The sequence below is a fragment of the Amblyraja radiata genome, chromosome 19, assembly GCF_010909765.2.
Source record: "Amblyraja radiata isolate CabotCenter1 chromosome 19, sAmbRad1.1.pri, whole genome shotgun sequence".
Lineage (NCBI taxonomy): Eukaryota > Metazoa > Chordata > Chondrichthyes > Rajiformes > Rajidae > Amblyraja > Amblyraja radiata.
Genome location: NC_045974.1, coordinates 7376430 through 7478804, shown reverse-complemented (window position 1 = coordinate 7478804; position 102375 = coordinate 7376430). Strand labels below are relative to the sequence as shown.

The window sequence follows — 102375 nt, the reverse complement described above, 5'->3', positions numbered from 1 at the left end:
TCCTATAGCTATAAGATCTTTGATTTCCACACTGTCGTTTGGAACAAAGTGCAGCCAAGTTTAGTACCGGAAGTGACTTGTGTTCATTACAATGAACACAATGGCATTCTGATTACCGAGTGTAGAGTATTATTTATAGATGTGTTCAGAACTGACCAAGACAGAAGGGGAATTTTAAACTCAGGGAAAATAAATATGGAATGAAAGTATTCCTCAGTAATGGTGATTATCAAACTGATGGATAAATCATTAAAAACAGATCAGAGGCCAATTGGATTATTCAGCAAATAATGTACATGATCCCTGGATGAATGATGTTAATTATTCTGCTGGATCTCCAATTTGGGATCATTTTACCTCAATGATTTGAATTAATCTGGACAATTTAAAATTAATCTGTAATATGGTTGCTCCAAGATGTAATTTAATACTAGGAGTTACAGAATATAAGCCTTTGGTGCTGAAACGTTGAGCACAGAACAGGTAGGAAAGAACTGCAGAATGCTGGTTTAAATCAAAGGTAGACACAAAATGCTGGAGTAACTCAGCGGGACAGGCAGCATCTCTGGAGAGAAGGAATGGGTGACGTTTCAGATCTGAAGAAGAGTCTCGACCCGAAACGTCACCCATTCCTTCTCTCTAGAGATGCTGCCTGTCCCACTGAGTTACTCCAGCTTTTTGGGTCAACAGCAGACAACATGGTCCATATCCCTATATTTCATGCTATTTCACATCTATCTAAATGCCTCTGAAACATTGCTATGGTGTCTACTTCTACCACCTCCCACTTTTTAAATAAAACTGTTGCAAATTTATTTCTCTCATTTGAAACCTTTACATTTTGGTATTTTGACCCCAGGAAAAAAAAAATTACCAATGGCCCACAATTTAATATTATTTGGTGTCTGGCATGCCCAAGAAAAAAAATCCAAGTTTGTCCAATCTTTCTTTAAGGCTGATATACCCGAATCCAGGCAACAACTGGTCTGCATCCTCTCAAACCTGTCCCATCCTCCTTAAAGTGTGATGACCAGAACTTCAAACAGCCCTCAAAGTAGACAAAACTGAAATTGTATACAGCTGCAACAGTACATACCAATTTTATACTCAAGGCCCTGCCAAATGGAGGTGAGGTGACAGCTACTACTGGTTAGTAGTCCAGCTTCAGGTCAGAAGGTACAGGTTTGAATCACATCCCACAAAGCACCATCAAGCAGAGATTGGAGATGTTTTTCTAGATGGCCACACATCAGTTAAATGAATCGAGCAAGACACTCCTGGCAGTCGATGAATCAAACAACTGGTACAATTATGGTAACTATCACAGAGCGCAGGCTCGGCGATCGCTTCACTGAACAACTCTGCGTAGCCCTTCTTAACCTACCTGATCTCCCCGTGGCTCAGCACTTCAACCCCCCCACCCCCATTCCCACATTGACCTTTCTGTCCTGGGCCTGCTCCATTGTCAGAGTGAGGCCCACCGCAAATTGGAGGAACAGCACCTCATATTTCGCTTGGGTAGTTTACACCCCAGCGGTATGAACATTGACTTCTCTAACTTCAGATAGCCCTTGCTTTCTCTCTTCATCCATTTCCCCTTCCCAGTTCTCCCACTAGTCTTACTTTCTCCGACTACATTCTATCTTTGTCTCACCCCCCTCCCCAGACGTCTGAAGATGGGTCTCGACCCGATACGTTGCCCATTCCTTCTCTCCAGAGATGCTGCCTCACCCGCTGTTACTCCAGCATTTTGTGTCTACCTTCGATTTAAACCAGCATCTGCAGTTCTTTCTTACACATCACTAAAGTATCATGGCTTAAAAACATTATCTTGCACTACACATTCACGTTATTTCCTTTATCATGCATCTGTACACACTGGGTGGCTTGATTGTAATCATGCATTGTCTTTCTGCTGTCTGGCTAGCACGTGACAAAAGCTTTTCATTGTACCGCGGTTCATGACAATAGACTAAACTCATTAACTAAATATTTCTGATCCACTGCTAGATAGTTGAGCTGTCTCATTGCTCCAGATATCATTTGACTCAGACCTCCAGTGCTGCCACAGTGCAGTTTCTTAGGTCATGAAGTACATTCTCCAACTTCCTGGTGTGGTGGTGAACCTGTAGAATTCATTGCCACAGAAGGCGGTGGAGGCCGTCAATGGATACTTTTAAGGCAGAGATAGATAAGATTCTTGATTAGTACGGGTGTCAGGGGTTATGGGGAGGGCAGGAGAATGGGGTTAAGATGGAAAGATAGGTCAGCCATGATTGAATGACAGAGTAGACTTGATGGGCTGAATGGCCTAATTCTGCTCCTATCACTTGTGAACTTCCTCTTAGATACATAGAAAATAGGTGCAGGAGTAGGCCATTCGGCCCTTCGAGCCTGCACCGCCATTCAATATGATCATGGCTGATCATCCAACTCAGTATCCCGTACCTGCCTTCTCTCCATACCCCCTAATCCCTTTAGCCACAAGGGCCACATCTAACTCCCTCTTAAATATAGCCAATGAACTGGCCTCAACTACCCTCTGTGGCAGAGAGTTCCAGAGATTCACCACTCTCTGTGTGAAAAAGTTTCTTCTCATCTCGGTCCTAAAGGATTTCCCCCTTATCCTTAAGCTGTGACCCCTTGTCCTGGACTTCCCCTTACATCGCAAAGATGTGCTGGCTGTCAGGTTAATTGGCCACTCTCGTGGAGGGAAGGATAATCAACATTCACAGGCCGTGAGAATATAAGTAACAGGGAAATAAAACGTGGGATTGCTCAAAGAACTGGCATTGAGATTATGGGCTGAATAACCTCTCGGGATGCAAGAAATGCAAAATATTAATTTGGGCTCCCACACACAAGAGACAGAAACTACACATCAGACTGGCATTTGAAATTAAATAATTTTATTAAAGTGAATGACATGCTAAGAAAGACAAATTCAGACTCTGCTAAATTATGATAATGGATATGGTAATCCTATAATCCAAACAATTAATATTAATGACTCCCAACCAGGGTAAAAGAGAAGTCACGGGATGAGGCTGCTCTTTCCTGGACTGAAATATCAAGCTCTGCCCTCATCAGGACATTACAATCCAAACATGGTCCTGCAGTGGCATTGCAATTGCAGAGGCATTTTCCTCTAGTTCAGATTTTAAACCAAGGTATGCAAACCAACATCAGGTAAGGAGCAGGGAACCTGCCCTCAAACATTAGCAACACACAATGTAGCATTTGTTTTGTGTGGGATATTGCTGGTGCAGAATGACTGCTGCCATCCATAACTGCACTTCATTCATTCATTCATTCATTCATTGACTTACAGGTGATATACAAATGCAGATTGCTCTTACAACACAGTTGCTTATTACCAGTACTGTATCGAACTATGATCCAAGAGAGAGGCACTCTTGATTGGGGAAAATGAGATAGCAAACATTGTGCAAAGTAAGTCCAGGAGGAAGTGTGGACGCTGGTGATTGGCAAACAGAATTCCACAGGCAAATACATCTGCCCGATTAGAGAAGGGACAAAAGCAAATGGATGAGAGAAAAGCCAAAGCTGAGGATGGACGAGGGGAAATTATGCCAACAGAGGAGGGAAAAACCACTGAAAATGGAATAGGTGGAATTTGACTGTACAACAATTATTATGAGAGGAGGCATTCCCAACTCAGTCATTTAACCTGACAATGGGCCAGAAACACCTGCATAATAAAATTCGGGTGATAGAACAAAATAAATGATCAAAAGAGTGTTGGGGGGGGGGGGGGAGGAAACAGCACCAATATCAACAACAGCATATTTTTCATTTGAATACTTTTTGCCATTACATGAAGCATTTTATAAATACATGGATGTTCCAATTAAGAAAATGTAGTTTATTTACAAATCTGGCATCCGAATACTTTCTGCATCTGGTGGTAATCTTTAAAAAAAAAACTTTTTAACATTTTTGTTATTGCTGCAGTACCATATCTTATACAAAATGCTCACAAATCCATTCAACATATTTGCACTTTTACCTTCCACATACCATAGGCAGAGCCACATAAATGTCAAAGTAGCAGAACAGTACAATACTGATTGATTTTCTTACAGATATCTAAGTGTATTCATTCAATAGTGATTAGTGAAATCTATAATTTTGAAAACGTTTTGCTTTAGTAAACCACCCATCCAGTGATTAGTGCGGAACCCATGTTCTATTTTCTAGAGAGAAAAAAGTAAAACACACAGTCTAAAATCTTCCATGTGCACAAGCAACATTTTCAAAGCCTGCCTTCCATTTCGGGCAGAGTTAAAACGGACCAAAATACATTTAAAAAAGTAAGCAAAACTTTTAAAGTGGCACAGCTTGGCTCAAAATGATTATTCAAGATGATGCCAGGCAAAGGTGGAAAATTACGAGGAAGAGACATCTTCAGGCTATTTGTACAATTTAGAAGATCGAGAGGAGGCAGGTGTCAGGAATCAGCATTAAACTGATGGCAGGATGCAATACGTTGTTGACCTAATTAGAACTTCTAACGCCATGAACTTCCAGAATAGAACACATCTCACAATTGTTTGAAGAAACTCAATGAAAAACAACTCTAAGATGATGCAATACTGACTTTTGTCTACTTTCAATAGCATTTAAAACATTTATTTTTAACAGACAGATTTTCTCAGTTCCATTAATCGGCTAAGTTCTGCTCTGGCAAGTGAACCTTCTTAAATTAGGAAAGCAGGCATCCAATTCTCTAGTGTAATTTCTGTATATCAATTAGCCTAGTCATCTAATCCAGTGCAGCATTGTCAAAAAAAACAACCACATATTTCCAAGTGTATTTATAATGTACAATGATTTGATGTCAAGTACAAAATGAAAGATAGTAGAGGTGATTTGGCTGTGCTTTTTCCCCTTTTTAAAAAATAATTCTGCCTTTAAAGGCACTCTGCACATTTGTTGGCTAAGGGATTTTAAAATCTTTTTTTAAAAAAATTTTTAAGGCCCATGTAGAAGGAAAAAAAACAAATATATCTACAACACAAATGAAATACAGTTTATTATTTTGCATCTCTTAAAATAAATCTGTTGTCCATATATATATATCTGCATAAGTTGTGTATAGTTACTCAAATAAATTACTTATCCGTGAAACACAATTAAATTATATATTGTGAAATAGTGTTTCTGGCAGAAGAGTGCATATACCATGCAAACAGAATAAATGAACGATGAATGCAATTTGTTCTTTGTGTATTTCTCTCGTCTTTGTTTAACAAAATAATAGAAAGCATGAATAAAATAATATTCTAATGATATCCTTCACCATCTTTCAGATATACATGAATATGTAATGAGATTTTAAAATAACTGCAAAAGAAATTTGTTACTTAAGGCTCTTATATGTATGGCACCTAAGGATAGTTAGTGCAAGATTATTCCACTGCTGTGGTAACAGATCACGCATTCAATACACTACAACACATTTGGAATGCTGTCAAAATCTTTCCACTGAACGCAATGTGCTTTTGAGTAGCCTGAGTGTTTTTTTGTGCATGCATGCACCATGTTAGAAAAATCATGCCACACAATTCCTTCTATTTGTTCTACTTTATATCTGTAAATGATTTATTTATCTTAGCAAATCTTCCTCAAGGAACATTCTACTAAAAATTAAAGATTTCCAAAACCTTCAGCTACACTTAAGCATTTCAAATGATCCACTCAACTGCACCTTGTGATAATTTAGAATCAAATCGTATTATTTGTGCATCAGATTCTGCACATTAAAAACAAAACAAATCTACTTTTCCACGTAATTCCTCCATAGTAGGCATACATTTAGAAATAAAAACTATGCAATAAAACGAAACATTAAAGTGGCACTTGCTAGAGAGCTACTATTAAATCACAACTGTTTGAAATACAATTACACTTAATGTTCCTTTAAAGTTTGAAGTTGTTATATGACGGAATACTACAGATTTCTTTTATTTGTTTTTGGAAAGTACAATTCCACAATAGCCATGGAGCCAAAAATCAACCATGCACTTTGATCACCTATTTTGGTTTACCTCTACCTGAGAAATGTTTTTGATTTTGAAAACGAAGGGGATATGCGCATGGCCGTACATGTGGAAGGTATCCAGACTTTCAAGGAACGAGCAAGTTAAATATATTTTTTGGCTTTTTCACTTTCACAATTGTGGTCAAATATCCCACAATGTAAAAACCTAACCAAAGATAAACACCATATAATTTGCCCACACAGTCCCCATTTGCATGAAGCGCAGCATTCCTCTTTATATTTTAAACTTAATAAAAGATCTTTATAATTTTTTAGGTTGATCCAAAAACCTGAATTTGCAAAATGATGGAAATAAATTGCTGTGTGGATCACGCCTATACGGGCAAAAAGCAATGTGCGCTTCCAAGTGTCAATTTATTGGGCGCTGTTCTGCACGAGGGTAACTTGTCCTAAAATCGCACACTTCATTTTTCCTACATTTTGGGGCAACATAAAGCATGTCCCAATTAGAGATAGTGCACCAGGCATTTTATTTGCAGATTCCACACAATGTTAAAGAAGTCAGCGGATGAAGCTATTTTTAGTTCCTTTCTTTATAAATATCTAGAAAAAAAAAGACCTGTTTGGCTAATATTTGTATGTTCAAGAGTGTACACCTTTTGTGTAATTCTTCAAGGAATAATTGAGTGAATTCAGATATGCTCGATATGCAAAACAAATGTTAAGTGACTGATTGATTAGATATGCCTCGAAGCCGCATCCCATGAAAGTTAACTCATCCTTTTCATTGAGGTACAGCATGTAATTAACTGATAGCAAATGGGTTGATAAAACATGTACAAGCAGATTTCACAATTCGGTTTTAATTTTTTTTTTTTTTTTTTTTAAAAGAACTACATTGGCAGAATTAAGATTAATTCACTTTGATGCACGCTATCCACTGGACAGTCTTTTTGAACTAAACTAGCAGGCCAAGACTTTATCAACCACCACCCACCATCCCACCCTTCAAAAAAAAATCAATTGCTTAATAATATTTTATAACTGAACAATTTGTTTCTCACTTTAGTCATCAAAAAACATTTAACCTGAAACATTTACATTGCAAGCCACATCAAAATGCTCATTGGCATTAAACCAGTGGCATTTTGTGGTTTTCTTTTTTTTTTTGTTCACCAGTAAAAGAATATAAAATCTTGTTCATTGAAGTGTTGACTGTAATAAAATAGATTTGCATTGTACTGCACAGTTTTTCCCGGAATTGTGAAAATGGTTGAAGGGAACATGCACTGCCAGAGCAGGCCTAAAGCTTCCCATGCCAAACTCCCATGGTGCAGACCCTTTTGCTTTAAATATCAGGAAGACTAGCTAGTAAATCAAGTAGCTGTCTACATCAGTCAATGCCATTGGAGTGTTACTCACTAAATAGGACAAGAGATTTACAAAAAGTAAACCTTTTCATAATTTGTGATTTTGACTCCGGCATCAACATTTTCAGTGCCAATTATTTGTAACGAGTCTGAGGCAGTTACACGTACCAAGAAGCAAATATTCCCCCTCCTTCCCCAACATCCCTCAACTCTATCACTATCCCAGGGTTTCTTTTAAATTGTCACTTTTCTGTGATATAAATACAGTACTGGAGGAGGAAACACATTTTTGGCATTTTTTTAAAATATAAATCTGGCAAACAAGTACAGTACTTCAAAAAAAGCAAAGGAGGAAAACACAGCATTCCTAAAATACCCACTATACTTTTTAAAGATTGGTCTGCACAAAATTGTCAACAGTAAGATAAGTTGCAAAATAAACTTTGCAGTTGTACCCTTTAAATACTTGATAAAACATGTTTCATAGGCATCAGCAGGAAAATACTGTACTTATTATCCCACTTTAAATACTAACCTCATACTTTATTTTATATGTTTCTTACCTATATTAATACTGAAAAAATTAAACTTTGTTTGAATGCTCTGAAGACCCATACATACACAATAAAACCGTTATTTTTGCGCGTCACCTGAATAAATATGTCAGACATCGTCTTAACCGAGTATTTGCATGTTTGAACTTAGTTACAGTAATGTACAGTCCTAAAAACAGATCCCCATTTCACTGGAAAATGCTCTATGTTACAGCTCTGTTGTGGTAATTGTCAGTCTACTGCAGTGCATTCCAATGCTTATGGGCATTTATTCCCTTCCCTCTCCCTTGAAGCAAACTTGTGTTCAAAACACCTGCTATGGAGAAGTGAGAAATGATTTTGTTTTTTTAATCGGCCATTTTCTGGTTCCAGAATCTAAGTTAAGGCCAACATAAAAAAATTAAAATCTCTTTAGCTTTCAAAGTGGTGGCTGAAAGGACTGCAATCACAGTACAAACTAACCGCATGGTGCACTTTTGCTCCAACATTGTCTGCATAGCGTACTGCATTGATCAGTTATCACACCCCTCAGTTTCTGCACATAAAAATGTGTAAATATTTCCAAACAACAATAATTAAATCTGGATGAGCCAGTTCCTTTAGTTCTTCCCTTGTGACTGCTGCTTTAAGGGGGCTGAAGGATTCCCTGCAGCAGCTGAAGGCTTGATCCATGGGAGGGAAACCATTGGGGATGCTCGAGAGGTGGCTGTGGTTGTCATCATTGTAACCTGGATCACTTGTTCACTCTGCATCAGTCTAATCAGAGTTTTCACACGTTCCAGCGAGGCCCGAGTTCCTTTCTGTTTAGCTATGAGATTCGTTTTCAATTCTAGACATTTCTGTTAAATAAATAAAAGTTAGACAAATGTTCTTCAGCTGCCATATCTGAGAGATTGATGATGTAGAACGTGAACAAGTCACTGTTTGAGTTTGTATTCCACACTGAGACATATTAATCTAATTACACAGCAAGGCTGTTCCATCCATCATATCTATGCAAATTCAAAGTACAATCCTCCCCCAAAATGTAATTTCATGTTTTAAAACCCCATCCATTTTATTTTAAAGCATTTCATGATCTTTGTCTCAATAGTAACTCCTGGTAGAGTATTTCCTGTAATTCATTGTAAATTAAATGATTTAATTTACCCTATACCAATGAATTATAAGAACCCATTTTTATTTCCCAAATGAGGATCCTGAGTTCAAGCTCTTGTTCTTCTTAACTTGTCAAAGGGCAGAATCAAATTTTCAATACTTAATTTACAGCATTCAAAACTATTTATTTCCAATTATTTTCATAAGTATAACCTCTCTCATGTAGATTGATTATTGAATACATGTTTACAATTTACCTATATAGCTTTAAGGGCCTGTCCCACTTACGCGATATTTTCGGCAACTTGCCGGCACCCGTCATAATCGCAGCAGGTCGATGAAAGTTTTCAAAATGTTGAAAATCCAGCGGCGACCAGAAAAGGGTACAACTCTTTGGGCGACTACTCACGACCAAACAGGCGTCACATGTCGTGAGTAATGGGCCAAAGAGTCGTACCTTTTTCTAGTCGCCGCTGAATTTTCAACAATTTGAACATTTTCAGCGACCTGCTGCGACTATAACAAGTCGCTGAACAAAATCACGTAAGTGGGACACGCCCTTTAATATTCTTCTTACAACAAAGAACTACACCCAGTATTCAAACAGCAAACTTCATTTGTTTTACACATTTTACCCACATGCCCCACAGTACAATAAAATAATTTAAATTTCCTTGGGATGGCTAAACCTTTGGTGATGGCACAAAATACAATGTATTTGAAATGTTTTATTAAAATTATTTTAAAAAATCACTTTACATGATCAAACTTTAATGGTGAAAGCTGAAAGTTGAAATTAAATGGAAATGATAGTAATAGGAATTTACATTGTGTACACAAAAGTATCGCAAAATATTGGGGTAGTAGGCAAAGATAAAAGACAGGATTTAATGGATTTAACGTAATGATTTAATGGATATTACACAATATTGAACGTGAGCATATTGCCTCTCAAAATTCTTTATTCTGTACAAATACTATTTAAACATGCCTTCAGCTGGTGTTATCATATTGAAACTAATACCCTCTAATATATATGTTTAAAAAATAGGTCTACAAAATACTGCAAACGGGGGTCTGAAACAAAACACTTTTGGCCGGTCAGGCACGATCTGTAGAGAAACAGTTCTAATGAAAAGGTCAACCTGAAATGTTAGCTCCATTATACTCTTCCCAGATGCTGCCCAAACTGCATTTTGTATTTTTATTTCTGTACTTTAAAAATATTGCTTCAACTTTATGAAACATTAGGGATTGTGCATAACATTTATGTTGTATTTGGAATGATTTCAGCAGCATAAGCAGCTCTTTTCATTTGCTCCATACCTAAGCTGCTTATCACAGATGCTCATCCCAAAGGAACACGTAGGCACTGATAGTCAAAACCTTTGCAATTGGAATGGAACATTAAAGAACACAATCAAATAATTTGTTAAAGAAAATATGTTGGGATATACTTTTGAGTTTTTTTGTACTCATCATCTCGTCTGGAACTATGTGGGATGTGTGCTTAAGTGAACATTCAGCTGATACAAACAAGTAGACCCAATTCCACACAGTTGTAGTATTGTTTCAAACTTTGCCATCCATGAGTAATAAAAACTTTGCTGATAAATGATATGAAAAAAAAAAAAATCACATGCAGGATCCACTAAGTTTGAACTTCCAACTATTACAGATTTGGACAACTATAGCATGACGTACCTGCTCTGCTAGGCTACTGCATTTAAAATCAAAGGGTAGGATTAGAAATTACAGCAAAAAGAAAATTCAGCTGGCACCCCATTATACAAATACTTATTTTGTTATGTTGTACCTGATAAGTGGTTTGTGAACACAAATGGAAATGGAATGGGAATAAGTTTTATAATGGACTTGTTAATTATTTGACCACGTTACACAAAAGATCATTATAGGTTATGCAACCTCACCGTTACAGCATTACTGAGCAATCTGTCCTTTTCCTCCAGCTGCTCATGTTCACTCTTTAACTCGGTACCTCGCTTTAACAGTTTTCTTTTCTCCTCTTCTTTCACTGTGGAAATAACATTAAATCAAAATACCACCAGTTCCTAAACCGAATCATTTTACAGCAGGCACACGCAATTCCAGCCATTATTTGTTTTGCTGCAGCTTTTTTTGTAAAGCATACAGAAATTTATAGAACAATCAGATGACAGTCTGAAAGTGGTTTTGTTCGTAATGATTTGGATTTCATCAGGTGAATCTTTAATCAGAATTCAGAGATTCCAAATTACGTCAAAAATCAGAGATTCCCTTGTTTATATAAAGAAGCTGCGAATAACAAAAATCATAAATAAGCGTGATCTTGTTATTTCATGTAATTCCAATAATGTTTGATTAAAAGTGAATACTTTTTATATTACTGAGGTCCTAGCCTGCGGGATTTAGTCAGACTCGTGTGGGAAGAAGCCAACTTGTGTTGAAATGGCACAGGTTAATTAAGCCAACACTGACCCGATTTCAGTTGTTTACTTTAATTAAATTCCTTTATACCTGCAAGCTCAAAAACTACTCTAGGAAGCTTCCACTCAAATTCAGATTCCATACGTCACAGACATACAAGCTGGGTTTCCTTCTATTTAACAGATCTATCTTTTCCGGCAGTCAGCATCATGAGACAGTGGACATTATTAATCCAACGGAGAACCAAACTAAAATAGCACCATTCCCCTCACCAATATAAGATGACACTCTAAGATAATGAAGCTAGACACAGCCTAAATTGATCAGCTTTTCTACTAATAAATTTGATAATCAAAGGAAACAGTAGAAGATAACCACTAGTCCATTCTATTAAAACGCTTCTGCAAGGTTGTGCTGCTTTACTCTTCATTTATTTCTCTTTGCCTCGTGTCACGCATGTGCTTCCTCTGGTTACTGTTATGTCCTCATTTATAACACAGCTGGATTTTTGGATATGATGGAATTTCCCACAAGTTTTCATATGCTCTCAGGACTGCCCCATCTAAAGCATTGGAAAACTCATTATTATAGATTTTCAACTTTCTGCCAGAGGGTTAGCATTAGTTTCCGCATAAACATTAGGTTAGCACAATCTCTCAGACCTTTCCAATGTCCCTATGTTATCAAACTGCAACATTCACACAAAGGGTGGTGGGTGTATGGAACAAGCTGCCAGAGGAGGTGGTTGAGGCTGGGACTATCCCATCGTTTAAGAAACAGTTAAGACAGGTACATGGATAGGACAGGTTTGGAGAGATATGGACCAAGCACAGGCAAGTGGGACTGGAACATTGTTGGCCGGTGTGGGCAAGTTGGGCCGAAGGGCCTGTTTCCACACTCTATGACTATCCAGTGCAAAGGGAATGAAAGTAGTGCCCCACCATGACCATTTTCAACCTTGATGTCAAATTGTTCCCACAGTGAAATTCAGACCACCTAACTATTATGAAGATCACCTACTTCCTCTATATTACTGTCCAACTTTGATTCCGCCTCAGCTAATCTGCCACTGAAAAGCTCACTGGGTCTCCATCAACTTCACAATTTACCAAGCCAATTATCTCCAGTCCAGCAATCTTTAATTGCCCTTTGTAAAATCAAGGCCATCTAAAACTCTGAGCATGTCATAACTCAGACCATGTCACCCTTCCCCTTGCCAACCCACAATGAAACCTGATTAAGTAATGCCGAGACACAAATATTCATCTTTTTCTTTTAAATCTCTCTAATCTCGTCCGCATCCTCCAACATTTTACCCCAGAGCTATGTGTTTTCCTGTAATTACGACCTTTTGAGCATCGAGCATTTTTGTGCCTTCAGCTGCCAAGACTTAAAATTCTGTAATTCACTCCCTTATTCTCGATTTTTCTAATTATATCTCTTTTTCTAAAATGCCCCTTCAAATCTACCTCTGGCCATTTGATCATATGGCCCAATATCACCTTATGACGACAGTGTCATTGGATTGATAGACTCCAGTGTAATGACTTGTAGTTTGGGATGCTAAAAGTTCTACACAAATGATAGTTCATCCTGTTCTAAAGCTACGGTTGAGGATTGGTATATTAAAATAAACTTTCAATGTTTGATTAGAAGATTTAAAATGAAAATGGGATAACACAAGAGGTCGAAATCAATGTTTTGAGTTCCAAGATTCAGCTCGAAACTGAAATCTACACGTTCCCTGGAAGTATGTGGTAGAAGTCAGTCAGACCCTGCAGTTGTCCTGCACTGCTCACGTACAGTCAGCCACTTCTGGTGTTCAACATACACTATATTTTCATACCTGCTTTATGTGCAAGATAGGAATGGACAATAGCCAAAGTCCCAGGCCATGATACATTATCTTCTTTCTTTAATACCTGTGTAGACAATAAAAAAAAAGAAAAAAAACTCGCTAATCTCTCTTAAATAGTGGGATTGGAATTTCTGATTGAAATAAGAAATGTATAAATTGGTCCTAAACTGTAATAATTGTACCCATGTTTAAATGAAAGTAAATTACTCTCATAGCACATTATTAAAATCTCGAGGGGAACATGGTATTCAGGACATGTAGTATCTTGGAGAATCAGTAAAATAATTAAATAGGACCGAGATTATCCTTGTAGAAGCTATGTGGGAAATGTTGGTCAGTAGAAACCAACATCAGATTTCAAAGATTTATTTGCTTAATACCCATGTTCTTCTTCTTCACTTGCCTGGATGACCGTACTCCCAACTTTGAAAAGGCTTCACACCATCTAAGCCAATGCAGCCCACTTGATTGGTATTCCAATTCACCGCCATAAACATTCATTTAGACTAGAGATGCAGCACGGGAACAAGTCCTTTGGCCCACCGTGTCCACGCCGACAAGCGATCACCTCGTACACTTGCACTATCCTACACACTAGGGACAATTTACAATTATTTTTACTGAAGCCAATTAACCTATAAACCTGCATGCCTTGATGTGCGGGAGGAAACCGGAACACCCGGAGAAAACCCACGCGGTCACAGGGAGAACGTACAAACTCCATACGGACAGCACCCAAGGTCAGGAGTGGACCTGGATCTCTGGCGCTGTAAGGCAGCAAATCTACCGCTGTGTCACCCTCTGCTTCTATCTCCAGCATTACTTCTTCTGCGAGTGCAGTGATTCTACGGTATACTAGCTATAAAATTCTCTGCAGTTACTTGTCTAGATCAGGGGCCTCCAAACCTTTTAGCATGAGGGCCACATTACATATTTGGCACATTTTAGCGGGCCATACACATTCACACCCACTCACTGGGGCCACCGCAGCCGCTGTTGCCGATCTTCACTGACTCCCTGGGGCCATTGACAGTAACCTGTCAGAAGCTGCACACAAACCCTCAACTTGATAGCCTACGGCAAACTGACGTGTAAGTTCCCGCGTTACCACAGAACCCGCTAAATAGCCCGCCACATGGAATGTGTTAAGAGCTTGCTGCGGGCCGGATAAAATCTCATGGCGGGCCGGATGTGGCCCGCGAATCATAGTTTGGAGACGCCTGGCCTAGATGGTTCTAATAAATAGCACCAAACTCAACTACCATGCAGGATAAAAGGCTCCAGGTGCATGGGAACATCACTTCTTGAATGTTCCTCATCAAGGCACACATCATCTCGAGTTAGAAATAAATCAGTTTCTTTAATGTGTGTCAATCTTTCCCCAATGGCAATGTGGAATACTTTCCCCAGAGGTATGGCAGCAGTTCAAGACATTGGCCAGCAACACTCAGATATCCAAAAATGATTTTTAAAAGCCCTATCAGCTTCTCATTCAAAGGATGGACTGATTATATCAGAAAGTCAACGACTGAAGAATTTCAAATTTAAGACATTGCTGGATTTTTAGCAAGGACACTGCTGGATAGGATAAGATAATAAAGATGACATCATTTTGAGATGATATTCCTAAATCTTGGCAATAGAATTGTTGGGAAAAGGTAGCCTTCTTCTTTGAGAGACTATCCATCAGCAGCCTATTCGACAATGCAGATCAAAGTTGAGCCCGATTTTGGAAGCAGAAGCCACAGTCCTTACTAAAACGTCTAAGACTAACGTGGAGGCACGGTGGCATAGCGGTAAAGTTTCTGCCGTACCGTGTCAGAGACTCGGTTTGATCCTGACTACGGGTGCCGTCTGTACGTTCTCCCCATGACCCGCATGAGTTTCCTCCAGCTCCTACAACATAGAGGTTTGTAGGTTAATTGGCTTTGTATAATGGTAAATTGCCCCTAGTGTGCGGGGATCGCTGGTCAGCATGGTGGGCCGAAGGGCCTGTTTCCGCACTGTATCTCAAGACATTCCAGCTAAGATCCGCTGGCGCAATTCCTTGACAACCACAGTTTACATAACTGAGATAATTATTTTCATCAGCTCAGCAATAATGGATTTATTCTGTCTCCTAAATGTAACATTCATTTGGTGAGAAAGGGAGCTACCTGTACCTTTTCTTGGCATCTGGGGCATACCCACACCCCTTTGGGAATAGTCTTAAGCGGAGGTTCCAAACATTCCAAATGATAAACACGAGAACAAGTATCACACAAAAGTAGTTGACCACTACGTTTGCACACTGTGCAGTAGTCTTCATGAATGTCATCCTGTAACACAAAACAAAGGCAAATTAATTAGGCCAATTGATTGAATTGAGATTGTTGTAGTAGCACTGCATTTGAACTTCAGTGCACAGTATAAACAAAAACTACAACTAATTTAATAATCTTTTCCTTTTTCTTTTTCCACCGAACACAGACCTGCGACCATTACCACCTCTCAGGATGTGGCTAACAAGGGCAACAGAATGTCACCAACTGCAAGTTCCCCTCCAAGCCACATGCAATGCTGACTTAGTAATGCGTTGATGGCACTTCATCACCATTGATCTAAGCACTGATGTTTCCTACCCAGCAGTGCTGTGGAGCATCTTCAGCAGATGGAGTGCAGCAGTTTAATTGCCAGTTAGTCATTTCCACCTTCTCAATTATCAACTTTGGATCAAAATGTGCTGGCCAGCGACTTCCACATGCAGAGGAATTTTTAAATAAATTTTCCTCATTCTTTTCCAAGGTGCACAGCTGAGGAACACTGGAATGGGATCAGTGTTGTACTGCACATCTGCTCAATTTTGCTCTTGTCAAATCATTTTTGGAAATGTCACTGAAGAAGGGTCTCGACCCGATAAGTCACCCATTCCTTCGCTCCAGAGATGCTGCCTGTCTACCTTCCGCTTTATAATAAGGTGGCTATTGTAGAACAAGACCGTAGAACTGTGGAAAAAAGAGAGGCTATTCATCTCCTGCCAATGCCAGCTCTGCTAAAACAATCCCAAACTAATTTGGTGGCCCAGCCCTACCCTCCCTCCAGAATTGTACCTTTTTCCAATTTCACATGCTCATCTATATTTTTATTTGAAAACCAATGGTCTTTGCTTCATTTACTACACTGCTCAAATTAATTTCCCCATAACTTTAGTGAGGATCTGAAACAATGACTTATTGTCACCATAAGCAATCTAATCAAGTGTAACCCAAATTCTTTTTTTTTTTTTAAATCTCCCCAAAATGCTTCTGGAACCTTAATCCCTTCCCCATGTCTCAAAGCATTTATCACCAATTCTATTCCATATGTGCTCTTTAACTTAAAAGCCTCTTTTGTAAATAAAATGTCTGAAACTGTATGCAGTAGTACGACAGATGTACGACTAGTATTTTGCACTAATTTATCATTCCTATTCTTGGTTAGTTTACGAACCACATGATTTTACAGTTTAACTAAATGCACTTTCTTACAAATAAAACAAATTGCTGCATCATCCCAACTCATTGCCACAGAAGGCTGTGGAGACCATGTCCATGGATAACTTTAAGGCTGAGATTAATAGATTCTTCATTAGTACGGGTGTCAGTGGTTAGAATTGGGGCTCAACACCTCCCTGTGTGCCTGGGTCCTGGACTTTCTCACCACCAGGCCCCAGGTAGTCAAGATGGGAGGGAATACATCGAAGTCCCTCACCCTGAGCACAGGATCGCCCCAGGGTTGCGTCCTCAGCCCCCTATTGTACTCCCTGTACACACATGACTGTATGGCTAGGTTCAGCTCCAACTCAATAATTAAGTTTGCTGATGACACTGTGTTGGTGGGCCTGATCTCAGACAACGACAAGAAGGCCTACCGGGAGGAGGTGGCTGGTCTAGCAATCTGGTGTCAGGATAACAGCCTCCACTTGAACATCAAAAAAACGAAGGAGCTGATCGTGGACTTTAGGAGGGCACATCATCCGAGGACGTACACTCCATTGAGGATAAATGGGGATCCTGTGGATAGGTTGAACTGTTTTAAATATCTGGGAGTCCACATCTCCGAGGATATGACATGGGCATCACACGCCTCAGCACTCGTGAGTAAGGCAAGGCAGCGCCTTTACCACCTCAGGCAATTGAGGAAATTCAGAGTGTCTCCGAGGATCCTCCAGTGCTTCTACGCAGCGGCGGTGGAAAGCATCTTGTCCGGGAACATTACCATCTGGTTTGGGAATTGCTCTGCCAAGGACAAGAAGGCTCTGCAGAGAGTAGTGCGTTCGGCTGAACGCACTATGGGAACTTCACTTGCCCCCCTGCAGGAACTATACATCAGGAGGTGCAACTCGAGAGCCAACAATATCATGAGAGACCCCTTCCACCCCTGCAACGGACAGTTCCAGCTGCTACGGTCAGGCAAACGCCTCCGTTGCCATGCGGTGAGAACAGAGAGGTTGAGAAGGAGTTTCTTCCCAGAGGCCATTCGGACTGTAAACGCCTATCTCACCAGGGACTAACTCTACTGAACGTTTTTCCTTCCATTATTTATTATGTAAAAGAATATGTGTGTTATGATTGTGTTTATAGTTTGTTTGGTTGTTTGTCTTTTGCACAAAAGTCCGCGAGCATTGCCACTTTCATTTCACTGCACATCTCGTATGTGTATGTGACAAATAAACTTGACTTGACTTGACTTATGGGGAGAAGGCAGGAGAATGGGCTTGAGGGGGAAAGATAGAAAAGCGGATTAGACGATGGATCAAATGGCCTAATTCTGTTCCTATAATTTATGAACATAAGTGTGAATTTTAGTCATTGACCTGTGAGATTCCTTAAACATCTTTAAAATACATTACATTTATAATCTCTTTTGCCGACAAATTAAAACTCTTCTCTCAAACTTACATTTATCAGGCTAAACCTGCCTTGAACTTTGCTAGTTTAATTCGATCATTTAAAAGTGCTCACTAATTTGAACTCAAATTATAGATGCTGCACGAATGTCCAGATGTGACACTACATTACCTTACTATTATCCACCTTATTATCCTCACTTATAGAACAGATATTAGATTAATCTAATATCTTTTGACACCATTTGTCTCACAGAGGAGGCCTGCAGTATTATGGTCAGAAGTGGTTTACTTCTTTGGATTATCTTGCATCCCAATTGAAGGAAGTTAACACGGGTCTGCATTTTTAATTTCAGAACCATTTGTTTTTCTTAAATGTTTCTTTCGTGCAATGATACTTTATTAAACATTGTAACATGCAGCATTTAGTATTTGAAGCTTGCAGTAACAAAAACTTAGTTGTTAAAAAGACCATTATTTTTGAAAATCATGTGGGGGAAAATTTGCTATGGTGAGCCTGAAACTCAATTGTATTTATAATATGATTTTCTATCATGAGGATTCTTAGAAATGCAACATTTACAAGACAACTAGACAGGATAGGAAAGGTTTAGAGAGATACGGACCAAACGCAGGCAGGTGGGACTAGTGTAGCTGGGGCATCCTGGTCGTCATGGGCAAGTTAGCTTGTTTCCGCGCTGTATAACTAACTATTGCGTTACAGCAGAACTACCAGTACAGAGATAGGAAAAAAGGGGGCTAAGTAGACTTGGGGGGGGGGGAAATTGCACTCTTTTTGCAAATAAGAGAGAGAGAGAGAGAGAGAGATTAATAGTTGAGCCAGGTGGAGATGTGCTGATTACACAAGAACATGAGGAACAAGTGGAATGTACCAATGGCTTTTAATGCCCGTGATCACAGGTGATCTTCTTTCTCATATTTCCTTCCTGATCAAAATATCCCGATTCCCTTTGATTCAAAAGATCTAAGCAACAAATGTATTCGGCAAACAAAGCACTCCATTCATCAGTGCACAGAAATCCTGGAGTGGAAGTGTGAAGGAAATTAAAATTCAGTGAAAAGGTGATGAGAAAACACAATTTTTGTTCTAGACTAAACCTTGTTCACCTTTTCATTTTGCTGATGAATTGATGACGGTACAAGTGCCAGTCCTGCACTCGCACCACATTGGAAACTTGTCACATTTGCTTCAAGTCATCATGTGTCTTGCCTTCACTTTAGCTCCACCCAACTCTCTTCAAGCTCTTTATTCTATTCACCCAGATCCATTCTATCTTTCCTTCCTCTTGCTGTTTTCCTGTTGCAGCTCAATGGAATCTCAAGCATCTTCCAGTTAGACATTTAAAACCTTCCAGCCTCAACAGAATTAAATCATTTCCGTTCATAATCATTACCAGACAGCTGATAGGAATAATAATTCTTCTGTGGCCATTTACAAGACTACAGCACAGAATTCTAGGTCAATACTTCACTGCAGAATTATAAGAGTTGTTCTGACAGGATCCCATCTTTCAGATAAGATAGTGAACTGTAACCCTGTATGCTTTCATAGATGTCAGTAAAAGATCCAATGGTCATTCAGAAAGTATTCAGACCCCTTCACTTTTTCCACATTTTGTTACGTTAGTCTTATTTTAAAATGGATTAAATTCATTTTTTTATCATCAATCTACACACAATACCCCAGAATGAAGAAGTGAAAACAGGCGTTTAGAAATTTTTGCAAAGTAATTAAAAAGAAATAACTGAAATATCACATTTACATAAGTAGTCAAACCCTTTGCTATGACACTCAAAGTTGAACTTAGGTTCATCCTGTTTCCATTGATTACCCTTGAGATATTTCTACAACTTGATTGGAGTCCACCTGTGGTAAATTAAATTGATTGTACATGATTTGGAAAGGCACGCACCTGCCTACATAATGTCCCACAGTTGACGGTGCATGTCAGAGCAAAAACCAAGCCATGAAGACGAAGGAATTGCCCATAGACCACCGAGACAAGATTGTGTCGAGACACCGAGCTGGGGAAGGGTATAAAACAATTTCTGCAGCATTGCTGGTCCTGAAGAGCACAGTGGCCTCCGTCATTTGAAAATGGAAGAACTTTGGAACCACATAGAACTTCATAGAGCTGGCCGGTAGAGTGGTCAGACGGAAGCCACTCAGTAAAAGGCTCGACAGCCTGCTTGGAGTTTGCCAAAAGGCATGATAAACAAGATTCTCTGGTCTGATTAAACCAAGTTTGAACTCTTTGGCCTGAATGCCAATCGTCAGGTCTGTAGGAAACCAGGCACCGCTCATTACCTGGCCAATACAATATCTACGGTGAAGCATGGTGCTGGTAGCATCATGCTGTGGGGATGTTTTACAGCGGCAGGAGCTGGGAGACTAGTCAGGATCGAGGGAAAGATGAACGGAGCAAAGTACAGAGAGATCCTTGATGAAAGCCTGCTCCAGAACATTCTGGACCTCAGACTGGGGCGGAGGTTCACCTTCCAACATGACAATGACCCCAAGCACACAGCCAAGAAAACGCAGGAGTGGCTTAGTGACAAGTCCGTGAATGTTCTTGAGTGGCCCAACCAGAGCCCGGACTTGAACCCGATCGAACATCTCTGGAGGGACCTGAAAATAGCTGTGCATCGACGCTCCCCATCCAACCTGACAGAGGTTGAGAAGATCTGCAGAGAATGGGAGAAATTACCCAAATACAGGTGTGCCAAGCATGTAGCGTCATATCCAAGAAAACTTCATGCAGTAATCGCTGCCAAAAGTGCCTCAACAAATTACTGAGTAAAGGGTCTGAATACTTATGTAAATGTGATATTTCTGTTATTTCTTTTTAATTACTTTGCAAAAAATTTGTGAACACCTGTTTTCGCTTTATTATGGGGATTGTAGATTGATTAAAATCCATTTTAGAATACGGCTGTAACGTAAGAAAATGCGGGGGAAAAGAAGGGGTCTGAATCTTTTCTGAATGCACTGTATTGGAAGAGAAGGAGTTATCCTCAATCCAGGTTTGACCATTTATATATTCCTCTATGAGCAAAAGCAGATTATGAGATGAGAATGTGCAAGTTTGCCACAGGCAAATGAGCCACTAGGTTTCGTACATTATGACAGGGACAAAATCCTATTTCTGGCTGTAAAATTCTTTAATGCAACCTGGAGCCATGAAAGACAATACATGATTCAAGTATTTTCCTTTCTGCATTCTGAATGTTTATTTATCCCAATATCATGTGGACGTGTTTGCATCATCGCCATTTGCAACCACACCCAATTTCCTCACGTGTGCATGAGTTGTCTGTAAAAATTAGTACCAATACACAGGCCACAGGACTTGAAAACATGTTCTTCAGAAAAAAAATCACATTTTTTAAGAACTTACCGTCCCACTCGTGTAAGTAATCTTATTGGAATGTTGTGCCCAAAAGGGATTGCATCTCTAATATATGTAGCATATTACAAGCAAGTTTATTTTCCATAAATCAGTCATTCCTCAGATAAATTGACAGAGCCCGTACTGAACTTCTCAAATTGGGCATAATAAAAATCTCTTGGCTCTGAACCTCAAGAGATTCACATTAATCTTTTTAAAAAAACACAGAATGGAGGAGACATACCTTCCAACAAAGTTCCTCATTGGCTTGCGTGTCAATAAAAGAGGTAAAAACACATTAGCAAGAGCTGGTTTATAGATTATAAACCAGATCAGTAGCATGGATTTAGTGATTAGACGAAGTAATAGGAGAGCATAAAAAATTGGAGCATGACTTGGCCATTGGGCTCCTTTTGAATCTTCTCTGAAAGTCAACTAGATCATGACTGATCTTCTACCTCAGCACCACTTCTTGTCATAACTTTTGATTCATCAAGATCTAACAAAATTATTAATTTCAGTTATGAATTCAATTAATGCCTGTGCTTCACTAACCCTCTGGGATAGAGAATCCCAAAGATTCACCAACCTGATTGAGGAAATTTCTTCTCACTTCAGATGCAAATGATCTACCCTTTATTTTGAGAATACGACCCTTATTCTGGACTTTTAAACCAGAGAAAACGTTGTTCCCATTTCTACCTAAGAATTCTGTACATTTCATTGAGGTTACCTCTCCTAATTCCTGACGAGGATAAAGAGCTAGCCTATTCAATCTCCCCTCTTATGACACCACCATCCTCCCCATTCAATGACGCCAAAATGTTCATAATGATGAGACAGATATGGGGATGTCCTTGGTTTAGGAGTCCAGAACTAGTCACATTTTCAAAATAATGGGGTAGACATTAAAGAGACTGAAATAAGGAGAAATATATTCCAGTGAATCTTTGCTGCAGTCACTCCATACAAATACTGGTCTACCACCGATTTTCCGACATTCTCTGTCATCTGGATTATCCGTTTTGCTGGACCAACAGAGGTCATAGCCTGAGAGGTGTCCAACGTTACCAGAACAGCCAGCCTTGGCAGCATAAGAGGAGAGATATCAGCCCACAACAGATCTGCTCGTTCCAGCTGGGCAGGGGTTCCAGAGCCCCGGCTATAAGGGGAAAATTCAACCTGTCAATCGGCCGCTGAAGACCTGATCAAGTGCCTCACGTAGCCTAGGCACCACATTTTCGGGGGGACTTCCGGGGGGGGGGGGGGGGGGTTTAAGTGCACTATTGTAACTTTGTCTGGATTAAAGGAGGTAACTAAACAATTAGGAAGATAAGTTTTACTACCAAAGGGCAAGACTACACCTGAAATACTGGTCTGTTCTCCCAGAAGGATGGATATACTTCTGAAGAGGGAGTGCAACAAGGCTCCCCATATTCATTGCCAGGATGGGATGTTTGACCCTCTGTGGAGATTCAATATTCTCAGCCCACATGTTCAAGAACGAGAGGAAACCTTATTGAAGCGTACACATTTTCTTCAAGCTTTGATTGGGTAGATGCCAGTTTCCCCTGCATAACCAAAAGTTTGTGGTTGGCCATTGAGCGTGGAAATGGGAAGGAACCTTAACACACAGTTGGCAGAGACTCTTTGGCATGCTCTACCCAAGGAGGCTATCCCTGAACATATCCAAGACAGAGATTATTAGATTTAAGGATATTATGATAATCAGATGGGATTACAGCAGGGAACAGGAACAAAGTCAAGGAACAGACTCCTGTTTATATTTATTTTGTCTTTAATGTTTTTGTTCGTCCTCATACGCAACCAATCTAACCAGGAAGAGGCTGTTTGAAGGTATTAAGAACGGTTACTCAGATCGTGAACAGCCCGAGTCTCAAAAGTAGATAAAACATGGAGAAAGCTTGAAACCTCTGGCTGTGCCTCATACATTTCCAAATCTGTGTATATTTATGGTGAAGTGTCATGTCAGCTTTCATTTCCGCCTGAAGCTTTAAAATCATCATTAAATTGATGAGTCCAACACCTGTGCTTTTTTCAGCTGATTAAAAGAGAAGTTATTTTGTGGCAGCAGCATTTTCCAATGCATCTTTCCTTGCTAAGTGTCAGGATTACCAGCCAATATAGAAACAAATCAGTTTCCTGTTACTCACCTACCATGCATAAATTATATGGGATACTATATGCCAATGAACAGGGAGGAGAAATACTGCAATTTTTAACAGGGCCTTCGCCTCAGCAAAAATATATTGAAAAGGGAGGGAAATCAAGGGGAACTATTTTGTTAATGCATGTTAGATTTAATGGCTAATTCAAATATAACAAATTTTGAACTGCATTGGAGAAGTCTGGTAAGTTCCGTGAACCTGCACCAGAAACTAGCCACAGAAGCTGCCCACTACCTTAAAGTCCAACTACTGTAATGTGCAAACATCCTTCAAGGAAACCATCCTTCAGTGGTAGTCAACTTAACTGAATTTATTTTAAAGAGATGACTGAAGTAGCAGACAGGTGTTGTAATGTGAACAGATAGGTGTTTTAAAAGGAAAGCGAGGCAAACACAAGAAACAGGGTAGAATGTAAAGTGTAACAACGATGCTGGCAGAGAATAAAGATTGGCATGGGGCAACTATTTAATGATTTTTCTACATTAGAATGAATACAATTCTTTGTACTTTGATGCTTGTTTATTTGCACCCTTCATTTAAGAAAACACTTTTCATATGATGAAAGATGAAATTCTAAGTTTCTCTCTTTATAGGTGGTGTCCTATTTGCTGACAATTTCCAGCAGTGTTCTGATTTCTGAATTCCAAAATGTGCAGGGGTTTTTTTGTTTTAAAGACCGTAATACATGCTGTTCATCAAGGAATGTTATTGCTATAAATACACTAGTTAAAATGGAAGAGTATGAAACATTCGATGTAATAAAGAGACACAGGAAATACTAAAAGGTTTATCATTTTTGAAAACTAGATGAATTGCCTAACCCAGATGTGAATGCTATCATTGAGAGATGCATTTCACACATGTAGATTGAGAGGATGAGATTAAGTCGGTTTACACCTTGTATAGGTTTACTCGCTACTTGCTGCGGACCAAGTCTGTTAGATCGATCCTTCGTGATTCAGCTAGCTCAGTTAATATTGCTGCTACAAAGCCAAAGCCATTCTCAGTAATGGATACTGAACTTCCCCATTTAGAAGGGCACAGAATGTTCTCCAAGTGATGTTCAATAAATAAGTGTACCGACTCAGTACATTTAGTCTTCACTCATACAGTAATGACTTCATGTCCTGAGACTTCAAGGGCTGTTCCTTACGGTTTGTATACCACCCCGTTGCTGGTGGTTCAGGATGTGCTCGGGAACTGTGATTATGGAGTCAGACCATTATCTGCCAGCTGTATTAGAGTGGAGGCTTGAGGAGTTCTAGACATTCAGAACCAAGGAGAGGAGAAAGCACATTAGGTCTCTCTCTATGCCTGAGGGCCATGGATGGTCAACTATTACCGACATTCAAGATTGATACTGACTTCATTCTGGACACAACAGGTACAAGCTGCAGGCTGGAGAGTACACTAAGGACATAGAACAAACAACTTATTTTTGCGTGGTGGAGCTGGAGAGTAGGACCGAATAGCCTCCCACTGCTACTATTTCTGAGGTCTTAAAAAGAAATGTCATCAAAATCCAGGCCTAATTTAACCTAGTGTTAGCTGAGGGAGAACAACAAACATATTTAGACCTACTTATCACAAACAATATATAGCTGCAGGTTCTCAATCTGTAAAGGCATAATACCTTGCCACACTATTAATGCAAGTTTTGTCTGACTAATTTAAGATAGTCAACAAAGTTAGTATCACAATTGTAGTGGTCAAATATATAATGAATTTCCCCTCTCAACACTAATACGCTGCTATTACATGTACAAGACATCGGAGGTGGCATTCGGCTCACTGAGTTCATGCTAGCTCCCAGGGCAATCATCCCATTGCTCCCAATCCACTTCATTTTATTTCCCTGTAACCTTGCAATTTATTCTCTCCCACAAATGCTAATTAATTCAATATTTGGTTCCTGTACCCATTAACCTAAAATAAAGGCAATTAGTAGTTGTCAATTAACAACAGTACATGCCTATGGGATGTAGAAAGAACCCAGAGCATCCAAAGAACATCAACGTGATTAAAGAGTGAACATACAAACTCTGCACAGACTACACTTGATGTCAGGATTGAATCCGGGACCTTAGAACTATGTTCTAACTGTAATACTAACTGCAGTATTAAATATGGTAACACGTTTGTTTGTGTGAGTAGTAACATTTATTCGATGCTTAACTAAAAAAAACATTCAATCCCCGACTTCCCACTCTATATTCCAACTTTTCCCACTCTATTGTTCATTACATATATACATACATTTGTACAGTGAAAAGATTGGATAAACTTAGAAACACATACCTCTTGTTGAAATATACAAAGAACCATTTAGGTAGCTTGTTGCAATTCTTTTACGCTAGGGAAAATATTAACCAAAAATCCATTAGAATAGTTTTTTTTAAATAAACACCAAAAACAATAACACATACACCAGCTTTTGTTATGAATAAAATATTAGCATTTACATGGTATGTTGTGGACAATATGTTAAAGTATTTTTAAGTCGAAAAGATTATATCTTTCAGTGTGAGAACACTGCTTTTTTTTAACCAGATCAGCTTTGGAATTGTCCACGTGGGAACAATTTTTGTCAGTTATTTGGACAAGTTACTTACTCCTCTGAACAGTGCCTTGGGATACCTAAAATGTCCACTAACCTGATCAAACGGTATGTTTGTTTAATGACTCATTTTACAAGTCCAATCTCACAGTAATGAACTGCAATGTCAACCTGGATCATGTGTGACACCGTCTAGTGTGAGACAAAGAGCAAGATTTTGCTACCTGCCGAAGCAAGACACTTTTGCTTCTACACCATGTGCCATTTGACACTGTGCAAAATGATTAGAGCATTTAAGGCCAATCTGGTTATATGTTTTCAGTGCAAGGTATTTTACAGCATCCAAAGAGGTCGGATGAGGTGTAAAACGTTCCGGAGGGAACTTCTGGAGACTTTTTTTTTTTTTTTTTAATGTGGAGGGCATAATAGGTTAAAATGTTAAAATGTTTTAATCCAGGTGGCATAACTGGACCAGCTGTACATTCTGTTAGCGAACAGTCTCAATGAACACGAAGATTGTGACAAAGTGACAAAGACGGCTTTACTTTTCCCATTTTGATGTACTAGTTATCCACAGCTTGTAAGAAATAAAGTAATCTAATGATTTAGTCAGAGGGGGCAGATTTTTTTGAGAAAACATCTAAGTTTTATTAAAGCATGCTTCTTACCAAAAACTAAATCTGCATTTCAGTTAATTAATTTACAGATAAACTAAGTCTTCCTCAAACTAAAGTCTCACACCTTAGTCCCTTGAATTTAAATGTCCTTGCCACGTGTATTCCCTTTTGCTATGTTTCATCTTCCTTTAATTTGGATCCATCCGGTGAAAGGCTTTTAGCTAACCTATATTGTCATCCAAACTTGTGAATAATTACATTTTATATCGCAAGGTGTTGAGGTCAGGAGGTGATCAATGCATTTCGTAATAGTGTGCAAAATCGTGACATTAATTTTCGATCTGCCAAAGAATATGCAGAGATGAAGACGAGGGATCAAAATACAGTGCCCTCCATAATGTTTGGAACAAAGACCCATCATTTATTTCATGAAGAAGGGTTTCGGCCCGAAACGTTGCCTTTTTCCTTCGCTCCATAGATGCTGCTGAACCCGCTGAGTTTCTCCAGCTTTTTTGTGTACCATCATTTATTTATTTGCCTCTGTACTCCACAATTTAAGAATTGCAAGAGAAAAAAAAAAAAAAAAAAATCACATGTGGTTAAAGTGCAGTGTCAGATTTAAATAAAGGCCATTTTTATACATTTTGGTTTCACCATGTAGAAATTACAGCAGTGTTTATGCATAGTTCCACCATTTTAGGGTACCATAATGTTTGGGACACAGCAATGTCATGTAAATGAAAGTAGTCATGTTTAATATTTTGTTGCACATCCTTTGCATGCAATGACTGCTTGATGTCTGGGATTCATGGACATCACCAGTTGCTGGGTGTCTTCTCTGGTGATGCTCTGCCAGGCCTGTATTGCAGCCATCTTTAGCTTATGCTTGTTTTGTGGGCGAGTCCCCTTCAGTTTACTCTTCAGCATATAAAAGGCATGCTCAATTGGGTTCAGATTGGGTGATTGACTTGGCCACTCAAGAATTTACCATTTTTTAGCTGTGAAACACTCCTTTGTTGCTTTAGCAGTATGTTTGGTATCATTGTCTTGCTGTAGAATGAACGGCCAGACAATGAGTTTTGAGGCATTTGTTTGAACTTGAGCAGATAGGATGTGTCTATACATTTCAGAAATCATTATGCTGATATCATCAGCAGTTGTATCATCAATGATGATAAGTGAGCCAGTACCTTCAGCAGCCATACATGCCCAGGCCATAACACCCCCACCACCATGTTTCACAGATGAGGTGGTATGCTTTGGATCTTGGGCTGTTCCTTCTCTCCTCCATACTTTGCCCTTGCTATCTGATACAATTTATCTTCGTCTCATCTGTCCACAAGATCTTTTTCCAGAACTGTGGTTGCTCTTTTAAGTACTTTTGGCAAACTGTGACCTGGCCGTCCTATTTTTGCGGCTAACCATTGGTTTGTATCTTGCAGTGTAGCCTTTGTATTTCCGTTCATGAAGTCTTCTGCGGACAGCAGTCATTGACAAATCCACACCGACTCTGAACTGTCGGACAAGTCAAGTCAAGTCTGTCAAGTCAGAATTATTCGTCACATGCACAATAAAGTGCAGTGAAATGAATTTGCCAGCAGCGGTACAATTAAAAAAAAACACACAATACACAATAAAAATCTAACAAACATCCACCACAGCATTCATCACTGTGTAGGAAGGCACAAAGTTCAGTCAGTCCTCCTCCATTTCCCCCCTTGGTCGGGACCACAACCCTCCGCAGTCGCCGCTGCGGTCGGCCAGATGTGCAGACAAGGTAAGTCCTGAATCGGTGCTTCCCTACCGGAGACCACGGCTTCAAGATGGTGCAGGCCGCAGGCTGAAAATTTAAAGTCCCCACCGCGCCACAGTTAGAAGCACCGCAGACCGCAGGGCCGGCGGTCGGAGCTCTTCTCCAGGGATCCCTGGCGAGGGATCCCGCTCCGGATGGTAAGTCCCCGTCGCACCCGCGGTTGGAAGTAGGCCGCGTGCCGGCGGTCGGAGGACAGGTGTTTGGGGGATTTTTCTTTATTATACAGAGAATTCTTGTCATCAGCCTTGAAGGTCTTCCTTGACCTGCCAATCCCTTTGCGATTAGTAAGCTCACCAGTGCTCTTTCTTCTTAATGATGTCCCAAACATTTGATTTTGGTAAGCCTAAGGTTTAGCTGATGTCTCTAACAGTTTTAGTCTTGTTTCCCAGTCTCATAATGGCTTCTTTGACTTTCATTGGCACAACTTTGGTCCTCATGTTGATAAACAGCAATAACTGCTTCCAAAGGTAATGGAAAGACTGGAAAGACTAGGTGCTGAGAGCTCTCTTATACATGTATAAAGGAGGCAATTAAACACACCTGAGCAATTACAAACACCTGTGATGCCATGTGTCCCAAACATTATGGTGCCCTGAAATGGGGGGGGGGGGGGGGGGGGGGGGGGGGACTATGTATAAACACAGCTGTAATTTCTACATGGTGAAACCAAAATGTATAAAAATGGCTTTTATTAAAATCTGACAATGTGCAATTTAACCACATGGGATTTTTTCTATTATAAATCTCAAATTGTGGAGTGTAGAGGTAAATAAATAAATGATGGGTCTTTGTCCCAAACATTATGAAGGGCACTGTAACAGCTAAAATATTGAAAGACAATTTTTCAGCAGAAACTAATTGCATTCACTGGAAGTGTTTTTCTCGGGGAATAAAAACGAGTGTCCAAAAAGCAGTTTCATTATCCACCAAGAATGCTGAAAATGCTCATCAGCTGTCTGGAAGTACAACTGAGGTAATGGAGATAATTCTGCTTCTTGCTCCATAGGCACTGCCGACTGATTGTTCAGCTTTCCTATCCTCTCTACACTAGTTTACTCCTATCAAAATAGGTCAATCACAATCAAACTCAATGCACAATGCTCTAATCAATAGGTTCCCCATCCATAATGGGGTGGAAGATTGCAACCTTCACGTGGTCCGCCCCGTTTCGAAGAATGCAATCAACCCGGTGTGCACAATCAAATAAGATCAAATAGAACAAGTTGACCTACAACTTTAGGCTATGCACGCCATACACAAGAAAACCATCCATAATTATTAAGCACTGAGCAGTAGTTCTACAAAGATTTCAGGAAAAATAATTGCAATTCGGATGCCATTCTAAATACCCAACTATTTTGAACTAAATTCATTGGATTTGGTGTATTTTGTGTAACCTCCATTCAAATTCAGTGGCTGTTTGTTCTAGCAATACTTTCCTTATTGATTGATTCATCACACGTGCTGGCTCTCAAATTCCTTGAAGGAATTTTCTCATTAGCAGGTTAAACCACCCAAGTAAAGCAATCACATGATAGCTTTCAAGTTTTATAATCTGTGTATAACACACGTATTTTTCAAAGCACGTGTTAGGACCTCAAAGAAGGATTACCAGCAAGTACATCTTGATAAAGTGGATACTGAGCCCATGTTTGGCCAACAACATTCACACAAAGAGCGGAGAGGGTGTATGGAACGAGCTGCCGGAGGGGGTAGTTGAGGAAGGTAGTATCGCAACGTTTAGGAATCATCTGGACTGGTACATAGATAGGACAGATTTAGAGGGATATGGCCCAAACGCAAGCAGGTGGGACAAATGTAGATGGAACTTGTTGGTCGGTGTGGGCAAGTTGGGCCGAAGGACATGTATCCACACTATATGATTCTAAATGATTCAGAGAAATATCATGCCAGGCTATACAGACTAAATCGTTTACCTCGGGTTCAAACAACCCACTATATGTTGGATTGGCTGTGCTTCTTCTCTTTCTTTCCTGGCGTCTGCTTTGGATTTCTGTAACCATAAGCATTTCCATTATTACTAAAACTAAATGTTCTAAATGCCACATTTACTCCTTTATGGCAGCCCTTATTTAGGTTAGCTACAGCAACATACAACATTTCAATGTCACCATCAGTATTCAATTCGCTGTACCTATATACAGTAAGGCAACAATAAAAAGACACAAGCGGAAGATTTGCATTAATTTCCAAATTCCAAAAGCTCACAATTCATTCTGTTAGACAGCTGAACTAACATGGAGAAATACTTTTTTTTTTTAAATCATAGCTGTAAATTGGGAATAATGGAAGAAAATAACAAACAACTCCAATTAAATTTGATGCATCCCTACACAGCTATAAAGATTGTGAGAAAAGCACTTCAACAATAAGAGTTTGGGCTTAAATCATAAATTGAGAAGAGTATGCAGTTTCCAGATAATTTTCAAGTTGAATACAGGCTCAACATATCTCCTAAGAGACAAATGAAAAGTTAATAGATCTGTCTCAAAGTTTTTCTCAAATTTCAGAGAAGAAATAATTTAGAGATGTAGATAATGACTTTACACTAGAAGTGTCCAATCAGGGGGGATTTATTGTCCAGTTATTGTCCAATTAAGGTGTCCTACAACTAGTTCTGGATTTAGGCCATTGTGATTTGTAATCTGTTGGTTTAGAAAACCATAGAACCTGACAGCTTGGATGATGACCCATCACCATCAGATGTCACCATGAGTTGCCATACAATTGCTGACTCAGAGAGAGCTATCCAACTGATCACATATCCTACCAAACCTTTTCTAAATAACCTTGCATATTACATTTTTTCCCAAAAGCGCATGCTTCGTTGCCTTTTGAAAGTACCTTAAGAACTGCAATGAGTGAAGTCGCAGGTTAAGATCTTAATTTCTCAGTGAAATAGCATCCCTTTTTGCTCTTTTATCCATTCAATTAAAATTTAGTACATCTGATTATGATTCCACTTCTAACAAAGCACTTACTTCCCACTGAATCTTACAAAACATGTCAAAATTGTAAATATCCCTATTACAAATATAATTTAAGGAGAACAATGCAAGCTTCTATAAATTCTCCTCAATCTTATCATCTCTCCAAAGTAGCGGCGAGAATAGTGCAATTCTTTGCACCAATGGCTAGTCGGAAAACAGAAAAGATTAAAATTTTCTGGTATCCACGGCCTGTTATAAATTCAAAAATTCAGTATAATCTATCTTACTGCGTAATAAACTTTTCAAAAATGGGTGAAAGTATATATGTCAAGCCCATGGTGATCTTGGATGTACCTAAAGATAGTAGCATGTAGATTATACTCCCCACCCAACCCCCCTCCCATGTTAATACTCCCAATGTGCCATTTATCTATCTTATGAAGATGAGTGACGTCATTGATGCAGTATACCCACCCCATTAACCTTTTTTCTCTTCTAACAAATGTGGTACCATATCTTTCCAAAATTCAAATATTCAATAGCCAGTTTCTCACTCGTTTGTTATGAGTTAGACTCTTTCCCCCCCCCCCCCCCCCCCCCCCCCCCCCCCCCCCCCAACTTCCTCCAGTCCAGACTGTCCCAATGACTCATGAGCTGAAGTTAATCCCCCTGTACCACTTGGCTGGTCATGAAAAGACATTGTTGTTTTTCCGCTGGGAAGTGGAAGCAATCTAGTTATTCCCACCTTTGAGGTCATTTATTTGAATATTTTTCCTGAAGCTCAGTAGACAAAGTCAACATGTACCAAACTACACCATGGCTTATAAAATAGATACACAATTTCCGACGGCTCCCCTTTAACCTTCTGACTCAGATGTGCGATATACTGTACAGTGATACCAGTGAGGGAGGAACTACTTCAAAACTCTGTGGCTGCATAAGCAATTAATTCATTCTCATATAACAACTGCACTTTTATATCTTTTCATACAATTTATATGGTCATGTCTCACATGGTCCCATGGATTTGCTGCAGATTCCATTCCACAGAGTTCTTATCCCTTGTATGGAATTCAATAATGAATACCATTTTAAGGGTGCTTCGTTCACAGGGGATTCCTGGTCTCTCTGACAACTCTTTCAATTCTGCCTAATGGTCTCCATTTACTCACATTTACTCCCGCTTGGAGTGCATACTGTCGTTGTGTCCTTGGGCAAGACACTTCACCCACCTTTGCCTGTGTGTGAATGTGTGTGTGTGTGAGCGATTGGTGGTGGTCGGAGGGGCCGTAGGCGCAGATTGGCAGCCACGCTTCCGTCAGTCTGCCCCAGGGCAGCTGTGGCTACAGAAGTAGCTTACCACCACCGAGTGTGACTGAGGAGTGAATGAATAATGCGATGTAAAGCGCCTTGAGTATTAGAAAGGCGCTATATAAATCCCATCCATTATTATTATTATTAGTCGCACCTCAAGTTTCAAAACTTTGAACTTGGTGGCACCACCTGCATATGCAGTTTTCCAGATCACAAAATGTTCAGGGGTTTCCTCATGATAGATGATGTGTACTGTGGAACTGACTTGCACTTCATTCTATTGATTTTATTGAATACTGAGGATATGAAATGTTTTGGCAAATATTAATCCCACTGCAGAAAAACTTAAATTTGTATCGTTGACTTAACTACCAACCAATAAAGCAGCACAATTATGATTAATTGCTTTCCTATATCGTATTACATGAAATTAAACTATGAACTGAAAAGGGTGAAATTCCAAACCAAAAAAGTATATAGATCAAACTGACCAACATTTGAACATTTAACTTCGTACTGGTTAAAAGATCTGAAATGGTATTGTTTTATAAAAGGCAAAATTTTAAAGATCATACATATACTTTTTTGTTTTGTTTAAATTGTTCTAACTGCTCTCAGTCATCTATTAGCTACTAATCTCTCCTTAGACAAGAATACTACTTCACGAATTTCATATTTGACTTACCTTCCAAATGCTCAGTAGTAACCAGGCCAAGGGACACCATAAAGGCAAGTTTCTGCAAATATAAGGGTATCATATTGTAGGGAGTCTCCATGAAATCAGTCTCGCAAAGTGTCAATGGTTTCACGCAATAATAATGTAAGAACACAAGAAATAGAAGCAGGAGGAGGGTGCTTGATCACTTGAGCCTTCTCTGCCATTCAATGAGATCATGGCCGATTTAATTTTTTATTTTCCTGCAGTTACTAAGTTACTATCTTTCTCTGAGTGTGACATTTCAAACTCTTCAGTCTCCTTAAAACATTTTAATTATGAGAATATGGTTATAGCATCTGCAATTCTCATGCTTACTTTGCTCAGAAACCTGGGATCTGTGCCATTTGGATTGGATGACAGGTCTACCTTTGAATGCGGCTACCCTTTTAAATACCTTCTTGGTTTTCATTTCTTTTTAGATTTCCAATCTCCACGCTTGTTGTTACATTATTAGCAGCTTACTTTACCTCAGGATTTTCTTCTCTCTTTGATTTTGCAGAAAGATGGCCCTGTGGTTGTTCTATGGAAGGTTTTCTTTTTTCTGTCAAGTGTTCCGTGTGTGCCTGACTTTGTGGTTGAATGATTAATACCTATAAAATTGACAAAATGTTCAAAACAAATTCCCTCGTGAAAATTGCATTCTGATAGCGGGGGTAATGAGGAGGTCAGAGTTAGAGCCTACTGCATGGAAACAGGCCTTTCGGCCCAGTGTCCATGCCGACCAAGATGCCTATCCCATTTCCCTGCATTTGGCCCATATCCCTTTCTACTTTTCCTATCCCAATACCTGTCTAAACGCATTTTAAATGCTGCCTTTGTACCTGCCTCCATCACCTCTTCTAAACATGTCCCCACTCAACTTAAAAATCATTGTCTAGTCTTGGGCTCCACTACCCTAGTCTTGGGCTCTACTGCTCTCTCTAGTCTCGGGCACTTCTATCCTATGGAACAGACTGTGATTATCTACCCTATCTATCAAACCATCTCAAACTTTACCCCATATCTAACCCCATCAAAATCTCTACACTCTTCCAAATCTTGTCTCTGAACATTGCTAATTTTCAATGCCACACCAACAGCCTACTTGTAAAGCTCTAAATTTCCCACCCAAGATCTCTTGTTCCATCCACCATCATTTGTAATTCTTATTAAAAACTATATTTGAATAAGCTTTTCTTTCTTGAAGCTCAAAGAGGTCAATGTAACTTTCTTTAATAATACTTCGGTGAAATACCTTAGGAACTTCTATTACAATTAAAGTGCTGCTTATTATCGTTATGGAGAAGTTCTAACAGTGAATTCTCCAGCTATATCACCAAAACAAAAATCATGTTTCCATGGTTGGAAATATAACACAACTTAAATTGTTCTGATTAGCATTTGGAAACAAAATGACTGACTAAATATAAACAGGAATGTAAGAATTGGTAATACAAGAACTGGTTTAATCTACTTCCGGGTTAAAATACAATTCTAATGTATTATATTCACTTCATTTTATGCAAACCTCCCTTACCTTATCTGTGCTGAGCAGAAGAGGTTGGACACTGATGGTGTCACTGGTCAGTGAGACCGTACTGCTGCTCATGGAACTACCAATGTTGGGAGAGGCAGAGATGATTGCAAAAGCCACGCCAGCACTGCTGATTGGCGTGGTAACCAAAGGCGACTCTGTAAAACTTTGAGTTTGGCCAGTCAATGTTTGCACATGATTGACAGTGTTGTTGGCAGTAGGAAGAGCAGGACTTGGGTTCTTGATGCTGATGATGGTGCTTTTTTGAAGAGACTGAGGCTGACTGGAAGTCTGGTCACGGCACAAAGTGACCGAGAGGCTGTCTGGAATTAGGGTCTTTGGCCTAACCTGAAGAAGCAAGGACGATATAAAAAAAAATAATCATAACATTTATAAGGGATTTTAGTACTATCATAGACTTTACTACCATCAATACCTATGAGCACTTAATAGTATGAACAATGCTTCCAATCAGTTATGTTTTTAAGGTAGGGCAGCCAAGAAATTAATCTGCATTCAAGGAATTCAGTGACATTAAGATGCATGGCACAGATATGGGTCTTTTGGCCCATCACATCCATGCTGTTCATATTGTGCGTTAGCAAAATATTTTATTTCAATGGCTTGTGAGTGTAAATGTACTTCCACAAGAATGCTGACAGGCAATTTTAAAGTAGAAGATATCATAGTTGAATACAAAACAAACACTTTCTAGGAAGGTGTCAATATGTGAAGGTCACGTTGGAATTCTAGATTATTTAATTTGTCTCATATCAAAAGCCATTAAAAGTCATTGGTAATGTTATGGTATATTGACTGAATTGAGAATTCCAGAGTCCAACTGGCTCAATAAATGACCTCTGATGGAATCAAGGTATTGATACCCATTATATATCACATAATTCTACCTGCAGCCACTAGATTTGTTTAGGCTTTCATGATGAGTTTTCTTTATTCTAGTGGATAATTTGTCCAATGATCATAGGTATACATTAGTTATTTGCCAGATTATGGGGAAAGCAGTATGATGTTTTTTTGATTACTGATCATCAACATCAAAGAGTATGATGGAGCAAATAAAGTCACTCTGAATCAGCTTAGCAAGGACAAGCCATCATTACCCAGAATTGAAATTGATTATTACATTCCAATGCTGTTCAGAAAAATGAGAAAAATTATGCTTGATATGGAGCCTGGCATTGTCAAATTAAGTGTGGAGGCTGATTAATTATGCCACCAACGACAGCATGTGTTTGAGAAAGTAGAAGATGCCAAAAAAAATAAATCATAAGGGATTTCTACTGTAGCTGGAAATATGGAACAAGGTACAATGGACCATATCAACCCCTAAAGAAGCCTGTGAAGGACAAAAATATGGATAATGCAATGGCGTTACAGAGACCCGTACATTACCTCGATCAGCCACGGAGTTCTAATCATAATGGGATTTCCTTGTCTTGTTCAGAGTTAATTAGTAATCTCATTTTACAGGATTTTCTAGGGGAAAAATTACATCATTTATATTCTGCTTGAGAACAGAATTTAATCAAAAAAATCTTGAACTTAAATAAAGTCAATTACAAAGGTGTGCTAAGTATATAGTCTGAAGTTCAAAGAAAATTAGATTACTAAGATCTGCCGATGGATAATCAATGTAAATATTTCAAGAAATATTTCATAATTCACAACTTTCCATTATGGAAAACAAAAACTTCACAAGAATGGTAATCCATCTGTGACTAACTGGAAGGATTATGCATACTATTAGATAAAATAGAGCTTATAATGTCACAGAGAACAGTATCATACCAAAGGATTAGGAGATGTTTTGAACCAAATATGAATGGGCAAAAATTGATAATGAGGAAGAGATTGAATTCAAAGTAAATTAGCAAGACAAAAAATTTAAGAACTCCTACAGCAATGTAGGAACGAGCAGCAATGGTATAACTTCCTTAGAGGAAATGGGAGGAATACAGAAGTTATGGATTCATTTTAAAAGAAAAAATATTTGCTGTGAATATGATGCAATAAATGATCAGAAAGCATCAGGTTCAAAATTTAAATAATAGTGAGATACTTGAAGCAATTAATGTAACTCAATAAAAAGTACTACAGAAATTGAAGCTCAAATCTGATAAATCCCCTGCATGATGTGATAAACCCTGCATCCCAAGATTCTAAAATCAAAAAAAGATAGTGATGATCTAACAAAATTCCCTTAATTCTAGAGCAGACGCAGATGATTGGAAGTTAGGAAATTTTATACTGCTTATTTAAGGATGAACGGAGAGAGAATATAAGGAACGATTGACAATTAACCAGACATGGGTCGCGTGGAAAATAGTGACATTCATCATTAAGAATTATAAGGTTTTAATACAATGATTACCCAACATGATTTTATGAAGGAAAAATGTTTGAAAATGTTTGTGGTCTTGAGAATATAACCAGCAGGAAAGATAAGGGGAATTAATTGATGCAGCATATCTGAACTGTCAAAAGATACAGTATTTGCCTAAAATGAGCTCAGCTCTCTTTCCCTGTTCTAATCAAGAGTCCATTGATACTGGTAAAGATAATCTTTGCATGTTGCTTCAAACTATTCATAAAGGGCAAAGACTTTAAACAAGATGGTAGTGCAAAATCTGACTTAAACACAGGCGATACATGCTAATATCATTATTAAGAATGGAAAGGAATTCTTGATTGAAGATGATTTTGAATTAACCAGCATGTGGAAGGGCCAGAGTTCTAGAATTGGTAGCACAACTGGTAAAAAATGTGCCAAATTTAGTGATATTCCAAATTAACATGATTTTAGGGATGTTCTATTTACTGGAAGCCTTAGGGTTTGGTATTATTTTGGGGAGAGAAAGCAATAAGCCATCATGTTTCTGATACCTGATCCAATCATAACTTGTGTGGAAATATCAGCAACATTACAGAATTCCCATAGCTACTACATGGAAACATCACAACGTTGTTGCCCCAAATTTACTAAATTCAATAAACTTAAATTAACAATTTAGTGCAAGTAACTGGATAAGAAATAAAAGGCTTGTTTGCCACTGGATTTGTGCAGGGAAATGTTGTCTTGGGTGCCACCATGTGACATGTGCAAGCAACTACACAGACATCAGATGAACAATCAAAGGCTCTGTACAGGACAACTAACTAATGCACACAGGAATCAAAATGATCCTTGCTCCATTGACTATCAGATTTAACTAAATAAAGAGAAAAAAAGAACAACATTTTTCACAGGAATAAAAGATTGGAACAGTGTGTCCACGGTTGCCAGCTCAGATGCCTATAATTCAATGTGAATAACTGACATCGAGCCTGCTTAATATTTATTTGAAAAACGATTGAAACAGATGATGCTGAACATGGTCCACATTTCACGTTCACCTCTACTCAATCCTCACACACACACACTAATCTGCAGTTTACATCGAGCTGTAAATTACAATTATAACACAAAGTACATGCTATAACACCAGGATAAGCGCTCAATCAAGAAAACAAAGCCCAAAGCACTATCTAAACTGATTATGCAAACTTATGCTAAGGACAATAACTAACTCCATATGCAATAATCAGCTACCTACGTTAACAAGCACATAAGAAAAAAACTGATAGTGTAGATGCAAGAATATAATTGAGATTATCAGTTAGGCCCATGACACCTCGAGAAGACTCAACACTTAGTTCTGGCGTCCCACTACAACCTCCCCTCAATACCTGCTCTCACCACCAATGCTACCAGTACTATCCAGTCAAATCATACCATGAATATCATCAAGCCATTAATAGGCACAACAGGTAATGCAAAAGAGAAAAGATAGTGCAGAATATATTACAGCTACATAGAAAGTGCAGATTTTTTTTAAAGTGCAAGGGTCATACTGAGATAGGAAGATATGGATTACACCCTTTGCCTTCGAGAGGTCCGACAAGTAGTCTGATAACAGTGGGGGGTGGGGGGGGAGAGGGTGTTTAAAAAAAAAATTTAATCGGGTGGAATGTGCTTCCACGCTTTGGTATCTTCTACCCTATGGGAGAGCAGAGAAGATGGAATGGGCTGTATCCTTAACTGCAATTTCTTGCCGTCTTGGGCAGAGCAGTTGCCAAACCAAACTGTGATCCACCATGATACAATGCTTTCTACAGTGCATCGGTAGAAATTATCCCATATTTGCCGCAGCAGCTACTTAAGAATGTTCTAAAATAAAGTGGAAGCATGTCATCCTTGACACTCACCTCCCTTCCTAAGATTAGACTGACAAGAAGGTAGAGGCCAAAGCTAATTATCGTTCAGTGTTCAAACCGGTTACAATCTTTACCTGAGGTAGCACTGCTGGTCTTTGGCCTGCCAACCTCTGCAATGAGCTGACCTGGGGGACCTTAATGGGCACTGCAGTAATAGTTCCCAGTGTCTGTCAAAGGAAAAATAATAATAATAATAATAATAATAATACAACTTCTCCTTAATGTCAGTATTTGCAGGTTGCCTTCCAAATATATAAATCTGGTTCATAGAATATTAAATGGCAATTAAAAAAAAACACAATTCAACCATTAATAACTTCATATGGTGAGAATAAGAATCTTATCGAGTAATAAAGGGTTATATAACATTAAATACACAAAATCTGACAATTTCACTCGACATAAATTTACATGCAAAGCTAGAATCACGTAACACTCTACAGAATAACTGCAAATTGACCATGTCCAAGTACAACAATAATGTCATTGTAAAATTAGTCAGCACACAGCTCAGTGACACTTCAAGAGTGCCAGTAGAAGATCTCTACCTTTCCCTTACATAAGGAAACTATCTTAGTGCACTGATCAGATAAGCTGTGTGGAACCTGGGTATATTGATATAATATTAGAAAATTACAAGTGTGAAGGGAAAATTAAGATCTTGACCAAATATTCCCTCTACAGCCAAATTTGGAAATTTACAGAAGGATCTCAACCAGTTAGACATGTCCGTTCCATGGTGTTTGATGCTGAGCCGCCATCTTAAACTGCTGTAATCTCTCTATGAAACTACTCCGCAATTCAATTTTGGAGTTCCAGCATTTAGATCCAGCAACAATTAAATACAACAAAATGCCTGAAGTGCTTTCCATTTTTGGTAATTTGGAAGGTGCTATCAGTATACACACAAGCTAGGATGTCATGAAGCTAACTCCTCCACCAACCAGTCCATCCCAGGTGCTGTCCAGAACCCTTCTTCCACCAACAGAAATATCAGAAACACATTGATTGGGTGCAACCATGTCCCACTAATGGAAAGGTTTCAATAAAAGAAAGGGATTCCCTTCAAAATAACTGGGCTAATGCTTGCGGATGGGACTTATATGACGTAAAATCTAAATCAATCATTTCACCACATGGTTTCGATTCCATAAGTGTGAAGTTTGATGGATCAGACTTACATACATTGTGATATTCCTTCTATGTACGAAATATAAATTGCAATATTATGATAGGTCAATTTGTTCGTTTGTGGATTGAGTAAACCGTTCATGTAAGATTTGCATCCGTGATTGTAGAACGAAGAGTCAGTCTGGCAGCTGGGATCAAGTAACTACATTCTTTCTTGGTTAAACCAATTCATGCAAGAACAGCTTTTGAAATTTCTTGTTAATTGTGGTCAGGGCTCAAGCCAGTGATGCACAAAAGCTCATACAACAGAAATATAAAGAATGTAATCAGGACAAAGCAGATTTGTGGCAGTGCATAATTTCACTGAGATAAACTTTTACACAATTGAAATATCTTTAAGAATCACACAGGCAATTTTACATAAAATTCAGTTCTGGTTTTACAGGAAGGAATTTATCAATCAGGAAGAATTATCATGTTCCTCAAATCTGTCATAGGTTGTGACCTTATTTGTTACGTCCAATATTGAATTTCAAACTAAACCGTGAGAAAAACATTTCTTGAACAAGTAAAAAGCTGGGGTAAGGAACGAGAAGGTCAAATTTTTATTTTTCAAGTAAAGAAGTTGCGTGGCCGTTTTTGAGAATGCTTAGGTCGATCATAAGCTTTTTTTTAGAATATGCAGGCATAATTGCAACTAATTGAGTCAAATACACAGTCCATCCCAGGTGCAGCTGTCCTGATAGCCAGAGAAGAGCTCCGATCGTCGGCCTGCGGCCTACAACATCCTGAAGCCGCGGCCTCCGGTAGGAAAGAGCCGATTCGGGACCTCCAAGTCGCGCAGTGTGTTCGACCGTCCCTATGTCGGTGTTTGAACCATCCCGACGTGAGGGCCTGTACATCCAGCCGTCCGTAGTTGGCGACTGCGGAGGTTTATGGCCCCGACCATAAACAATGCCTTCCACCACAGCGAAGAATGCTGTGGTTGTGGTGGATGTTTGTGGTTAATTTTATTGTGTATTGTGTGTTCTTTTTTTATTTTACCGCTGCTGGCAAATTCATTTCACTGCACTTATATGTGTATTGTGATGAATAAAACTGATTGATTGATTGACATTCTGGGTACCACAAATAATTGCATTCTGAAAATAAATTTCCTTTAAGCTCCACTGTCAATGTTCTTTAAAGCTAGTCCTGTGAGAGCAGTTATTCATAAGATAGACACAAACAGCTGGAGTAACTCAGCGGGACAGGCATCATCTCTGGAGAGTAGGATTGAGTGACGTTCTGGGTCGAGACCCTTCCCCAGACTGGTTAGGAATAAGGGAAATGAGAGATATCGATGGTGATGTGGAGAGATAAAGAACAATGAATGAAAGATGTGCAAAAAAGTAAAGGGCCTGTCCCACTTTCACGACCTCTGGCGAGTTTGCCCTTGACTCATACTTGCAGCATGGTCGTCACGAGATCGTAGGAGGTCATAGGTAGGTCGTAGCAGGTCGTGACGCTAGTCGTAGGTACTCGTGGCATCAAGTAGGTCGGGGCGTTTTTTCAACATGATGGAAAATGTCCACGAGTAAAAAAGGTCATGAATTAGGTCGTGAAAGTGGGACAGGCCCTTAACTGTGGAAACAGGCCATTGTAAGCTGTTTGTAGGGTGAAAATGAGAAGCTAGTGCAACTTGGGTGGGGGAGGGATAGAGAGAGGGAATGCCACAGCTACCTGAAGTAAGAGAAATCAATATTCATACCACTGGGCTGTAAGCTGGCCAAGCAAAATATGAGATGCTGTTCCTCTAATTTGCATGTAGCCTCACTCAGAGACAGAACAGGAAGGTCTGTATAGGAATGGGAAGGAGAATGAGAATGAGTGTCCAGCAACCGGGAGATCAGGTTGGTTCAGGCAGGCTGAGCGACGGTGTTCCGCGAAACGATCGCCCAGTCTGCGTTTGGTCTCGCTGATGCGTTTGGTCTCCACACCATAAACAACGGATACAGTAGATGAGGTTGGTGGAGGTGCAAGTGAACCTCTGCCAAACTTGAAAGGACTATCGGTGTGCCTGGACAGAGTCGAGGGAGGAGGTTCAGCGACAGGTGTTACATCTTCTGCGGTTATAGGAGAAGGTACCTGGGGACGGGGTGGTTTTGTATCTTCCGCGGTTGCACGAGAAGGTACCTGGGGAATCTTCTGTGGTTGCAGGGCAGTTATTCATGTTGAACTGCTGGGGCGAGCTGGTCTCAGTAGCTTTTCCATGACTCTTTGTTGTTCTGCCACTGCAGTTCTACTCCAAGTATAGCTGTAGCTTTAAATACATTACAGAAACCCAGTTTCATCATGCCTTGAATTCCTGCAGGGTCCGTGGGTGCCATACATAGTTACAGAAGTTCAGAATTTTCCTGCAAAATTCATGTAAAACTCCCGGTATTTAAGATATTACTGCAAGATATACATCTGCAATTCCATGTATGCATATGTTAGCGTTGTTACAAAACCTACCATCAGCGGTGATCCAGAATCTTGCGTGCGATTCCGGAAACTATGGGGGATGGGGGCAGGATTAAAATTCAGGTTTGTATTGGTTGTCGGAGAGGTATTTGCTTGGACTTACAAGTTGATTAAAAAAAATTGTTCTGAGCTTCCGTTCCTGTTTTTTTTTTTTTTTTAAAGTTGCTGGACGATTACATCGCTGGATAGAAGTTAAACGCGACTTCTAACGCCTTCAACATCATGGATCAAAATCAACATCAAGGACTTCCACATCAGGACAAAACAAAAGTTATATTGTTTAGTTTACATCTTACCTTGCTTTTTGGTGTGGTTTCATTTTAATCTGACGATTCAAAATATGTTATTTAGGCCCCGATATCGGCCATGTCTTGCCTGCCGAAATCGCGGGGCTTATCATGGCAGCAGCCACATTCCCGTCTATCACAATCCACTCTCAAGATAACCAAATTCATTATTTTTTTTGCACAATCATGTCATAACAACATCTAACTCATCTATATTTTGTGTTATTTTTTTATCTTTTTTAAATGGGAATTTAAATTTTTTTTTTAGCCTTTTAAGAATGGGGTACATGTTTAGATCTAGTGATTGAATTTAGATGAATTTTAATTGATTTGATGACACTGATGAATCTGAATTTTTTGTTGGGTATTTACTATTTAACGTTACAATAATATTAAAGTTCTGATCTTGAGAATATCACATTTTTGAATTTTCAAGGCAGTCTGGGTATTTATTACTATTTTAGTCACAACGGTCAATTTTGTAATTATCTAATTAGGTAACTAACTAATTATATGCTTTAATTTCAGGTCATCCAAGTAAGATGTATCATATTTGTTTCAGAATGCTTCAATCTGTAATAACCGAAAATGTCATTCAGTTCTCTTATTTAAGAAAGTTATGTGCTTATGTCAATTGACTGTCCTCGATCACAGCTTTTGTGCTAAGTTAATCAATAAGCAATAGGGAACAAGATGACCATAACTTTTTTTAATACTGAAGATATGAAAGTGAATTAGTAACAAATTAAAGTTAATTTTATGCTTTATCTGATGGGATAAATTACAGGCTTGATTTTTAAAATCTCACCATTTTATAACATTCCTACCAAAACCAAAGTTGCAATTAGCTCTACATACCTGGATTCCTGACTGCAATCGTATTCTGGACTGCTCATTAATAGCAAGGAAGTCTGATGTTCCCACAACCTATGATGGCAATTCAAAAGAACCAGCTGCACCAGATGTCATTTAGCCCACCTTTCTGAAGGATACAAGGACTAGAGCAGAAGCTCTGATGCAATCCATCAACACCTGATGCCGAAGGACAAATATCACGTTGATTTCTCGCTTGCTACCAGGTTTGGGAAACAATCTGGCATTAAATAAAATTGTCAGATTGAGTAGATTGGATTAATTGAGAATAGTCAGTGTGGTTCTTTTGAAGGAAATCCATACCCAAATAGTGTGATTGAGGCCTTTAATAGAGTAACAGAGAGAGTACAGAGAAGGTTCACCAGACCAATTCCTGGGATGGCACAACTTTCATATGAAGAAAGACTGGATAGACACGGCTTGAATTTAGAAGATTGAGGGGGGAATCTTATAGAAACTTACAAAATTCTTAAGGGGTTGGACAGGCTAGATGCAGGAAGATTATTCCCGATGTTGGGGAAGTCCAGAACAAGGGGTCACAGTTTGAGGATAAGGGGGAAGTCTTTTAGGACCGAGATGAGAAAAACATTTTTCACACAGAGAGTGGTGAATCTGTGGAATTCTCTGCCACAGAAGGTAGTTGAGGCCAGTTCATTGGCTATATTTAAGAGGGAGTTAGATGTGGCCCTTGTGGCTAAAGGGATCAGGGGGTATGGAGAGAAGTCAGGTACAGGATACTGAGTTGGATGATCAGCCATGATCATATTGAATGGCGGTGCAGGCTCGAAGGGCCGAATGGCCTCCTCCTGCACCTATTTTCTATGTTTCTATGTTTCTATGTAACAGTGAATTTATTTATATGGGCATCCAAAAGGAATTTGAATCTAAATATTTAATAGCATGGTTTTTTTTATTTTTATGGGAGCACGTGGACTTGTATGGCAACCAAGTCCCTGATAGGAATTGAGAATTCCATGCTGCATTGCACATTAGTAAAAAACATGAAATTAATTCCTTTTCATGGAATTATGTCACCAAATGCCAACAACTATTTTTAATGCGGAGATTAATAAGTTCTTTTTTTAGTTCAGTTTAGAGAAGCAGCCGGGAAACAGGCCCTTCGGCCCACTGAGTCCTCACCGACCGGTGATCCCTGCACACTTACACTATCCTACACACACTAGGGACAATTTACAAATATACCAAGCCAATTAACCTACAAACCTGTCTTGAGTCTTCTTGATTAGCAAAGGCGTAAAAGGTTACAGGGAAAAGGCAAGAGAATAGGGTTGAGGGGAAAAAATAAATCAGCCATGATCGAATAGGCCGCAGATGGTGGTGGACGCAGATGGGCCCAGTTCATCATAGACACGGGGTGGGAGATTGCAACCTTCACGTGGTCCGCCCTGTTTCAACCAATGCAATCAACCTGGCGTGCACAATCAAATAGAACAAGTTGTCGTACAACTTTAGGCTGTGCACGCCATACGCAAGAAGAAGAAGTTCATGGACACAGCTTCCCATCATCAAAATCATCTTTTAAAGGTAGAAGGCAGCCTGTACAAGTCTTTCCTTTCACTGTTGCACTCCTATCGCATGTATAATTTGTATATAATGTGTATGTATTGCCCAAGTCTGTGGCTGTAATGCCTCTGCAACCAAGATTTTTATTGTACTTACCGTACCTGTGCATATCATAATAAATTCAACTTGATCTATTATTAAACAGTTCCATATTAATACAAACTGCAATTGTAATTTCTTGGACAATCAGTTACTAACTTTTAAATGTGATAGGCAAAAACAAACAATACACTTGGCTATCCGTCCCTCTCAGTCTTATATTTTATGAATCAACAAGTTGCTGTATCTTGTGTGCTAAAACTTGTGACTTTGTTGCAGCAAGAATTTCTCATTGTAACAAGATACACTATTACCACATCATTTGCTTGAGCGGAGGAAACAGAGCAGAGATCAGTACAACACAGATCAGGCTTCTTGCCCCACCATGTCTGCGCTGATTATTATGACAATCTAAGTTAATCCCATTTGCCTTTATATAAGCCATAACTATTCACCATTCTATATAACTACTCCCTGCAATTAATGCATCTGTGTAAATGCATCTCTGAAAATTTGCTCAGTCATTTCCTCAATGCAAATCCAGCAAAAACAAGACTTGAAAATGGGGTGGAACAGCTGTTTAAAAAAATATTTTTCCCCAATACTTCAAGACTAGAGAGGATTAAATGGAATGCCGCACCAGACACTACCCTAATTTCCTACCTGTGACAGCTTACTTAAGTAAAAAAGGGTTCATTAAAATCGTATAGCCCTTCTAAAACAAAAAATGGAAAACCTTTAAGACAGAACATACAGAGCAGTAGAGAATTAGATTTTAAACAGAGAATTTACTAGTGTCACAAACTCTTATCTTTTCTCAATGAATGAGATCTGGTTCTTTATATAATTACTCCACAACCGTCCTAGATGTCTTGCACACATGTATCTTGTGGACGTATTCTTTGTTTAGTGTTATTAAATGTTCACTGCTAATGAGTATCTACCTGTGAGTTTGATGTCTCTGGAACCCTCCTTCCAGTGGAATTCAAATTGCTCCCTGCCAGTTTACTTGTTGTTTGCAGATTGATTGGGGCCATCTGTGGAGGATCTGTACCAGGCGTCTTCTGTCCATTGATGTGTGCAGTAACCATGGTGATGGGATTCTTAGATGGCACCACTGAAATTGCTATGCTCTGGTTTGGTGCCTTGACGAGTGAAATAGGTTTGGTGCTCCCAACAGGGCAACTTCTGACTGCAAGCTTCTGAAAGAGAACAAAGCAAGTTTCAGTTATCTTGTTCAATTATTTACATTCAGCAGATATTTAGGGAAACAAATATTTAAGTTATCCTGCATGAGTTTTACTAAAGTCACATTAAAAATAGCTACTGGATTTGTGATAGGCAAATATTAGCAGCAGATAACAGAATGTGTTAATCGTAATGCATACATTTGACCCACTATTAATTATGACAATATAATTAACTTAATGCTGCAAAACAAAGACACATTTAGAGCCAGGTCACCCAGATTCAATAATCACCTCCAGGGTTAAAAATCCAGCATCCTTATTCATTTAAAACAACCCTACATAAATCACTGTCATTTAATTTTAAGTGCCCACTCTATTCAAACCACCAATAATCAAATTTTTCTTCGTATCAAAAGTGAATCTCACATTTTCACCATTGCAACAGCTGACAGCTTGCTCAGTTGTTCAACCTTTGCTGACTATTCCCCCACAACACTTTTCACTTTTGTGCTTAGCCTTATAACATCATCAGCAAGCTTGGATTAATCAGCAAATTTGGATACATTACATTAGGGGTTTGTATCCGTATACAATATAAATTGTAAAGAATAGTCCAGTAGAGATTCATGTGATATCCCACGGACTGGGAATCTGAATACACCAATTTATTTCTACTATTTTCTGTACATTATAGAAGATTGGCTCAAGTTAGAAATATCAATTTCCAACATACCTACTGTGCTAGTTACGACTTAAACAATTCTAGATTTGTTAAACTCATGGTAGTTCATGCTGACTATGCCTAAATATATATTCCAAAATAAATACAAGGGCCTCAAGAGTCCAAAGGGTCCTGATCCAAAACCTGATCGCCTGTCTGCTGGTGCTGCATCTCAGTTACTCCAGTACTTTATGTTTTACTCAAGCTTCTAGCATCCGCAGCTCCTTGCATCTCCGCAACGAGGTCATTAAGTAGATAAGAAATATACATCCAAATGAACATACAAGCGAGTCCTATGGAAAGTAAATGCAAGCAATTTTGCACTCTTTCAAGTTAAGAGAATCACAAGGTATAATTCGATGAAAGAAATTGAAATATACTGGCTGTATGATGGTCTATGTTTTCCAAAATTAATTATAAAAAACACCAGGGTATGATGCTAACACTGCCTGTACCAAAATATTACAGAAACACAATAAAATTCACGTCAAGTCTAGGAAATCATTGCACCCAGAGCTGATATGCAACAATTTTTTTTTAAAGTACAAGGGCAGAGGTTTACTCCAAGGTGAGAAGTTACAATGAATCCACCACAGGAAAATAAACTGAAAGTAGCTCCAAGATCACCTCTGTGCTTTAGGGAAGATACCCCAAGGCAGTGAGATGCCTTACAGCAATGTGTCTTTGATTATTTGGTCATTTACTGTTTTGCAGCTTACATTTGAAGCCATCCACTAAACGTAATTAAACTTTACAAAACATTCTTATTTTTAAATTATATCCTATTCAACAACTGAACCAAATTTATCTTATTAAAAAAACGTATGACATGTTTCTTCCCCAATCAAATGTCAGTGTTCTTTATGCAAATTAAAGTGCATAAAGATAACCTCATAGTTCACATGGCTCGGTTATTTGACATCTTCACCAGCTAACCATCAAGGGGATCTACAAAATATCTTGCATTCAACCCGATAAGCCTTTGGTTGCCTGTCAAGGTTAAGTACTTTTTTATTTTTATTTTTTATAAAGAGTAGGACAAGGTAAGTTCCAATTCAGCAGATTAATATTCAAGATACTGACAGATTAGTCATCATGTACAAGAACATCTACACACTGCACAGCAACGAGACAATTACATCAATCCCACTTCCTTAAAGGGACAGATCCACAAGTTTTCTATCAGGAGCTATGCTTGCAAGAATCAAAGGAGGGTGACTGCCAAATCAGTTCAGGCAAACAAATGTAAAGTTACCAATGTTGGTAAAAATCCAATCTAAATAAAGGCTATGCTAAAATTCACAGAAACATTAACATGACCTGCGTGGGTTTTCTCCGAGATCCTCGGCTTCCTCCCACACTCCAAAGACATACAGGTATTTAGGTTAATTGGTTTGGTAAATATAAAAATTGTCCCAAGTGAGTATAGGATAGTGTTAATAAACGGGGATCGTTGGTCGGCGCGGGCTGACCCGGTGGGCCAAAGGGTTTCCGCGCTGTATCTCGAAACTAAATCAACATTGCAAACAGAAAAACATTGTCAACACAAAATAGTTTGTGGTAATGTTCATTAATCTATACAGTTTGCAAGATTTTCATGTATTATTGTGTAGGAGTAAAACTTCCATTATGGATGGGTAAATTTAATATAAAAATGTTGTGGACCGATGTATGACAATAAGCACCACTAGCATACTGTTCATCTCATATCATACACATCTCAGTTGTACAAAAATTTAGCTGCTAAGTTTGAAAATATTTGCATGTTTTGACATCTGTATGCAGTAAGCACAGCAAATACACAAACATACTCATCATTGGAACTTAAAAAAATGGTAAAGGTCAAAAGCAACCAAGTGGCTTCTTCCCATTCCACTACCATTGAATTCTAATACTGGAAGCTGCCTCGTGACGCGGACAGGTGCCATCTCATGCCTTTTAAGTTGTTCTAATTTAATTTCTCTACATAACATCTCCAAGGAACAACGTTATCTATGCAAGTTTATTTTCCTTAAAGTAAAATTAATCCACTGGTTCTTTATCAGAAAAAGCATTTGGAAGCAGCCATAGCTGATGTCTAAAATGTGTACATACAATGCCATCTACTGGCATTTTACAGTAACAATATTACAAGCCAATAGCTTCACTTGCAATTATTTGATCGGCTTCACTGTCTACATTCCACAAGTGGAATCACACATCTTCAGAATTGATAGGAGGAACAAACTGGCATCTCCTTATTCCTGTACATGTCTTTCTTTGCTCAAAGATGTTGACTTGTAATGCCAGCAGTAGGCCTCGTCTTATTATGCAATAACCATTACAGCAATCAAATTTAATTAGCCAGATATTGTTTTACTGATTTTTTTAAATGGATAAATACATTTTTGTACCTTGGATTAACAATATCCTTACACTTTTTGTTAAATTGCTGGATTTTTAAAAATTTAGTTGGGCTATTTTTGTTTCAATTAAATTTTCACAAAGTGAACGTTCAAGTAGAGAAGCAGATTTTGTTGAAAAAGAAAATCTAGTGATCTTAACTCCTATGGTTTACAGATTAATTATTTCTTCGTTCAAACCAAACAGCGCACATAGGAAAAAACTACACTCCTCTGAACTGAACTATCACCTTAGACTTTAATTAGCTAATTTATTTATAGAAACATGGGTACATGAGCCAATCAGCCTTCTAACCTAAATCATAATACAAAAATGTGTTGGCTGATCAGTACCTCAACTTTAATTATGTACCTTTAACCTATTTCCATGACCCTGTCTCATAAAAAGTCAATCTTCTTCTTAAAAATTTCAGTGTCGATAGCCTGTTATAAAGATGAAAAAAGAGAATGAATTCTATATTTTCACTAGCTTGTGTGTAAACAAATTGCTCCTCTTGATTTGATGAATGGATGATTTGGCATTACCGTTATCTTTCAATTAAAGTATAAAAATATTTTCACATCATAAAAGTTAAAGTTGTGAGCCTATCACATTATCAATATTTGCATTATTATAAATAAACCAAAAAATAATCCAACCAGTTCATCCAAAATACAATAGGGAACACTTCAAAAGTCATTCCAAAAAGTATTAATTTGATAACATGTCAGCATGGCTTGAGTTTAACCTTTAAGAAAACTGTTTAACCCATAAGTGAAATTGATTAGAATGCTAACAAAAATATTCCTGCCATTGAACAAGATAAACTAAAGGTGAACAGGAACAGTTTGCATTACAAAATATCTCAAACAATTTTGGTTGATCAAGTAGCTAAATTTTACCTTTAAAAGTCTCCCAATTGCTAGATATCTCTTTACCGATAAACAGCCTTTCCCAGTCATCTGTTGCAAGTTCCTGTCTAATAAGTTTCATCATTGGATTTCTCCCAATTTAGAACATTAACTTGTGGCACTCATCTTTTCCCATAACTATTTAAAAACTAATAGAATAATGGTAATTGGTCCCAAATGTCTCCACCAATGCTTCAATCACCAAACCTGCCTTGTTCCTCATAAAATGCCTAGTATTGCATCCTCTATAATAGGCCCTCCTCCATATATTATTTAAGAAAACTTAAGAAATTCCACTTCATCTAAGTCCTTGCACTATGGGATTTCCAATCAATGAAAACCACTGATGTCTTCTAACAGACTTGCAACATCCTTAGAACTTTGTTTTGGTTAATCGTAGCAGTTTTAAAGTTATTTTTACTTCCAAAATGAAAAATGAAATCCAAGAGAATATTATTTATAAAATTTCGTGTAATTACTTGCCTAGGCTATTGTGACAGCACCTCTCAACCAATTATTACCAAATACAAGGATAGAGGGCATAAGGGAACACTATCACGTTTAGCATCCTCTCCAAGTTGTGCCCCACTGTATCTAAATCCTGCAACTTCTTACTGATCAGCACTCTGGTAGTAACTTGTATTCAAAGGATTGGAGTGCTTCAAAGCTGTTGCTTATCATTATTCTCATGGGGAACACTTAATCCTGTGAAAATAAATAAAGTATCCTGAATATTTCAAAAAAAAAAAGGTGAAGATGGAAAAGTCAAATGGTAAATACCCTGAATTAAGATTCAATTAAAAAAGCATTTTGGCAATACAATAAAAAACATTAACATTTCAGTAGTTTTTCCACGAGCTGTTTGCAATTTGCAAAATGGACAAGAAAATATAAAACTAGCAAAGTCAAACAAACAGTCTGAAGAAGGGTTTCGGCCCGAAACGTTGCCTATTTCCTTCGCTCCATAGATGCTGCTGCACCCGCTGAGTTTCTCCAGCATTTTTGTGTACCTACGATTTTCCAGCATCTGCAGATCCTTCTTAAACACAAAGTCAAAGAACTGTTGTTTTTTTTTAAAAAAAGATCTGACATTTTGGAACAAACAAATATTAGAATAATCAATTGCAGAATTTGTAATGAGAAACCTGGTAAAATAGAGTCCAAGGATAGAATGAGAATGAGTGTAGAATCTGGAATATAAATCCACAAGTCTTCAGCTATTAAATCCACAAGTCTTCAGCTATTAGCTGTGCATTAAATGAAAGAGCTTCTCCTGCAATATAAACACGGAAAATTCGAGATGTGGTGAAACTTTAGAAATACAAGATCTTCCACACGATAATTCGTTGCTAAATGTAAAGGAATGATCCACTGTATAAAAAGATCAAAGTAAATATAAAGCACATAGACCCATGATCAAAAAGGTGTTTTACAAGCTAAAGGAGCAGGGAGAAAATTAGATAAATAGGAAATAACATGTTATTCAGAACGTAGAAAGATCCAATCGAAGATGCAATGTTAGAACCAATTTGATCTATAGTAAATATAATACTTGAATTTGGCTATCTGAAACACAATCTAAAATAAATGGCCCTCAAAAAAGTAAAGTTTCAGTAAACTGCAAAATATATTGCAGGTCAGAGCAGGTGATGTATTTGGAAAGAATCATAATGGAAAATGGTAGGGTTTATACTTTGAAAGTAGAAATAAAGACTTTTGTTTGAAGTTTAAACAAACACATAAACACAAGCCATAAAATAGTAATACCAGATATTGGTCACTTCATAGTTTAGATAGTTAGGTAGAATTTCACTTATTCATTATTGGAATGACAAAACCATTGAGAATGTACACAATTTGACACAAATTTGACACAAGGACCATTTCTATTCAAATACAGAAATCAAAACTTTTAAAATATTGTCACCAAGATAGAAGATCGGTCATGAAAGACGCATTTACACAGTGGACCATTGTTTTGTCATAGTTTTTTTTTAATTAAAGCAGCCATCACATCATTTTTAAAATGAACAAATTGGCTCTGTATTTAGAGATGAAAGAAGAGCTTTGGGTTAATAGCTAGGAGGAAATTAGCTTAATTTTTCTTTAAATTAAGCACATGAAGCCAGATCTCACTAGTAAATGCTGACAGTTCAGAATGGAACTGTTGACGTTTTGCCCCTTCAAGTGGCAGTCAACCAGAGACTTCTGTGCTTTAGAAATATTGAACAACAGATGGCGCCACATCTATCACTACACTTTGGTCACTGGACAAAGTGCCCAGTAGCAGAGCCCTCCCTGTTCCTGAGGAGATTCTCCAGAATAAATTCTACTGGAATTGCCAAGATCCAATTCACATCAATTACTTTTATGGAGTATAACTATAAAGCAAAGGGATCGGCGTTTCTTTTTTCTCTTCATTTTTGTTTAGTATTTTTAATGAAGTGTTTTTGGATCATGTTATAACAATAATTTAACAATATTAACATACCCCAGTAATAATTTTTTTTTAATCTGAATTTGATGCATTTGTAAAAACTATAAAAAATTCGCCACTTTAACCTCTTGTGCACCCCAGAACAAGGATTTACCAACTGTAAAGCTTTGTTTATTTTGGGGAAATTACTCAATCAATGCAGATGTAGTGTTGCAGTGTAGCCCCAAGACTGCTTAAATCACTCTGAGCATACAGCATGGAAACAGGCCCTTTGGCCCAACTTGTCCACACTAGCCAACATATCTCATCTATACGAGTCCCACCTGTCTGCATTAGGTCCATATCGCTCTAAACCTGTCTTATCCATGTACCTGTCTAAATATTTCTTAAACGTCACGATGGTACCTGCCTCAACTACCTCCTCTGGCAGCTCGTTCCATGCACACACCACTCGTGTCAAAAAGTTACCTCCGGTTCCTATCTAATCTTTACCCCCACATCTCAAACCTATGTCCTCTGGTTCTCAATTCCCCTAATACTTCAAGGAATAAAGTTCCCGCCTGCTCAACCGTTCCCTTTAGCTCAGGCCCACGAGTCCTGGCAACATCCTCGTAATGTCATGCCAGTGACATTTTGCCCTGGCCAGAATGTTTCACACTAGCAAGTCAGGCCCTCTGCTTAAGGATCAGTAACAATGGACATGAGGAAACTGCAGGAAGCAAAGCTGGGAAATGGGTTCAAGTAAATAAGATTCAACCCTATACATCAGGAAAGTACTGAGGCTGTAAAGTAGGATCTTATAGTCTTATGATGTCCTTAATATATTGTCAAAATACTGAAAAGGCCAAATACCATCTTAAATGGAAAAAAGTCTACAAACCTATTAACTAAAGACAATCTCTTATTAAATGATCAGCCTGGAATTGAACATGCATGTACATAAAGGAATAGACAACTAGTTTTATCAGACACTTGCATTATGCAGCACTCATCTTTTTTTCACCTGCAGATATACTTGGCCTTGCAAAATAAACTGCTTCCTTCATTTTTTTTCCCTATAAAACTTGCAGCTTCTGCATTATTTTGCTTATTGTTTTTTCCCTGGATGGTCTATTGTTCCACACGATATTATAAAAAAGAATCAATAACTGAACCAGTTACATCCTGTTACACCAAGCAAAAAAGATGACATTAAAAACGGAACAATTTAATTAATTTGGATAGAACATATGATGGGTCAATAATTTCAATACTAGATATTTACTCAAAGCATTTAAAATGTGTTTCTTATTTTTTAATCTACTTGCATGATTTAAATTAAAAGTTTCCTCAACATCTATACCCATCTCATTTTGTTTCTGTATCTTGTTAGGTTTAAAGTTCTAGCTGAGTAGAGATATGGATGAGAGCTCATAACTTATTCCTAGCTCTTGCCTGAGATAGTTCCGGTTATACATCAACTCTGTGGTTTGGATGACACCCAGTATAAAACAGAGAAAAATACTTGAATTAATTCCATCGCTTAAAATGGCATATTCCACTATTCCATTAAAATGGCATATTCCACTATTCCATTATGCTCAAATTACTTCTATTGGCATACACATAGCCACAAAAATGTATAGTCAACACACCAACTCAAGAAAAAGGGTAGCATGGCCAAAATATAATTCTCAAAAAGTAGAACAGAGCAAATAGTATCCTCAAGATGGCAGCAGGTGAGGCTGAAAGGTGCCAGTGAGTGGGCTGGGGGCTCGCCTGCAACCCCTTCGGAGGGGCTCTGAGTGTTCGGTGGTCCGCAGTCAAAAGCTGCATGGTGACGGAGGCGTGGCGGTGGGAGTCGATTAATGGAACGGTTCGTGGGATGTGTCCAGGTCGATATGTTGGTGAAATGGGCCAAGAATTTGGGAGCAATTGGATCGTGCGCTGCTCCAAGAGGCCGAGCAGCCCGATAGTACACAGCAACATGGATTGGCAGAGCAGGACATGACAACATCACCTGGCCAGCCCGCTCCTGCAATTCTGACCCAATGCCCCCATCAGGACAACAAGCCATCAAGTCCAAGATAAGACTCTACATTTAAGAACTTTGAAACTTGAAGTAGACAAGTGGCATTGGAAAAGTGGCGACTTCCTTCTACTATTCTACTCAAGTTTGATTGAGCTTATGTATAGTAAGATTTTTACTGAACTGTATGCAATGAAATTACAATGAAATGCAGTGCTGATATATCACTTGCAGGAACATCATTAAAAAACTGCAACAGGTTAAACAGATGGGCAATTTGACATCAGAATGTAATGCATAAGAAAATCCAGAGCTTAGAATTCAATTGAAGAAAATATATATTTTTTTAATTGAAGTTGAGATGCTAGTATATGTTGGAACCAATACAGCATAAGCTCATTTGATTGATTCAGTGACTAAGTTGTCCAATAAAGAGAGATTAATAAGACGAGCCCACACTGATTGGCAATTGGAAAAATATGACAAGATCAAATTAATAAGTCGGCGAGTTATTTTAAACATTATGGGAATCAGAGGGTAGGAACAGACATAAATATTACTGAAATATTACTGAATGATGCAGCAAGCTCATCCACATGGTCTACTGCTGCAACCAGAGGCTGATCTGGTTATATAGGCTGAACGCCTATATTTCCTCAGACAGCTCAAAAAGTTCAGAGTCGATAAACACCTCCTGGTCCGTTTCTATCAATCAATCATTGAAAGCATCATCACCTCCTCAATCACAGTCTGGTACGGTAACACCGATAGTCACTCACTACACAGAATACAACGCATTGTCTCCAAGGCCTCCAGGATCATCAACTCCCCCCTCCCCTCAATCCATTCCAATTATCTCCAACGTACCTCAAAACGGGCAAAAAAGATCATCTCGGACCACTCCCATCCAGCAAATCACCTTTTTCAGTCTCTCCCTTCGGGGAGGCGCCTCAGGTCACTTGCTACTAAAACCACCCGCTTTAAAAACAGTTTCTTCCCCTCAGCAATAAGAACTCTCAATTCCGTCCAATAATCAGACAATAATATGACTTTTGATGTATACAGTGTCTTGTCTATGGTCTTTGTTTGTTCTTTTGCACTATGTATTGTTGGTGAGATTTGTGATTTGGTATGGATGCACTTTATTACGGTGATCTGTGTTATTAGTGGTATGTAACAAAAGCAGTGTACCATCATGTACCGAACCCAAATACCACCAACCCTGGTTGCGTGGCAATTAAAGATTCTATTCTATTCTATTCTAAATCTACTATGAAACTAATGAAATTTAGGCTTCAGGGCCCCTAATCTCAGACCTCGTTGCTGGTTCCGAAGGGGCCCTCATATCAGTTTAAGCTTCTGGGCACCAAAGATGTAGATCCGCCACTGACTGCAACTATTAATTAGTTTGGAGCGGAAATCAAGAGATTGCACAAGATCTTTTGGAATTAAGCTGGAAGGGGCATGAGTGTTCACGTTGGCGTGAAAAGCAGGACAGCAAGTAGGCATAGCCATGAATCTAATGAAAGAAAGTTTTTTAAAGGCGAAAATAAAGTCAAAATATTGAATGTAAAACTTAAAAAGATTGGAGATAAAAGATCGCTTTTGCACTCGACATTATAAGAAGGATTATGGTTTAAAAAAAACAGGTTCAATGGGAATCCGATTAATATGAAGTAACAACATTAGAACTAGACAAAGGATGACTTCAATGATGTTTCTACAAAATGGGCTGGGATAGAACAGAGAAAAGCAAGTTTAAAAGGACATATGCAAAACAAATATTGAAAAGTTAGAACCGAAAATCTATTTAAAAAAATAAATTGTGACATTATAACTTAAAGTACCAGAGATCGTGATTAAGGTCATGTTTGATCTCCTCGGTCTCAACTCCAATTTCACATCCAATACCCATAACCCATGATTTTCCATGATCAAAGAAATCTCTTTTGGCCTTGAACACACAATGATTCAGCATTCAATGTTCTCTGGGCCACCAAATTTCAAACATTCTCACCTTCTAAAATAAAAGCCGCTTCTCACTGTTTTATAGGCAATCTATTATCCCTGGATAAATTTATTGCTTCCATATTATCCGTACCGCTATAACCCCTCGCAACCCCCCCCCCCCCCCACCACAAAGGAGGTATCTTCACATATTTACCCAGTTAAGTCTCCTATCATTCCTTTTTATGTTCAGCTGCAGGTGGATTGTCATGTCTCTCAGACTACATAACTACTTTTAGAGCAAAACCCATTCAGACTTGGTTTGTTATGCTCAAAACAGGAAATTATCGTATTGTAGTCAAACTTAACAATGGCAATGCTGAATAATCCCATTTTCCCACAGTACCAAAACTAAATAATTGGTCCGCTGGTTGAGTTCACTGTTTATTGGTGTGAGAAACTATCTTGAATGCATTTGTCAGAACTACTTTTGCTAATTTGATTTACCGAAGTAGCTAAGAATTAAGAACCCATGACTACTGGACTTTGGTAAATATCTTCTTCACTCAAGCCACTGATAGATACGGCACCAGTGATTTCCTAGGATGATTATTTCTAATCTACACCTAAATATTTAATTTTCTACACCAAACATAATTTCTCACTCCAGTCTTTTGCCTTACTTTATCAGTGCTACCACCTCGTTTAATCGATCCTTCATTTCGACCATCCCAATGGCACAGCTCCTTCAGAAACAATTTAATGAGCAAGAGTCACAGAAATTAAAGGCAAACTTTTTCACACTACTCTTTCAGCCATGTTTACTTCCTCAATCTGCTTATCCTATGTCACCATGCAAGCAACTGGAGAAAACCCCAGAGACTACAACCAAACAGTATCCTGCTGTAATTGTGTTCTAAACAGAACCTATCGTCCATTTTATCAGCCACAAATCTCCAAATCTATCGCACTGCCTAAGATTCTTCCACTTCTACTTGCATCACAATTTCTTCTCAAACTCCCTTCTCTCAAATCACTTTTTTTCCCCCATTGAAGGTATTATCAGCTTCAGGGGTAGGATGTTACCAAGTGATGAAAAAATGACGATCTGCTTCCAAACTCTGGATGCTGGCGACTTCAAGGGGAACCTGCAAATGGTAATACTCCCCATACAACTGCAGCCCTTACCTTTCTTGGTGATGGACGTAGTGCATTCGGGAGGTACAGTTGAAGTAGCTTTGGTTGGTCACTGCCATGCCAATGAAAGTTTTATTCACACATCAACAAAAATTTTTTATATTTAATGGGAATAATGAAACATGGTCTTCAAATCAACTAGAAATTTCAGTAAAATAAGAAACTATGAAACCACCGGCAAACCCAAGCAAAAAAATAATTAACTGCCATCAGGCTATTTGTTAGAGGTGGGAGGCGTGGAAGGAAAGGAGAAACATTTGCATGGCTTTATCACAACATTCTTTTCAAATGACCTTCCTAAAACATTATTTACTTTTTTAGACTTCATTTTTGATATTCTTGACCAAATAGCAATAAATTCACGTAACCACAGTTGAATTATCCCACAACAGGTACACGTTTTCTTTAAATTATTTAATTGTGAATGTGTATTTTTATCCTTTAATACACAAATTAAATTCTCCATTTCAGGACTTGTTAGAAATGAAAAAGATTTAAGTTTGTTGGACTTAAATTTTCATTTACAACTTAGTTTCTCCTCAAACAGGCAGGAAATAAACTCGTCATACACAATAGCTAAATCATATTAGCTTTTAATTAAGAGAAAATCAAGGAAAGTCGATTGATAGTGCTCAGTAGTCACATGTACTTCCATAATTTTCTAATTAAATTGTAATTACCAAATATGCAGTGCATTTAGCATAATGGTTTTTATCACCGACACTAAGAAACACTTTGCACTATGTTTCTCCATATTGCCGCTGTCAAGGGTTAGACTCAGAAATATGTAGCTTCAGCAGGTTTATACAACATGCTGGAAATTATTACTTACAAAGCTAGTGGCCGACACAAAAGTTGGTGAAGACAGTTCTGAATACATCACTTGAAAAGATTTTCCGGTATCTTTTAACTTTGGAATTAAAATCAAGTAGAAGCAGCAGAGATTAAGCAAAAGACGAGTTTAAAACTACATAAAATGCCAAAATCACTCAAGTTCTACTACGGTGTTTCCTAATTCTACATTCAGTAGTAAACTAATGTAGCATGGTGATGCTGATCTATGGAAAATTGGCTAGCTGTAACAAAAGAGTATTAACCATGTTAAAATTGGCCACACATCTGAGCAAATAAAAGCTTCTACAGTTGCAATTTCAGTTGCTTCCAGTGACCCCTGCTGGAAAATGAACACATGGACATCAATTAGAAAAGTTTCAGACTTGACCATTGCGTATGCTCTTGACAAGTCCTACATAAGATCCACATGAACGAAGGACAGTCATACCAGTCAGTTGGCCACAGTTATATAATTAAGAATTGGGCCCATGGAAATAGACAAGGAAAAGCAGTTACCCAACTTTTGCCTTTTAACTTTGGAATTAAAACCCACCTTTTGCCAAGATATCTCTTGACATATTTATAAAAAGCATCAGAAAAAACATTACACTATTTTAATTTGAAAATAATTTTGAGTCGGCTAAAGCCAATTATTACCAACACATTAAACACTCACGTTGTTTAAACATACACTTTTTTTTTCTTCTTTTTAAAAAAAAATAGTATTGTGGTTTTTTTTAAATGTTTCACACAAGATAAAAATGAAACACTCATTCTACTGCTGGCCAGGTGTACATGAGGCAACAGAATAAAGCTAATATGTTCTGCAAGAACGGTTGCAGCAGGCTTTCAGAAATTAGTAAACATGTACAGTATTTAATTGAAGATAAAATCTAATATTTATAAAATAATAAGGACTATGTCCTTAAATATGTCCTAAAATCCAGTGTAACACACATTATGTTTTAGTTGAACAAACACTCGCATTTAACAGGCCACAAAGAATAAATGTTCTAAACAGTCAAGTTATACCATGAAGTATTAGTTCATTAAATCATATTAAACCATTATATGCAAACCAAGAGTTTCCTCATCAACACCTGGTCATTGAATGAATTCACATCATGAATTATTTTAAATCCATTAGTTTGCTAAGTATTAAATCGGTGACTACACTGATTTATGGACAAGGCAGAAATGTATAAACATGCAGATTTTATCAAGAAATACTTCAGCGCCACCCACAATGTCTTGTTTTGGTATGAGTAACAAATAACCATTGTTTACATTTCACCAAAAAAGTGAGAAATTATGAATCATAACTATGATGACTTAGTCAACTATTCTCTGCTCTTTGTTAACTTCTTCATTTTGTAGTCCCTTAACTTAAATCCGTTCAATTTTACACATCACTGATTTATTATTTAGGCTAATTGTTTATGCAGAGAGTCTAAGAAATGTTGTGGACCTTTAAAAAAAAAACTAAAATCTAAAACGCGAATCAAAATTTCAACACACTCATCATGAATTTTAAATTAAATTTATCGTTCATATCCAGATCACAGTCACAATACCTTTTGAAAGAACATTCTCTAGAATTTGGCTAACCGTACGATAACCAAATTTATTTCAAGTAGCCAATTAAAGCAAAATATTAAACAGATATTAAGTGTTAAATTAATTTCCATTAAATTTACAAAATAAAAAATTCAGCGAAATCTCTGGCAGAGGAATGCATGAAAATATGTATTTAATACATCCAAGCACGAGTGGCCAAAAAGGGCAGAATTATATTCAGTGTTGAATCAGAAGTTGAAGGAATCATGATACAATTCTTTACTGGAACTTTAGTGTGAAGAATATCCTCCAGACACAAGTACTGGAAGATGATTAGCACTTTTATCAAAAGTAGTTTTTAAGTACACAAGTGTATAATAATCCTATTATTTTATTGCGACAAAGTTATTACCTCCAATTACCACTGCAAGTACTTGGTCAAATAATTCAACACTTTCCACCTTGACGAAAGTTTGAGGATTTGATGAATATAAGAGAAACAACAGAGCTTTTGATACCTTATTCTAACCACAGGGTGAAAATTGCTGAGTGATCAAAAACAAAAATACCTTCCTTCACCATTGGGGAGGGAGACATTTTTTGGCAAATTCAAACAGCTGATTTGACACACATAGTGATTATAACCAGTGGTCTGCACCCCCTCCTTCCTGGCCCCCACTTCCACAAAATACCAAAGCGATCAAAATGGTAATGTTCAGCAGAAATGAATCTCTCCCTTCCCCCTCCCACTACACACTGCGAAGCCTTCTTTGCATAGTTTTCTCCATGTTAGGAAAACACACAACACCCCTTACTTACAAAATGGAAGCTTCCACTAAGAAATTGAATGTACCGTCAAAATAAATAAATAAGTATGATTAGATCTACAGGGCTTCATTTCTACCGACTCACCACCCCCCTCCCACCCCCACTGAAAAGTCGTACTTGATATCAGCAATTATTAAACTGACAGGCACTATTGCCTATGATCCGTATATAGTACGCGTTGATTTCTAATGACATTAAAGATGCAGCGTTAACTTGGTGCTACTTGCTGCATTCCAAAAGATACAAAATCAATGGAGTTTCGGAAAAACTCAATGTCGATTTAAAAGCTTCTAAAGTACTTAATTCTCATTAAGTTTACGTTTTTTACACAATACCGGAGATTTTTTTTAAATCTTTTTTTTTCCAAATATACTGAAAGCAGCCGAGAAGTTTAGTGCTGAACTGAACCACAGCAAGCTGTGCATTCAATGGCATCTGTTCGTGGTGCTGAAATTTTTTTTCTCTATTGTAATAATCAAGGTTCTCCGCTAGAAGCCAAGCTCCATCAACTACTCCAAGTACACAAAGTCGGCCTTCGCGAATACCAATATTCACGCACTACGGTATTTTTAAATCCCTCCCAAAATAAATCACTCCCGAGCAATGTATCTCTCGTTAAATCACGGATTTGGGGGGGGGGGGGGGGGGGGGGGGGAAAGTGAGGTTGGCCCCGAATTCATCGTTTGCACGTCAATGAGAACAAGGCGACACCAAGTAAGAGCACAACAATTCAAAATCTGATTATTTTAGCGTTGCAACAAGAATGTGTTAAGTAACTCGGCGTTGGAAATCGGTAGGAGTAAACAATGTTCAATAGAGTTGCCAGATTTCCCTTCTCTTTCCAGACTTGGAAAATATGTCGACCTATCCAAAATGGACGCCTCAGAATTTGCCAACTTAAACACACGCCACAACTTAAACTTCATCTAGAAGCAAACTCGGCTCAGCATACAAAACAACATTTTAACTTTCGCCGTTATTCTTTGCACACGTAGCTTTCGCCATTCGATCGTTTTACCGTAAAAGATAGCACATTCATTGTTAACAACCCCCCCCCCCCCCCCCCCCGCCGCCCCATCTATCCTCCCTTCCCCCACTCGTACTTTGAGTGAAAGTCATTGCAAACGTTAAATCTCTAAACACACACTCTAACAAGCGGAGTACTAAACCGATTTCTTACTTGTTTCTCACTAAGAGATGTTATTCGGGATTGTCTTTCGTGCAGCTGTTTCTTAAGTTCTCCGTTCTGGAAAAATGCAATTCATTTTTAACGTTGGCGTGTTATTTTTGTAAACAAGCCAGAAGAATATATTGGTCTGTTTTAGTACACTAAAAATCGTCTTAGTTACTTAGTATTACAAACACAGCACAGTTATGCTGACTACCAAATGAGATCTACACTGATAAAGTTTCTGGTCGGCTTCACGAGCACATCGTATGAGAATTAAAGGATTTTTATATTTTACCTGTGGATCTTGCTTCATCTGTGCAACTAGTTTCTAATGGGAGGGGGGGAATGAGAAGGTTTATAGTTTGGGGTTTTTTTTTAAAATATGGATAAGGTCAAAGAGCAATACAAGTTGTCATGATTGGGAGGAACAAAGAGGGACGCAAACACTGAGTCAGTTCGAGCATCTCATAAATATTCAAGTCTCGTACTAATCTCAACACACACACACACACACAACCCAAGCGCAATATTACTCAAATCCTTGTTGCTCTCAACTCGGCTGCCAGCAGAACACAAAAAAAAACTCGCCCCAAAGTTAAAAATTTTGCATGCAAACAAGATCTGGAGGTAGTTGTTGCCATTGCCTTGACCCTCAGATCTACAGAAATGTACAGCTTTTTGGTTTGACACTCTCTCTCCCTCACACACACACACACACACATATATATATATATATAAAGGCTATTTAAAAAAGAAAAAGGTTTTTGTTTTACCTGGTGACACTGGATTTCTACTTTCAGTGCCTCTTGAAGGCTTTGCATCTCCATGGCCGCACTTCAAAAGCACTTTTCCAAACACTTTTGAATCCAAACGAAATGAAGTTAGTTGTTTGTGTGTGCGTGTGTGCGTGAAGAGGGCAAGGAGCGCGCCTGCAATGACTACAAAACTAAAATCAGACGATGTTATACCAGAAGAATAAACGGTGGAGGCCGGTGATAAACAACCGAGAGGACAAGTGTAGACAGTCTGCAGAGCAAGTTCTCGCCTCTCTTTGCTAGTGGGGACTCAGGACTCATCACTCACTTTACGCCATTTTTTTAAACAAAACTCTGTGTCGGAGAAAGAGGGAGGGAGGGGATGGGATGGGGGGAATGTGTGAGGGAGGGAGAGAGATGGAGATGAGGAGCCCGGCAGGCTGAAGGCTCGGCTCGGCTCGGACTCAGTGCGGCTCTCTCTCTCTCCTCCCCCCTCCCTTTGCTCCGGCACCGAGCCTCCCTCCCTCCCGCCGGCCCGCTCGGCCGCCCCCCCCCCCAGCGGCTGTCCGTTAGCGGCGCGATCCGCCGGGGACTACATTCAGCGCGCGCCTGGATCCAGCACCAGGCGGTGCCGCGGCCGCCGATGCCAATGCCCGGATGCAGCAATGGAACCCCTGCCAGGGGACGGCGCTCACTGCGCACGCGCGTTGCCTGCACCCTACACCAGCTGCACACAATGTTACAACTAACTTTACACCCTGCTTCTGTCACACAGCTCTCCACCTCTCTCTCTCCTCTTCTTTCTGTATCTTATTCCTTCTCTTATTCCTTCTCTCATTCCTTCTCGCTCTCTCCCCTTCTCTTCTCACTCCTCCTCCTTTCTCTCTCTCCTTCTCTCTCAACTCCTATCTTCTCGCTCTCTCTCCCTCTCTTCATTTCCCCCACTCTTTTTCTCTTCCTTTCTTGTGCGTTTTCTTTAAAACTTTGATTTAAAATATGGTTGTTGCACTTTTAAAAATAATTAATTAAAAAAATATTTGCCAGCAGCTCTCTCCCTCTATATATAATTGCCAGCAGCTGTATTATATATATTTATATAAAAACTGCTATATATATATACAACTGTTGACAATTATTTTATGCTTATATGTATATATATATAATTGCCAGCTGCTCTGCTATATATATATATATAGCAGATATATATATATATGAGATATATATATATGATATATATATGATATATATATATATATATATGATATACATTATATATATATATATGATATATATATATGATATATATATGATATATATATGATATATATATATGATATATATATATGATATATATATGAATATATATATATGATATATATATGATATATATATATGATATATATATATGATATATATATATGATATATATATATGATATATATATATATATGATATATATGAGATATATATATGATATATATATATATATATATGATATATATATATATATATGATATATATATATATGATATATATATATGATATATATATATATATATGATATATATATATATATATATATATATATATGATATATATATATGATATATATATATATATATGATATATATATATGATATGATTGTTCAAGCGCTTTTGATTGCAACATGCGCCTTAATTTAGTTCAACAAAGAAACTGACAAGTTATATCAGCTGTTGCCAATTTTAAAGAAAAATTAAATTATTATTAACCAATTATTTACACACAACGCTGTTGCAATGGATTAGTTTTATGTCCCCTGGTGAATAAAGCTTCGAAAAAATTAAAAAAGGCAATAACCAAATTTTAATTAAAAGTTTCAGAGAAATATATATACTTTCTCTGAAACTTTTATTTAAAATTAAATTTTAAAAATATATATATAAATGTATAAAGACTTTTTGCCACAAACTATCTATAGATAAAAGTATTTAATATATATATATAAAAGTATTTAATGCTGTAAATCTTTCATGGGGTAATTGTACTTTGATTTCAGATATGTCCAAGTTTTAAGCAGCAGGTTCAGTGTGCAGGCGACGTGACTAGTTCGGAGAGGTGCTGTTTGTCAGCCTCACTTTTTCATTCATTCATTCTCTCACTCTTCTAGATTGACCTACAGAATTTCTGTTGTACAATGGTGGAGATTTTGTTTTCTCTCCAGCGGACTGGAGAGGAGGGAGGGAATGAATGGACTTGCCTTTTTAAGAGTTGCAAAATGGGAGAAACGAACTGAGGTTTTTTTTTTTAACCGGATTTATTACGTAATCTATTTTTACTCATTTAAATTTATAGTGCAGAACTGGAGAATTTGCATAAAGACAACTTAATTAACACTTGAGTATTTTAATCTCGTCCTACGCTTGATCGGCAGGTCGGCTGCTCAATCAGACTCCGCCAGCGTCCTCTGAAGGCAGGGGGACTGCTCTTTCGACTGATTGAATGGCTGGTGTGCGCAAGCGCTTGTCTTTCTAATTGCATTGTTACGCACCCATTTTTATCACAAAATAAAAAGGGAAATAAAGGCTTTAAGTTGCAGTGTTTCAACGCTTAGTTTTTGCAGGCAGTTATTTCATTTCTTCTCAGGGCTTTGTGATTTTTTTTGTTTTTTAGTCTCCTCCCAGACGGTCGTTCAAGTTTGATTCATTAGTTGTAGCTTAACGAAGAGGTAGGTTGCAGTTAGAGAACAAAAAAATAATTAGGATGACTGAGAGTGAATGGGGGGCTGAGCAAGGGCAGCGCTGGCGGCCAATCGCAAGTTGCGCCGCATCCAGGCAGCGTTCTGGAATGGACAGTGTAGGAAGAAACTGCAGATGCTGGATTACGCCGAGGATAGACACATAACGCTGGAGTAACTCAACGGGGACAGGCGGCATCTCTGGAGAGAAGGGAATGGGTGACATTTCGGGCCAAGAGACCCTTCTCCAGAAGTCTGAGGAGACCCGAAATGTCACCCACTCCTCCTGAAATGGTGTTGTGTGAGGTCACTGCGCCAATCAGCTAGGAGCGAAGGCGGGACTTGGCGTTAAGTAAAGTACGGAGTTGCGAGAAAGAGAAATTATGTAGGGAAGCAATTGCTTTTTTTTCCAGCTCTCTCTTTTATTCGATGGAAACGAGCCAAACCATTACAAAAGACAGTCGAAAGAAGGGTCTCGACCCGAAACGTCACACATTCCTTCTCTCCAGAGATGCTGCCTGACCCGTTGAGTTACTCCAGAAATGTTGTGCCTATCTTCGGTGTAAACCGGCATCTGCTGTTCCTTCCTACGCATAGGGAAAAAGAATGATTTCCCTGGCGAAAAGAAACTTGCATCCCCCCTCCTCCCTGAACTGCTAATTGAAGACTGAGCATTTCCGATGAGGGAGAAAGCACAACATTTCACTTTTCAGCACGAATAAATCTTGCTCTCTTCCAACATCTTTCCGGTTTGATGAAAGTGCTGGCGTGTTAGCAACCCAACTACGGTGCAACAGCTCAATTCGGAAACCCACGTAGTCTTGCACAAGTGGGGAAAAAAATGCTGTTAGAATTCGCAACAGGGATGATTCCTTCAGTCGAACGAGTGGTTTTGACGTAACTGCCATTATGAAAATTGTCTGCATTTTTGGTAGTTACTCGATCTGTAAATCTAGAGCCTATTAATGTTGAGAGGGCGTATACAACACGAATATAGATTTCGAATCCATGTTCAGTCTGTTAAATGACGTGTTAATTACCTTAAAAGTAACGTGCCGCAGCCCTCTTTGTTAAAATGCTAAAACATTTTGATTTAATTTTAAAGGTTTGTGGCATTATTCATGGGACATGGAAATGAATATGATTCCATCTCCCATCCCCCACCTAACCTTGGATCGACAGTGTTTCTGTTCTTATTCAGTTACTGTTACTTTTCATTGTACGGTTAGATGGCGAAACTCCGGTGCTCGTCGCTTTTACGCCCATCTTACTTTTACCTTTGAACTCCATCGACTTGCAGCACATTGAACGGCAAAGTCAATATTGCAGGCTTTTTTTTTATTGTCTCTTTTTGGTTGCGTAAGTAAACGCCATTACATGTTCATGAAGGGTAGTATCAAATCTAACTTGAAGGGAGAACGACCTCCCATCCCCCTCTCCAAAAGGGCTTTGTGGTAAACCCCAGAACTAGATACAAATATCTCAATTTACACTCAAAATAGGATTTCTAACTTAAAAGGTGACTGTATATATTTTAGTACTCCACGACACTCAAAAGGCTTGCAGTATTTTAATATTCAGTTTGCATTTCGTCAGTTTATTCTGATTGATCATCAGGAGAATATTGAAGATGTGAATGGATTTGCAACATTTTCATCCCCAGCGAAACTGGGCAGACAAAATATATACTTTTCCGCACTTTTACTGGTCTAAAAATCTTCTCATTTGTTTGTAAACTCTGATGCTCCCTGTTAATATTGAAATTCACAAGTTGAGAATAAATACCAAATCTTTCTGCAGATAAAAAAACTAATTAGGACCACATTTAGAATTTTTATTTTCTCAAAATAGCACCTGAACATCTGGTTAAAATTATAAAAGGCTATTGTTCCACGAATATGGCATTTTTTTAAAGTTCATAAACTATGGAAATCACACTTTGTTATGGTGTGGAAAAAAATCTTCAAGCGCTATTCAGCCATAGCATAGAGTTGACAAACAAATAATAAGAACTTATATTTAAAAAGTGCAAGTGCTGCAACAAGGTTGATTGGAAGATCGAGAATTTCATCCTTGGCATATGAGAGTTCCATTCAAGAGTGTGATAACTGCAGGGGAAAAGATGTTCTGTAATCTGGTGGTACGTGCTTTCAAGCTTTTGTACCTTCTGTCTGACGGAGAAGAGAAAATAACACGGGTGTGAGTAGTCCTTGCTATGCGGCTGCTTTCCCCAGGCAGCGTGAAGTATACCTGATGTAGTTGGGGTGGGGGCTGGAGGCTGCTATGCCTAATGGACTAGGCTGTGTTCACAACTCTCTGCAAATTGTTGTGGTCCTGGGCTGAGCAGTTGCCATACCAAGCTGAGATGCATCCAGCGGCACAGCAGTAAAGTTGCTGCCTTACTGCGACAGAGACCTAGGTTCGATCCTGACTACGGGTGCTGTCTGTACAGAGTTTGTACGTCCTCCCAGTGACCATGTGGGCTTTCTCCAGGTGCTCCGGTTTCATCCCACATCCCAAAGACATGTAGGTTTGTAGGTTGTGAAACAAACTGAAGAAGGGTTTCGGCCCGAAATGTCACCCATTTCCTTCGCTCCATAGAAACCCGCTGAGTTTCTCCAGCATTTTTGTGTACCCAGGTTTGTAGGTTGATTGGCCTCTGTAAATTGTCCCAAAGGTGTAGGATAGGATCAGTGTACAGGTGGATGATCGTTAGTCGGCATGGGTTCGGTGGGCCAAAGGTCATGTTTCCACACTAAACTAAAGTAAACTAAGAAAGGACGTATCTGTGGAAATTGATAAGTGCCATTACAGACATGCTGAATCTCCTTGGGTTCTGTGGCAATGGAGGCTGGAGTGGCCATTTGGCTTCTTTTGTGTGTCATTAATTATGGCATGTGTCTTTAAATGTTAGACTGCCCATTATTATGTGGGTGGGATTTATTAAGTATTCTAGGGCGTGTTTGGAGCTAGGTTTCTTGCGCAGAAGTTTAGTTTTTAGTTTAGGTTTGGGACTTGCATGAGGAAGGCATACCCTTTGACCATGCGAAGCGTAACGGAGACACGAGAAGTTTTCTAACCTTTAAAGCGATATGCTGGAGTTCGATGAAGATTATAGTGTACAAGTCGGAAGAAGGTTGGGTGTACCTTATTATTTTACATCAACAATAAAGAATCTATTAATCAAAAGACTGTGTTATGAAGATTTATCTGTGAAGATGCTCTGAAGGTCTCTGACGGAAAGCTCACATGCGTATTATGACATTCTCCTTAATCATGTAGTCCACTTAGTGGCTAGAGGGAGTAATCTCTTGAACGATATAAAAATCTGCCGCTACATTAAGTCAAAGGATACCTCTGACAGGGGTGAAGTCCAGTCTTAGAGAGTGGGACAGAAGATTTGGCTAAGATCTCGAAAGAGGTTTTGGCCAGAAGAACGGTTCCAGCCAAGGAACTGAAGACAATAGATCTCGGCCATATCGACTATTATTTCTTTGAATTTTGAAGCTGCAAAGCTTTAATTTTAAACGGCTTCTGTAAGAAGAGCCAGAACGCTAGCCACTAGCTTGAAAGATAGCCAGAAAGAGACATCTAGCCAGTCTGACCTTGGTTTGTTTTGAAGTAAAGGTAAGACACACATTCCTTGTGAACTAACATCACCAATATGCCCATGGGTGTTCAAGATGGGATGTGGTCTGGATATCCAGTTTGTTATTGTTCTGAGAAAATAGTTTTCAAAATAGCCACTCAATGTTTACGCAAAGTTGGAGCAGAATTCAGAGAAGACTTTGTTCGATCAATTTAAAGACTTGCCAATCTGCCAAGACCTGTTTAAAATCATGTATCGAGAAGATGAAGAAGAAGCCATGCCAGAGGAACCACAAGGTGGCAAAGTCAAGCTCTGTCAAGGACAAGCTGCCTACCTGAAAGAAACTAAGAAGGAGGAATACTCGATATGGGAACAAGTTAACGAGTCAATTGAAAGCTACATTAAGAAGAAACAGATAATACACAAGCTGCGTACCTGAAAGAAACTGAGGAGGAGAGAAACAAGTTGTGGAAGAAGATATGGAGGCTATTTGATGGTTTGAAGAAGCTAATGGTATCGGATGATAATGTGAACAATGTGGAAAGTAGGTTAGGACAGATATGCGACTTCTACAAAGAGCTCGGAGAAAAGCAGAGCCAACTGTTGGAATCTGAGCTATCTCAGGAAGAACGTGAAAGACACACTCAGTGGTGGGAGCCAATGGTGGATGTATTCAATGGTTACAAGGATTGGGCAGAGGAGTGGTTATCTGAAATTATACCACAACGTACGTGCTCAACAGCTGGAGGTGCGATGCAACAAGGTGCTGGAATGGAAGATGAAATTACACCACGAGATAGTATCTCGACAGTATCTACATGTAGACCAGGACATTCAATTCAATTCAATTCAATTCAATTCAACTTTATTGTCATTGCACAGATACAAGTATGGATACAACGAAATGCAGTTTAGCGTCTGTTCGTAGTAATAGTGCAATATAGAAATAAAAATACAGAATAAGCAACAATGTGGACGGAGAGACTGGAGAAATCTATCGGCAGGACTCCGAGTTCAGCAATGTGATAGTGTTGTTGAAGAAGCTGTTCCTCATCCTACTTGTATGAGACCTGAGGCTCCTGTACCGCCTCCCTGATGGGAGGAGGGCAAACAGTCCATGGTTAGGGTGGGAGGGGTCCTTGATGATCTTCCCGGCCCATCTCAGACACCGTTTTCGGTGGAGGGCATCCATGGCAGGGAGCGGGGCACCCTAAATCTGGTTCTACAGCCATTTCGGTATCAAGGGTTTCTGCTCGGTTGGGAATTGAAGCTGATCTAGCCGCTCTGTCAATAGAAGCGGATGCCCTGAAGAAGAAACATGAGATTGAGCGAGAAGAAGAGCAGATGAAAAAAAGATGCGACAAAAAGAAAAGATGAGACGACAAGAAGAAGAGATGAGACGACAAGAAGAGGAGCTGAGGTGACAAAAGGAACAACTGGACCTAGACACAAAGATGGCGGTGGCCAAATCAAAGAAGGAGATATTGGAATGTGAGGGTTCAAGATGCAGCTCTAGATCTCGAAGACGATGAGCTCTGGACCAAGAGGAAAAACTGCACCAATTGAGTCAGCAGTTGGATCAATTCCACAATCGAGGTCCACCGGATTTCATGGCTTTGAAAACCCATTGGAACAGAGTAAGATGGGTAAAACTTCATCTCAGCTAATGAGTGCTAGATCGAAACAAACTGCTAATGGAGTGTCAGTAGGGACAAACCAATAGCGGACCACGCTTTTCCGAGGCCTGGTGCACAGGCTCGAGCAAGCCAGTTCGAGCCAGGGAGGCCTGTCTATCGTTCATTGGAGCCAAGCCAAGATTTTCAGGGTGGATTATTGGCATTGGCAAATAGGCAAGCTGAATTCAACCAGATCATAGCTCGACAAAATACCTCTCTCACTCTACCAGCATCAGAAATTCCTACATATGATGGAAATCCTTTGCGGTATGAAGCTTTCGTAAGGGCATTAGAAGAAGTATTAGAAACAAAAATAACGGATGAAAAAGGAGCGCTTACGATTTCTGGTGAAGTACACAAGTGGAAGTGTTCAGATACTTGTAGAAAGTTGTCAAAATGAGCCTGACAGCCAAGGCTATAAAAGGGCGAGAAGGTTACTTAAAGAACGTTATGGTAATGAACAGAGAATTGCTGACGCACACATGGAGAATGTCCATGCTTGGAAAGAAATCAAGCCAGAAGATGGGGAGGCACTGAGTAAATATGCAATATTTCTGAGAGGTTGTTGCAGCTCCATGAAAAATCTCGGCCACATGAAGGAAATGAATCTTGCAAGTAATACTCGAGTCATCATTAGCAAGTTGCCCAGAAGACTGAGAGAAAGGTGGGGATATAAAGCAGGCAAAATAATGGATGAGAGGAAGTAGCCAGGTTACCAGACCTGGTGAAATTCTTAGAAAGGGAAGTACGGTATATGTTAGAGCCACACCACGGGACTATTCAAGATCGTAAACTAATTGCAACTAACAAAGGTTCTACCTTTACCAAAACTGAAGAAAGATCAGAATCTATGAGAAGTAGTTTTGCTACCACAACCATACCTGTAGAAACAACAGATGGAATGAAAGGAAATGTATCTACTAGCAAGCAATTAGTATTTTGTTTGTTATGTGATGAAGTTGGTCACACCGAAGATTTAAGATGAAAGAATATGAAGAAAAGATGGATTTCTTGAAAGAGAAGGGAAAATGTTTTGGATGTTTGAAAAAAGGACATATGGTGAGAGACTGTAAGAGGCCTATAATTTGTTATAGGTGCAGGCGATATCATCCTGAAGCACTTCACACTGAAGAAGAGCTTCCAGAGCATTAGGAAGAGGAAGAACCGGATCAAATAGATGATGAACTATCAGAGCAAATAGAAGAGGAGGAACCAGAGCAAACGGAACAGAAAAAGAAGCCAACTACTAGTGGAGCTCTCACCTCGCCTCAAGTAACTGCTCATATTGGGGCCGGGGTTGGAGTTTGTATTTTTTCTATCTTACCAGTACAGGTGAGGAATAGTAAGATGAATATAGTGTTGCAAACATATGCTTTTTTGGATCAGGGAAGTTCGACTACCTTTTGCACAGAAAACCTGACGAGAAGGCTGAACATCACAGGAGAAGAGACTAAGATTCGATTGCGTACCATGAATAAAGATAAAGAGAGCAGGAGTCATTACATTACGAGTATTGAGATATCCAGTCTGGATGAAGATCATTTTATACCAATATCAGAGGTGTTTACACATGGAACCATGCCTGTTAGTCATCAAAATATACCAAGACATGAAGACTTGAAACAGTGGCCTTACCTGAAGGATGTCAAGATATCTGAAATAAATTCTAGTGTTGATCTACTTATCGGAACGAATGTTTTGAAAGCATTCTATACAGATTATTAGGAGCCAAGATGATGGACCGTATGCTACAAAAACCCGACTTGGATGGGTTATCTATGGCTCCTTGAGAAGAAATAACGAAAACAGGAATCAGAAGAACTATCCTACCATTGCTGTTAATCAAATATGTACTGATAAATTAGAATAGCCGGTGATGAAGCAATATCAGCATGACTTCAATGAAAGTACCAATAAAAAATCTGAAGAGATGTCGAATGAAGAGTTGAAGTTCATGGATATTATGAACTACTCAGTAAAGATTGACGGACACTATTGTCTGGAATTACCTTTCAAACAAGAAAGTGTTAATCTGCCGAATAATCGTCGTATGGCAGAACAACGTACCCAGAATTTGAAACGTAAGTTTGGCGAGAATACTAAATTTCATGAAGTAATAATCTCTTTGAAGAATAATAACTACGTGGATGGTTGCTTAAATTCCATGTCTACCGAGCAGGAAGCAATTCAACCAGTAGAACATCTGACTTCCTTTTGCATTAAGGGAGGATTTACGCTTTCCAAGTGGATCAGCAACAATCGTGTTGTATTGGAAAGCATTCCACCAGATGATAGAGCCAAAGAAACCAGACAGTTGGATTTGGACAGAGACAATCAGCCAATGGAAAGAGCATTGGGAGTTACTAATGTTGCACAATTGAAATATGTTAACACAAAAGAAAATCCTGCGGATGAAGTTTCCAGAGAACTGACAGTGAACCGTTTCTTAAGTGAACTAAAATCTCTCTGTAAGCCAGACAGAGAATGGCCAAAGCTTGAGCTGAGATTTGAAATCTCTGCTAATGATCCGGAAATTAAATCAAACCCAACGGTGAACTTTATTGCTAGAAATCCTGTTATTCTTGTGAAGGATTTTCACACTTCAACATTGTTGTTACAACACATCCATGAGTTGATCGGACATGGAGGAAGACATTTCATGCTATCAAAGCTTTGAACTGTTATGTTTTGGACTATATACTGGGTATCATGCCGGATTTTAAGGGTTTGGTGCGCACGGACGACTTTAGACTAAAACCAGTGCTTTAATAAGATTAAAAATCAAGTTATGCTTGCTTCTAGAAGGCGAAAGTGAAGATGGAAGAGTCGATGAAGAATTCTGATTGCGGATATATAGTGCATGCTATTTTCCTCGTTAGTATAGTGGTTAGTATCCCCACCTGTCACGCGGGAGACCAGGGTTCAATTCCCCGACGGGGAGCCACGAGGTTCAATTTCCCGACTTTTTGCTTTTGATATAAGTTAAGCCTTCATGGCTACTTTTTGATGTTTATTAATAATTGTCTCGTTATATACTCGGAGCAATTAGGGGCCGGTATGTAGTGGCCATTTGGCTTATTTTGTGTGTCATTAATTATGGCATGTGTCTTTAAATTTTAAACTGCCCGTTATTATGTGGGTGGGATTTATTACGTATTCTAGGGCGTGTTTGGAGCTAGGTTTCTTGCGCAGAAGCTTAGTTTTTAGTTTAGTTTTGGGGCTTGCATGAGGAAGGCATACCCTTTGACCATGCAAAGAGTAACGGAGACGCGAGGAGTTTTCTAACCTTGAAAGCGATATGCTGGAGTTCGATGGAGATTATAGTGTACAAGTCAAAAGAAGGTTGGATGTACTTTATTGTTTTACATCAACAATAAAGAATCTATTAATCAAAAGACTGTTATGCAGATTCATCTGTGAAGAAGCTCTGAAGGTCTCTGACGGAAAGCTCACATGCGTATTGCGACATTCTCCTTAATCATGTAGTCCACTTAGTGGCTAAAGGGAGTAATCTCTTGAACGATATAAAAATCTGTCGCTACATAAGCATTGGTGTGCTTTCTCGGCCATAGGATCAATATGGTTTGGTGCTATTTACACCTCAGAGCCTGAAGACCTTGAACATCTCCACTTCAGCGCCATTGATGCAGGGTCTCTTGCTGCCTCCTGAATTCAATGAGAAATCCCTTAATTTTGCTGACATTGAGAGAGAGGCTGTTATCTTGACACCATGCTAATACGCTCTCTATGCCCTTCCCAAACTCAATTTCATCGGTGTTTGATATCTTGCAAACTTGTAAATGGGGTTAGTCCAGAATTTGGCCCTACAGTCATGAATGTACGGGGAGTATAGTAGAGGCTGAGAATGCTGTGTCAGGATATTGGTGATGAGAATTATCATTGGTAATGAGAATTGGTGACTATCATTTTTTTTAATTTCCCTTCCTTACAGATTGCAATGGGTGGGTAAGGAAGTTAAGGATCCAGTTGCAGAAGGGATGACAAGTCCCAGGTAACCTTGATATCGAGATGTTCGAGAGATGAGTGTTGGACCAGGGAGATGGCATCTATTGTGACAGTAGGCAAATTGCAGTGGATCAAGTCCGCCTGGGAGGCTGGTGTGCATAACCATCTCTCAAAGGACTTTGGGATGGTGGATGTTAGAGCCACCAGTTGGTAATCATTAGGGTACGTTGCCATGTTTTTTGTTGGCACTGAGATGATGGTGGTCTTCGTAAATCAGGTGGGAATGTCCGATTTGGGTAGGGAGAGGTTAAAGATGTCCACAAATACTCTGCCAGCTGTTCTGTACAGGTTCAGAAAAGACGGCCAGAACCCCATCCCAGCGAGTCACTTTTCGCAAGTTCATTCCCAGCAAGGTCGATCTGACATTTGCATTAGCGACAGTGCGTACAGGTGCACCCGAGGCTGGCTGGGCAAGGATGTCATGCCACTGACCTTCTGTTCAAAGTGAGCATAGAATGGTACTTGGATAGGAAAGGTTTAGAGTGGTATGGGCCAAATGCGGACGTGGGACTAGCAGAGATGGGGAATTTTGGTCAGCATGGACGAGTTGGGCCAAAGGGCCTATTTCCGTGATGTATGACACCATGCATTGAGGACGAATTTGTTGTTACCAGCAACTCTGTCTCACTTCACTTTGAAGGCCATCATATCATGCAAGGCTTGCCACATTCAACAGGTGTCTTCTTAGTCAGTCTCGGACTCGAGCTTGATTTGGAATTGCCTCCTGACCCCCTTGATGGTTTTGCAGAGGTCGTACCTAGTTTTCCTGTACATCGGGATCACCAACTTGAGCACTCTGGACGATGCCTTGACTGGAGAGTGGATCTCACGGTTCATCCATGGTTTCCAGTTGAGGAATATCTGGATTGACTTCTTTGGCACACAGTCCTCTTCATACCTCCTGATGAAGTATGTGAAGAAAGTATCTTCTATTTCTGGCTAATCCTTTCCTTAAATTATTGTGTTCAGGTGAGAGAAATGCATCACACATAGGCATCTGATATCAGTCACGTTTTCAATTTCAATAGAGCAGCACATTGTATACTTCATTGAAATTTGAGGCTCGATGAATATTAAAAAATATATTTCTGGCCTGTTTTCAAACTCATTGACATTTGAAATATAATGGAATATTTTAAGCGATTCATATCCTTTCTGATGATCTTTAACTGTTCAAACCACTTAAGCATCTGTTAATATTTTGGCTTTGTTCCGGCCATATTAATAATACCAGGTTTAAATACTGGGTATTTATACGTGTATTGCAATACCTACATACAAATTGTTTTACAAGCAACAACAAAGCTAAAAGAAATAAATCAAACTCTAGGAATGTAATATTACCAGTTAATGCATTGTTACCATTAATGGAATATTCCCAGTTGCCAATATTTACCTGTTAGTGATTATATTTAAAACTATTTTTCATATTGAAAGGTGTTCTAGAGATTAGAGGCATTAACCAGTAATTACAGTTAATCATTACTCAAAATGTTTTATGTCCCAATTAACAATCACAATGTAGCCCTGGTCCATGAGAAAGAAAAGCAATATCTTCCATTGTTACAACCCTTTTCACAATCGCAGTATATCTCTGAGATCCTTACAACTCTGCACCTTACAGAAACAAACAGTACTGGCAGTACTCAACTGGATAGTCACCATCTGGGTGGCACCGTGGTGCAGCGGTAGAGTTGCTGCCATACAGCGCCAGAGACCCGGGTTCTATCCTGACCATGGGTGCTGTCTGTAAGGAGAACCCCCCGTGACATGCGTGGGTTTTTTTCGGGAGCTCTGGTTTCCTCCCACGCGCCAAAGACGTCCAGGTTTATCGTTTAATTGGCTAGGTAAAATTGTAAATTGTCCCTAGTGTGTAGGATAGTGTTAGTGTGTGAGGATAGACACAAAATGCTGGAGTAACTAAGTGGGACAGGCAGCATCTCTGGAGCGAGGGAATGGGTGACATTTCGGATCGAGACCCTTCTTCAGACCAGAAACGTCACATATTCCTTCTCCCCAAAGATGCTGCCTGTCCCGCTGAGTTACTCCAGCATTTTGTGTCTACCTTCGATTTAAACCAGCATTTGCAGTTCTTTCCTACACATAGTGCGTGATGATTGCTGGTCTGCACAGTCTTGGTGAGCCGATGGGTCTGTTTCCGCGCTGTATCTCTAACCTTAAATTTATACAGAAATGCTGATTAAATGTTACGGGTCAATTGTCTTTCATCAAAACAAGCTTTTAGATATAGACAAAAATGCTGGAGAAACTCAGCGGGTGAGGCAGCATCTATGGAGCGAAGGAAATAGGCGACGTTTCGGGCCGAAACCCTTCTTCAGACTGATGTGCGGGTGGGGGGGGGGGAGGGGGAGGGGGGGCGTGAGGAAGAATGGATGAGGTGGAGCCAGAGGGCTGAGGGAGAGCTGAGAAGGGGAGGAGAAAGTAAGGACTACCTGAAATTAGAGAAGTCAATGTTCATTCTGCTGGGGGTGTAAACTGCCCAAGCGAAATATGAGGTGCTGCTCCTCCAATTTACAGTGGTCCTCACTCTGGCCATGGAGGAGGCCCAGGACAGAAAGGTCGGATTCGGAATGGGAGGGGGAGTTGAAGTGCTGAGCCACCGAGAGATCAGGCTGGTTATTGCGAACCGAGCGGAGGTGTTCGGCCACCTCGTCCTTTCTTCCTCCCCCCCCCCCCACCTCACATCAGTCTGAAGAAGGGTCTCGACCCGAAATGTTGCCTATTTCCTTCGTTCCATAGATGCTGCCTCACCCGCTGAGTTTCTCCAGCATTTCTGTCTACCTTCGATTTTCCAGCATCTGCAGTTCCTTCTCAAACGCTTTTAGATATGTTGACTGTGGTATGAATATTAACCAGGTGACTGAGAAGAATGCCTCTGTTCTTCAAATAGTGCTCTGGGATCTTTTGCATACACCTTACAGAATTGGTATTGTCTTATCTTAACATTTCACCGAAAAGGCAACGCCTCTGACAGTGTGCTTTCTCAGCATTGCAGTGATAAATCAGCCTAGAATAATGGCCATTCTCTCAAAGACCTTCTCCTTTCCAAGCTGTCCGAAATCATCCTGTGGGTTCGGCACAGGCGTGGCCCGAGTGGATCACTTGTCCGAGTGCAAACGTCACACAATCTGCGATGGCCTTGTATTCCACATTTAACTGTGACATGCATCGCCAATTCCTCATGACAGCAAGAAGCATAATGTTGTAAACATCCAGGTCTGGTCCCATCCAGTCCCACAGAGACAAGTACAACTCAACCTGCTTACAAAACAGCACCTCATATTCCACTTGGGCAGCTTACAACCCAGTGGTATGAATATTGATTTCTCTAACTCCAAGTAACCCTTGCTTTCCCTCTCTCTCTGTCCCTCGCCCACCCGAGTTCTTGGACTAGTTTCACTGTCCTTCTGATTAATTTTACTGATTGGGTGTCTCGTCACCTTCCCCTCAGCTAACAATGTACTATTCTACATTTCCTTATCATCGTCTGCTTTTCACACCTTACCCTTTCATATCTCTAGACTGCCTCTCCCCTGACTCACAGGCTGCCTGTCCTGCTGAGTTACTCCAGCATTTTGTGTCTATCGTCAGTGTATAACCAGCATCTACAGTTCCTTCCTACACACAGCCTGTAACTGGTTGCTTCAGTTCCTCCAGGGCCAGTTGGTGATCTCGACTCTACTGCTTGCTATTGTCTCGAACTTCTGAGATAAAGGACAGGAAGTTCGGGAAGGCTGTGCTTTCTGTGACCTTTCCATCATACAGCAGGATTCTCAATGAATCTAGCTGAGTGGATGTTACAGAGTCATACTCTTCCTAGAGAATGTGGATCACTGAGCTCCCTCTATGTTTTTTTGGAAGAAGTAATATCATCTTGTTGATTAGCCAGAATTACTGTATGTGTTCTGTGCATTACATCAGCAACAAAGACTCAGCCAGCAGTCACCTCTTTGACCAACGATTGTTCAACTACCTCCGTGCAGCAGAATATCTAGGTTGGATGAGCAGGATTTCAACAACCCCCTCCCCACCCCCCGCCCCCCCGCCCTTCCAACCAAATGCTTCATGCGACCACCATTGTGATCATTGTCTATGGTTGCATAAGCATACTCCTGCAAAAACAGCACATCAGCCTTCATCTTGAAGAAATACTATAAGATTATGTGCATGTTGATTGATGCCATTTTTTGCACCCATATTTTGTACAATAAAGATTGAAAGTCACAATACTGACAGTTTAAGAATAAGGAGTAAGCCATTTAGAACGGAGACGAGGAAACACTTTTTCTCACAGAGAGTGGTGAGTCTGTGGAATTCTCTGCCTCAGAGGGCGGTGGAGGCAAGTTCTCTGGATGCTTTCAAGAGAGAGCTAGATAGGGCTCTTAAAAATACCGGAGTCAGGGGATATGAGGAGAAGGCAGGAACGGGGTACTGATTGGGGATGATCAGCCATGATCACATTGAATGGCGGTGCTGGCTCGAAGGGCCAAATGGCCTGCTCCTGCACCTATTGTCTATTATCTATTGTCAATTAGTTGCTCTAAGCCACCAGGCCCAAGGCTTGCAGAAACTTTAGCTCTCGTTCCAGGCTGAGGTATAAGTTCTGATCTCCCTTTGATGAAGCTGGAGGTACTGCTGAGGAAAAGACCAACGTGGTTCATTATCTTTGGCTCCCCCAACAGTTTCTGGTCATTGGTAGTTCCTAGTGCTGGGCTGCATTGAGTACAGCATTGCTCCTGGTCTCCCGGAGATGGGGTGCATTGGGTAACATGCTGTTCCCTGGAGCATTGGACTGATTACTTACCTAGCGGATTCTTGGCTGTGACTTCTTTTCATCCTCCTTTCCATCCCTCGCATTGTGACACTTTCTCTGCCTATGCCATCAACTTGCTGCTGAATCTTCATCCTCAAATGAGAACACGCTGACATGTATCTGAGAGACCTGTCACTGTTTCCTCGCTCATTTTGCTGTTGTTTGAAGTTAATTAGCATTTGGAAGCATTTTCTTCCTTTTCACCACTTGCCATGCAAGATATATATTTTATTTCAAATATATACTTTATTCATAATATATAACACACAGTAAATCAATCCGTACATGTCCTCCTCTACATTCATTGCACGATTAATTCAATACATTCTCTTACAATGTGTCAATGCCATTCACGTTTCTTCCTTAAGGTGAGGTGTTTAAGAGACTATTACACAGATCCCAGCCCTTCAATGTACAGTGGCTGCAAGACCCAAGACTGGTGCTTTTCCACATGGCCTTTGGGGTGGCTGCACTAAGCTTCTGCATATATTCCTACATCTTGGAATGGGCCAGTCGATAACATTCACAGATGTACAACTATCTCCACACAGTGGAAGACCAACCAATTTTGAGCAGACCAAAGTATGTCCTTCATCAAGATGCTGATGTTTGAGATTCAATTTAATTAAAAAATAAAGTAAAATAAACTTTATTCATAATAAAGAAATGCATATGACAATAAACTCGACTTGAAAATTTTTAGTTTTAGTTTTAAAGATACAGTTTCGGTCCATGAGTCAGTGCTGACCAACGATCACCCACCCGTACACTAGTTCGATGTTATCCCAGTTTTGCATCCTACACATTAGGGGCAATTAACAGAAGCCAATTAACCTACAAACCTGCACGTCTTTGGGGTGTGGGAGAAAACAAAAGATCTGGAAAATACCCATGCGGTCACAGGGAGACCATTCAAAAGTCGTACAGACAGCACCCATCGTCAGGGTCGACTACCCGTGTCTCTGACATTGTATGGCAGCAACCCTACCGCTGCGCCACTGTGCCGCCCCAAACTATTTTTCTTCAGATTATCTATTCCTATGGGATAACCCACCTCTGTCGAAACATCTTCTCTTGGTTTGTGGCTGTATATCCGACTTGTAAACTGTTCGAGCTACAAAAAGGCATCAGGATTGGAATCTTGCCGTAACCTGTGGAGAACCAGCAAAATGAAATCACACGATGGGCTAGTGACCAATATCTTGCAGCTCCCTTGATTATTTTCTCCATGCCTGCTATTCTAGTCTATTCTCCCAATTTCTCCATTCCACACATTCTGATGATATTTTCCTTCCATGTCAGTACTTCCAAATATTATTCTTCTTCCAAAAACCCAGGAATTCCAGTCCATTGTAGTCCTCGGGTCCATTCTATTTTCTGCTCTCTTGATTTTTTACCACCAATCATTTCACTGCACTTTATGTGTAGTGACGAATTAGACTTGACTTGACATGACTTGACTTTAAAATTTAACTGATTCCATTAAGGTTCACCTTTCACTGTTTTGTTCAGTAAATGACCATCCACTATTTCCATCAGTTCTGGTTTGGTTCTATCACCAAACATATCTTTCCTTCCCCTCCACCATCAGAAAGGCTTCCTTTCTTATCACAATACTCTCGTTCAATTTTCAATGATTCAATTATACTTTATTGTCACCTGTACATAGGTGCAGTGAAATGCTTTGTTTTGCACGCAACCCGGTAAAACCATATAGTAGACCTCACCAAGAGAGTTGTGAGTCTGTGGAATTCTCTGCCTCAGAGGGCGGTGGAGGCCAGTTCTCTGGATACTTTCAAGAGAGATAGGGCTCTTAAAGATAGCGGAGTCAGGGGATATGGGGAGAAGGCAGGAATGGGTTACTGATTGTGGATGATCAGCCATGATCACGTTGAATGGCGGTGCTGGCTCGAAGGGCCGAATAGCCTACTCCTGCGCCTATTGTCTATTGTCTAAGGCAGTATACAAGTGTCACTATGTTTTGCCATTGATAAAGTTCCACACTCAGTTCAAAACAATCAGTCTGTTTCCAATATTTTCTAGGCAAGTGGATAGCTACTCTCTGACCTCCTCCGCCCATACTGTGCTAACTCACTTTCCAAGTGAAAGGGCAAGTTATTTGCACTAATTTTAATTGAACACATTTTCTTCACTATTCACTGCACTATCCATCGTATCAGGAAGAGTACACATGGAAGGGTTCATCGGTTTATATATCACCCCTGTTCAACCATCAGCCAGAGCATCCATTCACCTTTCCTTTGAATTCTCTGTCTCACTCCCATCTCTGACTTTGGCCTCCAGCATCTTGAAATAAAATGTAATGTGAACTCTCTAGGCACCATAATTTAGCTATTGACATATTCAGCACTGTGGACCCAGCCCTGAGTTCAACACGTTTAGATAATGATTCTGCTGTTCCAATTTTCATCTGCTTTGGTTTCATCATTTATTTCTTTGCTCATATATTGTAAGAAAATTGCTATCTTTGATTTTCCTGTCTTCCATCCTATCACAACAGTCATTACATTTTTTATCTCCACCCCTCCACACTTTACCTGCAATAACATTGGTTTTCAATTCTGTGAAACATTAATTCAATTTCCCTGTTCAAAGATGCAATTTGATCTTTCCACATGCGCTGTATTTTGTTCATGCTTTTAGACCATCTTGTCATTTCCCACCACAGTTTTGCCATTCTCTTCCTGCAGTGATACCACTTCAGACTTGAGCAAATTTTCACAAATGCCAGCAGTAACTTTTTTTTAAACATTTTGAGAATGATACTTAATCTGGGTGGGCTTTTCTCACAACAGAATATGTTTTGATCATGTTGTCAATCGAGAAGTTTGTAGAAAACTGTAACACTGTTCTCCACAATGATGTTAAAGCAACTGAACCATTCAAAACTTTAGGGGTTGTTTTCAGTTAAGAAACGAAAGCAATGGGTAAGTGTAGTTTAAGGTACTAAATTGTAAAGCTAAATGTGGGAACAGGTTTTATATACCAAATGTTCCCAAGTTCTTGACGTGCAGAGGTTAGCATTTCCAGCAAAGTCACTGTATACCAATCTGTAACGAGGCCAACAGTAGTGTACCAGGTCCTATCCTGACTGAGATTACATTGCTTAGAGACCCAAATGCTCTGTTTCTGCTCTGTACTATTGTGCAGTAGGTCAAAGCGATGGACTTGCCCAGGGTCACTTCACATTTTAATTAACGAATGAATGAAAAGAGACTGTTCAAACCTTTCCAATAAAGCTTTTCTTATAGCAGTTACTATACAGGTAGTGGAGGAGTAGAACTTACGCAGTCGATAGTAAAAACAAATCCTCCAGTTTCATTGATCCTCTTTATTCTTATAGGGTGATTTCACCAAAGGTCAAATGAGCGTAGATCCCCACTCACGTGACCGCAAAATTTAACTGGAGGACATATGTCACTTCCGGTACATGTTAGTGAATGGGAAAACACGCACTTTCACACCCGTTAAAAACATGGAAAACGGCCGATTATTGAGCTGAAATTTTCTGTGCTAGTCGGGGTGACCGTGAAGCACAGCGACCTAAATTTTCAGTCCAAAAAAAAGATAGAAAGTAAGGTAAATTCAAGAGGGAGTTGAAGGTGCAAAAAGAGCGGAAGTGCTTAGCAGACATTTGCCGTGGAGATTTAAAGATCCAAAATATCGGGAATTATCGCGTTTGCTCGCTGCATTTCATCAAAAGTGGCATTATTGATTTTTTATCTTTATTCATTAGTTATATGAAAAGTTTTAAAAGTGAAAAATCTGTCATTAAAATTGCTAAATCGAGGAGAATTCCCTGCTATTGATTAGCACTAATTATGCTGATATCGCGGTTTGGTGGCGTGTCTGATTGAAAGTCCAGGAACCTGAGGGATGGTGAAGAATGTCAGTTGTCGCTCTGTATGTGAGGCTGCCGGGCGGGTGATACCAGAGCACTGGACAAAAACGCCCAGAGTGAGTTGGTTGTTGCAGCGAGGGCGGTGGAAGCAAGCCAAAGGGCTGGCGAGATCTTTCAGCGTGAGTTGAGTGAGAGCCGCGGCGGTGGCCGGACTCAGACTACAGGGCTGTATGTACTCTGCAGTGGGACTGTCTGTCTGGCATCTTCCCCCCGTCCCCAATGCCAATGTAAACAACCCCTCACTGACACAGTCTAGGGTTTATTCCACACACGCAGAATTCCCAGCGGGGGAGTCGGGTGAGCAAGGCTGGTCACACACACATTAGAGGTGTAGAGATGAGAGGGAGATGACACCGCCCCAGGGCTCGGTAACAGGCGGCCAGGCAACTCCAAACTCAGGTTCCTGGACTTTCAATCAGACACGCCACCAAACCGAGATATCAGCATAATTAGTGCAAATCAATAGCAGGGAATTCTCCTCGATTTAGCAATTTTAATGACAGATTTTTCACTTTTAAAACTTTTCATATAACTAATGAATAAAGATAAAAAGTCAATAATACCACTTTTGATGAAATGCAGCGAGCAAACGCGATAATTCCCGATATTTTGGATCTTTAAATCTCCACGGCAAATGTCTGCTAAGCACTTCCGCTCTTTTTGCACCTTCAACTCCCTCTTGAATTTACCTTACTTTCTATCTTTTGTTTGGACTGAAAATTTAGGTCGCTGTGCTTCACAGTCACCCCGACTAGCACAGGAAATTTCAGCTCAATAATCGGCCGTTTTCCATGTTTTTAACGGGTGTGAAAGTGCGTGTTTTCCCATTCACTAACATGTACCGGAAGTGACATATGTCCTCCAGTTAAATTTTGCGGTCACGTGAGTGGGGAACTACGCTCAATTGACCTTTGGTGAAATCACCCTATACAAATTGTAGCTTTCCGTTCTTATTATCTGAACTGGTAAAAAACTGTATTCCTTCTCTCCTGCCGGCCCCTGTCGATCTGACCACTCCCTGTGATTTCGCTAGCCTAATCCGATGTATGTCACGCCCATCTATGTATCAAAAGCCCAGCCCCCAAGCGTACAAAATAATTCTGCAATATCTATACAAAATAATTAAATATGCTAACAGTAACTAGCCTAAGCAAGAAAGGCTCCTACAGAGACCATAGCATTAAAAGGTTTTTTTAAGGAAACTAGGAAGCTTTAACAACTTTTATTTGTTTAGTGATACAGCGCGGAAACAGGCCCTTCTTCCCACCGGGTCTGTGCCGACCAGTGATCCCCACACATTAACACTATCCTATACCCACTAGGGACAATTTTTACATTTACCAAGCTAATTAACCTACATACCTGTATGTCTTTGGAGTGTGGGAGGGAACCGAAGATCTCGGAAAAAACCCACGGGGAGAACGTACAAACTTCATACAGACAGCACCCATGGTCGGGATCGAACCCGGATCTCCGGCACTGCATTCGCTGTAAGGCAGCAACTCTACCACTGCGCCACCGTGACCACCCTAACTAGGAAGAATACAAGTGATTACCGAAAAACACAAACTAATTTGAGAATAAATGTCTAATAAACTTAAATGTGGTGAAATCTGAGGAATGATGATACATCTTGGAAACAGAGAGCAATTATATACACATCGTGATGAAACTTTAAAAAGGATAGACATTAATCTTTACAAGTGGCACAAGATTGTTTAGCCTTAAAAAGACTTAAAAGGATCCTAGATTCTATAAACTATTATATAAATAAAACAAATAAATTGCTGGATTATCAAAATAATTTGCTGTAATATTAAAGGGTCATGAAACAGATATGGAAGAAATTGACAAAGATAATGCTAAAGATGACAAGCTTTAGTTATTAGAAGAAAATAGAAGAATAATGTATTGTTATTAAAACAAAGAACACAAACATGTGAAGCGGGAGTATGACTAGGCCACTTGGTCATTTGAGCTCACTCTGCCTTTCAAGAAAATCATGCCTGATCTTATTGTAACACAACAAATTCTCAGATACCCAGGTAACGTTCTATCCCCTTGGTGATAGGAAGTCAATCAGAACTATGACTTCTGCAGTATTAAGTAGGTAAAAATGATTTCCATTGTTTGTGTGTCAGTTGTCAGTTACGAAAGAAAGAAAAATAGATTTATTTTCGTATCATTGCATTCTTTGTTTGGAGAACGCATTGTTGAGGAAGGATTCTGAAGCATATTTATAAGAAAAAAGAGACCACTTTGCAGATCAGGCAAATTCTGGGGAAAGAAAAGTGTTAACATTTCAGGTCAAAGATTTGATTAAAAACAAAAGTTAACATTGTTTTCCTTTCCACTGATATCTCCAGACGTGCTGAGTGTTTCCAGCAGTTTTTGATTTCATTTCAGATTTCTAGCAACGACAGTGTTTTCATTTTCAATCTGAGGCTAATGAACAGTTTGACGGGCCACATTACGGAACCTCCTCTCTCCCTTCTGTTGACATAGTTACCGGCCGAAAGGATGTTTAATCATGTATGGCAGTTGTATGTTATAAATTTTATTATGACTATTATGTCCTCATGGCCACCATCAGAGGTCAATATCTGAAAGAATATTGAAGTATTATCAGGCCCTACCTACAAGCATAAGGAGCAGAGGATCTGTTGTTACCTATAATGTTCATACTGCAACCATTACCACTAACACAAATTAACTTATTTTTTATTCTTCCATTATGGGAATTTGTTGTACTCAAATATTTTTGGCAACTTTACTGATGCTGCTCTTAGGCTTCCAAGCCTTTTGGCTTGGAGGAGATGAAAGGTAAAAGATGCTACATTACATGCGAGCTAATTAAAAAAAACTTGTTACATCATCAATCCAATGATTGGGGACTTCTTGGATGTTGAAACTCTGGGTGGATATGCTTGATGTGAAGACAACATGTATGTGGTTTGCATCACCATGGAATCAATATTTGGAAGTGGCCTTGGATATAGCATAACTTGAAACAATCCATTCAGAGTACTATTGGCTTGATTTGTTTCACAGAATTTGATCATGCCTATGATGACCCATTAGCCCATTGGTTTTATCTACATTCTCAGGTAGGAAGGGTTTATTGGCAGGTCAGTCAATGGGGGAGGGGGGCGAGTTGGGAAGGGAGAATGGTGGAATTGGTCACAAAGACTGGAGGTGATAAGTGGGGAAAAAGTAGGACTGCAGATAATGGAATCTGATAAGACAGGAAAGTAAAGAGTGAAATGTAGAACTTGAGAGAGGGATGATGGGTAAATGGAAACAAAGGTGGGTGTGGGGTTTGGGGTAAGGGACCCAGAGAGGGGAAGGGTGGGTACAGAACAAACTGCAGATGCTAGAATCTTTTTTTTTCTTCTTTTTGTTTTAATAATATTTTTATTAGAAGCATGTGTATATCATAATAAAAACATTTCTTGTATATCAATCATACGTTACTAATAGGTGGGAATCCAACTATCAAAATAATAGTGGTCCTCATTGATCAGTTGTATATTAATTCTGCTTCTATTTGGGGGTTTTTTATAGATAGAAAGTGAGAAAAAAAAGCATGATAAAGAAGAATGGAGTAATTTACCAATAATACAGCATTGGAGATAGGTCCGTAGGTTATAAAGCATAACTATTCATCTAATCCTGAGTTCGCGCTTCAGTCAGATTCCTGTGCTGGACCAATTTACCCCTTCAAAAAGTCAATGAATGGAGACCATATTCTAACAAATGATTCTTGTTTGTCATTTAAGACAAGTCTAGTTCTTTCCAAATGTAAGGTCTCTGACATTTCCATAATCCACATTTTAATTGTGGGGGTTATAGGACCTTTCCAAAATTTTAATATGAATTATTTCCCAGTTATTATACTATAATCAATAAAGTTTCTTTGGCTTGTTGTAAGTCTTAGGCTTTGTTCTGATATTCCTAATATTATTAGTTTTGAGTCTGGATTCAATTGGGTGTTGACAACTTCAGAAATTATTCTAAAAATATCCGTCCAAAATTTTTTGATTTTTATACAGTTTACAAAGGTATGAGTTAAGTTAGCCTCTAAGTGCTGACATTTATCACAAATAGGAGAGATACGTGGGAAGATTCTATTTAATTTTGTTTTAGAGTAATGTAGTCTAGGTAATACTTTAAATTGTATTAAAGAATGTCTGGCATTTAATGAGCATTGATGTGTACATTGTAGACTTTCATCCCAAATATCTTTCGTTATAGGTTGGCCTAATTCATTTCCCCATGTTTGACTATATAATTCCGTCAGCGGGACCTCACTATCTAAGAGGGTATTATAAATATGAGATATTAATTTATCTATATTGGGATGTTTATTCAAACATTCATCAAGAGTTTCTGGATCTCTAGTTCTATAATCTTGTGTATTTGATTTAACATAATCTCTAAGTTGTAAATATCTGAAAAAGTTATTTGAGTGTAGTTCATAAATCCGTTGTAACTCCAGAATCTTGAGCTAACCACAAAGTGCTGGAGGAACTCAGCGGGTCAGGCAGCATCTCTGGAGAGGAATGTGTGACGTTTCGGGTCGAGACCCTTCTTAAGACTGATGTCAGCTGAGGGGGCAGGACAAAGATAGAATGGAGTTGGAGGTAGTAAGACTAGTGGGAGAACTGGGAAATGACAGGGGATGGAGAGAGAAAGCAAGGGGTGTCTGAAGTTAGAGAAAGCAATGTTCATACCGCAGGGGTGTAAACTACCCAAGCAAAATATGAGGTGCTGTTCCTCCAATTTGCGCTGGCCCTCACTCTGACAATGGAGGAGGCCCAGGACAGAAAGGTCAGATTGAGAATGGGAGGGAGAGTTGAAGTGCTGAGTCACCACGAGATCAGGTAGGTTAAGACGGACTGAGCGGAGGTGTTCAGCGAAACGATCGCCGAGCCTGCTCTTGGTCTCGCCAATGTAGAGCAGTTGAATCCTGGAACAGCGGATACAGTAGATGAGGTTGTTGGAGATGCAAGTGAACCTCCATCTCACCTGGAAAGACTGTTTGAGTCCTTGGATGGAGTCAAGAGGGGAGGTAAAGGGATATGTATTGAATTTCCGCAAACTTTCTACTTGTACAATTTTACATTTGATTGTCATTTTTAAATCAAAATAGTCAATTTATACCATTATTAATTCATACATTCATGTTTTAATGGATTACAGCCATTAACAATTGTGCAAGTTCACTTTGTGATACCACAATCTGATTGTTGGGTTTCTGCTGATATTATTTTGCTCAAGCAAATAACTTAACTTAAAATTTCATATGTTAACATATTCCAAAATCTCTTTATTGATTTTGCATGATTTTAGTGCATTATAGTTTTTTACTCCTGAAATATTAGATTTGAACTTGTCATTTTTACCGAAGTTCACAATGTTATGGAGCCGGATCATGTGCATTGTTCCTATTTTCCAAGATGCATTAGTAATGTTCCGTCAGCTGCACTGCTAAAAAACATTTCTTTAGTTCAAGCAATTTTTAGACTTTCCATCTGCCGATTAGGATGACCCCTCCCCCAACTCCCTTGTACCCGAACAAAAAAAAATAATTTAAAAGGTGTCCATTTTTAAAGAAACAAAAACATTTGCAAATCATCACCATTTATCAAATGAAATAAATATTTCCGTTTTCGGCTGAATTACCTTTCTCAAATTATTTGAAGATATCATGAAAAGAAATTCTAAAGATTTCACAAGTAGACTTTAAACTGTGTGTCCTTTTCTGAAATTGACTTTTTTTTCTGGGAGCCTGTGGATAATAAATGACAGTCTATTGATTAAATAGCTGCTTCAGTCTTGTTTGTGATCTGTGTATTTCAGGAAGCATATTGAAAAAGAGAATATGTTTATTCACTGGATATTCTGCCTGGTGAACACAATTGAGATCAGATGCTGTGCCTGATTAACATAATTCAGATCATCATGTCTCGTTTGGTCATTTTGAGACTCGAAGCGGAGTGTTCAGTATCATAGTCAAAATCAATACAGAAAGATGGATATGAAGAAAAATATGGATAGGTCTGAGTTGAATAATTTCCAGTGTTTGCTGTGCACATGGTAACTCTTCAACAAGATTTAAAATTTCAAAATAATCTTTACAATAAGTGTTCAAATGCCATATTGTTACAAAAGCCATCATTACCACACAGCATTTAGTATTAGCTTTACTCTCAGCGAGAATCACACAGAAATGACTGCTGCATTACTCAAAATGGCCATCTGGTCTATCTATATAGATTAACAGTGAAAGTAAAATTTCAACACATTTGGTAATTACATTTCTTCTCCAACCGGGATGGTAGTATTTACGTTGCAAGTGCATTATTTGGACCCATCTGCAACAGCTAATGGGCCAATAAATATTTGAATTGTAACTCAGCGGGACACAAGGGAACCAATGAGTTGAATTAGCTTTTTACTAAGTTCCCCATGAGTCTATATTACTTGCTTGTCTGGGATTTTTCAAAAAAAATTAAGAACATTTGAAACTGTGTAGTTGCTAAAAATCTGATCACATTTTGTTTACCAAGCAATATTATTAAAATGTGATTATTTAAAGATGAACACATATTCTCAGATATTCTCATCTCTAAATTTTCTCATCTCTAAATTTTCGATTTACAAGATAGCAGCATCAATTTATTTTTAAAATGTTCATATTGTGCAGATGAAGTTAAGTAGATGTGTGATAATTACAGTGATTGACTATCGTAGAATCATAGAGATGTACAGCACAGAAACAGGCCCTTTGGCCCAACTTGTCCATGCCAACCGTGATACCTATCTACATTAATCCCATTTGCCTGCATTAGGCCCATATCCCTCTATATGGTTCCTATCAAAGTACCTGTCCAAATGCCTCTTAATTGCTGTAATAGTATCTGCAACTGCAACTTTTTCTGGCAACTTGCTTCAAATAACCACTACCCCCCATGTGGAAAAACGTAACCCTCAGAACTCCTTTAAATTGATCTCACCTTAAACTTATGCCTTCTAGTTTTAGGCCTACCCGCCCAAGAAAAATACTCAATTATCTACCTTATCTATGCCTTATGTAATTTTATAACCACCAAAGTCATCCCTCAACCTCCTACGTTCCAATGAAAAGAACCCCAGCTTATCAAATCTCTCCTTGTAAGTAAAACCCACCATTCCAGGATTCATCCTGGTAAAGTGCTGGAGTAACTTCAGCAGGTTAGGCAGCATCTCTGGAGAAAAAGGATGAGTGACGTTTCAGGTCAAGAACGAATGGTATAGAAGGATACCGTCCGGAAACATTCATCACCCATCTCTTTTTTCTCCAGAGATGCTGCCTGACCCGCTGAGTTACTCCAGCACTTTGTATCTATCTTCGGGATATATCAGCATGTGCAGTTCCTTTCTACACCATCCTGGTAAATCTCTTCTGCATTCTTTCTACTGTTAAATGCATCCTTCCTGCAGCGTGGCAACCAGAACTATGCATGGTATTCCAAGTGCGGCCCAACAAAATACTTTGTACACCAGCAACATGCTTTTTTTGGAGGCAAAAAAGTGCCGGGACACATAGCATTCCTTGCAGTAGATCTCTATTGGAGATTGTCATGTTATAGGCTGCGTAAGCAATTTAAGGGCCAGACTGCCGAATTTAATATTTTTAAAATATAGAAAATGTGAAAATCTGGCTTTTAAAACCTTTTTAAAGGTGCCAGTGCACTGTACTAGTGCATACTGTCACACACACACACACAAAAGGATGGCCACAATCTTTTCAAAGAACAGACTTTTCAAAGAAGGGCCGCACAGGGCTGCAGCTGTGGTGATGCTGCATCGCAGTGTCAGAAACCCAGGTTGGATCCTGACCTCAACTGCTGTTTGTGTGGAGTTTGCTGGATTTCGCTTGGGTTCCTCAAGCGCTCTTTCAGAAAGGAGGTAAGGAGGAACTTCTTTAGTCAGAGAGTAGTTAATCAGTGGAACTCATTGCCACAGTGGGCTGTGGAGGCCAAGTCTGTGGATATTTGTAAAGCAGAGATAGACAAAATCTTGATTAGAACGGGTGTCAAGGATTATGGGGAGAAGGCAGGAAAATGGGATAAGGAGGCAGAGGTCAGCCATGATTGAATGCCAGAGTAGACTCGATGGGCCAAATGGCCTAATTCTACTCCTATAACTTGTGAACTTGTGTTCCCTCCCACACCACAAAGATGGGTGGGTTTGTAGGTTAATTGGCCTTCGTGAATTGCCTCTGGTGTGTAGGGAATGGATGAGAAAGTCGGATAACATGGAACAAACGTGAATGGGTGATTGACGGTTAGCATGGGCTCGATGCTGTATCTTTCAATCAATCAATCAATAAAAACCTAAGCAGATTCAATGAAAAAGGCAATATATGAAACAGAGATATGTTGTGTGGTAAAGAAGATGGAGAAAAGATGAAACTGAGAAAACCGAAATGTAAAAAAAGTGTAATATGGAAGAAAATCAAGATTTAAGTGATTGAAGCAGGAATGTAGATTTTGTAGAACTTTTATATGATTATCAAGGTCGGTGAACAAAGAAGATTTGTCCAGACTGAGTTAAGGAGGACAGTGACTTGAGAAATCGGAAATGATTAGATACAATAATGCTATGAGTAAACTCATACAGTAATCAGAGTGGTTCAATGTGAACATGATATTCCAGAGTGTTACGAGAACAAAGCAGTAAATCATATTTATATGTTCATATCTTAATAGTTTAATAACATTTTTAATGATGTGAAAAACATAAAATTTAAGATAATATTTTGAATTGAGCGACAAAGGCTACATGGAAGATGAGGGGAATTGCCATAGAAATATTTTTATACTGCCACTGGAAGTGAAAATAAATTAACAGATGGAACAAGTAAATAAAATTAGCTTTTGAATTATTAAGCAGTTAGCATGGAGTAAAACAAATATTGCGTGTAGTGTCAGGATCTCAAGTAAATGTAATGATGAGAGTACAATCATGTCTCAGCTTTTTATAAGGAATGTTATCTTGTCCTTGTGACTTCGCTGGAATTAATATATACCCACATGCATGGACCATAATTTTATGGCTAATAAATTGTGAGTCAAATTTACTTACATATCAACTGATGATCTTGTAGGAGGATGGACTGCAAGAGAGCTCTTAGTACTTAAATTGGAAGTATTATCTTAAAAAATGCCAAAGTGACCTGCAAAAGCAGCATTTGGAGCATTAGTTACATGAGAGGTGGCAGTGGTGTTATGCTTGAATGTAATTATGTGTTATTTTCCAAAGATACCAGGATCCATTCAAAGAATGACAAAGAGGCAGTGGAGAAGGGCATGTTGTTTTCAACGAGATCAACCTTAGTTCGATCTGGGGTGAGATCCAAACCTGAAGATGACTAAAAAGATGATTTGGTGCCCAGAGGGATTTCTCATGAACAATTGGAGGGATATAGGACTGAAGGCAAAGGTGTACTGACAGAACTGGAGAACAGTGCCAGAGAAGTTTGCTTTTTACACTCTTTATTACAACAATATGTCAGATGGTATATAATGATGAGATACAGCATCTCATAGACAGCCTTTTTTTTTCCAAACGATAAAAGCTACATGTTTTTCATTCCGTCTTACCATTATCCTACTCTTATAATCCAGCTAAAAACTTTGCATTGTGAAACAAAATGCACAATTCCTGTTGTCTCAGCAAACACCAAACCATAATGTCAGCAACATTATCTCCTGACACACCAAACTCAAAAGCATCCTAAGAACAAATGTTTTCCCTTTAAGTAACTCAAAAATTACAAACCCTTAATCATAAGAGGTAAAACCATATTCCAGTCCTGACAATTATATAAATTATGGGCATTTTAAAATACTCAAAGATGAAGAGACCTCTTTCTGATTGCTCACTTATGATTCAACGATCATATAGCTCTACTCTTAATTGTTCATAATGAAGTTTTAAAATTCTCACAACCTTCAAATCCATCAAGCACTAATCAATAATGAAACATTTTTTGTAGCAAGGAAGAACACGAGACAATACTTTAATCCAAGACATTTCTGGCTTTAGATACAATGTTCCCGCCATGCATAATTCTTAAAATCACCCAATTATTATTTGGTTGCATTTTTACCATATTCTGGAGATAAATGAAAATGAAAAGAAATATGAAATAAAAACTGAAAATGCATCTGCGGAATGCAATGGAATACATTATTGCCACATGTGTCAGGGCACAGTGAAATTCTTTGCTTGCATGCCCAAAGTACGCAATAGTCGCCACATTTACAAAGTTAAAAAGCACCTCCTCCTCCTCCTCACTGACTGAATGATACAGACGTCCTAACTTAAAATCACACCCTACTGATCAATTATTTTAGGATAAGCCTTTCTAGAGAACATGCTACTTTTTCCTTTGCCCATTTTCAAAACATAGAATTTTGAATTTGCAGTTTGATTCGTACAAGGAGACTACAAAGCTCGTAATATCTATTTTTTTACACACTGTAAATTTCTACATTTCTACTTTTGGGTATGTATGTGGAAATTATGGCTCATGGAATTTTCTCCCACAGTCTATATTATATTACTAAAAGTCTGATCTTGACCGCTTTTGGCTCGCTGTGCTGTGATTTCCGAGAGAATGCCGCCACCTCGCTCAGAGCCCCCCTCCGCCTTCCTGGACCAGAGGATTTATCCCATCGATGAAAAATCAGAGAGATATTAATCTTTTTAAACAATTTGCCATTCTCTCTGCTGCCCCTGCTGGAGGGAGGGAGAGGGACTATAAAACCAGGAAGTGGTGTGCCTCACTCAGTCTCTGCAAGATGGAGGAAGCCAGAGGGTCACGTCTCTCTGAGCTCTGAATAACACTGAACTCATGTCTACTCAACTGTGAGTGCCCTTAATGTGGTTTGCCCAGAGGGTCACGTCTCTCTGAGCTCTGAATAACACTGAACACATGTCTACTCAACTGTGAGTGCCCTTAATGTGGTTTGAAAATGAAAATATGGTTGGTTTGAAGTAAAAAGACACTGCCTGCAAATGGTTGTTTGGGGGGTTTGGGTTGAAGTGAAAAAGCACTGCCTGCAAATGGTTGTTTGTCTAAACTTGACAACTTCCTGTTTGCACTATATTGATTTTAGATAAAACGCTACCACTTATGGCTGTAATTTTTGGCCATCTTACTCAGTTCCCCTCCGCTCATCAGGTGCAGAGGATTCTTCCCCTCAATGAAAAACAAAAGTGTTATTAGTGTTTAAAAAATGTTGAGAATCTCTCCTGTCAATCACACCATGAAGGCCACACCTTTTCTGGTGGGAGGGGGAGGGATTATAAAACCCGGAAGTGTGGGTGTGGCTCAGTCTCTGCATGATGGGGGAGGGAGAGGTCACGACTGTCTGAGCTGTGAATCAACTGAACACACTGAATGTCTACTGAACTGTGAGTGTAGTGTTTTGTGTGGTTTTATGGTGGTTTTTATGGTGGTTTCACCCTGCTTGAAATAGTATGAAACTGCATTTGAATGTGGTGGCCTTGCACTCTGCATGAAATGGTATGAAACTGCATTTGAATGTGGTATCGTTGCACCTTGCATGAAATGGTATGAAACTGCATTTGAATTTGGTGGCCTTGCACCCTCCTTGAAATGGTATGAAACTGCACTTGAATTTGGTGGCCTTGCACCCTGCTTGAAGTGGTAGGAAAATGAACCTGAATTTGGTGGCCTTGCACCCTGCTTGAAGTGGTATGAAACTGCACTTGAATTTTGTGGCCTTGCACCCTACTCGAAGAGGTAAGAAACTGCACTTGAATTTGGTGGCCTTGCACCCTGCTTGAAATGGTAGGAAAATGGATTTGAATTTGGTGGCCTTGCACTCTGCTTGAAATGGAATTTCAAGGAATAGCCGTGAGTCAACTGCCAGCCCACCAGCCATGAGTGAGCTGCCAGCACATCAGGCGTGAGGGAATGAGCTGCCACCCCAAGAATCCATTTGGCCAACTATGTCCATACTAGCCCTCTGAAGACCAGTAGTCCCTGCAGCCAACAACACCCATACCAGCACTCCAGAAAGCCCCCCCCCACTGGCCATCAATATTGGAATTGGTGGAGAGGTGGAATATTGCATCGGGGGACCAGCCCTCCCGTGTGAACATGGGACCCAACGGGTCCCACTTAGTCTAGTACTAGTTATATTCGTCACAACATATTTTCGATCTTTCCCAACCCCTTAAAAAATGCCTGAAGAAGGGACCCGACCCTAAACGTCGGCTAGCCATTCCCTACATAGAGAGACACAAAATGCTGGAGTAACTCAGCGGGTCAGGCAGCGTCTCTGGAGAGAAGGAGTAGGTGATGTTTTGGGTTGAGACTCTTCTTCGGACCCTCCATAGATCCAGCCTGACCTGCTGAGTTCTCCAGCACTTTATGTTTTGCTCTTAAAATAAATCCGTGGTCCGCTGAAGAAACAACACGATAGACCACTCTGGAAGTGCAAGCTTTGCTGGATTATTTTTTTTAATCTGTTGTCTAGAATTAATCGATACCCACCCTATGTACCTTATATCAGATTTAAATCGGAATTCCGATTTTTTTGTTTTCCAATTTGTCAATTTTTTGTGCCCGATTATTTGGCGGCCTATCAACCGTTGTCTCTAAGAGGGTTGCGTCCAATCACCGACCAGCTTCCCATAAAATTCCCGTACAATCAACAAATTGGTCTCCTCCCGTCCAATCAGCCGCTGTCTCCAAGGGCACCGAAGCAGGGGAGGGAAAAAAAGAAAGAAAAAAAGCGAGAGAGAGGGGGAGGGAGGGAGAGGGAGAGAGAGGGAGAGAGAGGGAGAGGGAGATGGAGAGGGGGAGAGAGAGAGAGAGGGAGAGAGAGAGAGAGAGAGCACGCGCTATGGCATATACTACGCAATAAACTGTATTACAATTACACAATAAACAAGTTATGCATTCTTGTACTCTTACATGGGTATGACCGCACATAAAAAAAATCCCCCTTCCCCCTCAGCCTCATGGGCCTTAGCGTACCCCTAGTTCCTAAAACCCATTTCCATCACTGCTCACGGCGCTCCCCCCCCCCCCCCCCCCCCCCCCCCCACGCCCGAAAGAAGGAACAGAGTCACTATTTCAGGTCAAAGACTCTTTCACAGAATCATTAACCTGGGATTCATCTGCTCCAGATACCTTGCCATCACAATGTGCCTATTTTGCTTGGCAAATTTATCTTCCTTTTAAGATACTGTAAAGACCTTCGGAACCTGCAAAGAAGACTGTTTTCTAAGCTTGTAATTAGCAAGTTCTTTGGGAAACTCTGTTGTGCGCTGACAGCTCATTCATCACATTCAAATCTGGAGGACATGAAAATGGGATAGGGCACCTTTCCCCATTGTCCACTGTCTCTCTACTTATTTCTTCTCCTATATTGCACCACCCACGCCACAAACCCATGCTTACCCAGTGTTACTGGGAATCAAAATTAGCCCCAATTATGGCAAACTATAATTTTACTGATAGCTTAGAAATGTTGCATTTTTAGATGTGAGGTAGCAATTACTTTTATTGCTTCTATGTTAACATCAATGATATACAAGCTCTGTATAATGTAAATGTATTCTTCAAAATTCAATCTTTAAAGAGGTAATGGGAAAAAAACGACACTCTGGATATTATGTACACACAGGTGTCAATCCCAAGAGTTGTTGCACATGCACACATGGGGGGGGGGGTTAAGATCTACTATAGTCTCAAGGTGATGAATACAAAAACCAATAACGAAATGCTAAAGAGTTGGGCACAAAAGTATAAACGTGCTACTTCCATATTAATGCATTAACATTAAAATATTAAATTATCCTTAACACAAAGTAATGATTATGTAAATATATTTGAAGTAAAACATTGAATATTTTACTCTTGTAGGCCAAATATACTTTATTGTGTTATAATTTGCACTTTAGTTTCCTTTAGAGATACAGTGCGGAAACAGGCCCTACAGCCCACCGAGTTCGTGCCAATCAGCGATTCCCGTTTACAAGCACTGTCCTCCACACTAGGGACAATTTATAATTTTACCAAAGCCAATTAACCTCAAACCTGTACATCTTTGGAACGTGGGAGAAAGCCCATGCGGTATCAGGTAGAACATACAAACTCCATACAGACAGCACCCATAGACAGCATTGAACCCGGTTCTCAGGTGCTATAAGACAGCAACTCTACCGCAGTGCCACCGTGCCACCCTAGTTATGCACTGGTTATCATTTTCCAGAATTTGATCGATTCTCAGTGGATTAATTAAATATGAACTGACTGAGCAGTGCCTGGAGCAATTGGAAATATTCCTAAAGGTGAACACTGTCATTGAGGTCCGAGGAAGAACATGGAACAGAAACACAATAATGCTCAAGAAGTAGGAGATTTATTGTTATTACTGGTAAGGCCAGAGCCAAAGGAGATTCTGCCAGCGTCATGATTTGAAGGTGAATATGCAGTAAAAGTCTTAAAGGTACACTTTAATCTGGAATCATTGCAAGAATTTCTGGAGCTGAAACTTTGGTCTATATAACCCAACACCAGAGGAAAGATATGTATGCATGTGAACATCTCTACCCCGTTGTGGGCATTGGACTTTGTCTCTGGAACTGGAACGTTGTGCCACCAAAGATGGAAAGCAGCATTTGTCTTGTGAACATGGGTCATTCCAGCTGGTATACTGTTTCGATGGTAGAATCAGAATGTGTTGGAAGGAACTGCAGATGCTGGTTTACACCGAAGATGCTGGAGGGTCAGCGGGACAGGCAGCATCTCTGGATAGAAGGAATGGGTGGTGTTTTGGGTTGAGACCCTTCTTCAGGTCTGATGGTCTCGATCCAAAACGTCATCCATTCCTTCTATCCAGAGATGCCGCCTGTCCTGCTCAGTTATTCCAGCATTTTGTGTCTACCTTTGGTAGAATCAGAACCCGAGTGATAATAATTGGCAGTGTTTAAAGTAGCCAAACAGTGTTGCATATGAGGGTAAAGTGTACCTTTAATAACCATGTGCTTGACCTTTGATGCGTTATTCTACTGACCATTGCCACAGTCAAGAGATTATGCTCTTCAGTAATAGTTGTTCTGCCCTATCTATGTCATTTGCTTTGCAATTAAAAACTAATAGCCAAAAATGTTGAAAACTCAGCAGGTCTGGCAGCTTTGAGGGGGAACTCATTCAGCGCAAGTAAAGTGGTTGTGTTTTTGATTACCATTGGGTTGTAGTTGTTGGAAATTAGATGTAGAAGATTAGATGTGAAACAATTGACCTTGTTTCTTGGACTGGAGGTTGGATGGGTTACCAAATGTAGTGCACGAACAAATTGAACATTTTTGGAGATAAATAAACCAGTAAAATATCCATCTTCCATTAAGTGTGTCGCACTCTGTGGCACAAATTGTGATGACAAAAAAAGCTTTGTTGATATTTGTTCCCATTAGGTAGAATACAGTTAGATAACGTGCTGATCAGAAGACAGCCCGAACCTTTTCCCCAGGGTGGAAATGTCAAAGACTAGAGCTTTAAGATGAAAGGGGCAAAGTTTAAAGGAGATGTGTGCAGCAAGTTTTTTTTTTAGTGACTAGCCTGGAATGTGGTGGTCGTGGTGAATGCAGATACAACAGCGGCTTTTAGATGGGCAAGTGGATGTGCAGGGAATGGAAGTGTATGGATCATGGGAAGGAAGGAACTGCAGATACTGGTTTACACCGAAGATATATAAAATGTTGGAGTAAATCAGCGGGGCAAGCTGCATCTCTGGAGAGAAGGGATAGGTGACGTTTCGGGTTGAGAATGAAGGAAGGTCTCGACCTGAAACGTCACCCATCCCTTCTCCGCAGAGATGCTGCCTGTCCCACTGAGTTACTACAGCATTTTGTGTCCATTTTTGGATTGTGTGAAGGCAGACGAGATTAATATGATTTAGCATGATGTGGGCCGAAAGGCCTATTCTTGTACTCTACCTTTGTTATCCACAGCCAGTCATCATCAGATTTAATATTTGATGGAAAAATGCTTCATCTCAGAACTTTAACCAAAATCTCTTCAGAAAATGAATTTAATATGAATGACTTTTAGGTGCAAAAGGTGCAGATGAGACCATCAGAACTGCAGATGATACCAGTCATCTTTGTCTGATACATGTTCCATTGATAAGCAGGAAATTGGAAACTTTAAAATGTCACTTACCACTTGGTTTTGACTGAGATAAATTTGATAATAGTTTTCATTGGACTGGATAGAGTGAATGTGTAGAGGGTGTTTCATGGTGGCACAGCGGTAGAGTTGCTGCCTTACAGCAAATGCAGCGCCGGAGACCTGGGTTCGATCCCGACTACGGGTGTCGTCTGCACGGAGTTAGACAATAGACAATAGGTGCAGGGGTAGGCCATTCGAGCCAGCACCGCCATTCAATGTGATCATGGCTGATCATCCCTAATCAATACCCCGTTCCTGCCTTCTCCCCATATCCCCTGACTCTGCTATCTTTACGAGCCCTATCCAGCTCTCTCTTGAATGTATCCAGAGAACCGGCCTCCGCCGCCCTCCGAGGCAGACAATTCCACAGAATCACAACTCTCTGTGTGAAAAAGTGTTTCCTCATCTGCTTTCTAAATAGCTTACCCCTTATTCTTAAACTGTGGCCCCTGCTTCTGGACTCCCCTAACATCGGGAACATGTTTCCTGCCTCTAGCGTGTCCAGACCCTTTATAATCTTATATGTTTCAATAAGATCCCTTCTCATCCTTCTAAATTCCAGAGTATACAAGCCCAGCTGCTCCATTCTCTGAGCATGTGACAGTCCCACCATCAGGGCCAGCCTTAGGAGGCGCGGGGGGCCCAATTGGGAATAATTTTGGTGAGCCCCAGGTTCCCAGACAAGGTCTGTAGAATCATAGAAATATAAATAAAGTCTATTATCTATATTATTAAAAGTCTGATCTTGACCACTTCCTCTTGTTCTGCATATTGATTTTAGAAAAAACACTGCCACTTACGTCTGTGATTTCTGGCCATCTTACTCGGAGTCCCCCTCTGCTGCGCAGGACAAGAGGATTTTTGCTAATAAAATATATGCTAAAGCTGTGTTGCCTTTGGTTTGGAAATGCTAAAGCTGTGTTGCCTTTGGTTTGGAAATGCTAAAGCTGTGTTGACTAATTAAAGTTGCCTTGCCTAATTAAAGTTGCCTTGCCTAATTAAAGTTGCCTTGCCTAATTAAAGTTGCCTTGCCTAATTAAAGTTGCCTTGCCTAATTAAAGTTACCTTGCCTTCTATATAATTAAGTCCCTCTTGTTATGAAGGCCAACATGCCATTCGCTTTCTTCACTGCCTGCTGTACTTGCATGCTTACTTTCATTGACTAATAAACAAGGACCCCCAGATCCCGTTGTATTTCCCCTTTTCCCAACTCGACACCATTTAGATAATAATTTACCTTCCTGTTTTTGCTACCAAAGTGGATAACCTCACATTTATCCACATTAAACTGCATCTGCCCACCCACCCAACCTGTCCAAGTCACCCTGCATTTTCATAGCATCCTTCTCACAGTTCAAACATTGTGTCATCTGCAAATTTACTAATGTTACTTTGAATCCCTTCATCTAAATCATTGATGTATATTGTAAATAG

At 39.4% G+C, this 102375-nt stretch overlaps 1 protein-coding gene and 1 non-coding gene across 12 annotated transcripts; one reads left to right on the top strand and one right to left on the bottom strand.

Moving 5' to 3' along the window:
* Positions 1 to 2892: 2892 nt before the first annotated feature.
* Positions 2893 to 81934, bottom strand: phf21b (PHD finger protein 21B). Of its 11 annotated transcripts, none has more exons than XM_033037581.1 (15): positions 63932 to 64398; positions 63454 to 63486; positions 63168 to 63233; positions 46920 to 47174; positions 39631 to 39723; positions 35285 to 35629; positions 34236 to 34358; positions 33736 to 33787; positions 30723 to 30799; positions 26097 to 26151; positions 21854 to 21876; positions 15495 to 15650; positions 13321 to 13396; positions 10979 to 11082; positions 2893 to 8788 (listed from the first exon to the last, which is right to left on the bottom strand). In XM_033037581.1, the coding sequence occupies exons 1-15, from the start codon at positions 63983 to 63985 to the stop codon at positions 8549 to 8551; spliced, it is 1752 nt and encodes a 583-aa protein (XP_032893472.1). In that variant the 5' UTR covers positions 63986 to 64398; the 3' UTR covers positions 2893 to 8548. The 11 variants fall into 11 exon arrangements, with proteins under 11 accessions (XP_032893472.1, XP_032893471.1, XP_032893475.1 ...); XM_033037580.1 differs by having other exon boundaries at positions 46920 to 47177; positions 63932 to 64397; XM_033037584.1 differs by lacking the exon at positions 63168 to 63233 and having other exon boundaries at positions 46920 to 47177.
* On the top strand, positions 74765 to 74836 carry trnad-guc. The gene has a single exon. It is a non-coding gene; the product is annotated as a tRNA-Asp (tRNA).
* Positions 81935 to 102375: the final 20441 nt, after the last annotated feature.

What these genes read in the sequence shown, in the direction of transcription:
- phf21b (XM_033037580.1), bottom strand. Translation starts at nt 63,985, where the DNA reads ATGGAGATGCAAAGCCTTCAAGAGGCACTGAAAGTAGAAATCCAGTGT. An exon ending in AGATGAAGCAAGATCCACAG is followed by an intron (nt 63,234 to 63,453) that starts GTAAAATATAAA and finishes GCATTTTTCCAG; the next exon opens with AACGGAGAACTTAAGAAACA. An exon ending in GACCAGCAGTGCTACCTCAG is followed by an intron (nt 35,630 to 39,630) that starts GTAAAGATTGTA and finishes TTGCTTCTTCAG; the next exon opens with GTTAGGCCAAAGACCCTAAT.